General features: G+C 39.5%; 6 protein-coding genes across 10 annotated transcripts in view; 1 reads left to right on the top strand and 5 right to left on the bottom strand.

The window, feature by feature from the left end:
* pi4kaa (phosphatidylinositol 4-kinase, catalytic, alpha a) overlaps window positions 1–26,814 on the bottom strand; it is a 45,091-nt gene extending 18,277 nt beyond the window's left edge. The window contains exons 1-35 of one of the 2 annotated variants that reach the window (XM_084935962.1): window positions 26,415–26,814; window positions 23,021–23,137; window positions 22,825–22,918; window positions 22,650–22,738; window positions 22,303–22,375; window positions 21,927–22,189; window positions 21,762–21,828; window positions 21,483–21,631; window positions 21,341–21,406; window positions 21,157–21,253; window positions 14,424–14,615; window positions 14,235–14,335; window positions 13,640–13,769; window positions 13,425–13,554; window positions 12,760–12,855; window positions 12,504–12,687; window positions 11,862–11,962; window positions 11,338–11,506; window positions 10,737–10,787; window positions 10,522–10,630; window positions 7,514–7,650; window positions 7,292–7,425; window positions 7,063–7,145; window positions 6,900–6,970; window positions 5,584–5,708; window positions 5,396–5,477; window positions 5,235–5,318; window positions 4,928–5,017; window positions 4,709–4,828; window positions 2,994–3,086; window positions 2,176–2,332; window positions 1,913–2,040; window positions 1,664–1,822; window positions 1,413–1,564; window positions 1,213–1,320 (exon numbers count right to left, since the gene is read on the bottom strand). In XM_084935962.1, the coding sequence (XP_084792088.1) occupies window positions 1,213–1,320; window positions 1,413–1,564; window positions 1,664–1,822; window positions 1,913–2,040; window positions 2,176–2,332; window positions 2,994–3,086; window positions 4,709–4,828; window positions 4,928–5,017; window positions 5,235–5,318; window positions 5,396–5,477; window positions 5,584–5,708; window positions 6,900–6,970; window positions 7,063–7,145; window positions 7,292–7,425; window positions 7,514–7,650; window positions 10,522–10,630; window positions 10,737–10,787; window positions 11,338–11,506; window positions 11,862–11,962; window positions 12,504–12,687; window positions 12,760–12,855; window positions 13,425–13,554; window positions 13,640–13,769; window positions 14,235–14,335; window positions 14,424–14,615; window positions 21,157–21,253; window positions 21,341–21,406; window positions 21,483–21,631; window positions 21,762–21,828; window positions 21,927–22,189; window positions 22,303–22,375; window positions 22,650–22,738; window positions 22,825–22,918; window positions 23,021–23,137; window positions 26,415–26,513 (4,100 nt within the window). In that variant the 5' untranslated portion in view covers window positions 26,514–26,814. The remainder of the gene's footprint in view (window positions 1–1,212; window positions 1,321–1,412; window positions 1,565–1,663; window positions 1,823–1,912; window positions 2,041–2,175; window positions 2,333–2,993; window positions 3,087–4,708; window positions 4,829–4,927; window positions 5,018–5,234; window positions 5,319–5,395; window positions 5,478–5,583; window positions 5,709–6,899; window positions 6,971–7,062; window positions 7,146–7,291; window positions 7,426–7,513; window positions 7,651–10,521; window positions 10,631–10,736; window positions 10,788–11,337; window positions 11,507–11,861; window positions 11,963–12,503; window positions 12,688–12,759; window positions 12,856–13,424; window positions 13,555–13,639; window positions 13,770–14,234; window positions 14,336–14,423; window positions 14,616–21,156; window positions 21,254–21,340; window positions 21,407–21,482; window positions 21,632–21,761; window positions 21,829–21,926; window positions 22,190–22,302; window positions 22,376–22,649; window positions 22,739–22,824; window positions 22,919–23,020; window positions 23,138–26,414) is intronic. The other variant, XM_084935961.1, reaches the window with a different exon arrangement.
* A 1,048-nt stretch (window positions 26,815–27,862) lies between these two features.
* slc25a1b (slc25a1 solute carrier family 25 member 1b) lies at window positions 27,863–38,976 on the bottom strand. Its single transcript, XM_084935972.1, has 9 exons — window positions 38,571–38,976; window positions 35,184–35,291; window positions 32,602–32,701; window positions 31,860–31,998; window positions 30,646–30,730; window positions 30,355–30,459; window positions 30,132–30,247; window positions 29,974–30,047; window positions 27,863–28,500 (listed from the first exon to the last, which is right to left on the bottom strand). Exons 1-9 carry the CDS (start codon window positions 38,680–38,682, stop codon window positions 28,386–28,388), a joined length of 954 nt encoding a protein of 317 aa, XP_084792098.1. The 5' UTR covers window positions 38,683–38,976; the 3' UTR covers window positions 27,863–28,385.
* Window positions 38,977–42,753: 3,777 nt separating this feature from the next.
* LOC146384138 (non-selective voltage-gated ion channel VDAC2) lies at window positions 42,754–55,928 on the top strand. Its single transcript, XM_084935959.1, has 9 exons — window positions 42,754–42,878; window positions 45,572–45,642; window positions 46,347–46,396; window positions 50,954–51,106; window positions 51,192–51,244; window positions 52,086–52,307; window positions 52,783–52,933; window positions 53,035–53,092; window positions 54,675–55,928. The coding sequence occupies exons 2-9, from the start codon at window positions 45,576–45,578 to the stop codon at window positions 54,764–54,766; spliced, it is 846 nt and encodes a 281-aa protein (XP_084792085.1). The 5' UTR covers window positions 42,754–42,878; window positions 45,572–45,575; the 3' UTR covers window positions 54,767–55,928.
* A 1,858-nt stretch (window positions 55,929–57,786) lies between these two features.
* On the bottom strand, window positions 57,787–66,329 carry tor4aa (torsin family 4, member Aa). Of its 3 annotated transcripts, XM_084935957.1 has the most exons (4): window positions 65,959–66,328; window positions 65,811–65,831; window positions 60,543–61,010; window positions 57,787–58,907 (listed from the first exon to the last, which is right to left on the bottom strand). In XM_084935957.1, exons 3-4 carry the CDS (start codon window positions 61,008–61,010, stop codon window positions 58,050–58,052), a joined length of 1,326 nt encoding a protein of 441 aa, XP_084792083.1. In that variant the 5' UTR covers window positions 65,811–65,831; window positions 65,959–66,328; the 3' UTR covers window positions 57,787–58,049. The 3 variants fall into 3 exon arrangements, with proteins under 3 accessions (XP_084792083.1, XP_084792084.1, XP_084792082.1); XM_084935958.1 differs by lacking the exon at window positions 65,811–65,831 and having other exon boundaries at window positions 65,959–66,329; XM_084935956.1 differs by lacking the exon at window positions 65,959–66,328 and having other exon boundaries at window positions 65,811–65,940.
* An 855-nt stretch (window positions 66,330–67,184) lies between these two features.
* brap (BRCA1 associated protein) lies at window positions 67,185–84,620 on the bottom strand. 2 transcript variants are annotated; one of them, XM_084935955.1, is made up of 13 exons: window positions 84,230–84,620; window positions 83,892–84,053; window positions 81,930–82,134; window positions 81,482–81,671; window positions 80,897–81,010; window positions 79,335–79,483; window positions 78,895–78,970; window positions 78,640–78,778; window positions 77,818–77,927; window positions 77,653–77,742; window positions 76,895–76,998; window positions 74,525–74,664; window positions 67,185–69,333 (listed from the first exon to the last, which is right to left on the bottom strand). In XM_084935955.1, exons 1-13 carry the CDS (start codon window positions 84,306–84,308, stop codon window positions 69,107–69,109), a joined length of 1,785 nt encoding a protein of 594 aa, XP_084792081.1. In that variant the 5' UTR covers window positions 84,309–84,620; the 3' UTR covers window positions 67,185–69,106. The 2 variants fall into 2 exon arrangements, with proteins under 2 accessions (XP_084792081.1, XP_084792080.1); XM_084935954.1 differs by having other exon boundaries at window positions 67,185–69,336; window positions 84,230–84,619.
* Window positions 84,621–87,366: 2,746 nt separating this feature from the next.
* naa25 (N-alpha-acetyltransferase 25, NatB auxiliary subunit) lies at window positions 87,367–103,808 on the bottom strand. Its single transcript, XM_084935953.1, has 24 exons — window positions 103,706–103,808; window positions 102,141–102,226; window positions 97,772–97,910; window positions 97,574–97,692; window positions 97,377–97,451; window positions 97,183–97,290; window positions 96,756–96,834; window positions 96,371–96,482; window positions 96,141–96,230; window positions 94,805–94,977; window positions 94,599–94,711; window positions 94,298–94,505; window positions 92,911–93,000; window positions 92,648–92,828; window positions 90,904–91,003; window positions 90,642–90,793; window positions 90,433–90,558; window positions 90,096–90,339; window positions 89,173–89,296; window positions 89,012–89,077; window positions 88,830–88,927; window positions 88,622–88,732; window positions 88,357–88,497; window positions 87,367–87,878 (listed from the first exon to the last, which is right to left on the bottom strand). Exons 1-24 carry the CDS (start codon window positions 103,761–103,763, stop codon window positions 87,756–87,758), a joined length of 2,916 nt encoding a protein of 971 aa, XP_084792079.1. The 5' UTR covers window positions 103,764–103,808; the 3' UTR covers window positions 87,367–87,755.
* Between the last annotated feature and the right edge of the window lie 13,404 nt (window positions 103,809–117,212).

The raw sequence follows: 117,212 nt of genomic DNA, 5'->3' as shown, positions 1-117,212 counted from the left end.
TAACTTTGCTTCGTTAAGGAGATATGACGATTCGAATATGCCTCTCATTACAGAAATCAAGCGGTGATTTTGAACAAGCTCTCCATTGACTTTCTATGGAGAGTTTTGCGACTTTGTGTTGGTCTGAGGAGATTTGCCAAAATTCTATAAATCCCACAACAATGATAGTGACATTTTCGGAAAGCCAGCAAAAATACCTACGTTTTGATGTATAATTTGTGGAAGTTGAGTGAAAATTGAGCAAGTAGCAAGAAGTTGTTCGGACATGAAGAGAAGACTGCAAAACCTTCAGTGGCACACTGGAAGCCAAGTGCATAGCAACCATAACAACGCATGTATTTTGTGAAAAATCACAATTTTGCAACTGAAAACTTTAAGAGGCATAAAAGTGAAATTTTCCAGAAAATTTGGGGGCGCTACATCCAGTATATTGGGAATAAAGATCTATCTGGTTTACTGTGTGAGACAGGGACAGCCTAGCTATTCCCTGTACAGGACCACAACCATATGCTGCAATCTGAAAATTATTCTTTAAAATCTGTCAGAGGTCTCATGGACTCAAGTGCTTTCATTGAATGTACCTTGTGTTTCGTTTATCGTGTAAATTTGTTTGTGTATGTACTTTATGTATGTATATATGTAAAACTTTAATAAACATAATGTTGAAAAAAAAAAAAAAGAGGCATAAAAGTAAAACGGTAAAAGATTTGAAAAAGCTGATTTATACCTGAATAGCCCAATAATTTGAGAACATTTTAAAGTTTGAATGGTTGTTCTACGTGAAAATATGAGGAAGTAGTTAAGTTTCAAAAACAAGCAAATTTTAGCAGAATTGCAGAAGTTTCCCATTCATTTCAATGGGACAAATTAAGCTTAATATTTTAAAAAGTATAATAGTGAAAAATACCAAAAGACATAGCCATCATTAGCAGAAATAGCAGAATAGTTTAAAATTTGAACGGTGAAAATCGGCTGAAAATTGTGGAAGTAGTTAAGTGCCAAAAAGTGTACGGAAGTCCCAAGAGGAACTCAATAGTGTGAATAGTGTGGATGCTTAAAGCATCCACACAATAAACAAAATCTAGGAGGTTGGGTGAAAGATTAAAGACAGACATGCTGAAGTTAGCATGCTAATCAGCTAGCACTGAAAAATGTTAACTTGTTGTAAGCCTAGATTTGATTGAAGAAGAGCAAGCATCTGAGTCTGACTACCTGAAGTAATCAAAGGCAGTAGAGTAGATCTTCTCCCGGAGCACATTTCTTACAGTTGCATTGGTGACGACGTCAGAGTGGAGCAAAGCCAGACCAAGAGTGAGCAGCCTAGAGCACAGAGAAAGATGGTTTTCATAGCGCAAAGAGATTTTGTATAAGCACACCATAAATACTATGTAAACACTGTGACTGGTATATACCTGAAGCGAGGTCCAATGGCAGCTACATGGCGGTTGAGGCTACTCTTAGCCCCACCAACATCTAGAGACAGAGAGCGCTGCATCAAACTTCCAAAGATTTCCACTTGATCTGCACTGGAGTATTTTGCGATCTCAAATCTCTGGACCAGAAACTAGTTGAACAGGGAGACACAGAACAAGGCGAGAATTTAAAAAGAATTGACTAACAAGATAACACATAAACAACTCAAGCAGATTGGCAGTTATCCAACCTCTATCCAGACATGGTGAGGGGTGACATTTGGAGGGCAGGGGATGGGCTGGCTTTCCTCTGAGGCAGCGAGAGGATCAGCCTCCACCTGAGCATCCGAGAACAAGCCCATCTTCAGCTCCACAGTCATCTGCCATGCTCCTGCCATCTCTCGCATGAACTAAGCAGGCATACAGGATACTGACACTATGTATGCAATTCAAGTATACCGACAAGAGAGAGAGGTTTTTGTTTGTTTGAGTATATGTACCGGTACTTCCACTCCTATACGTGCCGCCAGCAGCCACTCCCAACAGGCAATTGCTGTTTCCATACCATGTTCTGTAAACATCTTGAGTGGAGACCAGCACAGGTGGTGCAGGAGCTGAGGATCACAATCTATAGGCAATTCAGGAGAGAAAATGCCGCCACCCCCCCCCCCCCCCCCCAAAAAAAAGAGAGAGACATGAATTTGATACCAACATCATCACTTATAATACCAAAATACCAAAGTAAATCATAAAGGAAAATAACCTTTGGTGCTAATGAGCAAGGCAGTCAGTTTGAACATGGCCTCAGTAAAAGCCTCAGGCTGTGCAGAGTCTAATGCTTCTCCCAACTGTTTAATCATCAGTCGGCCCAAATCAGACTGTCCCCGGACTGCCTGGGCAAAGTGGATCATGCCTGATACCTACAAATGAAAGAGAACATTTATGAGTATGAAAAATCTATCTAATAAACAGATGTTATGTTTCCAAAATCTGCCTGCATCGTATTCTGGTTTCACTCTGGCACCGTTATGAGCCCTTCAAGATTTCAGCATTCACCAAACAAAATTTCAGAAGGATCTGGGTTTCTATCACCACAGGTGGATGATGGACTCAATCTGGGTGACTATTGTCTTATGTAGTTTGGGACTTTGCTGATTGTTGGAGTAGGTATAGTTTTTCCTTTGCTGTGGAGTCAGGTGGGCCACCATGGGCTGCGTGGAGCTTGGTGGTGCTGCTGCCATGGACCCCAGTCTGATGGGCCTAAACCTCCCTGTCCTTGGTAGATTTCGGGGAACAGGGGTGCCTATGGGGGTTAGCGGTTGGTACCCCAAAGTACCTCCTCTCTGGCTTCAGGGAGGGAGTACTTTGGCCACCCCGATCCTTTCCTCCCCATCCCTAATGGCTTCTCTCCTCCCACTTCATCACACCAACACACATGCAGGGCCTTGGGGTGCATCACTGAGGTTCAGGTTTCTCTCCCTCTCCCTCTGTTAACTTTCTCCCAAACTTCTCTTTCTTTTTTTTTTCTCCATGCCCCAGTCTTTTAGTGAACATAGGTTGTAATATTTATTGTGACTTTACCTCTCCAGCGTATCTGTTCCTGAGATTGAGGGAGGCCATGAAGTTTGAGTAGTCCTTTTTCACACAGGCTGGCCTCTCAGTTAGTTGAGTGGACTAAAGGAGAAAGTGACAAAGAAGAGCCTAATAAACCACGCTGTTACTATAAGCATAAACTGTTACTAATAAAAAACAGTCATAACTCATTTGTGCTCAACGTGACATGACAGTTACCAGAACAAAAGTTTATCTGTCAAGTGTGAATAGAGTACTGAATAACTTGTTGCAGATTTGCTAACCCTATTGCGTAAACCAGAGCACTTTATATTTTAGGTCATATTTTATGCACTACTGACATTTTAATGTAATAAAACAGATTTAACGATTCACATGCATAGTTGTTCAGTTAAAGACAAACAAAAGCAACAGAGTTATTACACACAGCAATGTTACCTTTACAATGACAGAAGAAGGTTTATTTGATGAAGGTTTTTAAATCACATTTCTGCACTAAGATCAGTCCATAAAGAAAACTTAAATGGCAAAACTCTCCCAAAATCACTATTAATGTACTCTGATAATTAATATATTAAAATATCTGAGAAAACAAAGAAAAAATTCATGTGACTGACTGCACTGCCACTAATGCTAGGGCAACTTTGAGTGTAAACATCTGCACAGACAACATGCTATCACAAAGCTATCAAACAACCCAGGGTGATGTAAAACTCGAGTACATGCCAGCCAAAAAACCACAACCAGAACCTGGTTGTGTTATCTGCAACAGATAACAAAAGCTGATATAAGGAGTCAGGCTTGCAGTATTGCAGCCTTCATTTCTATCTGTACATGTTTCTGCAGAAAAATCATTGTAAATACATTTTAATATTAAAAGATAACCAGAATAAATAAAAAAATTGAGTTTTTAAATAATGACTTCATGACTTCATAAAAACTGTATTCTGTATTTCTGTCCAAAACTAAAATTTGTTTTATCTGAAACATGTTAGTATGAAAATGATGCACAAATAAAATCAGGCTGGGGGAAAATATTTTTTGGAGCACTGTATGTATGCCCTCCTTATGATAGGATTATGTACTGGTGTGTGGGACCGTTATCTCAGGTTTACATGGCTGACTGATAGTTATTTATTTCAGGTGATGTTATGGAGTAACTCAAAGGTAATGTAACAAGTAGTGTAGAGTAGTGTAGTAGTAGTGTTGTAAAGGCTCACCTTTCAGAACACTCACTTCACCAGATGCGCCTTGTTTCTTTTCCTCACCTTTGATTGGGTGTGGTGCTTTCCCTTAATTGCACTCACCTGTCACTCGTTATATAAGGACTGCACTCACCTACAGCTCACTCTTTCTTCATTCCCACATGGGGTGGCAGCTGAGGTGAGTTTCTGTTTGAGTCTCCTGAGTTTATGTATTATTTTGAGTTACTAAGTTACTTAAATCACACTTTATTTCCTTTCAGAGATAGCAGTCCGTGTGTCTTTCCTTCAATTCATTCAATAAAACGAGTCAGTGATTACTGACTGTTCATTCTCATTCTGACCGGATGAGCCCATGATGGTAACAATCTCCAACCTCCTCTGAACCTTCCTCCAAAACAAGTAGAGAAACTAAACTAGACTACTAAAATAACAAAACATGTAACTTTTTTTTTTTTTTTTTTTTTTTTTTGTAGCAACCCCAACACTTGAATTTGTAAAAATAATGAGTGTATGACCCACCCCAAGTGTGGTGCTCTGCCTGTTGTAACCAGCAAAGTGCAGGATGCTTTCTGTGGCCATGGCTAGGCCTGTGTGCTGGGAGAGGCCTGATACCCAGTTCTGATGTTTGTTTAGATACTCCTGAAAAGACCAGGTAAAGCACAGTGGTTTAAAGCATGTTTAAGGCAACATGTGGAGTTTTGCATGTTACAGACTAGAATGTTTCAAGATAAATGTTACCTGTAGGTGGGATTTGGTCACAGATGGAGCCCACTTCATAGCCTCTTTAAGAATTTCTCCACAGCGTGCTGCAAAATCCTTCACTATGCTCTAGAACCAAAGAGACAATAGGTCTTTTATATATGAGAAAAAAAAATCTACTACATAGACAATGCATTACAAAAATCTATTATCTAATAGTGCTTGCTCATAGGCCTTGAGGCGACTGTTGTTGTGATTTGGCGCTATATAAATAAAATTGAATTGAATTAATACATATATAGGGGAAAGAACTGAAAAACACAAATCCTAAGTAAAGCAACATTACCTCTCTGGCTTCATACGTGTCTGGGACAGTGATTCTGTATGGTGTATCTGGGATGTCATAATAAGGCTGGTCTTTATGAATGTCCTGCAATAGATCCAAATTATACAGCATAAGTCATGGTATACAAATGCAGTATAACAGTCTTGATGATCATCACATACTGCACTGAGTGAGAGGGAAAGAGTCTGCAGAATGTCCAACATAGTCTTCAGCACACGGCCACTCCACAACAAGTGGGGGAAACTGAGTAGAGAGAAATTACAGTCAATTAGGAACCTGCTTTTGTACAGTTAATGTGACTCTGGGTGATATTTTAAGTAAATTAACATGTGCATCAAGTCATGCTCACGTTTCAGCCAAGCCAGACAAGTATTTGTCAGCCACTCTACGGATCCTTTTGTGGATGTGGTTGAAGTTCACCAGGAGGAACTGAGCGTGGCGTTCAAGCTCCTCCTCATGGGCTTTGGTTTTTGGCTAAAAGTGTGACATTATGTAATTTTATTGTAGAATATTTTCAAGATTATGTCATTAAAATAGTTTACAGTGATATACATGACATGAAACTGAGAAAAGCAGTAAATCCTCACATTTGAGAGCTGGAAATTCACTTTCACCGAATTGCTTCTGTAAATCATGTAAAGCAACTCTATTGGAGTCCAAAAATAAAATCTAAAACTAAAATCAGTATATCAGGAGTCCTTTAAGACTACAATTGGGAACCTTTCTAAGTGTAGTTTATGTGTACAGTAGGTCATTTATTTTTGATTTGTTTCTCCCTGGAGAGCAAAGTCAGGAATATTGAAAAGAAAAACTGAATCAGTTTGACTGCAGTCTATACACAATCTGGTTGGGTGCTTGTCTATTAACTGCAGTGTTTTTCTATTAACTGTGTGTTCTATTTGAGATGAGTGACTAATATTGATTTAATTGGGTCCTGTCTACTTTTGTTCCACAACCAACATGTTTTTAAATGTTATATGATAATCTTCCAGTGCTCCTGCAGTAGTTTTTGGATCTGATGCTTATGACTTCAGCTTTGCTTAATGTTATCTAACTGTTACAAAACATTTGATTTACAACTGAGTCTCGAGATGGACCTTTAGTGTATGTATGGGGTTATGAATAGCACACCTAAAACACCCAAATTGTTAAATCTGTGCAGTTTATCTTCTGTTTTGGTTAAGGGTAAGAACCCTGTCTTATGGGGGAGAGTGTGACGGCTGCATGGCTGGTGTTGGTTTTCTGTCTATCTATTCCAGGTAATTGGTGGGTGGCGCTGACCCAGTTTAGGACGCAGCACACCTGAGCAGATGGTGCTGAGGAAAATCAGTCCTGTGGGCTGACTCTTCTCTACTCATATCCTATCCCCTTGTTTGCTGACTGGTAGAGCACTCTTTTGTTTTTGCATGCACAAACTCACTCATGCATTTTCCCTGCAATCAGACACTGCATATATACTGAAAACCAGTATTTGTTTGTTTTTTTTTTTATTTAAATAAATCATTTAACAGCAACCTAATGCTATGTATGATCGCCCTTTTTTGACACATTCTTTTGAGTCAGGTCATGACAAATAATACGTATTTAACCAAAGAACACATTGAATAATAAAGTAAAGCTATAAATACACTTAAGATATACTTTGACTTCTAACATCTTACTTACTTTTTCAGCCATCATTTGCAGGAAGACCTCAAAAACCTTGTCGCTAACAGCAATCACACACTGCATCATACCTGAAAACATTTGAATGTGCAGAATAAATGATTACCAGTAAATTGGTATTTTTCAATGTTTTTTTTTTGTTTTTTTTTTTTTTAGTTCTTACCAGATTTATCCTTCTGTATTGCTCTGTCCTCAAAGTATCGAAACATAACCTGAAAGCGGTCCAAGTCCAGAGAATGCAGCATCCTAACAGATGTGAGAAAAACAAACCAGAATAAAGGTTAGATATAGAGATAGATGTACACTAGTCAAGTCTTATTTGTCTATATCTGTATCTGTGTATCTGTGTATGTGTATCTGTGTATCTGTATCTATGTATCACGCTGGCTTACCTCATATACTCCAATCTGTAAACAGACAGCAAATATGTGGACATGGCAAAGTCCAGCTTGTTGATGAGAGCAGCCACCTCTGGAGGAGGATCCAGCAGGTTGATGATGGTACTGCGTAGATCATTCAGCTCTGCCTGGAATTCAACAATCAATCAAAAACTAGTGCCAGCAGGTAAACTACAAAATATCTGGGTGTTTGTCTGCATGTGGGCATTCTCATACCGGAGTGACAGTATCATTCTTCAGGGCAGAGTTGTACTGCAGCTCTGAGCGTAAAGGTTCTCCACTGGGAAACGTGAGCAATGGTGATTTGGTCGCTATCTCACAAACCCCTTCATACCACTCCTCTGGCCACAAACCTAAACATTTCAACAGCAGCAAATTTAGGATTTACATCTTTAAAATGAATGGTGTCATGTGAGTAAATGTCCAAATGGTTAATCTCATCCACATATTACTGTATTTTTCATAGCTTCCTTACTAACTCACAAATATATTACCCAATGTCTGTTAGAAAAAAAAAATTAGGAAAATAAAAACTTTGACTCCTTGGAAGCAAAATGTGGTTTGAATCATATCTAGCTAGCACGGTTAAATTTGTTCATGTAAATAGGGTGTCTTCTTCATTATGGAGTTCCCCAGGGTGCTATGCTGGGACCCGTTCTATATACGTTATATATTCTTCCCTAAAGCTGTATTTTTAGAAGGCATAGCATATATTTTCATTACTATGCAGATGAAACTCAGCTTTATCCATCCATCCATTTTCTTCCACTTATCCGGGGCTGGGTCACGGGGGCAGCAGCCCAAGCAGAGAAGCCCAGACCTCCCTCTCCCCAGCCACCTCCTCCAGCTTATCCGGGGGAACACCAAGGTGTTCCCAGGCCAGCCGAGAGATATAATCTCTCCAGTGTGTCCTGGGTTTGCCCCGGGGCCTCCTCCCGGTGGGACATGCCCGGAAAACCTCACCCAGGAGGCACCCAGAGGAAATCCTTGTCAAATGCCCGAACCACCTCAAATGGCTCCTTTCGATGTGGAGGAGCACCAGCTCTACTCTGAGCCCCTCCCGAATGGCCGAACGTCTCACCCCATCTCTAAGGGAGAGGCCAGCCACCCTTCGGAGGAAGCCCAATTCCACCGCTTGTATTCGCGATCTCGTTCTTTCGGTCACTACCCACAGCTCGTGACCATAGGTGAGGGTAGGGGCGTAGATCAACCAGTAAATTGAGAGCTTCGCTTTTACACTCAGCTCTCTCTTCACCACAGCAGACCGGTACAGCGTCCGCATCACTGTAGCCGCTGCACCAATCCGTCTGTCGATCTCCCGCTCCCTTCTCCCATCACTCGTGAACAAGACCCCGAGAGACTTAAACTCCTCCACTTGGGGCAGGGTCTTGTCCCTGACCCGGAGTGGGCACTCCACCCTTTTCTGGCTTTATCTATCTAATATATTCCATCTATCCAAAGCAAAAATGACACGCACACAAAATTAGTTTAACTGCAGAAATGTCTTAAAGACATAAACCTGAAATTCAGATGAAACAAAAAAGGTTGCTGTACTTGGCCCTAAAAACCTTTGAAAAATGGTGTCTCTCCAGATACTTACTTCGGATAATATTAACTTGGCCTCCAGTAACACTGTGAGGAATCTTCACGTAATTTTTGATTAGGATAATTCTTAATAAATAAATAATAAATATTTTGGACTGCTTCCTGGCATTTGCATTGTATCTCTAAAATTCAAAACATCCTGTCACAGAGTGATGGTGATTGACTAGTTTATGTATTTACTATTTCTAGGATGGACTATTGTAATTCATTATTATCAGTTTGTTTTAAAGGCTCCCTGAAAAGCCTTTAATGGATCCAGACTGCTGCAGCGAGAGTAGTGAAAGGGACAAGAAAGAGAGAGCCTATTTATCCCATTTGTTATCTTTGCTGGCTCCTTGTTAATCCAGAATCAAATTAAAAATCCTCCTCCTCATATACAGGCCTTGATATACTACCTTTTCACCGCAATAAAGCACTAGGGTATCCTAGGGTATTTAAAAGTAAAATAAGAGGCAGAGACCTCAGCTCTCTATGGAACCAGCTTACAGTTTAGATATAGCAGACAGAAATCTTCTCTAGTTTTAAGTACTGTATATGCTTTAAAAAAAAGGGAAAGTTTTAAGCTTATAATTAGGGCTGGATCAGGTGAGTCTGAACATTCCCTTAGTTATGCTACAAAATGCCTAGGCTACTAGCGGGTTCCCATTATGCACCAAGTGTTTCTTCTTCACTCACAGCTTTTCATTGTCTATGTGTATATAAACCACTTTGTGGAAGAGAGCCAGAGTTCAATAGTAACTAATGATTAAATCCAGTGTGTCCTTTGTCCTATTTCTTTCCCCTCATCCCCAACTGTTCACAGCAGATGGCTGCCAATCCCTGAGCCTGGTTCTGCTGGAGGTTTCTTCCTGTTAAAAGGGAGTTTTCCATCCCACTGTTACCAAGTGCTTGCTCATAGAGGGTTGTCCGATTGTTCTGGCTTTCTCTCCATTATTGCAGGCTCTTTCCTTTACAATATAAAGTGCCTTGAGATGGGACAATCACCGCACCACTAGCACTGTTGCTTCACAGCAAGAAGGTCCTGTTTGATTCCACCTATCCTGGCTGGGGCCTTTCTGTGTGGAGTGTGCATGTTCCCTGTGTGTGAGTTGTGTGAGTTCTCTCCGGGTACTTCTGCTTCCTCCCACAGTCCAAAGACATGCAGTAAGTGGGGTTAGGTTAATTGGTAATTCTAAATTTGCCATAGGTATGAATGTGAATGACCCTGACAAGGATAAACGGAAGAAAATGGATGAATGGATAAATAAAAATGAAATTAAATATATAAAGAATAAGGGGTGGATTAAGACTTTTGCACAGTACTACATTTAATCCTAAAAAGAAGCTACAGATATATGAATTCATTAAGGCTTTTATAATAAATTAAAGATAATGGTGATTCCAGGAATAAAAAAATGTTTGCTTGAAAACTTTCCCACAAATTCCCACTGCATTTCCTAATTTAAAACAGACTGATATGATGAGACTACTAAAATAAATGGGGGACAAAGGATGTAAAACAGAAATAGAGCTACAAAAATTTCAGTTTGCTTTACTGTGATAAAACAAACAAAATTTTGATATTTCTGATATTTTTGTACACAACACAACAGAAAACAGAAATAAACAACTCCTTCTACCTGAACCCTCCACAGCAAATCCCATGACTACGGAGTAGAGCCAGAAGTCTCTAAAGAGCTTCTGCAGGCGTGGCTTTGCCTCCTTGATTGGTGGTAGCCTCTTTGTCAGCTAAAAACAGAAGAAGAGGAGGGATAACAGACCTTTTAAAAGTGCTAGGTTTACACTAACTCTGAATTATCAAAGATTATATGATGAAAATACACAAATCACTTACCACTGCAATGACTGGAATAAGGACTCCAAGATTTCCGGCACTGCTTGATGCCTGAAGGTACAGAGCTGAATTAGCCACTTGAAAACAGACTACCACTTTATTTAATTAATAAGTTAACTACATTAAATATTTTCTACACAAGCAAAAGTTTCAGTGTTTAACAAATTTATTAAACACCCTAGCATAAAAACAAACAAGAAACCTGTAAATTCCCATGCTAATAAAAATATTAAAATTTGAAAAATGTAATTTATGGAGCACTGTAAAAACTATAAAGTCAGGGGGGTTGGGATCTGAAGGAAACTAAATACAGTGTGACTTAACAGCTACTATATGCATCACCTATGTTTCCTGGCTCTAGCTACAGGAAAACTGTAAAAATCGGAATCATTTCCCAATTATAGTATGCTGTTATCTTATGAAAGCAGATTGCCAAGAAAATGAAGCAAAGCCATTTAAGGTAAAAACTTCCTCTTGCATGTGTTGACTTCACTTGACTTGTTTGACCTTATACCTAACTACCCTATGTTGTTTTTAGTTCCACTTGTGTTGTTTTTCCTTCCCATTATACTGGAATGCGCATTGTGAGTGTGTGCCATACCTTCAGAGCTGGGCCCTTGTCTGAGGCCCTTTCACTGGCTCTCTTGCCTTCTAAGCCCAGCTGAACAAAGAGTTCTAGCAGGTTGACTAGCAGCTCGTCAACCATATGCTCAGCCTGAAGGTTTGCTGCTATGTTACCCAGTGCATTTATAACAGCCAAGGAACAGTGTCTGCAGAAAGAGGAAGGAACATTTATGTACGAGATAAGCAGTAGCACATGCGTTTCTGTAACAGCAGGGTATGGTTCACATTCAGGCTCCCATAAGAGAATTGATACAGTTTTTGCTTGCTGATGCTCAAGATGGAGAAAAAAACAAAAGAAAACTCAGCTGCATTGAAGCTTGAAATAAACATTTGAATGCTAACACAGGACTGTAGAGCAAGTGGCCAACACTTGCAGTGAAATGACAATAGTAAAGAAAAAAACATGACGCCAATGTGAACAAGCAAAACCATAACACCAGGGGGAAAAAAATGCTCTTTTAAGACTAAAATTCCTCATCTGCCCTATAAGGTGATTCTTACCTGTATCCGTGATCTTTGTAATCTTTGGTAGAGTAAACCATGGAGCTTGCCTTGACACTGATCTGCTGGAATAAATTCCAAACTTCCTGGTAGATGTATTGCTAAAGTGGAAGGAAAAAGAGAAAAACACAAAGTTCCCCTTCAAAAATAAAAATTACACTTTAAAAAGGTTAGATTTGGGTCTAATATCACTGCATATGTTGTCATATACTGTCCTTCCTCTGAAAAAGAAAGCATACCACAGAAGCTTGATTCCCTTGTATAACTCACAATTGTGCGTAAGTATTAAAAGGAACTGCACTGCAGTGGTTTAAATCATAGAGATTCCTATGATTCCAATTTCTTAATATAATTAGGAAGCCTTCTTCACATGCAAAAGTTAGTAATGGAGTTCCACAGGGTTCTGTGCTGGGAACCAAATCTGTTAACATCATACATGCTTCCCTTGGGCATTATTATTGTAAGACACTGCTATGCAGATGATACCCTAGTTTTGTTTAGCCATGTCTTACCCTACAATATAAAGTGCCTTGAAGCAACTGCTGTTATGAATTGGCACTCCATAAATAAAATTGCATTCAATTGAATTACTCTAGAAGCTTGAAGTTCTAAGACACATGAAGTTTGAATATAAACACTCACATTCCCTGTGATGACCATGCAGCCAAGTTGGTCTATGATGAGGACATCAAGCTGGGAGGGAGGCTGGCAGAACTTCTGCTGCAGAATCTGAAGGATGGGCTCCATTACTCGGGGGGTGTCCCGTAAGGCCACAGCAATGTGACCCAAAGCCCTGATTGTGTGGTCTGGAATCAAGTGAGCATCCCTGTGGGGCAATATCTTGGTTATTTTAACTTCACAAGTCAAGAGCAGAGTATAATTTCGGTGAGAGGCTTACTTGTCATTTTCCTGATAGATATAAAGACGATTAGACAGACTGGCGAGAAAAGCTTCAACAATGACATTATCCATAGTCAGGCCAGCTTTAAGGCACCTGAGAGCAGAAGGAAAGACTGGGAGTGAAGGCTTTGTTGACAATGACATGTACACGCAAATGGGATGGGTTTCGTTCAGCAATGCCTTATATTAAGGGGAAGCACGTTGTACCCTTGTGTGGATTCACAGTGGACATTTATCATTGTTTTTAAACACACTTTCATCTCTTTGTATGTTATAACTTCAGAGTTTTCCACAGCTTGCTGACAGACCAACAACAGCACAAATAAAAATAGCCCACATACTGGTCTTGATGCATGCTCAATCATCCAGAATCAACTTTTGGAGAGCACGCATACTGGTTATAACACATATTTTTAGCACTACCCACATTTAACAAAACAGATGCTCTCTGCAGATAGACAAGGAGTCTGCAGGTTCTGTGGTATGCCGATGCACTACAACTGCTGAACCATTATTTCTCCTTCATAAAAACTCTGTGGGAGTAAATTGGATCTTAAACGGTTCTATTTATGAAGACTTCTGTGAACCTGTTATTTATACTGTTTTCTTGCAAACTGGAAAATGGAAAGCTCCAGTGCCTAATGTACCTGTGGGGGAACTCACCTGCAGATGTTATCAATGGAGATGTCCCGAAGCTGCTCATACATGGAGGGCTGGCTCTTCTTGCTCGAATGGGTGCTGAGTGTTGACTGGGAATGTTCATTGGTCACATGAATCTTTATTTCACTACCACCTTAAACAAAATCATAATCTTGTAAGAACACATTAAACTGGAAGGAACACGGTTGGCTGGCTGGTAGTGGTGGAGCATGAGTTACCTGGGGTGTACTGGCTGTGATATTTGTACAACTTCACCAAAACAGGAGAGGGCACCACCAAGAAGTCTCTCAGGGATGTGGTAACAGAGTGGGCCACCACTGGAAAGCGTTCACACAGACGACCCAACCCCTGAACACAAAAAGTATTTCTAAATGTGCATTTGTAATAATAATATTTGCATTCCTCCCAGGTTTACAGCTATTTACTGTGAAGAAAGCAGGAGAAACATTCCAACAGGACAGCCACAATAGATGTTACTTTAAAGCTTTTAATTTCTGATTTGATACAGTCTGTGATTACCTAAAGCATCAGTGATAACCCAGAAAATCAAGTACCACTAGGTTTCAGAAATTTGTCATCAACACCAAACTACTGATCGTTATAGCTCTAATGTGAGCATCTTAGCCCGATTTCAGCATTGTCAAAATTCTCCTGCTATACCTCAGAAGTATAAACCATACTGATTGGCTTGAAAAAAAAGAAAAGAAAAGAAAGAAAGCACTAATCTGTCAAAGAGAAACAAAATCTTAACAGGACAACACTTTTCTACTCCTGCTCCCACATCATTTTCTTCCCTCTCTGGTAGTTCTTTACCTGTAAGCAGCAAATGAGGAGGGGCATGTGAGCAATGATGACTTTACTGGATGTCTTTGATTGCAGTTTCTCTGAGAGCTTGGTGCAAAGATTCTCAGCTCCTGGCAAACAAACAAAAAAAGGTTTGCAATCAAGATTACCAAGACTGATTACTCACTGTTGGACTAAGATACAGGAAGCAAGACTTACCCTGCTCCTCAGTAACAGCCCACACCATGAGGTCCACACAGGCGGCATTAGCCTGACAGCGCAGTTTGAGTGGGCTCAGTTCACTCTGGAGGTACTCAACATCATGAAGAATCCTTTGCAGCTCTGACTGGCTGCTGCTAAACTGCTCCAGTACAAAGTCATGAACCTCCTTCACATAGTCTGTCTGAAGTTCTGACAGAAAACAAATTATGTTTGTATTATTATTATTATTATTATTATTATTATTATAGAGATATTAGGGAAGGAGAAATTGTGATTTTGTTATTGAATAATATAAAAAGCACTTATTGTAAAATCCAGTGTTAAAAAAATACTTAATTTTAACAACTCCAAAATCAGCTAAAGCTATCAACAGAACATAAAGAAAAGTCTCCTATTTTCGAAAGCAGCAGTACTTTCATCTAACTCCATTTTGAACCATGTTATGGTCGCTGACCTCTAGTGGCTCTCCCTCTGTGAGAGAGGTTTTTTTCTCCTTTTCCTGTGTTACAGGTCTGCCAGTGAGCAAATCATCCAGGTTGTGCTGTGAGCTAGAGTGGTTTGGGCAGCAGGCTTTAGTGTGTGTGTGTGTGTGTGTGTGTGTGTGTGTGTGTGTGTGTGTGTGTGTGTGTGTGTGTGTGTGTGTGTGTGAGAGAGAGAGAGAGAGAGAGAGAGAGAGAGAGAGAGAGAGAGAGAGAGAGAACTTAAACTCTGTAACTTTGGCTTTCTTTCTTTTATTGTGAGCTAAGGTGTGCCTTTACTGTGTTAATTGGTTCATCATAGTGGAAGCAGGTAGGGGTTCTCTGCCATTTTTGTTTCGATCGTTTTCTCCTGTTTTTGGCTAGACAGGGAGCTCAGCCATTGTATTTTGTTTTTGGCTAGAGTTTTCTTGGTTTGATTTTTAGTTAAAGGGGGTGTTTTGTTTGTTGTTTTGGCCTTGGAGACCCTGAAGATAAGAGCTTCCCTGTGTTCATTTTTACTTCAGTAGTTTTCTGCAATAAATCATGTTTAATGACATCTATTTTCCAGTAGTTTGTTTTCTTTTTCACTTTGTGTTACCCCCCAACCCAGTTCGTTTTTAAGTGGGGCGTAACATAAGTGGGGGCTCGTCCGGGATTAATTTTAAATATGGCACAGTTTAGCCTGGGTGATTTTATAGCTGATTTCTTGGGTTCGCAAGGGAAAAAGGGATACTATTTGATAGGTGGTGTCAAGTTTCAGAGTTTAACGCACTGTGTGAACTGGTATTGTTGGAGGAATTCAAAAACTGTGTTCCTGAGCGTACAGTGCTGTACCTGAATGAACAAAAAGTTGCCACTTTGCAAGAGGCAGCTGTCCTGGCAGAAGAATTCGCTTTGACGCACAAAAGCGTGTTTGTGGGTAAATCTGAATCACCCTATCATGAACAAATGAAAAAGGATACAAAGCCACACCCTCAACAACCAAGGGTTCCTCGGGTTCCAAGTCTGATAGACAGTGTTTTTACTGTCACAAAGTGGGGCATATAGTTTCTGAGTGTCTGGCTCTTAAACGTAAACAGGTGCCCCAGCAATTAAAACAAGCTAAAGGGGTTGGCCTAGTCAAGTCGCTAAACTCCCTTTCTCATGTGACCACGAGTGAACCTGATAAGTGTTTTAAACCCTTCATTTTTGATGGTTTTGTCTCCTTAACAGGGTTTCCTGGAGATCAGAAGCCTGTGAGAATACTGAGGGACACGGGTGGCTCACAATCATTTCTGTTGGCCGATGACTCATCACTGACTGGTAAGTCAGTGATGAGTCATTCTGTAACGTAAGTAGAAAAGTGCAAGGTATTGGGATGGCCTACATACCAGCACTGTTACATTGTGTTCATGTGCAGTCAAAGTAAGCCTCTGGTTTCTTCAAGGTTGCGATGAGAAACTCATTTCCTATTCAGGGTGTTGAGTTTATAATGGGAAATTATATTGCTGGGGACATGGTACTCCCTGTTCCTGAAGTGGTGGATAAACCCAGCTGTATCCCAGAAGAGGATGAGCTGTTGAAATCCCACCCTGATGTGTTTTCTATCAGTGTTCTTACCAGGTCGCAAGCTGGTAAGCTGGAGGAAGTGAACTTAAGTGAGACTGTTCTTGGATCTGTTCTAACTGAGGACAGAGAGCCGGCTGCTAGCCCTTCTAAATCAGCACTCGATGAACAGGGTCTGACTACGCTGTCTGAGGTTCTTCCTTTGCTAGTCTCACGTGAGTGTTTGAGCCATGCTCAGGAAAAGGATGAGTCACTTGCTAAGTGTTTTAAAGAGGTAAGCGAGATAATAAACAATAAAAAGGCACACAGGTTTTATCTTGAGGATGGGTTACTGGTGAGGAAATGGGTCTCAAGACCTGCTTTACAGCAGGAAGGAGGTGATGAGGGTTGGGGGGTGGTACGCCAAATAGTCATTCCTAGGGGACACCGGGGCAGCATATTGCAGCTTGCGCATGAACACCCGCGGTCAGGTCATTTAGGAATCACTAAAACCTATGACCGCGTTCTTCAGCACTTTTTCTGGCCAGGTCTGAAGAAAGACGTTGCCAAGTTCTGCAAAACATGCAAGGTTTGCCAAATTGTGGGTAAACCTAATCAGACGGTGCCACCTGTTCCTCTTAAACCCATCCCGGTAGTTGGGGAGCCTTTTGAGCGTGTTTTAGTGGACTGTGTGGGTCCTCTACCCAGAACAAAAGCGGGTAATCAGTTCCTCTTGACAATCATGTGTGCCACAACCCGTTTTCCTGAAGCCATACCACTTCGAAAAATCACCGCTCCCACCGTAGTTAAGGCTCTACTTAAATTCTTTTCAACATTTGGTCTGCCCAGAGTTGTTCAAACCGACCAAGGTAGCAATTTTCAGTCAAAACTGTTCAAGCAGACTTTGCAATCACTTGGTATCAAACACATCCCTTCCAGCCCTTACCATCCCCAGTCACAAGGCGCACTAGAAAGATGGCACCAGACCATAAAGTTGATGATGCGAAAATATTGTCTGGAGACTGACAAGAACTGGGATGACGGACTGCCATTCCTACTGTTTGCAGCTCGTGAAGCAAAACAGGAGTCCCTTGGTTTCAGCCCTGCTGCAGTTTTTATCTGATGTGCAGCCGCAATCAAATGTGCTTGAGTTTGTCACGCAGTGTCGGGAATGTTTGTACCATGCTTGTGCAATAGCCAAGAAGTCTCTGTCAGCAGCCCAAGGGAAAATGAAGCAGCAGTATGACACAAAGGCAGTGCAGCGTTCTTTTAAACCTGGTGATCAGGTACTCATGTTGGTGCCCACCTCTGGTCCATCTCTGTCAGCCCAATTTGCAGGTCCATATGTGGTAGAGAGCAAAGTCAATGGCACAAACTACATTGTTCGCACTCCGGATAGAAGGCGCAAAACACGGCTCTGCCATATAAATATGCTGAAACTGTTTCACTCTAGGGAAGACGATAAAGAGGGCTCCATCTCACTCATTTCTGTGCCCATAAACCATGATGATGGTTTGGTAAAGGGCAGTGAAGGTCAGCAGAGTGGTAGGCTTGCAAACTCAGAGGTTCTTGATGCCTTAGACACGTACCTCTCCTATCTTCCCCATGACGAGAAAGATGACATGAAAAACCTGATCCAAGCGCACCCTAGTCTGTTTGGGGATGTACCATCTAGAACCCCAGTGTTAAAGCACAACATTGACGTGGGTGATGCGTGCCCTATTAAGCAACACACATACTCAAGAGGGAGTTAATGAAAAAAGAGGTACAGTACCTGCTTGAAAATGGTTTGGCGATACCTAGCCATAGCTCTTGGAGCTCTCCATGTCTGCTGACACAAAAAACGAGGAGGAAGGTTCTCCTCGTTTTTGTACTGATTTTAGGAGGGTAAATGCAGTCACAGTCCCTGACTCATACCCATTGCCTCGCATGGAAGACTGCATAGACAGCATTGGAGCCACCACCTACATAACAAAGCTAGATCTGTTAAAAGGGTACTGGCAGGTTCCTCTAACTAGCAGAGCCTCTGATATTTCAGCATTTGTTACTCCAGACCATTTCTTGCAGTACACAGTGATGGCGTTTGGCACGCAAAATGCACCAGCCACTTTCCAACAACTTATGAACTCTGTGTTAACGGACATTAACAATTGTAATGTGTATTTGGATGACATTGATATTCTTCTTGCTGGACTGATCATGTGAGTACTCTGAGGGATGTTTTTGCTCGTTTAACCCAGGCTTCCCTAACCCTGAACCTGGCAAAGTGTGAATTTGCCAAGGCGGTAGTGACATACCTCGGAAAACAAGTAGGACACGGCCAGGTGCGCCCTGTGAATGCAAAGGTGGAGGCCGTACTGAGCTACCCGGTGCTCACCACAAGACGGGAGCTCAGGCGCTTCTTGGGTCTAGTGGGCTACTACAGATGTTTCTGCCGGAATTTTTCGACAGTAGTGGCTCCTCTGAGTCATCTGTGCAGTCCAAAGGAACCCTTCGTATGGACTGCTGAGTGCCAACATGCATTTGACTGTGCCAAGTCTCTCCTTTGCAGTGCCCCTGTACTGGCTGCTCTGGACTTCAGCAAGGTCTTCAAGCTAGAAGTGGCGCTGGGGCAGTACTGCTACAGGATGGAGTTGATGACATCAGTCACCCGGTTTCCTACTTCTCAGCTAAGTTCAAGCCTCATCAACTCAACTATTCCACCATTGAGAAGGAAACCCTGGCCATGTTGCTTGCTTTGCAGCATTTCAACGTGTATGTGGGGTCAACCACCACTCCTGTTATGGTTTATACTGACCATAACCCTCTGGTATTCCTAAAACACATGTACAATCACAACCAAAGATTGATGAGATGGGCATTGCTTGCTCAGGAGTACAACATAAACATCCAACATCAGAGAGGTATGGACAATGTGGTGGCTGATGCACTGTCAACACTTCGTTTTTAAGTGGGGCGTAACAAACCACAAGATGATGTGGTGAGTCAATGCAACTTGCATCCACTTTTTCTTCAGCAAACATGGAAGGGAGACAAAATACAGATACTAATGTGAAAGAATCGATGGGCATTCTTGAGAGCTTTACAAGGAAGCTAATGTGTAAGTTGTAATAACTGCAGTTCCTCTAGGTGGCACTTAAGGCTGTAGTTTATGAGGCCCACATTGGCCCTATGTACTAAGAGTCTTAAACTGGACCTCTTCACTTTGTGTGTATGATTCAGGCAGCTTTTAGTGTATTTTAATCAAAAACTCCAAATTAGATTGGTAAGTTAGCTTTGTAATACAAATTTCAGAAAAACAAAATCTATATATGCAACTGACCTAATTTTAGCTCAATTAGCTGTTTATTACTCTGTTATCTGGGGGATCTCAGATCCATCTACTTTTCTGCACATTTTCTGCAATTAATAGGTAGGGTTTTCATGACACTAAAATTTCAAAGCACTCAAAACGTGCGGCTATCCTAAATGGGCGTTCTTAAAGTCAGCAAAGAGGCACAGAAAAGAAGACCAGACACCAGCGAGGGAGGATAAGAAGGACAGACGCAACAACATTGTCATCCCCTATGTAGCCGGTGTATCAGAAAAACTTAGGAGAGTTTTCTCCAAGCATGACATCCCGGTGCATTTCAGACCCAGCAACACGCTCAGACAAAAACTGGTTCACCCGAAAGACAAAACGCCAAAACACAGACTTAACAATGTGGTGTATGCTGTACAGTGCAGCGAGAAATGCCCAGACCTCTACATTGGAGAGACCAAACAGCCACTTCACAAGCGCATGGCACAACACAGAAGAGCCACCTCCACAGGACAAGACTCAGCAGTCCATCTGCATCTTAAGGATAAAGGACACTCTTTCGAGGATGCCAATGTTCACATTTTGGACAGAGAGGACAGATGGTTTGAAAGAGGAGTGAAAGAAGCCATCTATGTCCACTGTGAGCGACCATCTTTGAACAGAGGCGGGGGTTTACGACACCAACTCTCTGCCATCTATAATCCAGTTTTGAGATCCCTTCCCAGACGCCTTAACGCCCACTCACATCCTGGGCCATCTGACCTCAGGAATTCGCATGATAAGGTGGGGCCAGGTTTCACAATGAACACACCCGAAACTCTGGCTGATTGGGATCCACACCCAGTTTCACACCTTGGCTCAGGCGATTAGAGGATCATCAGGGGGTCCTTTTGTCCCTCTGTGGGGGGATACTCCCACTAGGTTTATATCTGGGACTCTCCACCATTTGACCTTAGAACTGAAGAAGCTTCTCGGATGAGAGGTGAAACGTCTTCAAGTAACTTAAAGAAGTCCAGACGCTTTTCTTTGCAAGCTCCTTTGACAACCAGTAATATACTCAATACCATTTTCAAGATCACAGTAGATTAAAAAATAAAATAAAATCACAAAATTAAAAGACAATTTTAAAAATAAAAGTTAGAATATTACTGGTTCTCATTTTTGCAATCAGTTACAGCCCTGTTTATCGCCTGTAATTCTGGCACCATATTTTTATTCCTGATCAAAGTGTGCAATTGAGAATGCAGACCACCACTGTTTCTGTAGTTTCTGGTTAACTTTTCTCTTCATCAAATAAGGACTTTACGAGAAACACAGCACTTTTTAGATACAAATAGCAGAATCACCTTGTTAATTTACCACTGCCTGAAGGTGTTGAACGTATTAGTTAGATTTTGTTAAGGGTAAAACTACCTTTAATGAAAGGATCTATTACAGATTTCCTTACCTTTCATATTATAAAGAGTGTCTCTCAGCATTTTAAATATGGCTACATAAAGAGGATCACTGAAGGTTTTGTAGTAGAGATGAAGACCAGGATTCACCTGCAAAGAAAGCAACAGAAATTTACAAATAAAGCGTAACATGAAAAGTAAAGTGAAGAGAAATCTGAGTGGACTTGAGAGGCATACCATTTGAAGTTCTGCCAAGGTGTCATCCAGTGATTTTAAAAATGACTCAGAGACAAACTGTTGAACCTGTTCAAAAGAAGTAATACAATGTTCACCTTGCATGCATGTACAAAACCAAACTCTGAGTGTGGTTACTGCTGACCATGTGAAGGAGTTGTCTGAGCATATCTAGAGGGACATGAAACTCTCCAGTGCTGCTTCCAGTGAAAAGAGGGGACACAGAGAAGCTGGAGCTTATGGTGGAGAAGTAGTAGTCAGGGTCCACTGCACTGCCATCGGGGAGGTAAGAACCTTAACATAGAGGGAAGAATAAATTATGTACCGTAAAAATGTCTATTCTGTTTGTGGTAAAAAACAAAACAACTTCTGAAAGCATGAAATACTGCACCCAAAATGAGGTGTCACCCTGATCTGAAATTACCTTCAAAGTACTGTGCAGAGGGATCTGCGGGCGAGTTGGGTGTCAGACCTGCTCTCTCTGGACTGGCCTGAAAACAAAATCAGGATTTCATTTTTTTTTATTTTTTTTTTTTAAAAATAAACACATGTTGTTAGTTTTGCCTTCTTGCCCGTTTCATTTTATTACCTGCTGTGACACACTGGACACAGAGGAGCCTTTGCGTTTCAGAGAGTCTCCCTGACAAACTGTGAGCAAGGAGCTTGGTAGGATTGAACGAAAGTCATTGAAGGACCGTCGCCGGACAGTATCGTTATCATCATTTGTGGACAGCAAGGGAGCAACTGGTCGAGGAAACAGCTTGGATAGTAACGGCTCGTCAGTGTTGCTGTATCGGCCAAATGCTCTTGCAACACCAAGCAAGGTGGGCACAGTGTACCTACATAGGTATTCTGTACAAGAAAAAGAATAATACAAGAATACGTACAAGAATATTGTGGATGTTATTTAGCACTGGAATGATCTATAGCAGCACTTAACGGAAGAACGAGGTCTCTGTTGGTACCTTTGTCATGAGCTTCTGGATTTTTGCAGATATCTTGCAGGACCTGCATGATGTCCATAACTGCTTCCAGGATCTGATAACATAATCATTTAAATAATATTTATTAATATTTAAACCATTTTGATTTTTACTCTTCTGAAGCAACAAATAACTTCCAGGAATTGCCAGCACACATGTTAACCAACTGGGGAATATTTGTTTTCTTCCCTAGCGACCGGTGGTTGTCAAATGGTTGCTGACCAGTCTCTAGGCCTGTGTGAATGAGAGCTTAATGTATTTAAAAATCTGAGTACACATGAGATAAACAGCATCTATACCCATGTATATATAGAGTCATTACCACACACCTGCCCTCGTAAGGTTTCATCACATTGGGCGACATCTGACAACAATGTCACAAGACAAAAGCTGAAGTTCTCTGCCACAGGAAGGGTATCTGCAACAAAAATAAAAAATGACTAAACAGCACCTATAAAATGAAAAGAAATGACAGGATAAAGTACATGTAAGACTGTTACCCACCCCTTCCTTTGCGTTCCGAGCTTTCTTCAATCCACTGAACTTTAGGGAGTCCTTTAAGCAGCCCAAGAAGGTAGGGAACAATAGCATCTTTGTGCTGAAATACATGTATTCCAGAGTATAAGAAAATTAACATCCTTAAATTAATACAAGCACAAAAGTACGACAATGAGGAGAGGAAACCAGGTACGATATTTACCTGCAGGTTTGACTCGACTAGAAAAATGCCAAGTGCAATCACAGCATCTCTCCTCCTTTCATCTAGCTGGAAGATTCCTCTGAAGTCCACTGGACACATGCATTGTAGCTTCTGAACCTGTGGGAGGACAATGTGGGTGGATGAAGAGGAGTTGTAAACATTTCTCAACTTTAGGAAGCTATTAAATATAACAATATTTTAAATATAGAGAAATTTCTTGCCTACCGGGTTTAAAACAGGCACTTTGTTGTCCCATTAATGTTAATGATTTTGACTATCTAAATGGGCCTCAGGATTTGAATCCAATTAAAAGTCCAGTTGAAAACCTGCCTGTGGCATTAATTAGCCCCATGATTGAGAGTTCAGTGAGGGATTAACCACCATTTAAACAGAGAGCAGGGCCACTACTTCCTGTTTGTTTTCCATGAGAGGAGAGAGAGGATATTTTAAATGATTAAAGCCCACAAAGGGGATGTTGTGGAGACTTCACATAAAACATTCCACTAAAAACTATTTGATTTCAAAGCCAAAGACCAAATCAATCATCCAGGTAAGATGATTGATTTGCTTATTAAGACTAAATAATATCTCAATAAGCTTGAGACAAAACACTAATAAATGAAAGAGAGGGAAATGAGTATTCAGCAGGTTATTACAAACTGCTGCTGTCTTTTTGGCTTAGACACCATTGAAATTTTTCATTAAATCAGACTTTTGAAAAATGTCAAAGAAAAGATAAGCACAAATTAGATTAATAGGACATTTCCATTTTACAAACTGATTCTGAAATTAAACAAAAAAACCACAGGCCATTCTAACATCCACTGAAAGTAACTCAGACAACAAGCAAGAAGTATAATAATAATTTATTATTCATTAATATTTTTAATCTTCAGAAAGAGTTAAAAAACCCCACTCAAAGATGGCTTTTAAGTAGAGTCCCTCCTCTACAGACACGGTCTCCAATACCAGATGTAGTTCTTGGCTAAAATTCAGAACAATGACTAATAAATAAATTTTGTTTATCAGACAACCCCTTAAACATCTCTAAAGATAATCAATACGATCACATACAGATTTATAGAGCAGGTTACTGCAGAAAGAAAAACAGCAAAATAAAGTCCACAAACTGACACACACTTCTTACACAATAACACAATGGGCTGACGGGTCATTATATTACTGCAGCCACGGCTCTTTATCAAGGAGTGTACTTCCTGTTTAGCGTTTCCCCCTTCTGATTCTCAGTAAATGTATTTTCTAATCAGTTCAACCTCTGCATTCTTGTAGAATTTTACAATACACTCAGCTGCTTAATCTCTGATCACAAATCCTAACGATTCAACTGAGTAACACTGGCTCATCCAGAAGAGAATTGGCTGTACAATTTAGGTTTCTCAACAACATTCAGTGTCACATTTTCAAGACTGATCCACTGTAATAAAACAATTTCAAATCAGTGTTTGTTAAAATCATGCCATTCAAACAAAACCACTTTTTGCTAGTTGGCATCTGCAGTAGGTTTTGGAACTAGATGGACTCGTGTGAAATTGACAACCTTAAGGTCATAATTTGTTCCCTCTTTGTTCCCTCTCTTGCCTTGTTCCTCTTAATTTGAGAGAACAGGGAAGTTGTCCCTCTTTCCTGTCATGAACAGATTAACCTGTTTGAGGACCTTGTTACCCATCAACTACACTAAAAATATCACCACAGATGACAGCTTTATCCTACTCCAAAAGGGGACTCAGAATCGAGCTAGTACTCCTATAGTGAAACTCCACCTTACCATATATTCTGCTACCTTCTGCCAGCAATATTAACGCTATATTTGTCAGCTAAAACTTCTGCATGTGACTATGGATTAAAATATTACTTCAGCCCTCATCACTGAAATGTTTGGGAACAGGATCAGAATTTATTGGTCTCACAGTTTCTTTCCCTGACATAAGACCTGGACACATTGAATACAAGCAGAAGTGAGAAAAACTGAATACACTTGTTGTGTGAGCCATGTTGGATTTGGTAACATTACACAATATTGGACAATGAACTTAAAGTATGCTGACACTGTATTAGAGCAACTGATATGCCCTAGGCATAGCCAAGTCAGAGTGTGTCTTGATTTTTTGTCAACCATTCATTATCACTGTAGTGTACAACAACAAGGAGGTAAATACTACATCATTCATCTAAATCATTCTGTCAAAGTCAAATGCTGGATACATATGCTTTTGTTAACTGACTGTAAGCAGTTAAAGAGTTTAATTGTTTTACACCCTCAGCCTCTGGACGACCACTTTGGGTGATAAGGTCATAATGGCATGATATAAAATACGCTATTGGAGCTTATTGGAAAGACTAAAGATGTCATTCTAGGTACAGATGCTGAAAATATGCAATAAAACTCTTCCTGAAAGTGCAATTGAAAAAATAACTCATGACACGTCAACAGTTTTAAGCAGATATGAATACAACTGTCACTATAAATTTTGGCTTTCACAAAACTTTGAAAACCACAAGGCTAAAGCTATGACTACCAATTATGAACTTATTAACCTTTCCCATTAAATACAAGAAAACAAAAAGCTGATAATGATTTGAGCTAAAGTACAATTTTGTCTTGGTCTTAGTTTACTTAATTATTTACAATATGCTTACTGTACTAAACACACACACACACACTATACAACAGCAAAAAAAGATGTTGCTGACCAACAGTGGCTAATATATAATTTATATCTTGATCTGTGTGTCTATTTTGACGGTAAAGAGTTTAAAAGCAGTCATTTTTACATAACTATCTTTGTGTTTTCCTGCCACAAATAACAATACACACTACACACTACTTAACATATTTTCATAACACTTGTATTCATCCCGCACCTCTCCTGACAACATTGACTACACATGTTGATCCATTCAAAGAATGTTCGGACCACAATGATTAAAGATCTGGTGCCACCATATTTGGTAATGACCCTCAAAATAAAAGTTTAGAATACTGTATAAATGTATAACTGTACATACAGCGGGTGTTCGACTGAATCAGGACACAAAAAGGGTTTGCTTTCCTCTGCCAACATGCACGGATGAAGAGTAAGGATCTAATTTTCACGAGGGGAAAAGTTGGGTTTTTTTAAAAGGAAAACTACAGGCTAAAAACAGCTACCGTTAGCCGACATTAGCAAGGTACCAGTGATGCTATGTGGCGCCCCTTAATCCTGAAATAACTCTATAATTTATATATTGACAAAACAGTCATGTTTAGAGTCTATTCTGATTCATAACACAGACCACACTGGTAGAAAAGCGGTCTGTGACGGGCCTTACTGTCAAAGACTATTTAGGCTATTAGCTGGTCACCGGTAGGTCGCTAGTCTAACTGAAGCGTTACCTTGTCTATCGGTGCCTGCCGGTGAGCTGCCAGCGACCTTGCCAAAGACAGGACGGTGTTGAAATAAAATCCTCTGCTTCCGCCTCCATTGAGAGACATGTTAACTACCCTTGGAAGAACTACAAACACACAAGCATCTTCTTTCAAGCGTCTCTCAACGAGTAGCTAGTGAATACCAATGACGGTCATTGGGCTGTACTGACAGCTACGGCAGGCGTAAGGTCCAAGAAGGACAAATCGACAATATGCCAACAAATAATCCATGCATGGGTTCCGTGGGATTTTGGAGCTTATCTCAGCAGTCACAGGGCAAGTGGCCATAATGTATATAACAGCATTTTATCACATTCTGTCAATGATAGCTAATGTCTGTTTGGTGACTGTTAGCAAAGAAGATAACATTTGTGCACAGAAAACCACAAATAACCACCAGTACTACACACAACAGTAAGTAATCACAAAAAAATAATATAGTACAACACAAATAGCACTATTATTATTAACCCTACACATTCAAAGAATACAATGCTTATTCTGACAAAAAGTTAGGAGAAATTTGGATGACGGATTGAAAGAAAAAAGACCATACCAACAGTCTGATCCATGTTTATTTCTGAGCATTGATATTAGAATTAAGAAGATCGAAGGCACAATACCAGCTTTTAACTCCTGGGTAATTCATATATATATATATATATATATATATATATATATATATATATATATATATATATATATATATATATTATTCACCTGTTAACAAGAAAACTCCAGAAATATTTAAAAATCTGTGACAAAGTGTGATGCTCCTGTAGGGTCTGGTTAAACGGGAGGCTGAAAAAGGCAACATGTGGTAAACATTGTGTCTCCTCCACAAAGAGATAAGATAAGCAAACTAATTTAAAGGCATTGCATGTAAACAACCAGACTCCATGTCTAGAACTCCAGTTAATAGCATGGCATTATATTTTCAAGCAGCAGTTGGCACATTGGGTCATCAGTTGATTAAAAAAAAGAAAAGGCAACTAATATTACACAGTTAAGAATAAAAAAAAAAAAACTGCAATTAAAAGTTAATGAGAAAGGAATGAGATGGAAGGCACTAATAACACCATTTCTCAATGAATGAAAAAGAAAAAAAAAAAAAACCTAACAGTTCGAAGGATAATAGAAGACATGAACCTATTAGACACTGACTGGAACAGAGTAGTATGTGTAAATTATTCTAGTCTTTAGTGACAACATTAAATAATCATTCTTATTCGCAAAACACCACAAAATTAATTATACAGCACGTAGGCACTTTTAGTGACATTAGTGAGTTAACTGATTTAAAACATCTCTGCAACTTAATAGTGAACCCTCTTTACCCACAAACACTTTCTTTATGGAAATGTGCATTTCTAAATAATGTGAACATGTGTATTATCATTTAAAGAAATGCTGCATCTTCCACAACTGGTTACTCTGTAATCTTGACTTCAGCCATGCAGTTCTTAATGTACCTGCAGCTTTTGGAGCATTTCACATCCTCAGAATGGTTTCTAACCTCTCTGACAACTTGCATATAAAAGGGGTTTAAATTTTTGATTCAATAAATTTGAGTCAACTCCCCATAATTTTTTAACCTATAGTTTATATATTACATTAGGTAAGTAACTGGTTTGTCTTTGATTCAGTACGTACAAACTTTAGTTCCTTGTTTGTGTTGAGAGTGCTTTCAGTTCTCTGATTGAGCAGGGTGAAATAATGTTCTGTGGAATTTTTAAAAAAGAGCATCTGTAAGCAGTGATTCTGCTAGATAATAGTTCCAACTACTGTTTGCTGGGCTATAAATAAATCAAGAACATACCAATCCCTTTCTTTCTTTCTTTCTGAAAAATCACTTGGAGGTAGATATTTGAACCTAGAAACAGGATTTAAGGAGATTGGCCTGTCATGACAGTCCTGCTTATTTAGCACAACTTGATTTCAGTCTGTCTTCCAAACCAAGTTCAGGAGCTTCACAACTTCCTCGTAGATAATGAAGACTATTGCGACATCCATACACACCCGACCCAGCCGAGGCACAGTACCTTTGTAGAACCTAATGAAGTAACAGACAGTGAATGTTACATTAGGCAACCATGATATCAGAGTTTCACAATACTACAGGGTCAATAAAAAATAATTTTAAAAAGTTAGTGGCAATAACTCTATAAGCCAAATTTAGTCATTTCTGACCAAAAATATCTATATGAAGCCGTAGATCATAGGTGACAGAGCCTATAAGTATAAATTCAGCTTAACTAAAGTTTTAAATATTTAAATGTATAATATGTTGCTACTCTGCAGTAAATTATTTTTATTTTTGTACTTTGTATATTCATTTATTCATTCCCTAGTTTTTGTTATATTTATGAAATTACAGAACTGTAATGAACTGTAATGAAGTAATGACAATGTAAGGCACTTGCAATTATACAGTGCTTTTCTAGTCCTACTAACCACTCAAAGCACGTCAGACTATAAGTCACATTTAACCATACAACAGTTTATTCAATATACTTTGCACACTTCATCTACCTCACACCCAATGTCCAGCCACAAGTTGACCTAACATGGGCGCTGTTAAACTGTGGGAGGAAGCCAGAGCTATATTTTTATTATTATTATTATAATTTTTTTTTTTTTTTTTTTTACACCTGATGATGTGACCCTAAATGAATTAGTCTCTCCTGGGGATCTTTTGCTTGTTAGACAAATGTGTAAACTGCTACATTATTGAGCCACTACGGGGAAGGCTGGAGTACAGAGGAGAAACCCCCGCAGGCACAACAGAGTGAACATGCAGACTTGACCCAGAAAGAGCCCAACCAGTGTTTGAACCGGTCCCGTGATGTTACAGTGCTAACAACTCCACTACTGTGCTGCTGACTACTTTTTTAAAGAACAGTTATGAAGTGGAGGATAAAATATCAATTAGCAGCTGTAGACCTAGTCTGAAACAGAGCACCTATGAAGCTATACAGACGAGCCATACAAAGTTTCCCTGTGAATCAAACTAAAGCAACTTTGACATTAACGATAACACAACACCTTGGAAAAAATGGTCAAAATGAAGATAAACAGATGAGTTTTCAGTTTGTGTTCCTCTGGTTATCCAAATGTTACATCATTCTGATTCTGAATTGTCTGCAGATGTGCTGTGAGCTTAAATACACCTTTGTTTTTATCATTCCTACAATGAACAGGCTTAATCTCAGTCTATAGTATAAAGTGGGTTAATGGATAGATGGATAAGTCACCACACACATAGGATTCCCTTCCTGAAACATCCTCCAAGGGATGTATGTGTCCTACCAGGCTTGAACCAGGTACGTTAGGCAGATGTGTAAACCACTACACTATGCAGTCACTAACTAAATGACATGATGTTCTCACCAATATAAATGTGGTAACTGACAGTTTAACAGTTCAAACAAGGCCAGATCCAACAGTGAGAATAAATAGATATATATTTAAAACCTTTAAATCATTTTTTCCCCAGAAACTATATCAACCAGGCACATGAACTTACGCCAGTGGTCCCTCATGCTTCAGGATCTTGACCGCACAGTCTACTGTGCTTTTGTACTTGTGCGCTTCAAGGCCCTGTTGGAAAATATGCATATATACATGTTAGTTGGAAAGCTAAGGGATAAACTAGGAAAACTGGAAATATGTTAAGGTACTAACCTGCATTCTGGTCTTAATGACATCCAGGGGAGTGTTTCCGAAGACACTGGCAGCCCCGGCAATAGCTCCAAACAGTCCAGTTATCAAAGGGTTAATGGCTTTGTTGGGGTCATCACCTAGGCGTCAGAAAAAAAAAAAAAAAAAGAAACAAAAACAGTTTGGTTTTTTTTTTTACTGCATTTTTATTTGCATCAAGTGGTTGCAAATGTACCGACTCCCTTACCTTTGTACCAGTTTCTTAGTGAAGTCATGACATAGAAGCGGATGGCCTGGTTTGAGCCTTGTTTTAGGACAGTGGCTGTTAACCCTTGATAAGTCCCCTTTAGTCCTAAAAGTGCAACAGTAAAATAATCACTTTTTCATGACAACCTTCATTACAGCTTTCATATTTATCACCTAAAATGAATTCATGAACTTCTCAGAAGTCATAAGGAGGATAATTATCTAAATAACACATGTGTATAAATGGTAGGAACAACAGGTGGCAGTATAATGCAACTGAAGCCCTTCTTACCTTGGGATCTAATAATCTCCCTCACCCCATGGAAAAATCCCCTGTACTTTGGATTTGCTGATGTCTGATCATGGATGAATTTGACCTGCAAGGACAAAGCTGAACTGTTAAGTGACTGCAGTATCCCATAACTTTAATTTTCCAATTGTGTTCGCACCAGGGATATTAGTTTTGTGTTTTTGTTGTGTTTATATTTTTTATTTTGATGCCTGAAGTTTTTAACCGTATAAAAGGTTTATGTTTGATTCCGTTTTAGTTTATTAGTTTCCATTTTAGTATATGAATTAGATGTTAGATTGACTAGAAGTGCTATAATACAACAATACATGCACATCTTACTTCACCCTGACTCATTCTTACTGTATTTCGTTGTGCTGTACTTCAGATCAATATAAATGAGAACCATGAAAAAAAAATGGTGTCATTCCAAAGATTTAACATATAACCTATAAAATCAAATTTATTGCATTTTATGTTTACTCTCTGGGGAGATGATTCAGTGTGAAAGCTTTCATTCTACCTGTTAATGCTTTCAGTGGAATCTTAACCAGAGGAAAATGATCCAATTTAGAGTTCAGCTATGGGTTCGACAGCCTGTTTACTGAAAATTTAATACATGTAGCAAGTTATGGTACGAAATGGAAAATGCACCTATAATTAACATTACCATTATGCACCACTGTCAGTTTTGTCGATGTTTTTTGTGAATGCATCACTCTGATCCCTTGGTCAAGTGTATTTATTGCTAATAGAACTAATTAAGGGAGCACTGAAGCACTTTTTCTCAGCATTTAGAGAAATCAGCTAGCCTTTCTTGTGGCTGCCACACAGGTATTTCTGGGTCATTTCACTTAGTTTGGAACCTGTCTAAAGAAACTTTATCAATGTTAGGCTGACAAATGTACATACCCTGGCAAAGGCTAAAACTAAGAACATTTCCTCTATATTGTTATTTTATGTTACTGTAATACCATGCCAAGATTCATATACCACACAAGTAAGTTTACTTACTCCACTAAAAGCTACATTTGGCTCCTTCCTTATTCACAAGGGACTGCACCAATGGGTTGTTCCATTTATTTTATTTGATTTGATAGAAACACCAGATATCCTTCCTGATGTAAGCCCAGAGAAATTTGTATCTCCACCACACATAACAAAAAATATTTGAATTGAAAGACACAACATGATGTGTTTAATTTATTTTTTTTTACCTTAATTGTTTCCATAGGACAGACTACAACCACAGCCTCTGCCACTCCAGCTCCAAGGCCACAGAAAAATCCTTGCTTGCTGTCTAGTTTGCCGCTCTCATCACGCATCTTATTACCGAGGAACTCAAACATCCCAAATCTGTAGAAGTGAGAGAATTTTTTTAAACAAACTCAGAGATACATTTCATCTCACTTAGAAGCCATTAATAGTAACAACTTTCGGGCTTTCCTATTGTGAATTGCACTAACTAATGAATTAACATTTGGCCTTTCTTACTACAACCATGGCCTGTACTAGGAAACTCCTGAAGAAGCTTCAGGAGAATATAGATTAGGTCTGGATGAGAAAAAATCCTGGCAAATCATCAATCATTATTCACAAGTGACAATCAAAACTAAGAACAAATAAAAAAATAAGCAATTACCTTTATTTACTCATATGGCTATAAATTTTAAATCAACTGATCAAATATTCAGTTAATCATAAAGCAAATACAAATCAATGACAAATCTTTTGATAATATCGTGTGATATCTACAGTTTGCTTCAAAATTAGAAACATTTTTATTTTGAGTTTTGATGGCATGATGTTATTCCTACACTGTAAAACAAAGTGAAAAACCCTGAAAAAAATCCTGAAGTTAAGTCGGAAAAAAGTTGCTGTAAAGTTAATAGATGACTGTGCACATTCCAAAACATGTTTAGTGTGCCCATTTGCTTTTTGTTTGTGGCGCTGCAGTACCTGACAGCTGCTTTAGGTATAGAGCCATAGACCAGCGAGCTTAGACCTCTGTAAAGACCCCTCACACCATGACCTTTCACTGTCTGCTTCACACAGTCAACTGCAGAGGGAAGGAAACAGGATAAATGACAAGAGAAAAAGCAAAAGGAAGCGGCTTTTAAAAAGAAATTTACTTTGATCCACTGGTATCAAAGATCAGTTGTGCATATGCACAGTTATAAAAAAAAAATAAAAAAAAAAACTAATAAACTGTCAACAGATAAGACTGAATTTGATGGAAACAACAAACAGTTCTTTGTACCGAGGTTTGTACTGTGTACTGAGTTTCAGTACGCAAGCACGATTTGTGCCAAAGTTCATGAGCAAAGATCAATTTACTACACAAACACCATTTGCTAATGTCTGCGCACTCACAATGCTTGTTATTCCAGGTGTGTAAGTCAGGAGAGCTGTGCAAACAGCCCAAAAGATTGCGACAACTTCAAATCAACATAAATGATTAAACAATTAATGATTAACACCCAGTACAGCTGATCCTTAACCGTTTCAAGTAGCCATTAAACAAATACGTTTTTACATCATTGGAAATTCTGCATTGAGCCGAGTCGCGGTATCTTCATGCAAACAACTTTAAATGTGTTTATTACAGTGTTGGTGTTATTTGCTTGTTCTGGTTTTTCATTTTCAAACGCATTTTCTGTATTGTCTACTGTATGTGTCGAGCAATAATTTAAAGATGATGTTTTGTTGTGTTTTTCTCACCCATCTGAGCCATTATAAGGCCCAGTCCAGAATGCCCATTATCATTGTTTTGTCAATGAGTTGAACTTTTATCTATTATTATGCCATGTTTAACATCCTTTTCAGCTATTTAGATCAGCATGTGCAGCTTTGATTCTCCCCCAGATCCAACAGGAGTCAACTGCCATAAGTACAAAGCCTGATTACTAGGGGGTCAACTGTCTTGTGAAACTGGCAGAGCAAAGTTCAAAGGACAGAAATGGTAACTTGGCCCACCTCCTCCACGTTGTCTGCTTGTAAGGGTCGCCCACAGTCATTCAGATCTAGATTAGCCACCTAACGTCAATACCTGCGCATACATAGCTCCTAACCTGACCTGAGAATTGCAATTTTGTATTTTAATAAGTAAAGAAATCCTGAAAGTATTATTCATTCAGATTTTTTCCTTCAACAGTATCTATCGTTTCTGTTTAAATAATTAATCTTTGAGAATAGATGGAGAGATTCAGAAAGATTTCTATGGTAGTTAGATAAGAAGACTGATACCAGTTTTATCTCTGTGAAGTTACAGATACTCTGCTAAACTGATATCCATATTACCGATGCTCTGAAGCCACTATAACAACACATAAGTTCTATTAAAAATGTTAACACTACATCAGCACTGTACTTTATGTAATATAAAGTACTGAAGCATCGTAAGTAGGGGTGCAACGATACTCGTATCGATATTGAACCGTTCGATACAGTGCTTTCGGTTCGGTACGCATATGTATTGAACAATACAAAATTTTTAATTTATTTTATCTACTTTCCTTCTGACGATGCTGTCTGTGTTGAGCGCTCAGTGGATCTGCGATCGACAGTGCAGCCTAGGCGGAGTAGTCGAACGCAGATTCACTGAGTGCAGGGCAAGCTAGCGAGACAGAAGTTAAGCTCTCCTTGCAACATGGCAAATTGAACCTCCCCCACCCTCATTCAGATGTGGCGTTTGGAACTATTTTGGTTTTCATGTGACGTATGACCCTGAAGGTAAGCGTGTCGTGGACTAAAGTAAAACAGTATGTTGGATGTGCCACGCAATGCTCAATTACATGGGTGGGAACTAGTGTGTTAGCGCAGTTAGCTCGTTAATGTGTTGGCCGTCCAGCCCCACGCACGGGGCGATCCGCGGTAGCTCGTTAACGGAGATTTGCCATGTTGTGGCGTTAACGTCATTTCAACGAGATTAATGCTGACAGCACTAGTGGGAACACAACGAATATGACTGCACATTTACTCCGACAGCATCCTAGTGCAAAGACAAGTGGAAGCAGACAAAAACAACAAGCACGCATGCTACAAACTTTACCCGAGTCATTTAGACAGCCGTTAGCACATGATTCTCCTTATGGGGACCTGATATGTTTAATATGCTGCTGAGAATATAGCCCAGAAGAAGCATATAGTATAGCTTTTATTTTGGAAAGAGCCATTTCTATGTAATAAACTCTCTTTTCCAAAGATGAGTGATTCCTCAATCAGATATATTTATTTTTTTATTACTTTGTTGTTTCAGCAACATTAAATTTAAAAATTGTACTTCTGAGTTAAAATTAATATTTATAATTTTAATAAATGACAAATTAAAAAGGCATGAACATTTGTTTTTGTATCGAAAAAATATTGAACTGTGACACCAAAGTATCAAACCGAACCGAACCGTGAATTTTGTGTATCGCTGCACCCCTAATCATAAGGTATGTTAAATTTTTTTTTTTTTTTTTTTTTTAAATTGTGATATCATCAAAAGTGCTAGAACTAAATAAAAAAGAAAAAGACAACATTAAACAAGAACTCACCAATGCCTTTGTATTTAGGAGGATTGGCCTTTTCATCTAGCTGCAGTTGTGTTTTAACATATTCTGTTGGGAAGGTGATGCAGATCTCTATGCCTCCTGCAATCCCACCTAAAGAACGGGCAAGGAGGAGGGGGGAAAAAAGAAAATGCTGGTTTCAAAAGAGTCAAAACGAGCTATTTAAAAGACTAAAAGATTTATTTTTGCAGCTCACACAAAATAAAATGCAATAAATTAAAAAAAAAAAAATCAAATAAATAAAATACACACAAGATGCAAGCCATGTGACCATTTAAAAGAAGCTCAAAGGAATACAGATAAAACCTTGGTGTGGTTAGGTGTGAAGGATATCTGATACGGTTTGTAGAATAAAAGCAAGTGTGAAAAGAAAAGTCGCTTTTCAAAAATGTTAGTGAGGTGCACATTAGCATTCACCACATCTACACTGCACTGTTTCACGGATGCCTGCTATACAGTTATTCATGTACAAGTGCAGACTAGCTCCACCTTAAAAGTCTGGTTGCTACAGATCTGCAGTTGAACAGCTAACAAGCATCCTGCAGCTGATTGGCTCAGCTGTTTTTTCAGTTGTTTTCTGACTACAGATACTCCCCTTGGCCCATCTCCAACTCAAGGGGGTGTGTACTCTCCATACACATTAATGTGCAGCAGGATGGATTCAGCAAGGTGACAGCGGCCCAGTTCCTCGACTACCCAGAAGGGACAAGTTTAAAGTTTAAACTGTCAAAGCATTAAGAACTGTAAAAAGTGGGGTAAAAAGGGGAAAAGCTAGACAAAATATAGGTTTTTTGGCCAGTGTGCTTCTGGGTTCAATGTGTTGAGAGTATCTGGCAATAATGGGGAAAACTAAGAACTCAGTGGATGAAAATAAAGGCTTTAATGTGCTTTTTCACTCATGTTTACTTTTGGATTCATTCACAATACAAAGTTCAGTTCTGTGTTGTTGTGTAACATGCATTCTTTCAAACAAATGTCATGCAGAAAAATCCAACACAGCAATGGTTCTAGCTCACACGCAAACAAGCAAGCGGGGCTGTTTGTGAAAAAAAAAAAAACAACCCCGTAATTACAGTCTGACTAACCACTGTCTTCACAACAACATCAAACATGGTAGCATTTTGGCTACCAGCCCATTACATAAACGGTGCCATTTATGACACACCCAGGCATAATTCTGTCTAAATAGAAAAAAACAAAACAAAAAAACAGTCCGCATCAAGACGCAGCTGAGTAGTACCTGCAGCTCGTTCCCCATATTGAAGCTGGAAAAAGATACAGAACTGGTTTATTAGGTCCAGCATGTACAGACATGCCGAGCAGGAATTCTGAAACTACTTTTTCCTTTTTAAAATTACTTGCAACAATAACAAAAATGATTTCTATAAAGAGAAGGCACGTGGTTCCTTAGGAAACATTAAAACAGCAATATTTAGTAGTATCTTTTGCAAATGTTACAGTAGGAAGGAATGTGAAACAGACCCAAGATATTACCGGTGTAAAAGGTTATGAGCGATGGAAACAACAAACAATGCCTTTTTTTTCTGTACTTTTTCAGAAAAAAAAAAACAAAAAACAAAAAAACAAAAAACATACATAAGTATTTAATTTACATTTACTTTTTTCTTTTTTTTTTACTTCATACTAGCAGGATAAGAGCGCATATTGTGCCAGTAAGCTTATGAGGTAATAGCAGCATATAGTAATTCTAATATCTTTGAACAAGCCAGGCTAATTGCTTCATCTTAATGCTGTGTTAACCAGTGAGTGACATAAAAGTGGCCATGTACATCTTTTACATAGTCTGTGACATCACATGGTGTGTGGATAATCTCCCATTCACACTTGCCAAACACTATCCAAGTGAATAAGAACTTCAACTTTCACATGAAAGCTATATGAAAGCTGTATGTTTGGAAAAATGCAGTGAGTCAAACTGTCAAACTACACCTTAAAAAAAAAGAAAAAAAAAAAAAAAAAAAAAAAAGTAGAAGATGGCATTTCAGTGCCAACAGAAAAATGGGATTTCTTGGCAAAAATGCCTCAACAATACGCTCCATCTATGTACATCACATATATACTGGGTTATTAATAGTGTGTTTTACAGTACTTTTGATACAGCCAGATTATTCCCATTATACACAAAGTTGGATATATAAAGTCCTCTTCTAGTGTGCTTCTAGTCAACAAGTGGTCATTTCTGCCAGGATTCAATGAGAGAGAGCAGGAGCAGGGGAACCATATTTGTGGCTGGCATGTTGGAGAATGCATGCAAAGGGTGAGAGAGCAATGTGCTTCTTCTTCTTCTTCTCCTACAGTTTAATGGCGGTTGGCAAACAACTTTTAGGTGCATTTGAGCAATGTGCTTTGTCACTGTGGCTCATTATAGGGAACATGGAGAGCTGGGCCTTTGAGGACACCATACACAGCCAGCACATCAGCAGAAAACACCCACTGAACTGCTGACTGTGACACAGAGAAAAATCACACGGACATGTGCGGCTTTATCTTTGAACTTTTATAACAAGTTTCACAAAAATGGATTAAAGCTGGACCTAAAAGCAAAGTTCAACAGAAAGCTCCACTTGACATTTATAATCTAGGACCAAGCTTAATTGATATCTAGCCCCAAGCTGAGGAGCAGGGTTTGTCACAGCAGGCTGCGGTGCTCTGTGCAGGCAGGTAAGTATTTTGTACCACAGCAGACTCACATGGACCTTCTGTTCATGTCTTAGAGGCCATAATTATTCCTCTGTTTAGAAATACTTTAAATTTTGTTCTTACCACATCAGAGTTTGCTTGCTGTAATTATTGCTCCTATTCAGACTGAATCCTGGTTTAATGTTGAACTCTGACATTATTTTTTAAGACACTTGAAAACTTCAGATATGTTTATCTACCCGCTATTTCCTGATTATGGTGTTCACAGATAAGCCTGCTGCAGTCGACTATAAAGGGTGGACTGCTAACTTCTCAAAATAACCATGCTGCACTTGTACAACAGTATAATACTTAGCAAAATAGTAAGACGTGTGCAAAACCCCCTTTCCTGGATCCTGGGTCATAAAGAGGCAGACTTATTTTAAGTTTATCATTTACCAAATTGCTAAATGTTTTGGCTGAACAGACCAAATCTACCAAATGTCAGGTTTTCTACAACAAAAAGAGAAACAAGCAAACACTTTAGCCTGAAAAGATAAAAAGAAGATAGTAATAGTGATAACACAGAGGCTGAGCAGCAGATGTTTGCCGGAGACACTAGGAAGTGATTACTGCCATGCTCTGATCCCACCTGCAATTAAAGGCTCACTGTTGAAACTTCGAAACAAGTTGCAGGGCGGCCTCTGCTCAGTCCCACATCAACTTTCTTACCTGCTAAAATGGCCTTGCCGGGATGGGTAAGTTTGGCTTTCCCCGCGGGAGCTGCAGCAGCCAAACACTGGGGTCTGTGAAACGGGCTGACAAATGTGTTTTGTCCAGACATGACTGCGGTACCCCGGCCTAACTTTCTTTTTGAAGTCAATCCGGACCTCCTCTATCGCCGCAAACCCAGCCAGCTGTGAGTCCTGGTGCAGTCTGGGTGTTCAGTGCAGCGGCGGCGGAAAAAATAAAAAGGCGAGCAGGCGGTGCTGAACATTGGACTTTTGATGCTGGCTAAGAGTGCATGTCTGTGTACTTTTGACAGGGAACTTCCCTCCGTGCCATACAGAGTTTGGCAGCGTCGACTCAGTATTTATTCAGGGCGGGGCAGGACGTGTCACTTTCCCCCCCAATACCGCAAAACGCCATGTTTGTCACAAACATTTAAGGAGGACCGGCCTCATTAAGCGACCTACTTGACACGCCTCTAGGAGGCGCCGTTTCTCTTCTTTTCATTCTTCTGTGCGGCGATTAACCTCGTATAATTGGACTTATTTCCGCCACCTGCTGGGCTGGAGTGAGTGTACGGTACAGGACTTTATTCTGCAATATTGCAAAAACAGAGTTTGTACAAGTTCTAATGAACTTTAAAGTCAATATTTCATATGACTACCTTTATTCTTAACACGGACTGAACTTTCTTATTCCTTGTTTCCCTTTGTCAAGACAGTCACCTTGCCACTGAGACCATTTCTGATGAGGAGTCAGTAACAGCATATGGATAAACTATAGGGTTAGATTCACCTCTTAGTTCCTGTGTCCTGTGCAAATCTTTTTCCTTTTTCAGATTACTTTGAAAATCTGCTGTTGATTTTTTTTTTTAATGGTTCCTAAGTGACTTAACAAACAAACAAACAAAACATGTGTCTGAAAACGGTAAGGTACAAGGACTTGACTGAAAATGACAAGCAGCCAGTGTCCAGTGAAACACTCTAAATGATGGAAAACTATTTCACAGGACCACTTTAAAAATTACAATAAGGTAACTTCTTGGAAGTAAAATATGATGAACTATGCAGTGGCTCGAGACCTCCGCACAGAGCTCTAGCTTAACCATTAATTTTCATATAGCTTATCTAACATCACATTAACTGAAGTTGGATGAAGTTAAACTTTGATTTGTATTAATGTTTAACCCTGTACCCATTTCTTCAAGAGGCTTTGCCTTTTCCCAGATGCCATTTGGGGACAGAGAGAGATTGAAGTCCTCCCAGCTTCTCATCACATCTGAGGGTAAAAGGTCTTTAACATCCAGCCTTTTATGTTAAAAGTGATGCAGAGTGCTGCAACAGACTTTTTTCTATATGTGCTTTTGAAAAATATAGTAAATCATCCTTATTCTTAATCAAAGATATAATAAAAGCATAAGTCTGATTAATGTGCTGAATGAGAAATGCCGTTTGAGTAATTAAAACTGTTCTAATGTCTGGATTATGTAGACATGATCCAGTTTGGACTTTGGAAAATAATGGTTCTAATGACAGGCCTCTGTCACACTGAGAGTCTGACTTTGGGGTGAGGGAGTGAGTGAGGGAGGGAGGGAGTGAGTGAGGGAGCAAAGCTGAAGAGCCACGGATCTAAAAGAATATCTGATTTTAACATGACTGATTTGATAAAAGAAATTGTACTGAGTATAGTGTGATCAATAAACACTGAGTTTGAAGTGAGAGAAAGTATTCCTTTGTATTTGAATTAAAAAGGAATTTACTAAAATGGATGTACATATGAGAATAAGCTAATTGAAATAAAATTGCATAAACTGAATGAAACATGAACTGAAGTGTATTTATATTTGATTGAATGTTCATATGTAATAGAATTTTCAACACAAAGAATAACACAGCAAAGAAGAAAATGTAATTAAGTGATTTTAAAGTTTAAACTTTGCTTTAAATCATGCATGTGGAAAAGTCAGAGAGAGGATGATAAGGTGTGACTGGACACCGGGTGATTAGTAGTCAACAACAGTCTATGGATGTCAGAGTGGGTGAGGCCAGATGTCATCTCAGAATGACAGAATGATGTCCAGAAAGAGAAGGGATGACCAGGTATAAAAATCTTGTGCAGATGAGATAAAGATTTCTGCCCTTTGTAAGATGTTCACGGCCGAAAAGTGCTGCAGAGACGCCAGAGGATTTAACAGCTGCCCAAACTATTAACCTGCAAATTGGTTTTGTATTTTTTGCCTTTTCCTCTGCTCATTTTTGCCGTGTTATATTATAGAATCAAGAGGACTTCACAGAGCACAGAGATAAGCACAACTTCAGATCCGGATGTGCCTGTTCTCTCCAACTTTTCTCCTCACAAAGATCAGACAAAAGTTAGCATTAGCTCAGAGTAGGTTCATTAGATAAGTATAATTCAGATGATTTGATTCCCCCTTTGCTTTGTTCCTGCTAAATTGTTCTAATAAAAAAAAATCTAAGGAGTGGACATTCCCTTTTTAACCCTTTGTGAAACAGTAAAGGTTAAAACCTGAGTATTAATCTGCATTAGTATAAATAACTCGTACAGGTTACTCCAGCCCTTTAAAAGTAACTGACCCTTGGGGCTTAGTTTTCCAACCTGTTATATTTAACACAGTTAGTTACCAAGTGCACTAATCTACAGGGCAGTTGTCGGAATTGGTGTGGCTGGTAAGATACTGACCGGGCATGTAAAACTACTCAGAGTCTGTTTTTTATCTGTGGAGGCAGGGTAGACACCTGGATGACTTTTGAGGCAATTAGAACTGGGCGAGTCCCCTCAACCATCTGCCCCATTTAAGCTCTGTATTGCCGACTGGGTAATACTCATAGGATCAGAGATTAGGATTAGTTAGAGAGCGGATCCAGACTTCCTGTATTGGAGTGCTGGTCCCAGAAATAGACAAATGTTCTTTTGAGTGTTTAAATAAAAGTTGCATTGACTCACTATACCAGTAGAATGGGTCATCTATCAAACTGAAGGTTGATGGATCAGTTCCCCGGCTACTCCAGTCTATATGTCGAAGTGTCCTTAAGGAAACCACTAAATCCCAAGTTGCCATCTATCGGAATGTGCATGAAGATTAGACAAAGTGCTTAGGTATAGAGAAAAATCCTTGAATGAATGTCTGATGTCTGCTTGGGTGACTGAGGCTTATAGGAAAATGTGCTTTGAGTGCTCAGTTTAAGCACAAGGGTTCTATAGAAATAGCATTTAAAATCCATTAAAAAGTGGTATTACATGAGTTCAATTTCAACTGGCATTTCTTCAACACCAAAACTCACAGTGGTTCTTTCCTCACAATCTCTTTACAAGCTGATATATCAGACTAATTCAGTTTTATTTCAGATAACAGCACATAAAAGTAAATGACCAGAATATATGTCCAAAAGCACAAAAACTGTATGACGACTGATGTTTCCACATCCATTGTCTTCCATACTTAACAACAGGATGTTGAAGATGGAGCTGCCAGTCAGGAAGAAATGATCAGTCATCCCTCCACTCTTATACCTCACCCTATGTTCCCTCCTATTTTTTAACTTTGTGTTCACCACAGCTATTTTCATCCTTTTTCCAAAATCCACTACCATCTGTCCTGCATTTCTCTCTTTAACACCACCCCTACCCAACCCATCCTCATCACATGTCTGCCGTTCACATACATTTCCATTCCATCCAAGTCTGTTCCAGTCACCAACCTATCTATCCTTGGGATACTCTCTACCATTTCGTCTAACTTACTAAATTCCTCTTTCTCTTCTTTCTCTTCCAACCTCTGGGATATATGGATTGACAACATTTTACATCACCCCTTTGATTTCCAGCTTCAAACTCATGCCTCATGCCTTCTCTTCCTTCAAAACTACCTCTGCTCCATTTCTCTTCCCAGGTGGAAGGGAAGGCCTTGCTTCCTTTCTGCCACGTCTCCTGGACACACAGTGTATCTATCTACAGTAAGATACAGTAAATGTGACTGACAGTCTGAAAGCTGCATTAATGTCCAAAGACTAAGCGTCCACGAATAAGGCACATTGTTGTCCGCCTCTGTGTTCTAATAAACGTTTATTGCCTCCCATTAACAGTGTCTCAGATATATCTCTTGCTCTTATAATACCTCTTTGTTCGCTTCTAGTCGATAGCGCGCATGCGCCATGATAAATCTCCTTCATTGTGCCCTGTCCCCGTTATAAGCATTTCCAAGCTAGGTTAGCTGTCAATTCACTCCACCGCATCACGCCAGGGACGCTCCGGGCTGTGCAGACTCCTTTTGCAAATACCTTTGCTGCATCGGTAACAGTGCTGATAAATGTTAAACACATCGCTGATCTTTATAACCCCTGCGTAGTTATTTATATGTGCTGTTGCTTCTTTGAGAATTGTGCGTTTATCTCCAAGGTTAGATGTCCAGCTAGCATGTTGTAACGGTATAGCTAACGGTATCTGTTATGTAATGATGTTTAGCTTTGCAGTGCACAGTTAAGTCCTTTGGTTCATTGGTTTCTAGAGCTCCATTGCAGCGACACAGAACGGTCAAGCTAGGCACGGATTTAGCAGCCGTACCAGTGGGGTTTCTGTTTAGCTGGATATAAAAGTGTGCGTGCGTGCGTGCGTTTGGGAAAGGAGTAGGGTGTCACTAATATGCTCGCAACTATCATATTTTTTGCTTGTTAGTGTGTCAGTGCAGCTTAGACAGCAACCAGCTAACTGACTGTCAAACCCCCTACACGCCTTCCTCCCGGCCATCTGCTATCCTTTGTCCCAACTAAGAGATGCAGCACTGAACGTTTGCGATGAGCAGAACGAGCTGTTGTTTAGCATTGGTCACTTGGGAACTTATCTATACCAGCTGCTTGTACACATAAAGTAATAGTCCGATTATAACGGCAGTATATTCAGTAGAGAAAGAAACACGGAGCCCCCGTTTTGTATGCTACCCCACATTGAGTTTTTTGTTCTTCATGCAGCAATCGTAGCCGGTTCATGAGTTAGCGCGCGTGTACAAATATATGGAAATGTGGCTTTATCTTATTTACCAAATTATTTTGCACATGTCTCGTTTAGAGCTCCGTGTGAGTCTATTTAGAGTTACATCAGTAATCAGTACAGTAGCGCTAGTTTCTCATTTCCTTGCTCTTACTGTGAGTGCATATCTCGTCTCACACACACACACACCCAAACGTGTGTGCAGTGGTTTCCTATAATATAATATAATATAATATAATATAATATAATATAATATAATATAATAACGACATAATAGGTAGGTAGGGTAGGTTACCATAAGTGCAGTAATAACAGCAGATGTTTCATCAAATATAATGAGATTAAGAGAGAGCCAGAGGAAGAACCTGATAATTACAGTACTGCTGTCAGAACTAAAGTCAACTCGCTTTACCACAGTATATGATTTAGTAGAAGACCATTACAAATACGCAAGAAAGAGCTCTTGGTGTACAGTAGCTAGAGGGAATTACCTACAAACTGCTGCCACTTTGCTGTTTGCACCCTGCATACTAATTATCAAAGGTTTACTCACTTTAACACCTTGTAAAAGTCATCATCATCAATGGCATGCATCTCACAACAACCAAAATGCAGCAGAACTTGATTCATGTTCACTGTGGCAACTGTTTAAATTCTTATGTTTCGTGGAAACTGGTTTGAATCCAAGTGGACATGTTAGTTGTGGTTTTAACATTGGCGTAGCTTCTATTAGGTTGACACTGTGTAAAACACAGCTTAGCTTTGTTATTTGGTCCTGTATTGCGCTGTAGATGTTCATGTACAGGTTATGGTTCATTCTTATATTGTCTGTCAAAGCTCTTGAGATCACGAGGAAAAAGAGATACAGAACAGAGCAGTTAACCCAGGTGTTAGTGCAGCTTGTGAATCCCATGTGAAACCACTGTAGCTCTCCAGGTCGTAACCGCTGACTGGTGGTGTAGTAAACACAGAACAGCATAGAGTTGAACCTAATGGATTGGGCATTGTAACAGTTTTCTGCTTGAGGTTTTTTGGACCTTCCTGACTCAGTGCATTGCTTGGTGGCTCTTCTTGCTTAACCAAAGTACACCAGTTTCTGCCTGAATACTGTTGTTTGCTTAAAAGGAGTCTATCAAAGAACAGCTTGTTCCCTTATGCTGGATGTCATTAGGTAACCCGACTGTTTAATCAGGTACAGGCAGTTATTGCATTCAGTAGGTACACGGGAGTCCATCCTAACAAAATGGGGACTGAGCAAAAAACCTGAAACGTCAGCAACTTTCAAAAAGGTTCTGGTGACTGTAGAGACAGTGAAGAATGAAGTACAATGAAAAGCATTATCATGTTCAAGAACCCAGTTTGAGAATGGCTTGTGATCTTGATGGAACCTGTTTCCAGTTCTTGGCTGACAGGTGGTCTTCTGCTGCTGCAACTCATGTGCTTCATGGTTCAACATGTTGTGAATTCACAGATGCTCTTCTGCATACCTTAGTTGTGATGAGTGGTTATTTGAGTTACTGTTGCATTCCTGTCAGCTTTAAGCAGTCGGACCATTGTGCTCTGACTTCTTGCATCAAGGCATTTTCATGGAGAACTGCTGCTCACTGGATAGTTTCTCTGTTTCGGACATGCTCTGCAAACATTCTCTGTTCTCAGTTTAAACTTTAGCAGGTCATGACCATATTTATACCCATGCCTTAATGCAGTGGCCTTGTTATTGGCTGATTAGATATTTTTGTTAAAAAGCAGCTGAATATGTATATCTAGTGAAGTAACCTGTGACTATATACAAAAACCACTGAGACTTTAACTTTTGTTAAGTGCTCATTCAGTATGAGCACTTAACTGAGCAGTATAACCAATTGATGAACAACATGGATGGTTATACCCTGTTTCTAAAGATGAGTTTTTACTGCTAAGCCTTTAAACACTTGTGTAGAATAAAGATATTCTGAAGTTTCAAATTTGACAAAAGAAACATCTGCCTTTATCTTCTCCAGCACAATGGCTGTCCCTCCAGCATACTCAGACCTGGGCAAGGCCGCCAAAGATATATTCAGCAAGGGATATGGTGAGCACTGTTTTAAGCTTAGGAGTAAATTATTAACTGTGGGGAATTCCTAAAGTACAACTTATTCTGTGTGCTTCTTATCCACACTACACATTTAATAAATACACTGATGTGAACAAAACTAAAAGTCTGGATATAATTTCAGACATTAGATACTCATTTTTTGAAAGCTGAAATTACAGTTTTGTACATATAAGGTACATATTTGTTTTTTGAAGGAGATACCAGTATGTACAAAAAAGATATAATTTATGTATGAATTCATGGAGTATATAAATTGTATAAATCTAACAGACAAGAGTCTCTAAAGAACTGTCAGAGCAGCACCTCGAATGTGGTGAAACACTTGAGAATGAGCAGATGTAACTGGTAAGCAGTGATTGAATTTTAAAAAAACAAAAGAAATCAACTTGTCTTTTAGTAAATAAATTGGGTGCCCGCCAGCATACCTGGGCAGCCTGTCCAAGTAAAGTCTGTGTAGGAAACCGCGAAGGAAGGTTTACAAGCTCGTCTGTTGCTTGTTTAACATTTTAAAATGATGTTACAGCTAGTCTGACCACAACGTGGCTTAGTCTTTACAATTAATAAACCACCTTTGTGGAGGAAATCTATCTAAAAATGTTAAATTATGCCTTTTTAAACCTTCCTGTCTCTGATTTGTCTTGCACATAATAACTATTAACTCATATTTTGTAATCAATCAGGCTTTGGTGTTGTGAAGCTGGACCTCAAGACCAAATCACAAAGCGGAGTGGTGAGAACACTTTTTTCTTTTCATGTTCTTTCTTTATTCTTCACCTTTCCTTTGCCTTTTCATGCCAATCTCTAACCTCCAAATCCTGCTGCACAGGTACCCTGTCATGCTCAATACCTTATTTAATTACAGTAACTGGACTCCTGCTGTGACTCGGAGCTGAAAGGGATTTAAAGCTGTTTTCACACATGAACTATACCTCTGAACTCTTTAGACATTACCCAGCAGAGCTGCCTGCACGAAGGCAGAAGTCCAGACAGACTGGACATTAAATCTCTGTGTGGCAATTTGATAGGTGGTTGTTTAGAGAATTTATAACAAGTGACTGAATGTCATATACTGTCTGTGCTGCTTCCTTCAGGTGACCCTCACCTTAACCAAACAGAGTTATTTCCATTAGTGAGAACACGTCTGTTGAGTTCATGTGTAAAAACATCTCAGGTGGACGAATGGCGCTGATGTCGACCTGCTTGGCTTAATGTGCTCTCTGTTCTTGAGAAACATGACAGGCCTGCAGGTGTGCATTTGTGGCTTGTCTGTCTCTCTGGTCACCTTTCCTAACCCCTGCTCTGTCTCCACGCTGCTGCCCTGGACTGCTCGCTCTCTAATGTAGATGGTAAGATCGGTGTCAGAGCTGACTGCTCTGTCTGTCTGTGTAACTCAGAACAAGTTTCCATGGATTTCTGTTCTGTTAACTTACCTAAACCTTTGTTCAATTACAAGTCATTTTTTCAGTTGTTATTGTGGTTAAATAGTTTTTTTGTCTTTATAATATTCATAAAGCATGAAAAAATGATTTTCTCTCTCTTCACACTCATTTATACTATTTCCATTTCTTTATGGAGATTGTCTTTACTTTGGGTTGTACTCCTTTACATTTTTTTTGCAATATTATACCTGACCAAACAGTATGTTGTATGGTTGATAAAATGCCAGAAAATGGAGAAGAATATTATTAAGCTATTATATTAATTTCAGGCTCAATATTTAAATTTTTTGTGCTACCTTTACTGCTCAAAATAGTCCTGTATTTATGTTTTACTTGGTCTTTATTTCACTGGTGGAAACGAGACATTTTAGCTTCTCTCCTTTTTTAGCCACTGATTGGTTACATTTTGAACAGAAAAGGTTTGAACAGTGGGTGGGTGGGGCTTCGGTGCTCATCACTAGTGCTGTGTGCCTGAGAATACCATGTGAGGGATATTTCCCTGCTGACATCATGCTTAGCCAAGAGTTAAAAAAAACTTCTGAAAACGAGTGTTTAGAGCAGTCAGGGTAGTTGTAAACAACCAGTCCTCATTATTTGAAACTTTGAACATGTTCAGTGGTAAATGTCTTTTTACTCAAGCGTCATTCACACAATCTCACACACACACACACTTTTTTCTGTATCCAAGCCCTTTGTCTAACATTTGCGCATACACTCCCACTTCAGTGGATGCATCAGAGGCAACTCAGTGTTAAGTATATTTCCCAAGGATACTTTGAGAATAAATTGGCGGGGAATCGAGGCACCGATCTTCCTTTACCTCCTGAGTCACAGCCACCCCAAACAGCCATCATTGTAATAAGATATGTATGAGAGAAAACATACAAGAAGAGACTTGGAGGAATTTAAAAACGGGAAGAAAGAAAAAAGATGCATTGGGTGGCAGGGCTGCACTACACTTTTATAGCTATTTAAAAAAAAAATCTGAATGGCATTGTTTCATTGTTCTGTCAACAGACCCCTTTACTCTAGAGCAAAATAGCTCAGTAACTTTGATTGTCGTGTTCTGTATTATAGGATGAATCGAATGATTTGACACTGATCAGTTTGCAGTTACCCAGGTTACCCAGGGAAATGACTAGGGCTGTTCCTGGTCAGTTAATAGGTAATTGATAAGGTCCTTAGTCACACAATCTTTCTTAAATGCCATAAAATGTCACCTGAGTGTGTTAAAGATGGAAGCAGCGTCTGTGTTTGTTTGGTAGCTTCAGTAATGGTGACTAAGCTTTTAGAACATTTTAACTTGGACATTAGGGCTGTTCGATATAACGATATATATCGGATGACGATATAAAAACGTCTATCGTTTCATTTTACGCTATCGTTTGTTTCGTGGTGTTGCAAAATAAACTGTTTACGGCAATATTTTTTCATCGTTTTGATGGTCACTGTAGTGGCTATATTAATTTCTTAAAGTTCTCTCTTTCTCTTATATTTTATATAACCACACTACGGACGGACAAGCGCCTGTTTTTATGCGTTGTGGTTAGCAACAATGACGGTAACAGCATCGGTAACAGAACCTTGTGAAAGGTTCCACATAAACCTTTCACAATAAAGCTCAAGATTCTGTTGAGACTTTTCAAAATAAACTGAATCACGTGAAAGAGCAGATTATTTACGGATGAGAAGTAAAAAAAAGACGCCAGGTGCTAAAAAATAAACCTTAGACTCAAACGTTAGAACAGGCTTTTCCCCGCAGCACGCCGTGTAATAAATACTCACAAAGAAAACGGCGGCCGTTACAACTTACGTCTAAAAATGTATTGTTTCATGCATCGGTTAAAACACTCGACTCCAGCTACATGACGCCCAGCTGAAAACACTTCCCGCAAGTCGAGCTGCCTGAGAGTCACAGAATTTACAGAAAATGTTACATTTTTGTGATTTATATCGTTATCGACGATAGAATTCTTATATCGGGATATGAGATTTTGGTCATATCGCACAGTCCTATTGGACATCATGTGCTATGAAGGCCTTTATGTCACAACATGATGCATGTATTAGTCAGTCTCTAATACAGCTGCATTGACTTTTCTTATATTTGTGTCTGAATTGAGATTTGCTAAAGGACCATCTCTTTGGACTCACAGAAGTACAATCACAGAAACTGTGCTGCCGTTGTCTCAGTTCGTTGACAGATTTTCACACGGAGATATGTTGTTGATTCATATACATATGTTGTTTTGCGGTGCATACATAGTGTGTGGTGATGGCTTATCTGATCATTACCTCAGGTTTTTTTTCTGCTTTGACATGTAAGATGAAATTAGTTATCGTTAGCACACACTGAAAGACTTGTCGATACAAAAATCATCAGCAGGGCACCACTTTAAATGTACTTTGTAATAAAGAATTTATCTAGAGAAAAGCCCTGATTGTAATTTAAATCAAATATAATTTGCTTTGAAAATAAAATTTGAAATAAAAAACAAAACAAAAACAATGCCACATGTTGCATTACTTTTTAACAGATTACAGATTTCTGTACAATGCTACCTTAAGTAATTTGGAACACTATCTAACTGGTATTACCTTTCAGATATTATTTTACTGGCAATGATGTTGGCAAGCTAGATACCGTTAGCTAGCTAGCTGTAATTTGGCTGTGCTGTATAAATCTGTGATTGTTAGCTCAGAGGGTTAACTTATAAAATACATTGAAAAGTGCCAGCTAAATTCAGGCTCAGGATATGGATTAATTAGCTGACCTTACCTACTGTTATAAAGTACTTTTTTTTATTGGTGGTTCAATCCCTGCCTTCTCCAGTCTGCCAAAGTATCATTGGGCAAAGTACTGAATCCCAAGTTGGTTTTTGACGCATCCATCACATGAAAGAATTGGATCAATGTTACACAGAAAGCACTTGGGTATAGAAAAAAGTGCCTGTATGAATATAGGTTAAAGAGGCATGTTGTATAAGAGCCAGTCCATTTAATATTGTTTACATTTGCTACAGCATTCATGTGTGGTAGCTGTATATATATCTCAATTCTATACACATCCGGTAACATTTAGAGGGATCTTAAATGGAATCTAAAATCATCTTGGCATCCGGTAAACATTTTTGACGATATTGTGATTTTAGTGACACAAGGCTAAAAGCCAATTCTGGGACATGTCTGAACCATGCTGTGTTGAATTTGGTGGAATCTTCATTGTTGACTTGAATGGGTGTGATCGGAACTAGAATACATTTCTGCCGGTAGGACTGATGTTGATATGCCAGTACAGAAAAATGTCTTATTAACATTGGGAGGTGGATTTGTGTTTTTCTAATGACTTGGTACTGTTCTTACTCATTTCACTATGCATAAAAGCAGTCTAATCTTATCTTAATAAATGCAAGTCAGGGCAACAGCCACTGTCTGAGAATTACATTGCATTCTTACATATATTTTTCAAGGTTCTCTTTTTTCCTTTGTTTTTAAGCATGCACTTTTGTTTAAAAAAAGTGTTCTAGTGCTTATTGTCAGTGGCAGTTTAGATAATCACTTTGTTGTAATCATCGTGTTTATCATTGTTTTTGTGTTCACTTTCTGTTTGTCTTCTGCCTCATTAGTGTCTTGCATGCATTCATCTGTGAGACTGTCTTATTATGTCAGTGTATCTGTATTGTTTAATATGTAGAGTACATGCTGATGATTATCCCTGTATTTTTGACATGACTAATTATATTTGGTCTCAGTTCCTTTTTCCATTTTGATATCCAACAATTCAACAATCTGCGCAACAATACTTTGCATTTCACACTCATGCTTTGTGCTGATTGGTCCTTCACCAGGAGTTCAACACATCTGGCTCCAGTAACACAGATACAGGGAAGGCCTCAGGGAGCCTGGAGACCAAGTACAAGATGAAGGAGCTAGGCCTGAGCATCAACCAAAAGTGGAACACAGATAACACCCTGGGTACTGAAGTCACTGTGGAGGACCAGGTGTGTGTTTGTGGTTAAGAAACTGATTTAATTGTTTAAATGTTCCTAAAAAAACTATTGACTCCAAGTTTTACTTTACCTATAGCTGGCTCAAGGACTGAAAGTTGGCTTGGATACATCTTTTGTACCAAACACAGGGTGAGACTCCATTTATTAGTTTGTGTAACTTTTACTGTGTTATGTAATCAGTATTAACTTTGGGTCAATCCTGGATAAACAGAGTGCTGACTCTTTTTTCCACTCTTGCCTTGTTAATAATTAGCTGCAGGCTTTAAACTTCTTTTAGCCTCAAATTCAGTCCTCCTTTTTAAACCTTTAACTACCAATATAGTAAAAGCTGTACACTTAGTTTACTAATATTTTCCAAATCTGATAGAACAATTGAACAACAGATAAGAGAAGTTTTCATCCAGCTGACCTCACTCACTCTTTACATGTTATTGTGTGCTGACAAAAGATGGACACACATAGAGGTTCCTATAATTATTAGTAACATCTAACAACTACACCTCGAATATATTCAAATTTGAAAGTTCTTCTGCGTACTTCAATGCCTCTAAAAATTAATGTTGTTATTCTTACTTATTGTATCCACGTTGATGTATAGTAATGTACCGCTACAGAGTCTCAAAGAATAAGCTGATTTCTCAGTGTCGTATATTTCCTTTAACTTATTGGCCACTCTGTTTCTCTTGGCATGTCCTTATCAAAGCATTCCCTCTCTACTAATATATTTTTGACTTTCCTACTCTGTCTGTGTCAGAATCTAATTAGAATTGTGTTTACAGTAATAACAGAACATGTCAGCTTATGCAAAAGTGTGGCTCATTCATGTGGTTTAAATAGTTTTTTAACAGCAGTGGAGCTGTGTGATCTGGGAATTCAATACATCATATTGTTTCCAGATAAGTTGGAATTTATTGTTGTCATTGGCTTTGGTATTTTAATGGCTCATCACTGTGATTAACCAACTTTTCAGCAAGAAGAGTGGCAAGCTCAAGACTGGCTACAAGCGTGACTATATGAATATTGGCTGTGATGTTGACTTTGAGGGTCCCATCATCCATGCTTCTGCTGTGTTGGGCTATGAAGGCTGGCTGGCAGGCTATCAGATGGCCTTTGATACGGCCAAATCCAAACTGGCTCAGAACAACTTTGCACTCGGATACAGGGCCGGGGACTTCCAGCTTCACACCAATGTGTGAGTGATTTTACATACGTACATAAACAGTTTGTAAAGATGCTTTGTTGCTTTTCAAATTATGGGCATCACATATCTAACTTCTGTTGCTGTAGACAAAGCTCTGCACAAAAACCTGCTGGGTGGAAGCATTTTTTTTAAAGGTTGTTCAAACCTACAGACAGAATATCCTCTTATTGGACTTGATTTGCTTCTACCCCTCTACCCTTCTACCCCAAGAGCAACTACCCCACAGGATTTGTGTCTCCTCCCATCTCGAACCAGACTTTTCTCATGGAAATGTTCACTTGGAACTGATTTGAATTTAGTGGCAAATTGTCCCAGTGACCTAAAACACATTTTTGGGCATCAGTAACTAATTTCATTATGGGTTGTCATAAGTTGAATACAAAGAGGGATGAATTTATAATTTGGAGACTGGTCTGCAGGATAGACTTCTGTTTGCTTAAGTAAATAAATGTCTGTTCTCTCTCAGTAATGACGGGACTGAGTTTGGCGGCTCCATCTACCAAAAGGTAAATGACGAGCTGGAGACAGCGGTTACTCTGGCCTGGACAGCTGGCAGCAACAACACTCGTTTCGGCATTGCTGCCAAATACAAGCTGGACAAAGATGCCTCTCTGTCTGTGAGGACTGACTCTTCACATTCACATGCACTGTTGCTGAAGCATATTCTCACAAACCGTTGTGCTGTTGTGTCTGATGCCCTGTCATGTTTCCCCTACAGGCCAAAGTGAACAATGCCAGTCTGATCGGAATAGGCTACACCCAGAGCCTTCGACCAGGTGGGTTACCTTCCTCAACTGTGCCATTGGCACCCAGCAAAATACTTTCCCAACCTACACAGGAAGATCTTGGTTGTTTAAAAATACAACCCCATTTCCAAAAAAATTGATATTTTTCAATTAAATTCAATTTTATTTATGTCGCACCATTTACAACAACAGTTGCCTCAAGGTGCTTTATATTGTAAGGCAGGGGTAGGCAACTCCAGGCCTCAAGTGCCGGTGTCCTGCAGGTTTTAGACATCACCCTGTGTCAACACACCTGAATCAAATCATTAGTTCATTCCCAGGCCTCTGGAGAACGTCAAGACATGTTGAGGAGGTAATTTAGCCATTTGAATCAGCTGTGTTGGATCAAGGACACATTTAAAACCTGCAGGACACCGGCACTCGAGGCCTGGAGTTGCCTAACCCTGTTGTAAGGTAAAGACCATACAATACAATGGTATATAATATGTAAATCCATGGCTTGCAAATCTCACAAACTGAATTTTTATTCAGAATAGAAAGTAAAAAAAAAAATCACTTGTTTAAACTAAGTTTAAATAAAAATTCTAAGAAAAAAAATAGGTCATAATGAATTTGATGGCAGTAACACAGTAGTGCGTTAATGTCTGGATAATGAGGAAACCAGCTGCTGGACATTTGCAAGGGGAATGTTTTCATATTCTTGTTGCATATATGATTCTAAGTAAACAACAGTTTGTGATGCACTAAATATTTTTAGTTGGTTTAAGGTCTAGACTGCAGACAGGCCAGTTAAGCAGCTGGAATCTTCGAATATGAAGCCATGCTCCTGTAACATATACAGTATGGAGTTTAGCACTGTCTCAACCATGAACACTCTTCCCTGTAAAAGATCTTGTCTGTTTACTAAAACCATATAACTTTCCCTATTAATGGTGCATTTTAGATCCTGAGATATTCAAAGTCTTCACAATATTACATCTTAACGTAAAATTAAAGTACATTATTCTAAAAATATTCTGGATATCAACTTTCCCCCCCCCCGCAGACTCAAATATCTCCCTATCTTTACTTCTTAGAAACTCTAGCTCTCTGAAATGCTCTCTTTATACCCATACCCCCATACTCATGTTATTGACCTGTTGCTCTTGTCCCATACATTTGAAATGTATGGCTGCCACCAAATTAAAAGCTAATAGTTTTCATGAAATAGTAAAATGTAAACATTTAAACATTTGAAATGTTGGTGTTTTTTTAATGTTCTAGTGTGAATAAAATATGAGTTTATGATGTTTGCAAGTCATTGCACTTTGTTTTATTTACATGTTACACAGCATAACAACTGTTTTGGTTATACAAAATGTTTTTATTTTAACCCGTTTCAGTCGATCGAAAATTTGAAGCTTGTGAGGGCAGCCTTGACTAAGAAATTCAGGAGTTAAGATCTTGATCAAGCAAGAAGGGGCAAACCATGTGCTTTCAAATTTACACCACACACTTATACAGGATAGTTAGGATAGGATAGACGCACTGATACTCATGCCCCCATGTCAACTTTTTTGAACAGGTCTAAAATTGAAAGTGTATCTACAACGTTATGACTGTGTCTGTGCAGGTGTTAAGGTCACCCTCTCAGCTCTCATTGATGGCAAGAACTTCAACGCCGGCGGACACAAAGTCGGCATGGGCTTCGAGGTTGAAGCGTAAACACGAAACCTACCAATAAAGAAGAAGAAGCCCACTTCAGCACTTAGTTTTCGGCACCCTCCTATCACGATAACTTGTCTCCTTCTCTTGTCTCTGGACTCTCCCTCACACACCCCTCCCTTGTTCATACTTCTGATGAGCATTTCTGACAGTAATAGTCAAGTCTTAGCATTATGCTTAAAAAGTTGTGAGGCTGATCCTGAAACTGGCGGTGCATAGTTGTGGAGAATTGTTTTTATGGCGTTTGAAATAACTATTTATTTCCCTGTAGGTCTTGAATGAAGTAGTTGTTGGTGTACATGTGTAGCTCATTTAAAGCTTCAGTACTGAGTTATTACTGCATTCCTAAAAGCATGTCAAATGAAGGGTTGGATGCAGAGCTTAAAGCTTATTTGCTTGGTTAAAAAAGGTGCAGAGTGTCAGTCGTCTCTTTATTTTTGTATCCATTTGAACGGTTTTGGCTTTTTTTGCTGCAATCCAAGGACTATTTAATCCATGTCATTGTTTTCATACAACACATATCATTATATATTGAAGTAGTGGTGGATGAAGTTAAAGACCAATTTCTGGAATGACGACATGAAAGATGTTAGATCTATTCTTGCACATGTCTCAAAATGCTCTTTTAGCCCTTTGTGACTTCTGTTTTTGGTAGGTGAAATCAACATAATGGAATCTTCTGGTAGCTCTTTGGGTTTGTTTGTTTTTTACATTTCTGCAGTGTTGTTTTCATCTATCTGTCTCAGCTCAGCGGTCACAATGAAAGTGAGGCTATTTTGCTTCTGTGTCTCAGAGGCAACAGGCATCTTAACTTGACTGCCAGCTGTTTCCTCATGTTGCTCGGGGACCTCACTCGTTGCTGTCAGTGATCGTGTCTTCAAAACTATCTCCACTCTTAAGCTCTGTATATTAAAGTACAGGTGCTTGTCCTCCAAGAAATTCCAGTTGAAACACTTGATAGGAGTGTTGTGTCCCCACATGTCTGTCCTGTTACTTTGGTTGGAAATCCTGCATCAGAATGTGTTTCTTTTTCATCTTATGTTGTCATTATTATTATTATTATTATGAGACTTTCTTTTTCTTTGTCACATAGACACAGTACCTCATTTTTTTCCAGTGTAAACTAAGAGAACTCTAATAATAAAAAAATGGGAAAACAGCACCTATTAATGAATTGAATTCTTTGTCTCAATTAATGCCTTCAGTATTTAGTATTATATTGCTCTTACAGTGCAGTGGTGCCCAGGCTTCTGTAGCTGTAGCTGAGCATGTTGACTTTTACTATCTTGGGATTCTAAAGATCTAAATAACAAGTGAAGATTGGATCTAACTGAAATGTAGGAGTCATTTTCTTTGCCATTACATACCCAAATAGAGAAGCTTGTAACAGTTGTCAGGCCAAAATACATGTACCCTTACTACCATTACCACACATGACATGAATGTTAATAACAAAATCTATTTTATGTAATAATAAGTGATAGCTTATTGTTCCTTATAATTTAAAACAATTATCTTTACATGGGGCTGTTAAGCTAGTTGTTAATCTGTAGCCACCTTATTGCTAAACTGAGCTAGCTAGTTTGTGGCACTAGCTTCATAACAAATGTTATGTGCTATCCTTCGTGCCATGTCTGTTGAGAAGAAAACAGATTTCTTAAAGTATAAAAATATTATTTTAAAGTTGCACTTGCATCAAGAAGAATAGTGTTGGTGTTTAAAGTGGTGAATTCTGCACACAAAGTTGATATCAATTGGACTGAAAGATACCTTAAACAATGGTCATTTCCACTCGGGTACTAGCAAGTTCTTGTACTTTAATAAAGTACCTTTACATGATTCACGGTTTACTTGTGCTGGGCCCCGCAATTCTTCCACTGTCTGGAACAAGAGGTTTTTAGCTCCTTCCCATTCAAAGTTGTCTTCCTTCCTTAAAAAGGAACCCATACCAATTCTAATTAACATCAGAAGCAAGAAGAGCAGGAAAAAAACAGAAAGAGCATTTAGAGCACTACATTGATGTCATTTTATGCAAATACATTTAGTATGATCATCCTCCAATGTAACTGTGGGTGTGTATTATATATATAGAATTTATATATAGTACAAATAAAATAAAAATAATGAAAATAAATAAAATATTAATATATAAAAGAAAATAAGGAAAACTATAATGGGTCCAATTTAACATATATGGTGATGCCCATCTGTGCTGTCTTTGTTTGGATGACCCTACCAGAGACCAGACTTCAAATATATTGATTGCCTTCAAAGACACTTTGCTACCATGTGCTCTTGCGCTGTCTTGCATTATCTGTCACACATCCTGTGAACATCCTGTAATAGGTATTAGTAACTTTTGCATTATGATCTTCCTCCTTCATAAATGAGTGAATATTAATTTTACACAGCTCCAGTGCATGTTATTATCCTTATCCAGGAGATTTCTCAATACCACAAAAGACCATTAGTAAGATGTATATCCTTCACTTGTTTTTCTTTATTAGCATTCATGACTAGATAGATAGAGCTGCTTTTATAATGCCCCACATTTAAAAATCAATTAAAAAAATTCACCATGAGTGTAACAGACACTGACTGATACTCAATCTGTAGGCAAGGGACAGCACCTAGAGCCTGATTTAAAGCACAGTCCAATAACTGGGGGTTTCGACCACAGCCCAGGCCTGATTTATGTATACAGAAGAACAGTCAGTGGGATTTATCCTCCCAGATTCTTTTTTGTCTGCTCCAAATGTCAAGGTGGTCAAACCAGAAACTCTTAGCAGTGTCTGAATGTCTGAACATGCCTTTGTGCCAGTTCATTAAGTGTTTGGATTGGTTTAATTAGACAGTTACATTTTACTTACTGGTAGTGCTAGGTGAACTGTCCCTGGAGTTACTGAAATATCCTTTGTGAACCAGCACTGTACTGATGTCTAGGTTTAAAAAAATCAGTTTAGGTGTTCTCCTTTTTCTATGCAGTTATTCAGAGGTATTTGGGAGATACAACAACAGGGAACTTAAATCATCTTTTATTAATGTACACTGGGTGAACCCACCCTTCAGGGACTGCCTGCCGCATTTTTAGTGTTCACCAAATTTATTCCTTGTTTCCCCCAACAAAGTTTAATATCCCCACCTTTTTGTGTGTGAATTTTTTTTATTACATTCTTACAAAACCACTCTTAAAAGCGTTGGCTTTGAATTGTGTCATTCAAGTTTCATAATTGTAAATTCACTCCCTTTTCTTCATGTTTAAAAGAATGCAAACAAGAGCATGTCACAGCAGGTTGACTTTAGCCACCACTTGCTTGCAGCCTGTCTGGGAATATTCGTGCCCCCCTACTGCAGGGTAGTATTCAATCTCCCCCGCAAGCCGCTCTATGTTAGCATGATCCGGGTAGAATCCCTCTCGAGTAATTTCGTCCAGGAAGCACTCCATTACGTGACCTTTCTCCAAAAGACTGAGAGGTAAGATATCAGCCTCTGTCCAAAGCGGGTGAAGCTCTTCCAGCATGCTACGTAAAATAGGAGTCAGCTCTTTTAACAGATTGCTATGACGACCTGATGCTGTCATCGCCATGGAAATACTCGAAGAGTTGTGCAACATATGTTTGGTGATGTGTGCATGACCTAGGTTGCTTAGAAACAGGTAAATAGCATTCAGGTATTCATTGGACTGGTTGGAGGACACGAGCTGCAACAGCGTGTCTAGGATCTCGTGGTGCATGTGCTCTGCCTCGTCGAAGATGAAGAGCGGAATTTTCTCCTCCTCCTCGGCTCGTTCCACCATCTCCGAGATCAGAGCTGAGAGGTCACTGGCACACTGCAGGGCGTTCGCCTCCTGGGGGCAGTGGTGGAGCACATAGTACTGCAGCACAAGCGTGTCACCCACCACGGAGCGGAAATGTCCGGCCAGTAGGCGTCCCAGGTGGCTCTTACCTACCCCGGTCGGGCCGTGCAGGGATACCACCAGAGGCTTGTTGTGGACGTAGGTAGACAGGTAGTCCTTCAGGTGGGACAGCAGGCTCTCCACAGCTCCCTGCTGCCCAAACACTTCCCTCCTCAGTGTCTTCTCTAATCCCTCCAGGTCATATCTAAGAACGTGGTCATCCAGGTTCTCTATGGCATTGTAGACCTGAAAGAAACAAACCACAGCTATTAAGAATATAGCCGAGTGCAGGGGAATTTCCAGGATTCATTAAAAAGGGATGCACTCCTTGGACCAAGAACACTGAAAACAAAGAGAATTATTTTAGACTCATCTGCAGTCCTTGAACCTTTATATAGACAGTATTACATATAAAGTGAAACTTCAGAAGGTTTTTAAAAGAAGAACAATTCTGTACTTAAATAAATGTAGAATATAATGCTAATAAACTTGTTGAATTTCAATCATTAAACTTCCAGATATGTCAGAATATAGAGTTAAAAAAAAAAAATCTTATTGAAAACAAAAGAAAACCCCCAATTTCCTGGTGTGTTACACAGTTTATTGTGCTAGATCAATTCATATATTAGCAATTCAAATTTTGCCAAAGATGGAACACATTCTCACTGCTTTGTTGGGGAAGAAATAACTGACACGTTTACAGACGCATGCGTTATGAAGTGTTATGAAGTGAAAGTAGGGGTGCCTGTTGCTCAGGAGGCAAAGCACATCATCTGCTTAACAGAAGACTATAGTTGTTCTAGATTGATTATCTTGCCCAAGGATACTGAATCCAAAGTTGTTCCTGATGTATTCATCAGTGTGAATCTTTAGATAGGAATGCATGTGTGAATGACAGTTGTTCTACTTTGAGTGTTCAAGCAGAAAAGTTCTGCGTAGGAGCCAGTCTACTGCTAACATCATAAATCCAATTTAATTAATAGTATACAGAATTATTTAATTTTGAAATTAAACTGTTAATAATAATATTTCTGCACTAAGTAAAGTATTAAATATGCAGGGTGATTAGATAGTGAGGTGTGTGGCTATGTCCTCGAAGCAGCATATAGTATACCTGGTACACAAGAAGGGACCATATTTCTTACAGTTTTTAAACCTCAATTTCACTCCACCAAATATGTGTTTTTTATAGAGTATCCAAATTTCAGCAAGCATACTACTGTATAAATACTACATTCACAGGACTATATGGCCTTCTGTGAAAATGTTCTTTTTGGCATGACTGTATATCTTTAGAAATTTATAAATATACTGATATACAGATTATCTCCTTGGAGTTATATGGCAAACAGCTGAGAGTGATTTCCGCCCAGCTTCTCACTTTGGCAGACTAGAACAGGAAATACACTTGGACCAGTTTTAAATATTTACATTTGAAATGGCAAAATAAACCATAAACAAAGCTGCAAGATACACGTGACAATAAAGCAGCTCGGTGACGGCTGGATTAACCAATCTCTGCTGAACAGTGCATCAAAGTTCCTCAAAGATGAACACACCTTAGACTGATTCATGGCATGTTGTATTTCTCGTCTGAATGAATTAGGACATGACTGAGCAAGTAGAAAGTCTATATTATTCATACACATGAGCTGAAGATAGCACAAATTTCCCGCCCTCCCTATTTATACTGTAGCTGGCGACAAAAGAAGCAGACTAGCAAGAGATGAGTCATAATAATGGAAGCTATTCATTCATTCGTTCAATGTTTTTGTAAATCAAATTCTTAATGGCGCCAGAAAAAGGTCAGAGGAGCACATTAGAGAAGCATTCCACCACTTGATAGCAGCTTAGTTGGAAAATGTGTTGTTATTTATTTACCTGGAGAAAGACGATGGCAAAGAGCAGATACAGGCAATATTTGGCTCGGCTGCGGTCCTGCTTTGGTGCAGCCCTTCGTCTCCCTCCTTCGGGAAACAACACCCGTTTCTTCTTTTTCCTCTTCTTCCTCTGTGAGATGCTGGATGATGGAGAGGAGAAGGCAGTAGGCGTGATTCCATCAAAGGTGAAGATTTTGGGGCTGGTTCGTCCTGGGGCGCCCGTGAGGGGACACTGGCCCCCCAGGGCCATCTCTTGACGCCGTTTCTTCATTGCTTGGTACTTCTGTTTGATGCGTATAACGGCGCGTAGAGTGGAGGAGATGTTGGAGAGACTGGGGGCTGGACTGCCTCTCCCATTCTCACTTTTCTCTTCTTCCATCTCCGTGTCTCCCTCAAGCTCTTCATCCATTTCTCCCTCGAATTCTCCCTCTGTTTGAGAGGCAGAGATGCTGCTGTCTCGGTCACTCATCTGCAGAGAGGAAATAAAGGACTTTGAAGAAACTACACCAGTGCATCTTAAAAAGTTCACACATAAATGAAACTATTTCGAACCTTGTTATCTTTAAATGTTCATGATCGTGGCTTAAAGCTCATAAAAATCTGAAACCCAGTATCTTGAAGTAGTTTAGTACTTTAGACTTTAGCCATTTGAATGTATTACTATTCAAATGGTCTAATTTAATACATACAACCACAGTTGGAGAAGTCCGCTGGGTTGAAAGTTGTCCAAATGGCAATCATGGACACCCTGCACAAGGAGGATAAGCCCCAGATTGTTATTGCTAAAAGATTGGGTGTTTGCACAGTGCTGTACTGAAGCATAATAATGGAAAGTCATCTGGAAGAGAAAGGTGTGGCAAATTTGCATAAGCAACAGGGATGACTGCAGTTTTGAGAAAAGTGTCAAGAAAACTTGATTCAAGAACTTGGGAGAAGTTCACATGCACTGAGACTTGTGTAAGCGCATCAAGAGACACTGCACACAGTCAGCTTCAGCAAAGATGCCGGAGTTGTTGCATTTCTCATAACAAGCACTTCTGAACCAAAGACTACATCAGAAGTCTTAGCTGAGCTGAGGAGAGAAAGAACTGGACTGTTGAGCAGTAGTCCAAAGTCTTCTACTTAGGTCAAAGTAAACTTTGCATTTTGGGATAACTTAGATTCTGGAGGAAGAGTGGAAAAGCACAGATTCAAGGTGTTTGAAGTTTAGTGTGAAGTTTCCACAGTCTGTGATAATCTGAGGAACCATCCATCTGCTGGTGTTGCTGATGATTGGTCCACTGTGTTTTACCAAGTCCAAATGTAATGCAGCCATCTACCAGAAGATTTGAGAGCACTTTGTGCTGCTGAAAAGCTGTATGGAGTAACCAGTTTTACTTTTCTAACAGGACTCAGCATGTGCCCACGGTACCAAAACTACTACTAATGGTTTGCTGACCATGACCAGTAAAAACTCTTCAGCAGAGGAGCCCACAACCAAGTGCTGAGTGTATAACTGAACATATTTTTCAGATATTCAACTTTGCCATGTTATAAATCTTTTCTTTGATTGCTTTTTGGCAATGTGTAACCTATGTTTAGGATATGTGAACGTTTCAGCTTATTTTCTGTGGTTTGAACAAAAAATAAAAACATGTTACATTTTTATGCGCCAGTGCAATATGATAGAATCAGCATTGAGAAATCCAGTTTTGGGGAAAACTCATTTTCCCTAATCTTAATTTTGATTCCAGTCCCTATGACGCAAAACATCAACTTCCTCCAAAGTTTCCTTTAATAGTGGTTTTGAAGGCTTTAGTCTTCTTATTTACCTGAAAAGGGGGTTTCTGTTTTCAGTGTTGCCTTTCTGCTTCCCCAGACTGGCCCAAGAATCAGGGTTAATAATATCTTACTCATCATGGTCACATAGGAACAGGAAACGAAACGGATGATGTAAAAAAAAAAAAAAATCTATTTTTTTTCACCAACAAGGTGATTTTTATCAGCCAAAAACTTATATCTGTCAGATATTCTCGCATACGTTAGCATGGTTTGCAGTGTGTCGTGAACAATTTGAGGAAACGGAACAAGCAGAGGACAAAAGAAGAAGTGGCAGGCCTTCAAAACTATCGATTGCAGATGAATGGTATCTGAAGGTCATGTCCTTACGAAATAGGAAAAACTCCAGCAAAGACCTGACACAAGACCTGAGAGATGCATCTGGCCTTTCAGTTGATCCATCTACTGTTCGCTGAAGCCTCATTAGAAATGCTCTCAGTGGAAGGGTGGCTGTCACTTAGAAACTGGAAAAACAGGCTGAGATATAATAAAATTACACAAGAACTGGAAACTGGAAATTAATGGCAACACTGACTCTGTAGATATCGTCGATATGCGTGGAGGTGGAAGAGTGAGTATCTACGGGCATCTATAAAACTTGGTGGTGGCTCTGACATATTTTGGGGCTACATTTCACCCAGTGTGTTGGGGATCTTGTCACAATTTATGAAATTGTAAATGCAGAAAAATACCATCAGATCTTGAACCACTATGCAATACTATCTTGGAAGCATCTGACTGGCAACAGTTTTGATTTTCAGCTGAATAATGATCTCAGACACACTGCTATTGCATTCAACGTATACCTTGATAGCTGGAATACCATTAGTATTAGTATTAGTCTTGGATTGGTCAAGAGCGCAGTCCTTAATATTATTAAAGCAGTGCAGGATAATCTTGACAGAAAATGGAACCAAAGCCAGCCAAAACCCAAAGAGCTTTGGAATGTCCTTCAAGAAGGCTGGAGAACCATTCCTAAAGACTACTTAACCTCCCTGGCATCCACATATGTGGACATCACATTTTGGGTTATTTAGACCAAAATACTTTTAAACGAATATCCTCATATGTGGCTCTTATTTTTCTTAAAAATAAAAATAAGGTAAAAAACAAACAAACTGGTAATTCTTTGTTTTTACATTCATCGGGCCCCAATATGCCCAAATATCAAAGAGAAATTAAAAATGCATGCTGTGGAAGAGTTCGGGTCGTAGGAGGTTAAAGTAATTACGAGAAGGCTTGCTTAAGAGAATTCAAGCTGTGTTGAAGCATAAAGGTGGTCAATTAAAATACTGACTTCGACTTTCAAGCTCAATAGAATTGTACAACTTTTTTTCTCCTTATATACTGCATTTCCATGGATGTTTGCAAGTTTCAGTTTGCTTCTATTTCTCATTTTCATAAAGAAATTAAGACTTTTGCATTTATTGGGGAAATATCTGTCTTTAAGCAGCCATGCTCTATTATGTTACCCTGTCAAATAAGAACTGTGTACTGAAAATTTATTGAACAGCAATGCTAAATGTGCACTGTATTAATGTCAGCTTATTTACTAGATGAAATACACATTATTTTCTTCTTTGCTAAGTTAGTGTATTCTAGCTTTATCGTCATTTTCTGTATCTCTATGGTTGTTTTGTATCCCTTGGTATAAGTTTTGCATGAGACATAGATGACAAAATTGATACCAGTATCATATGGGTTTGGAACTTTCCCCCCAAGAGCCAATTAGCATAAACTTAGCATGAAATGACTGGAAACAGGGGGAAGCTAGGCTGCTACATATACAGTACACTATTTTATCTCACCAGTAGAAGCAGTGGATTTTTAGACACAGCAAGATAATCTACTGGCACTCCTAATCTATTGTAACTTTTGGAAATAACACATAAGTGTTGAAATATTGCCATGTTTTAATTATATATATAGTATATCTTTATTTTTAGTGTTCATGAAAAAGAAAGGACTTTCTAAGCATCCAAATAAGAAGAGCTCAACATATACACCCAGTCCTCCTTTCTCTTAAAAAAAAATCTTTGCTCAATTTAAGTAAGATCCTCCCACGCTAACCCCACGCTGATATTAGATACTGAAGTGGTGGACGTCAGAAGACACTAACAATACAGCTGCTCCTATGTTTTGAAGCATACTGGAACTCACAGCTGCATGAAATTTGCACGTGAGGAAATGAATTCTGAGAACAGCAGGGTGGCAAAAATGGCAAGGAAGAGAGACCAAATGTGAGAAATAGCTGCAGATATAACAGTGAAGAAAAAAAAAGGATGACACATGCAGCTTCAGTGGCTGTTAAAAATGTTGCCAGCATTTCCGGTAGGGTTAGAAGATAAAGATCACTGTTCCTTTTGATGTTTAGTATGCTACATTTTTATTGAATTTAATTAATCTATTTAATATTTTAGGTTGATTTTTTTGTATTTTATTCATTTATTTATGGGTTTGTTTTGGTTTTTTTTTTTCACAGAGCTGTTTTGTTTTTCTTCAAAACCAATATTCAGATTCACTTTGGAAATGTTGTTCCACGAAGAGTGAAGTGAACCCTCTACTAGAACTTTCTATGGCAAACCAAAACGCAAACAAGTGAGTGCAACCTTCACAGGAATCTTAAACTTCATAAGTTCTGCAAACTCGTGCGCTTGAGGTTCTGAAGTAGGCTATGGTTACAAGCTTGCATTTGTAACCGCTTTTGGTCATCAAAGGCTGTCAGGTTGACCCTCTGATGGTGTACTTGATGTACTCCCTTGGGTATTCTGCACACACAGAAACTGTAGTGCAAAGTCTGTCTGCAGTATTATAGCGCACAGGTTATAGGAAAGGAGGAACTATAAGTGAGTTACAGAAGAGCTCAAAACAGCAGACAAGTGTCACATATAAATTAACACAATCATACTACAGGACAGAAAATAACTTCTGCTAAAAGTTTTTGGTGCCAGCATTAATGTCAATGAGAACTGAGCAGCGCACATGAACAATGATTGGAATCTGAGTTGGCTTGTTCATCTTGGCAAAGAGGCAGCGTCATTTCTGGAAAAGTTATAATACCCCTGTGTCCAAGCCTCTTTTACTTCAGCATAAAAGAATTCAGGACAGCATGTGACGGTAGAAAGACTGTATCTGTGCTCTTTGATATCTCTTTCTAGTCTTTTCCACATGCAGATACCTGAAAGATACGGCATACCAGAGATTTTATTGCTCATGAAGTTGACTGTACAAAAATATCTCTTTGTAGTGAGCAGTTCTTTCTTGTTTCGTGTGTGTTTTGGCCGTGGAAAGTTGAGCAAATATACACAAATGAGCCTCACGCAGAAAGTTAGTATCCTTCTAAAACCTTTTTCTTTGTCACCCATTTTACATACACAACAGTTGATTCACCAAGCTGCACACTCTGCTTGCAAAGCTGTTAGGCAAAACAAAAAAGTTTTTTTGTACTTACCTTTATACGTGTCTAAAGCATCTAAAAATAAAAAAAAGAATTTTAGTGCAAGACTACTCCATAGCTCAGCACAGCGGTGAGAGCAGAGAAAACGTCCATACAGTCAACAGCTCAACTCAGGAAGAGCCTTTCCCTCTGACTATCTTACCTCTAAATCCTGTTCTCGGCCATATGCTGGCTCCTCCTCTGGCTTCCTCTTTTATTCTCGCATTCTTCTGTCCAGCTGCAGCTCAGGCTTTTTCACAGTTAGCTATCAGCTTTCACACGTGGTTAGAAAACAGCTCAAATGTACCCCAAGTACTTTCATTCCCACGATTAAAATGATATCTTAGGTGACACACATATCTTTTTAACTGCTGGTAATCAAGTCAACAAACAATGCGTTCAGAATTTGTTGACGTGGTTTTGGTTTCTTCTTGGCTATGCCAGTAATGAGATACGGGAAATGTCAATCATCTCACGAGAACCCACAGACTTTGTTTCTCATTAGCATTTATCACGGTGGACTTATTTGTATATTCAGTGGTGCAAAAGATCTCATATACTTGATGTAAGGAAGATTTCAGGAGGCTTGTTTTCCTTAAATTTAGACCACACATTCAAGTCAATTCAATTTTATTTATATAGCGCCAAATCACAACAGCTGCCACAAGGTGTAAGGTAAAGACCCTATAATAACATAGAGAAAACCCCAATAATCGTTGCATTTATTTCCTCTCTATATGATTGTAAATGTTGTTTAGGGAAATATTTGGGGACATTTAGGGCTGCTGGAAACTGTAACGAGCTTGCTCCTGATTTGATGATTTTTCCTCAAGGATTAATCAATAACTTGAAATGTCTGACCCTTGTAGTTCCACTGGCTGATGAAACATTAGAGGCCATACTTGGGGATATAAATAGAAAAATAAAAGGTGTGGAAAATGTTTGCATGCAGTATCATTTGCCTGTGACTACAGTTGTTACTAAACACAGGCACAGGATTGAAATGTCATCAGGAGGGAGGTATAGAGTGTGACAAATGACATGTTCCTAAAACTTGTCTTGGAGTGTAGAGAGAAATGCATGCCAATTACCAGGTAGATGGTGTGTCTACGAAGACCAAGCTTTTTAATCTGTCAGTGTGTCGGTGTTTTCCAATTATGTACACAGTTTACTTTCAACAGGCTGCTGGTAATAAACTGTGAATGTAGTAGACTGCAGAAGGATTAGTTAGATATGACTGCATCTTCCTTGTGGTAGATCTGACAGTCTGCACTTTAACATCACAGCTGCGTAGTATGTCATTTCAACAAAGATCATTCGTCACTTGACGGCAACCTAGTATGCATCTGTTTCAGCTTAACACACTTTTTACCCCAGAACAAGAAAAACTTCAGAAAATGTTTTATTGAAAGTGGCAGCACAGTTTTAGTGTTAACAACAAAAAAACTGAACACTTTCATGGCAAGAAAACAAACAAACAACAAAACCCCAGCATGAACTGATGTTTTCAGGAGCATGACTTGCCGTATTTTGTTTTTAAATGAAAGCTTCTATGGCTGAAAAAAACAGCTCTTTATCTCCTCTCTCAAAGCAGTCGCTACAGGTACATTCCAGCTTTTCTCTTGATGATCACTGTGGAAAAACATTTTTTCATTTAACTTTCGAGAGCGATACTATACTCATGTCTACAAACAACAGTAACCAGCAAGCTTGGTTCCTGTTGGCCGTCACTGGCTATATGTGTGAAATATCTTGTCAGACAATGTCACAGTTAGCATCTCAAATAACTGACAGCAAATCTCATATTTCTGAAATTATTAAACTGTTCCTTTTAGAGGGCTGTAAAGAATCTTTTGCATAGAATGATCTTTTGAGTGGCTGTTTATAAAAAAAAAAATCAAAAAAAAAAAAATCAATGTGTGCTTTCTGCACCAGTTTTTAATTAAGGCCTTAGGGATTCATCTAAAACTTTATTGTGAACATTTTGCAAGGGAAAAAAATCTTAGTATTCAAGGAGAGAGCTGAGTCACTTATTTCATCATCTAGGTTATGACACCATGTTTAGGATTGTAACTGCAAAGGTCACAGTTGCTTCTGGCGTTTTTCTGGTATGGTATTGTATTTAACACATAACCAGGGTACAACTAATGTACCCTGGTTATTTTAATCATTTCTCGGAATATCTTAATGTTTATATGGCATAATAATACAGATGCTTATCATAATGTCTTAGAGCCAAAGGTCAATGTCATCAAATGGCACAATATTTGTAATTTAAAATCATCTTTAAATGGAGGAATAATAGAATAGCAGCCAGTAATATTAAGAGTTTTAAAGGGTAAATTAAAAAAATCATATTAGACTGTAGTTTTAGAGTCAATAACTACAGTCTTGGTAATATTATGGGAGAAATTCTGAGAAAGATTTCCAGGAAATTAGCTGGAAAATAAGGGATGCTGGGACAATACAGATTGATGGAAGGAGCAGTAAATCATGATCCACATAGTTTCAATAAATCATTAGCAAACATACACAATCCTTTGAACTACTTCCTGGTAATGCTGTAGAATCCTCTGAGGTACACAAGTTGTACTAGTGGTTGGGAATCACTAACCTAGATGGTGAAAACATGGCAAAACATGCTTCCTGCTCCTCATACAAAAATACTGTGCATTCTGTGAATACTGACTCCTGTCCCAATACAATGCACTGCTGAAAAAGGCATTTTCTCCTCCATGTTCTCTGACGAGTGTTTCTACTTAAAGTGGAGGAACAAAAAGAGAAACAAAAAAAACATTGGAACATAACAGATGAAACAGCCGAGTCCAAAGAAATGAAGGAAAAACTCAGAAAATGTGTACATAAATTTCCTTGATTCTACTCTCACTTGTAAAAGAACCATCTTTGCATTTTAAGATAAAAAAAGATCGCGCAGTGTTTGAAAAGAAGTACTATAATATGGTACTACCTGGGCACAGATGAAATATTTCTGATCAAATAAATATAAATTGTGATCAAAGTATATATACTCTTAAGTTTTGGAAAGAGAAGAGGACATTTAGATCACACTGATGTTTTGAGTGACTGAGCGATCCTCTCTTATGCTCTTCTTGCAGGAGCTAGGAGTTATGCTAGGAAAATGTGCAGGTAAATATTATCAACATTTACTCCTTCTTCCTGCCTTTACCCTATTGAGAATTACAATAATGCAGATACACATTGAATAAAGGGCTGGGCTCAGTCACAAACATGTCCACAGTGAGAAGCAGCAACACAGTTTCTAGCATGTTCCAGTTGAGTTTAGGCCATGCCTACTTCCTCTTCCTGCCTCGGCCTCTTCTGCCCCTGCCAGAGGAGGGGCCTGCTCCCGCCGAACCCAGAGCGCCGTCAGATGGGCTGGCTGGGATGTTGATCTGTCCCTCTTGAATTTCGCTGCGAGCCTCTGGTGGAAGATGTTCAATCTGCTGCTGGGTCTCCAGATAAAACATCACGTCTCTCAGCTGTTCCTGCAGTTCTGCTATTGTTCCATCTTTACGATCTTCTATAAAAGAAGCCAACGAGGAACAAACAGTGAACAGGTTAAAGTAGAGCTAAACGTGTTCATTCATTCACTCATATTTATCCAGACAGATAACAGTTTTAACTAACTAGCATTTATTGAGTAATGATATTATTTAAAGGCCCAAGCAGTGTCAGCTGCAGGAACCCTGTGTTTATACAGATTTGTTATTACTATTACTCCAACACTGTGCTCTTTACTTTTTTCCTGTTCAACAGTCAGTCTGCTTTACAGGTCTTAGATGTATTAAGTTGTGATCTTACACATCTAGTCATTTGCTAAATCCTCAAATGACACAGATAACCAAATGAGTTATGTGTCACTGTGGGACAGACAGCCATTTATACATATACAGTTTTCTGTGAAGCTCTATAAACTGAAACACTGTTGCAAAGTCAGCTGAAGTCCTCTCAAACACTGTTTGAAAATTTTCACCTGACAAACTTATCATTAAAAACATCAAAAGCTACTTTAAAGCATTGTGGGGGTGGAACTGCTGAGGCATTTACACGAGGCTGAACTCGTAAACACAATGTAAAAGAACAAATGCTTTGCTTGAAATGGACTTGAAACATGCTACTGATTACATGCAACCCCCATTGCTGACCTCGTTGCGAACTTCCACAAACATGTAGAATTGTAAGCATTAGAAAAGCTATACAAAAAGTATGGAAATCTACAGAGATTATAATCATAAGGTCTGAAGCTGACAATCTAAATAATTTCTTCCCTAAGAGCTGATGTGAAATACAATGTTCAGTGTTCTATTTCCTGTGCTGATCAGCAGTATACAACGAGGAAACAAGGGGCGTAAAGTCACAGATCTTGGAGGGAAATTCTCAGCCACACACAAAATAGAAGAAATAGGGGAGAAAAAAAAAGTGCAACCCTCTAACAACCACGTCACATTCCACACATCACTGGAGGTCTGCCTTTCAGCTGGTATTATTAGCAAACATTATCGCTGATGTATTAGTGTTGCCATATATGTCAGCTAATTAATCACAACAAATGAAAGCTGAGACTGGCAAAGGTGATTATCATTATATCATGCTGGCACTGTACCGCAGGCGTTCTGAAGACAGACAAGAAATTGTGACACTTGTGAAAGTGTGACTGGGAGAAAGGATACTCCTTCTTCTTAATACCCTGCTTAGCCGACTGCCACCCCAAAACGACTTCTGGTGTTTTCATATGAGACAAGCTGGTTGGTATATTATTGATCCCATTCAGCTGTCCTAAGTCAACTCCACAGTCTTGGATTTTACCAGTCTTGGACGTGATACTAATATTTGATTAGAATGCTGTCACACTTATGTCACTGTGAATTAAGTTTTTCTGTTCCTAACCCAGATTACTGATTTCTGCATATCCACCACCTGCATATCAGCTGCTAATAGATGAAGCTGCACCACAATTACTCTAAACAAAGAAAAGACTGCTATACCTCTGCCAAGAACAGATTGCTGTGTTAACATAATCAGTGGCTGCACTGTTTGCAAAAACCTGAAAGAGCAGTTCAGTTACTAAAGTTTACAGAACATAAGAAGTAGGGGTGCAACAATACTCGTATCGATATTGAACCGTTCGATACAGTGCTTTCGGTTCGGTACGCATATGTATCGAACAATACAAAATTTTTAATTTATTTTATCAACTTTCCTTCTGATGATGCTGTCTGTGTTGAGCGCTCAGTGGATCTGCGCTCGACAGTGCAGCCTAGGCGGAGTAGTCGAACGCAGATTCACTGAGCGCAGGGCAAGCTAGCGAGACAAAAGCTCTCCTTGCAACATGGCAAATTGAACCTCCCCCACCCTCATTCAGATCTGGCGTTTGGAACTATTTTGGTTTTCATGTGACATATGACCCTGAAGGTAAGCGTGTCGTGGACTAAAGTAAAACAGTATGTTGGATGTGCCACACAATGCTCAATTACATTGGTGGGAACTAGTGTGTTAACGCAGTTAGCTCGTTAACGTGTTGGCCGTCCAGCCCCATGCACGGGGCGATCCGTGGTAGCTCGTTAATGGAGATTTGCCGTGTTGTGGCGTTAACATCATTTCAACGAGATTAACGCTGACAGCACTAGTGGGAACACAACGAATATGACTGCACATTTACTCCGACATCATCCTAGTGCAAAGACAAGTGGAAACAGACAAAAACAACAAGCACGCATGCTACAAACTTTACCCGAGTTATTTAGACAGCCGTTAACACATGATTCTCCTTATGGGGACCTGATATGTTTAATATGCTGCTGAGAATATAGCCCAGAAGAAGCGTATAGTATAGCTTTTATTTTGGAAAGAGACATTTCTCTGTAATAAACTCTCTTTTCCAAAGATGAGTGATTTCTCTATCAGAGAGATTTATTTTTTTATTACTTTGTTGTTTCAGCAACATTAAATTTAAAAACTGTACTTTTGCGTTAAAATATATATTTATAATTTTAATAAATGACAAATTAAAAAGGCATGAACATTTTTTTTGTATCGAAAAAATATCGAACCGTGACACCAAAGTATTGAACCGAACCGAACCGTGAATTTTGTGTATCGTTGCACCCCTAATAAGAAGATGCCATTTCTGGGTCAGCTCTGAAGAAAAAGAAATCTCATTGAGCTTTCAAAATAATTTAAAACAAAGCAACAGAAACAGCTTGTCTATAAAATGCTGCTTTAGCTCGATTCATATAACACAAAGAGCTTGCAAAGTAAATTCAACATAACATGGTGAACTTGTATGATCAGATCATCATCTGTCAGTACATGTCAGTGAAATATGAGCAGGAGGTAGGGCTGTTCGATATAACGATATATATCAGATGACGATATAAAAACGTCTATCGTTTCATTTTCCGCTATCGTTTGTTTCGTGGTGTCGCAAAATAAACTGTTCATGGCAATATTTTTTCATCATTTTGATGGTCACTGTAGTGGCTATATTAATTTCTTAAAGTTCTCTCTTTCTCGTATATTTTATATAACCACACTACAGACGGACAAGCGCCTGTTTTTATGCGTTGTGGTTAGCAACAACGACGGTAACAGCATCGTGTGTCCACTTGTTTATGTTCCACATAAACCTTTCACAATAAAGCTCAAGATTCTGTTGAGACTTTTCAAAATAAACTGAATCACGTGAAAGAGCAGATAAATTTACGGATGAGAAGTAAAAAAGAGCCGCCAGGTGCTAAAAAATAAACCTTAGACTCAAATGTTAGAACAGGCTTTTCCCCGCAGCACCCTGTGTAATAAATACTCACAAAGAAAACTGCGGCCGTTACAACTTATGTCTAAAAATGTATAGTTTCATGCATCGGTTAAAACACTCGACTCCAGCTACATGACGCGCAGCTGGAAACACTTCCTGCAAGACGAGCTGCCCAAGATTCACAGAATTTACAGAAAATGTTACATTCTTATATCGGGATATCAGATTTTGGTCATATCGCACAGCCTTTGCAGGAGGACTATGATCATCTCAATTCGATCCCAGTCAGTTCTAACAGGAAAGAACATGTATGTCTGTGGTTCAGGAGGCAGAGCAGGTTATTAACTATAGCTTTGTGGTTCACCCCCCAGTCAGCATTCCAAAGTATTTCAAAGCATCCCCAGGCAAGAGGCTGAACCTTGAGCTTACCCCCAATACATCCTTTGGAGTCTGAGTGTCTATGAGTATGCTTACAACCAAACCCCCCCCACACAGGTGTGTGACATTGGGTAAATGAAGCTTGTAGTAAAAAGTGCCTGAAGTAGCAAACTGCTATGCAAGTCCAGTCCATTTTGAATATAACATTCTGTTAAAGAGTCAAAACTCTGACATTTTTACTATATATTTTTTTCTACATTAACACACAGCACATGCTCAGGAGGATATTTGTTTAAATAATCTTGATCCTCACAACTGTGTGTGCCAGGAAAAATACAGGTATGGTGAAACTGTAAACCTAAAATTTCCATTCAAACCTCTGACCTGATACTTAACTTGCCTCAGGCAAAGCAGTGATGAAAGCCGCCTTGTGTTGAGTCCAGAGCAAATGGTGCTCTGATAGTAATACACTACAAAGTAGGTATCAGTAAATGCCTTACACTGCAGATTTTAATCAGAAGTAAAGAAAATTTTAATAATCTGAAAATATAGACGGAAGCTGGTTTGAAAGCAGAGAGACTGCTTACAAAATTTATGAATCTCCTAAGTGTTTGACTCTGTCCATCTGCATTAAAAACCACTTCTTTGGTGTATGTGGTTCCTGTCTGCTTGCAGAATGACTGTACTCAGCCGCAGGCTAAGCAATTTGTTAATGATTTGCAAATATTCCTGTGCAAAGAGGAACTAGTTTCTCACTATAGCCTTGAAATAAAAATAACCCATGCTGTTTCATAGTCAAAGGTCCTTTTTTCATTTTGAGTATTTACATATTCTAAGCAACCAGCAGCCAATCATTGGGAACGGTCCTGTTACTCATTCTTCTCCACCAACCCGTTGCTCTAGATTCGCAACTACTTTCATCAGTTTCTGTTTAAAGCAATAGGTGATGCAATAGTGAACTAGCAGGCTTGAAGTTAAAATATCTAAAAGAATCCTTTCTGTACTCTGGCCACCAGTGTTGTACCAATTGCCTTTACCTCATGCATTTGGAGCATATACACACTAAAATTAAAAATATACAAATGAAAACTAACAAGAAGTGTAAAAGAATTCAGGTTCACATGTATTTGTAGCCGGTGCTATTTAATGCCAATTAAAGAAAACCTTGAAAAAGTCTAAATTAAATTGTGTGCACATGCTGTGCCAAATTGAACATGCTACACTTCCCTGTTGGTATATGTTACTCTGAACATAGGGTATCACAACGGTTTTAAAAACAAAAAATACAAATCACACATTAATCATGGAAATATTGCACTGTATTGTTCACTCTGAGGCTTCTTTCATTTGTGAATTTGGCAGGCTCGTCCAGCACTTGAAGCGTTTTTGTTTTTTCCTCTCAGTTGAAGCATCAACATCCTCAGAAGTTCCATTTTTTGCTGTGCTTCGACAACTTGATATCACCACTGTGATAAAACTGTTTATACCAGCATGCTACAGTTTTCAACCCACTGAGTTAATACAGAGCATCAATACTGAGTACTACTACATGACTTATTGGTCTCTCTTTACATACCGCTTTCTTTTGCTTTGCGTTCCTCCTCTGCCAGCTGTACCTGCAGCTGTGCCTGATTGGCTCTCAGACAGCGGTTCATCTCCTGCTCCTCCGTCAGCTCTTGGCTCAGCTTCACCACTCGACTGTTCAACTGAGTGCATCTGAAAGTACAAATGCAGCAGTGCTGCATGTTGTCAGGTTCCATACAAAAACAAGCCTTATAGATCATTTGGTCTAAAGTCTGGGTGTCTGATTGGGTTTAATTAAACTAAGAAGTTGTAATGTAAATAAAGCTTTTAACAGCAGAAACTTTGGCTTGTTATAGCAGGAAAAGCAATGTTACTATCAGTTTGAGCCTGCATCATACAGGGAGTGCAGAATTATTAGGCAAATGAGTATTTTGTCCACTTCATCCTCTTCGTGCATGTTGTCGTACTCCAAGCTGTATAGGCTCGAAAGCCTACTACCAATTAAGCATATTAGGTGATGTGCATCGCTGTAATGAGAAGGGGTGTGGTCTAATGACATCAACACCCTATATCAGGTGTGCATAATTATTAGGCAACGTCCTTTCCTTTGGCAAAATGGGTCAAAAGAAGGACTTGACGGGCTCAGAAAAGTCAAAAATAGTGAGATATCTTGCAGAGGGATGCAGCAGTCTCAAAATTGCAAAGCTTCTGAAGCGTGATCATCGAACAATCAAGCGTTTCATTCAACAGGGTCAACAGGGTCGCAAGAAGCGTGTGGAAAAACCAAGGCGCAAAATAACTGCCCATGAACTGAGAAAAGTCAAGCGTGCAGTTGCCAAGATGCCACTTGCCACCAGTTTGGCCATATTTCAGAGCTGCAACATCACTGGAGTGCCCAAAAACACAAGGTGTGCAATACTCAGAGACATGGCCAAGGTAAGAAAGGCTGAAAGACGACCACCACTGAACAAGACACACAAGCTGAAATGTCAAGACTGGGCCAAGAAATATCTCAAGACTGATTTTTCTAAGGTTTTATGGACTGATGAAATGAGAGTGAGTCTTGATGGGCCAGATGGATGGGCCCGTGGCTGGATTGGTAAAGGGCAGAGAGCTCCAGTCCGACTCAGACGCCAGCAAGGTGGAGGTGGAGTACTGGTTTGGGCTGGTATCATCAAAGATGAGCTTGTGGGGCCTTTTCGGGTTGAGGATGGAGTCAAGCTCAACTCCCAGTCCTACTGCCAGTTTCTGGAAGACACCTTCTTCAAGCAGTGGTACAGGAAGAAGTCTGCATCCTTCAAGAAAAACATGATTTTCATGCAGGACAATGCTCCATCACACGCGTCCAAGTACTCCACAGCGTGGCTGGCAAGAAAGGGTATAAAAGAAGAAAAACTAATGACATGGCCACCTTGTTCACCTGATCTGAACCCCATTGAGAACCTGTGGTCCATCATCAAATGTGAGATTTACAAGGAGGGAAAACAGTACACCTCTCTGAACAGTGTCTGGGAGGCTGTGGTTGCTGCTGCACGCAATGTTGATGGTGAACAGATCAAAACACTGACAGAATCCATGGATGGCAGGCTTTTGAGTGTCCTTGCAAAGAAAGGTGGCTATATTGGTCGCTGATTTGTTTTTGTTTTGTTTTTGAATGTCAGAAATGTATATTTGTGAATGTGGAGATGTTATATTGGTTTCACTGGTAAAAATAAATAATTGAAATGGGTATATATTTGTTTTTTGTTAAGTTGCCTAATAATTATGCACAGTAATAGTCACCTGCACACACAGATATCCCCCTAAAATAGCTAAAACTAAAAACAAACTACAAACTACTTCCAAAAACATTCAGCTTTGCTATTAATGAGTTTTTTGGGTTCATTGAGAACATGGTTGTTGTTCAATAATAAAATTATTCCTCAAAAATACAACTTGCCTAATAATTCTGCACTCCCTGTAGAAGTGACACACCCAATACCTGGTTGACCATGCAGCAACAAAGATTTACTGCTCCACTGCACATTTTGCAAGCCACAATGACAACTCTTCAAATAAGGCATTTAATCCTATTTCCTCTGTAGTTCCAGTTATTTAAAAAAAAAAAAAAAAAGCACAAAAATGGGATCTGAGTAAGTGCTTGTTAGGGCATTTTCAGCTGTCAAACAATCGTTTGCTAAGGAAATGAGGAATTTTCCCACCTCAAGACTACATATTGAGAGCCTTGGTTGAATTGTTTTATCTGCTGTGGGGATATAACTTTATCTCCTCCACTAAATAATTTTTAGAGTTTTAGTTTGCGTTATACACTCAAGTCTATAGTGCAACCACACTGTCCAATTGGTTCATAAAAAAGAGCACAGATACCAACAACTACTGGGACCACTGAACACACAATATAAAAAAGTAACCGAACACCTACTTTTTCTCTATGCTCTGTTTGTCTTTGGTCATTTCTCCTAACCGTCGCTCTAGGTTATCACAGCGCTCCAATGTCTCCTTAAATTTCGCTTTCATGTTGTTTATCTGAAATATGTACAAAAAGATAGAGGTTAGAAAAAGGCAGCTGGGACAAAGGACCTGTGTTTTGCATTTCCACAAGAGGGCAATAGATAAATCGAGATGGACAGGCACTAGTCAAGAGGACTAAGCTGGGACTGGGGTCCTATACTACTGCACATGTGCTGCTTAGCAAACCAATCCACTCTAAACTGCTAAGAAATGTACATTTTATAAGTGAATAAGTAGCTGTAAGTGATAAGTTATATTAGTGTCTGTGGCGATTGTTCATTGTATTTGGGGCAGCTAGTGAGTCCTTTGCTCTCAACAGTTCTCCCATGAGTAGATATAAGCCAATACTGTTCAAGATGTTGCCAGCAAGCTAACATGATGTAACACAGTCTAACTTACAAGTGTTTACCTTTGTGTTTGCTATGAATTGTTCATTTGTGATTATTAGTTCAGATGTTGTATAAAGCACTTTGAGTGCTCAAGGAGAGTAGAAAAGCGCTAAATAAGAATCAGTCCATTTACCATACCATCCATGTGTATCAGTAAATCGAGTGGAATCTAGAGCACGACTTCTATGCCTCAGTTTGGTTCTTCTAAACTTTACAGCCTGATATAAGTCAATATTCATTAAGGGATTGCAAAACTTGTGTTGCATTTGTCCATAAGTACCTCTTCAGCTGTCTCCTTCTCCAGATGAACAATCTTATTCTCCCAGTAAATCCTTTGAGACTCGAGCTGACTTGTCAGCAGGTATGAGTACTGCAGACAGAGAGAACTCATTTAGAACATTTTGATGTCGATTGCCGTTACAAAACAACAACAGCAGATGCTCACCTCTAGCTGGAGTGCATCAATTTTCTCTGCCTGGCAGGTGTCTCCCTCACACTCATACTGCACCATCTTCCCGTCAGTCTTACTGGCCACAAGCCGATGTACATAGTTATCTACAATACCAGCAATAGCCTTAGTCAGGTATTATACTTTCCAAAACACATTTCAAAAGACATCAAATAAAATCATTACAGACTATTCTGTCATTTTTACACTTTGCCTTCTTGTTTTTGGCTTCACTGTCTCTCTAGTTACTACAGGGCAGAACTGTTTGCTATCAGGACTTCATAAAAGCTGATAATGGGTCTGGCTCCGACTTATTTAGGTATTCTTCTGCCCCCTATGGGGAGAAAACTGATTATAGCAGCAAATTATTCTGGTAATTTACAGCCACCCTCCTTAAAGAGAAACTATTCTGCTCATTTTCAGCTTCATACTTTTTGTTTTTGGAGTCTACCAACAACTTTGCCTGGTTTGCGGTTCAAAATAATCTTTGTATAACTTTGTATAAGGTGTTTTATCTCTTCTCCCTTAAAACCAGCTTTCTGGTGATAGGTTTGCCCTTGTAAACAGAAGTTTTGAAGATATAGCACATGAGGTTAGGCTTCTGTGACCGAGATGGCCATATTAGAGCTATTCTTTCTCTATAACATAGAGAGAAAGAACATACATTTAGCAACTGAAAAGCAGTCTGAAGGCTGAGCCCAATATTGAACTCCAGTACAGTATATGAGCATCAACTGCTGTAACAGTATAAGTACAACAGAAAATAAGAAAAAGCAGAACATGCATCATTTTAACAGCAGCATGCACAAAATCCAGTACCTCCTGCGTAGTCCCAGACTCGGTGATTGGTGAGCTGCATAGCGTAGGTATGCTGTGTTTCTTCAAAGTGCTTGTAGGCATGGCGGCTAACGTAGCGACCACATCCAATATGACCGCAGATCAAGCATATCCACAGATTCTATGAAGAAAGATTCAATGAGGGACAAAAAAAAAAAAAGAAGGTTAAAAGCAAAAAGCAAGAAGATCAAGTGATTATCTTCTATTACACCACTGTGGGAGAGTGATACAGCTTACCTCCTGCACTCCACATTCAAAGCATTTGTTCTCTTCAACTGGTTCTGGTGTTTGACAGTACCTACATACAGGACACCTGAAAACAACACACATTCGGCTTTGTCACAAACATGCAGTTGTCTTTTGTAAATCAGGAGAATGCATGTAAAGAGCAGGACAAAAACAACACATGGCACAAAACGACAAAGCCTGGAGAAATATCCAGTGGAGTGAATATCAGGTGAATGCATTTAAACTACATCAGAGAAACTATCACACATGATTGACTTAAAGCTGGCAGATAAGAACAGATCTTTTCACATACTTTGTTAAAGTAGGTCAGAAATAGGTTTTATTGTCTAAAATCAAGTGTTTTAAATTGAGTAAGCAAAAATTAGCTAACTACCAAGTTGAAACTGATGTAGTAAATACAGGGGAACTTGTATGTGCATTCAACTCACGAGGCATCTTCCCAGCGCTGAAGACACTGGCTGTGAAAGCTGTGGTTGCACAGAGTGGTGAGGATGCCATTAACAGACTCGTCCATTCTCTCCAGACACACAGTGCACTTGGGCAACTCAGTCAGCTCCATCACTGGAAGACTGGCTCCCTGAGGAGAGGGAGCAGGAAGGAAGGAACGGAAGAAAGGAGGTTGATGATAAGAGACAAGAAATCACTTTAAAAAAATTCTGGGTTTTAATACTGAAACAACAGAGAAGGACTGATTTAAACGGACTTATATTCGTTCTGGCTGCACACAATGTAAAGGGTGTAAACAGCAAACACCAATAGGTGAGATGATATAATTTTATTTTTGTGCCTCTATTCTGAGTGCACGTATATTTGCTCTTGCTCAGATCTTTGCTCTGTGTGCTGACCGACATCTGTGGACCTGCTCTCAGTGTGTCGTTCCCGCTCTCAACATCCCTGCTTCCTGCACGCTCAATTCTTTCTGTAAGCCGTTACAAGTGTGCCACAAAACCAACCAATCACAGACTTGGATGCAAAAATTCTGATTGGAGACCAAAAGAGCCAATCAGCTCGCTAGCCACTGCATTCAGGACACACGGTCCAGAATGTAGCTAAATCCATTTTCGGTTAGTATGTTTAATTATTATATTTTAAAATATATCATTTTTATTTTTTTTTATTTTTATTTTTGCTGGTTTTAATCTAGTTTAAACTAAATCACTCCACTAGATTTAGCTACATTCTGGACCATGTTTCCGGAATGCAGTGGCTAGTGCACAGAGCAGATATGTTGAGAGGAAAAGCGACCCACTGAGAGCAGGTCCACAGATGTCTGTCAGCACACAAAGCAGAGACCTGAGCAAATCCAACAACTGAGCAAGAGGGACTGTTATTGTGTGCGTGTATATGGATAAGAGCAAACACTGAAATACTTTTCTTCACTCAAAATTATTTTCTCCTCAAAATGCAACATTTGCGCTTGCAATTTTTATTTTTATTTTTAACATGTGCTCAGAATAGAGGCACAAAAATAACACCATAAGATGACAAAAGCACCTTTATTAAAGCAGAATGAGTAATATAAAATGCCAAAAAGGGGTTATATTTAAATGCAGTTCTTAGAAACTGTTGCAGTTTAGAGGAAAATAAAAATATGTATAAGTTATGGTCAATGTTATATTAAAACATTTTTGGCACACTGCCTGCTGTACGCCAGCTGTTTCACTCCAGACACCACTGACAAAAAAAGTAAGTAATTGTAAAGCAATTCTATCTCCCAAAACACAGGATCTAATTAAAAAACACAAAACAAACCAAACCAAGTTTTTGTTAATGGACTCTGTTGACTATAAAAAAAAAGAAAAAAGAGTGACTTGTTTCCACAAATCACCAAACTTTTTTTTTTGTTTTTGTTCCCACCAATGCACTTGTAACATTAACTAACGTGTATCTCTAATGTTCTCAGATAAATATCCTCTAATAACTTCACAAACACCACCCACCTGCTGCAGACTGAATAATGTGTAAAAGCTAAAAACCAAAAATCACTCACTTCTTCAGACTTGATGACCTCTGCTCGCTCCACATAGACCAGCTGGCACACTGCTTCCTCTATAGAGTTGAACTGGCGGCCATTGCATGCTGTGTAAAAACTGTCGGCGTCTGCCTACAAATAAGAGAGCAGGAAACGTATTGTATTTGGAACAGTTATATACAGTTAATTGTATTAAAGCAGCAGTTAATACTCTGTCATCTCTAAGCATGAAGCTCTCAGATCAAAATCCCAAGGTCTATTGCCAAAAAACTGTGAGAATAAAATAAAACTGTAAAAATCAATATTACTATAGTTGAGAAACAAAACTAAAACATTTTGCAATATGGCAGCATTTGTTTATGTTACAGAGAGGCTGAAACCCTGAACTGCCTAAACCTCACATCAAGTACCAACAATTATCACTATTCATTGAATTTTTTGATGCAGGCTTACAAAAACATACACCAACATCCTTCTAAGCGCCTTGAGGCGACTTTTGTTGTGATTTGGCGCTATATAAATAAAATTGAATTGAATTGAATTGAATTGAATTGAATTGAATTGAAACTTCACTTGTGGAGGGAAAAGTGAAGGAGATGATACCTGTGTGCAGAATTTAATGAGAACCATGTATTGGTTAGGGGTAGAGTCCCGTATGATCTTCATGTGCTCCATGACATCATTAAAAGGAGCCATGAGCTTCATAAGGTCATGGCTGGTCATGGTCGCTGGGACGGTGATGATGCACACCATAGCGCTGCGCCTGACATCTTCAGTCAGTGATGTCATTTTGCTGCAATAAAGAGCAGGGAAAAACAAGAAAACAAGAATTGTGACTAAAACGTCAATGTTAGCTTGAAATGGTGGAAGTGAAATGGTGAAATTGTATCATTACATGCAGTTTGAGGTGGACTCTGGAGTTCGATAAAGAAAGCATCAGACTTTTATCAGCTGCAATTTAACCGACAATGATCTGGTAAAAAGTGCCCAAATACAGATCCCTATTGTTCACCTCATCACATCTGTCATAAACACACCAGATGAGACTCACTTGGTCTTGTACAGGTGCATGATACCGTGAATGATCTCCACTGACGGGTTCCCGCTGAAGAAAGAGATCTGGTCCGGGAGCTGCTTGGAGGGTGAGTCCGGAGCTGTGCCTGTCGTAAACCTCCTATCCTCTGCACCCTCCTGACTGTCTACACCAGTCTTTGCATCCTGAATTTCACTGTTCCGCTCCTCACGTCCACCTGTGTCTGGAGGAGAAATTCAGCAATTTAGATTATATATATTTTTAATGTGTATGAACAGACAAAACCAAACTTGAATTGGCTTACTTTCATTCCTGCTTACAAGAATTAAAAAACAGGTAGAATAGACATGCAGGCCTATTCTACGCCTAAATATGCCAAATGTTCTAATTATTTAAAATGGCTTTAAAATTCGTTGCTTCCTCAGCTCACATCTCTCGGAAGGAATGAAGTAAGATGTGAGTAGAGGCGAAAAGAGAAACTGAGGCTCTACAAACTAAGAAATGAGAGGACAAGAAAGAGGATGAATATGTATAAATGGCACATTTTATTTATGGAGGCCAAAGGTGACTTAAATTACTTTGAACATGTCATGGTTGTTGGTGCCAGAAGGACTGGTATGAGTATTTTAGAAACTGATAATCTACTGGGATTTTCCAGCACATCCATCTCCACAGGCTACAATTCAGACAGACTGACCAAAGCCAAACAGTTAGGTGGATGTGAAAAATGTTGTCTGCTCTGATGAGTCTAGTTTTCTTCTGCGAAATCTGGCTGGTAAGGTGAGAATTTCAAGCAAAAAACATGAAAGTATGGATCCTGGCTTGCATCAATGGTTCAGACTGGTGGCAGAATAATACTGTGGGGGACAGTTTCTTGGGACATTTAGAGTCAAGAGCCTCTTAGTATCAACTGATCATCGTTTTAACACCACAGCTGCTGATCTGAGTATTGCTGCTGACTATTTTCAATCCTCTGATGGCTGCTTCCAGCAGGGAGAATGACCTTCGCAGACACCACATCTCAATCTAATAAAACAGCGGTCCCCAACCCCGGGGCCACCAGTCCGTGAGTCATTTGGTACCGGGCCGCGAGAGTTGCGGCTCTGCTGTGAAATTTATGGTTTTCAGGGTTTTTATCGTTACCTTGGTTTCCCTGGGTCTTTTCCCGTGTTGTAGTTGTGTGTCTTATTTTGAAAGAAATATTTCTGCATTACCATAGTGACCAAAGAGCATTAAGGGGCAGAGAGGAGGATGTTACTCTCAATGTTGTTGGCGCATTTCAGGAGGACACTGCTAATAAAGTTACACAATTACACAGTGAATTTGCATTTATTATTATTATATTTATAAAATACCACAGTTTTTGTCTTGGTCGTATCATTTTATTTTGTTGTATTTATCCGCGACACCTTAAAGGCCGGTCCGTGAAAATATTTTCTGACATTAAACCGGTCCGTGGCGCAAAAAAGGATGGGGACCGCTGCAATACAATATATTTGGGATGTTGTGGAACGGGAGATATGTGTCACGAATGCGTAGCTAGCAAATCAATAGATTACAGACCAAAAACTGAGTAACATTTCCAGCACCTTGTTAGCCCTGTGCAATGAAGAATTAAGGCATGTCTGGATGCAAAAGGGGCCTGACATAGTAGGTGTAAACCTAACAAAATAGCCAGAAAGGATTGTGTGTTTTATACATGATACACAGTCACCTGATGACCACGTATGGAAAAGAGAGTGTATTTTACTGGTGTCAGTATTTTACACTTTCATTTTCTTCCCTGTTATTTCTTACCTGCCTGGCTTTTCAGAAATATTATTTACTAACCATACAAACGTTGACATTAATAGTTATTAAGATGCTGAATTAGGTTCAGTGTGGTAAAAACACTAAAGTCTTGCACTCAGAGCTGACCTTTTATGCTTTTCATATTTTACGTCATATATAGGTACACTTAAACATCAGGAAAATTCTTACTTGGGCTGGGCTCAAAGGTCTCTATCACCATGTCCCCCATGGCTCTGCTGCCGATGTGCTGGTGCAGCACAGCTGATCTTTCCAGGTCGGTTTTTCCACTCAGACTGTGTTTGGCTAAACCCAGAGCTTTCTCCTGCAGCTCCTCCTCTGACATGCCTTCAACTGCACACGAGAGGAACAGAGTCAGGCATTAGCTATAATGAAGCAATTCGTTAGTTTGAAATTACCTTGTGAAAACAGTAAAACGACTAACAGTGGACAAATGGGTCTTCACGCCTACTGTTGGTTAGCTGTTTAACTTTCAGCAGATATTTGAAAATTAAGAGAATAAAACTCACCAGCGCAGTACTGGAAACCTTGTGGAAAAGGTGACTGGTCGGCTAACTCCAGACGAATAACGACCAGCGACACACTCATGTGTTATAACTGGGGATGCCACTTAACACAGAACAAAACAAGCCGCTGACAGCTGAGCTAAAACAGCTAGCACGTAGAGCTAGCTGGATGACTGGCAAGATATTCAGTTCGTGTCTAATTACAGTAAGCAGACAAATACAGCAGAAGCAAAGAGCTTTCAGTTTAGCTTCAAAACTTTCATTTTATACACAGTTTTTTCTTTCTTTTCCGCGCAGAAAAACACAAATCAGATTTGTTTTGAATGCTAATACAAGCTAGCTGTGTCGAACCACTTCCCCTTCTTCAGCCTTTTCTTCTTTAATTTGAGTAAGGCAGAGTAGACGCTACAGCGGTGCATTACTGCCCTCTGCTGTTTGTTTGTTTGTTTGTTTTTTAATTCTTGTTCCTTTTTCCCTGTGGTGTGACAGAAAAAGATACTAAGAACAGATGGAGGCAGATTATTTTGCTGAGGCGACCCCTAAAGAGAGCAGCCAAAAGAAGAAAAAGATGATGATGACGACGACTTTAACAGGAAAAGGTGTTTTTCCTTGTATTGCAAGGCAAAATGTCCCACATTATTTCTCCCTTTGTCGTAGCACATTGACATTTTTATGACTGACTCACTCATGACTGAAGTGTATTCTCATTATAGAGCAGTCTCTTTCATTTCCTTACAAGAAACCTTTGACAAGTAAACACATATGCTGGTCTTCAGATAAAACCTGCCTCAGAACCTCCTTAGAGACTTCTGAATAATATATATGCCCGCCAAAATATGAATATTCAATTGTACCTTGAAATGTTCTTAATATCTTCCACCAACCAAAAGGCCCCCAAAATTTCCATCATCTTCATTTTAAATACTGATAGCTGACATGGAGTTCAAATGCCACGTTCTCTGTCTCCACACTCTCGGATGTTCATCATCATCTTATTTTGGCTGCTCCCTTTAAGGTGTCACCACAGTGGGTTTTCTAACTTCTCTCCAGTTTTGTTCATCATCTTGTGTCATACAAACTTTTCTATTACACTCTTCATCCTGGGTTTGAGGTCCTTTGTATGAGTGGTTCTTATAATTTGTTTAAAAATTCTTTTCTGTTCCCAGTGTTTCATCCAAGCTTACTGTTGCCTGTGTGTATAGGAGAACTTCATATTTGGGTTTAATCACCATGGACTGACTAACTAAATAACATCAATTTTCTGTACTTGTATTTTGAGCTTATTTCCAAAGTTTCAGTTCATTGTGTCTGAAACAAGCTGGTGTAGCTCCCCTCCTTTTAAAGCTAACTTCTTCTGGTTGGCTGGTCCTGTTAAACAGCATCTGTGGAAATATCTGTAGGACTACAATTTAGAAAAGTTGTCCAAATCTAAAGCAGACTTTTACTTTTCCTAGTGTTGATAATAACAAAAACATATAATACAGCAAAATCCTCACATTTACCTTGTTTTATTTAAAAAAAAGCTTTGACATTCCAGTGTTTCTGTTTTCCATTTTCTAACAAAAGAGGGTGGCAAGATGACACTCCAGATTGTCAACCATTATTCTCAACACATGTAATCAGATCACAGACACCTTCTGTCCAACCACTCAAACAGATGGGCTCGACTCTTTAAAGAAAAAAAAAAAGAAAAGAAAAAAAAGGCATTTATTAGCAGATGTGTATGCCACTGAATGCATATTCAGGACTAACAGGAAGGGGAAGAGTTTGTCATTTACTCACATATTCACATTGCTGTGCCAAATTCTTACAACAGTATAAATAAAACTGCACACAACCTGCAGTGCCATAAGTGCCCCTTGGTATTTGTAAACTATGCCTCCATTTGCTTCTTTCCTCCACCTCCTGTTTACTGATGACAGCACAAGATGCTAATTTTGCACAAATTGGGAAGATGCAGCAGCTGATGACACCATTTTGGTTCACGAGTCTTTTAGTAGGGGGAGGAAGGAAGGTGAGGGAATAAAGCGGGAATGACAAAACCATTAACACAGGACAAATCTCATAGCATCTACTGCACCTGCTTTTAAAAACACACTGAAGTCCTCACTCACACACAGTACTTCAAAAAAAGGCTGCCTCAGCTATTTACAATTAGGTCCAATGTCTGCCTGTGAAACACACCTGAGACAGAAGAGTTGTCCCAGGACAGTTACTATGAAGCTGCATATTGGCTGGACATATAATCTGGTCTAGTATGAACATGAGTGTCAGTATATCCAGTCTAGTCACAGCCTCCTTTGCATTTATCTTTATAACTGTCACTTTTTCTTTTTCCTTCAGCAACACAAATTCAAGCAGTTGCATATTCGCAGCCTCAACAGAAAGCATGTTTTTGGTGAACATTCATGTTATGATAGTCATAGATGGTCTCTTAAATAATTCTAATCATTTCTGTCTCCAAAAGTTCTGAAGCCTGATTTCTTCTTTGTGCTGGAACAACCTGATTCCACAAGACCGTGTTTACAAGCACCGCTTCCACTAATGGTGCCACTAGTATTAAAAAACAAACAAACAAACAAAAGAGCGGCAGACAATAACCTCCCCAAAAAAGAAAAAAACCCAACCCTGATTAAGTAACTCATTCCAACATTGCTCTTTGTAATACTGCAACTACAGAGGTGGTTCCACTTTTAGTGCTAAAGTCACATACACGCACACAGGGTACACGAAGCAAAGGAATTTTTTTTTTTTTTAAATGACGATGACAATAATTTGTGTATGGGGAAACATCAGTCTGAAGGCTTCCTGCAGGCGGTCAGGCGTCCAAAGAGTTACAAAGAGTTCATTGCAAAATTGTGCCCATTTGCTCTCCAATGTGCTGGAAAAGCAATCCTTCAACTGCGTTTTTCTTTTTTTGGAACTCACCAGAAAATAATAAAGTCAAAAATAATGAAAAAGGAAACATAACTGACCAACACACATAGTGGTTTATTGTGTCTTATATTCTCATTTAGTCACGGAGTTGTGGTTGTTGCTCTTTATTATGTACAATAATTTATTAGATTAGCTGTTCTAAAACTGCGTATTCACTAATGAGAGATATATATATATATATATATATATATATATATATATATATATATATATATATATAATTTTTTTTTTTTCTTTTATTTTTTTGCACCTGTTAAAGGAACATGTCTCTTTTCCTCATTTTTACTTAGAACTGTTGTATAAATTCATGAATTTAATTACAAGCTTATGTGCTATAAGAGTTGCAAATGTTCCAGAGGTGTGTGTTGAAAGAAAAAAAAAAAAGAAAAGAAAAAGACATCAAAAACTCACAAACGCCGAGTGAGAATTTCAAGGTCAGAAATGACTGAGAACATGGGAGGCCCAGGAACTTCCATCATCAGTGAAGAGGGAAGGATTTGTAGGATAGCTGGTGGGCTGACAGTAGATAGTGGTGTGGGGCATTTAGGGGTGATGGTCGAGGGCGAGTTATTCTGGACATGCGTGATGGCGTTCATATCTTGAGGTTCTTTATAGTTTCTGTTCTCTTCTTGAGCAGATCTCCCACCTCCTGTAGGGAGCGGAGGTAACTGCACTGCACCTTATCCGTAGCAGCTTTCGTAAACGACACTTCCTCCTGAAACACATGAAAGAGGAGGTGAAACCTCACAGCCGGGCGGGAGATACTACAGTTAAACTTTGGATTTGAGGCTTAAAAGATTTAAGAGCTGTAATATCCAAACCCTGTTATGTCTTTCTGCAAATTAAGGTATAAATTCAATCCTAATAGAAAATATCTAATGATTACTAGTTTCAGGCAAGAAGGTCCTGGGTTTGAATCCACCATATGGGCGGGGCCTTTCTGTGTCTGTGTCGTTTCTGTCCGGGTATTCCGGCTTCCACCCATGGTCTTCTAAATTGCCCATAGGTATGAATGTGAGTGAATGATTATCTGTGTTAGCCCTGTGACAAACTGACAAACTATCCAGGGAGTATCCTTCCTCTCGTCCTATGGCAGCTGGGACAGGCTGGAGATTTTGTCAGCTACCAAACCTGTGTTTGTTTCTATTTAAAGAACAAAAACAGAACAAAAACATATTTTTCTCTGCACTAACCTGTGTGTATCCTTCCAAGGTTAAAGTGGACAATTTAAGTGATGTCATGGCAGTCTCTTGGCCCTTTATATGCTCCATGGCCTGTGTCAGCAGGTCTTGCAAATTCCCTGTCAGCTCCTGGAAGCCACACATCACCACTGGCTGGAAAAGAAAAGACACAACAACAGTGTTCAGGGCAAGTAGGTGGACAGCACAGTATTGTTTATGAGTCCATATGCAGATACAGTACACCTAAAAATGGAAGGAGTGAAAGGGGCAACTGTACCAGAGCTGTGTTTGCATCCTTTTTCTTCTTTTTCTTTTTCTGTAAACTAGTCTTCAGTGGTCGAAGGATCTTGGCACAGTAACTAGCCATCCACAGGACTATGCACACGGTCTGAGCAAAATAAAGTGGTGCATATTATAGACAGCATGATGTTTATTTGGTAGAAAACAAGTTGTAAACTGTGTGTGTAGAAACTGAGATGTTTCACCTCAACAAAGAAGACTAGGTTTTCTAATAAGGACGGCTGGGTTTTTAATTTGCCTTCTTTCATTTCCAATAAATCTCCTTTGCATTTATTCAGGATTTCTGTGGACAGAGGAGGAAAACATGAAGCATCCCAGATGTGCAATAATGTTTATTTTTGATAAAGAAAACCATCTAGTGACTCACCTTGAAGCTGAACTACTATTGATTTGAAACCGTTACAGATCTGTGTCTGAAGCTCGGATGACCCATCTAGGAGGATAAATAAGGAGGAGTGGAGAGAAGAAAATCATCAGGCTAAATCCAATTAGTTTGTTAGTCTTCATGTTACCATTGTCTCTTCTTACCAAGTCCAGCCGTCTCGAGCTCATGTAGGTGGACAGACAACTGCAGGGCTGCAGCCTGACACTGACAGCTTCCACTGGACAAAGCTAGGACCAGACGGGTCGAGGGTGGTCCCAGGAATGGATACTGGAATAACAACATCACCATTACAGCAAAGCACTCCAGTCCGCGCAAATGTACAGCAAACGTCATGTGAAAATATGGATGATGTAGAGATTTGGTCGAAACGCTCATCTGACCACTTGGGGTTGGTGTAAATTAGGTTAATTCCAGTTACCCTGTGCAACATGGATCCAATACATTTGGGGAGGATGTTAAAATTGATACATGACAATAATTAAAAGATCATAAGGTGTATTCCTGATCAAAGAGTTTCCGTTTAAGATGAGCGATGAGCACACCATCACCACACACACACTAACCAGCTGGAGGAGATTTCTTGTTGAAATATTGTGCCTTTGTATTGTTTGATTCTTGAATCTAAAAATAAACTGTTAGTTGCCCAACAGTCACGATTTTAAAACTCAAATCGGACAACTCTAGACTAATGCACTGGCTCCTTCCTGGAGAACAGAATTCATTTTGTGCAATCAGTGATGCATTTTCTGGGCAAACGTGTGGACTAAGAAATAGACAGTTGAGATTCAGACTTTGTGTCTAAAAGAAAAATCCTTCAAATTCGTTAGAATGCATATGCCATCACCTTTCATGTTTAAAAACAATAAATAAATAAAATAATCACTCTTTGCCTTCTCTTTCATGTATTGCTGTGAAGTGAGCCTTTGTATATGGGACAAAGGAGTCAGTGAGGTTGACTTCAACTCAAATGTATTTGTGTAGTACAAAATAATACAGTCGCCTCAAGGCAATTTATACTAAACGGTAAAGACGCTACAATAACAGAGACTTGCTTGTTTGTGTGCACCTGTATGTGTTTTTCTGCCATCTGAGCTGCTGTCTGTAGAGCCTGGTTCAGCTGGGAGAGCAGGCTGCTGAGAATTGAGGTCTTGTCTCCCACTCCGTTCTCATTAGATATCTCAGAGTTTTGCTGTGAGGGCATATGTGCCAACGCAGCCAATGAGGCGAGGAGGCGAAGCGTTAGAGAACGTATTCTGAGCCACATGGACTCTTCCTCTAGAGACTGACGTCTGTGTTCATCTGTTAGCTGTCTGTAAACAAAAGAGTAGCACAGGGTTGGATTGGAGACTGTGAGTGAGTACCAGCGTCTCTGTAACCAAAACCCCCCCAAAAAAGGACTATACCTGTCTTTAGGATCCCAGCACGTAAAAACAGTTAGGTCTCTGTTGTCCCTCATACTATCCCAGGGGATGTCATCCTCTTCTGCAGACAAAGACATGGCCTTCACACTCTCTTCCAGACTCAAGACACTGTAAAACAGAAAAATACAACATCACAATCAACTATAGATAGAAATCCACAAGTTGATGTAAATTAGGGTGAATATTCTTACATATCAGCCTCAAGGAAGAGGTCGAGCAGCATCCTCTCAGTGCGGACCTGGGCAAAGTGCAGCGACTGGTTTAACCTGTTTCTGAGAGCAATGAACTCTGGGATTTTCTCAAACGCTCCATACTTATATGCCTGGATGATATACTCTGAGGTCTGGTGGAAAGAAGACAGAGGCAAAGGAGAGATAAATAAGGAAGGTAACGTAAGAGCAGGAGATCCAGTAAAAGTCTCTGCAGTTAAATCACAAAGAGGGATAGACTTACATCTTTCTGGTTCGAGTGGAAAAACCTGAGGGAGAAATTACAGGACTGGGAGGCTGCAGCAAACTGACCCAGTGACTCAGCAAAGCGCGTTAACAGAAAACTGCAAAAATTAAAAAGATGTTTTTAATTAAAGTATCTGAGTCAAAGCTCAGATAATTTCCTTGGGGATTAATAAGGTATTCTGATTCTGATGAGGGCAAGGACACATTCATCCGAAGTACAAAATTAGTCCGAACATTCTTTTACTCCAAATTAGGGCTGCCACAAACGATTATTTTGATAGTCGACTAGTCACCGATTATTTTTGCAATTAGTCGACTAATCAGATCATGCATCCATTGGATGTAAAACGTACAACATATTGCACCAGCATGCATCTGCTCTTATATAACCATCATTAGCTTACAGCTTTAAGTGTTTAAGGTATGTGCTAACTAAAAATAAAGACAAGATGATAGTTCATTAAATTTTAATGAAATTTGCAGATTGTTTCGGTGGAGTTTAATAAACTCAGCCGTCTGCTCCTTGCTATCTAAAATATAACAGGACACCGGAGTATATTCTCGAGCATCTCACACTTCTGATAATCAGTTGTCTGCTTGATGTTTATTCAGTGGTGTAAAAACAATAACTTTAATCTCAGCCAAACCAATTTACTCAGGAACAAATAAAATACTGAAAAAAGCCAAACAATAACATTTTAAAGTTATCTAAGTGACTTATATATCATGTTTAACCTGAGTAGCGAAAGACGGCGGTGGGTTTGAAAACGATTTGCCGGGAGTCCAGTGTTCTCACCGGCTCTAGTGAGCCTTGAACCCCGGCTAGCTATCGAGCTGGTGGGTAACAGACGTCTCCGAAAACGTCGGAGCGCTTTTGAAAATATGTGGTGTCTTGATAAACTGAACAGATATTTGAAGTTTACACAGCTAGATTCTCGCCTGAAAATATTTTAAACATTGATTTTGTGACCCAGAAAGAATAATAAGAGTAATATTAAAACTAACTAGATGCCACCATTGTTGGAAACTGAGCAGGAATTCTGGGATAGGTTGGGCCACGAAGTATACACCCGACCCATCCTTCAAATCTGGGGAAACGAAGGGTGCATTTGTCGGCCGCATTTGTCAGAGTCTTCGAATTTGGACAGTCTTCGTCGTGTCGCTGTAACGTAATCAGCCTACAAATGCGGGCATAGGTGGATACGGGTCCTGAATTTGGACACAGCTACGATACTGGACACAGCTTCTTCTTCTTTGGGGATTTAATGGAAGCTGGCATCCTTGTACATGCAGTGCTGCCATCTTCTGTTTCAGTCCGTTATTACACTCTTAAATCCTACTTATTCCTACGTCTTTTGGGATCTTACAAAGCTTCAAACGACGCGTCGACGATTTTGATAGTCAACGTAGTTGTGACTAGTCAACTAATCGTGGCAGCCCTACCTACTCCAACTTTTCATTTGATTCAATTTTATTTTATATAAAATTGAATTGAAGTCAGTTTCCTAACTTAAGGAATACTATAGATGTTATGTTGCAAACGATTGAAGCAACTACCAATTAAAGTGAAGTATGCTGTTGACCGACATATGACATGGTAGCAGACATGTTAGATAGATAGTTAACTAAGCAACCGGAGCCTAGAACGCCAAGGAGCGACCAACCATCGGCAACAAAGTGTTGTGTGACGAGAAATCCGCTTTCTTTCCATGTTTCACCACAGAAACATGTTCTGTACTGACCCTATGGTGTCATGCTGTACATGCTTGGCATCCAGGCTTGAGTAAAGGTCCACTACAGGCTCAAACGCTCCCAGTCGACAGTACAGGAGCAGTAACAGCAGCTTGAACTGGGCGTTGGAAGGACTGTGAGATAGTCCCTCCTGGAGGAGACCCAAACACTGCCACATCATGTCCTCATCTCCTACAGGCATACAGATACACACATTTAGACACATCACATTACTGAGAGACAGGAAGTTCTGCACTGAAAAAGAAAAACTCACCGGTCTCTGTCCATAAGTCAATGTATACATGAGCGGCCATGAGACAATACATATCAGAAAACTGCAGCTCCGTCTTTAGAGCGTTCTTTCCTGTTCAACAGAGAGACCAAGAAGTCAGAACAAACAAAAACATGCACAAGGAACACAAGAAAAATCTTTAAAAGTGTTCAGTTCTTGTACAGTAAAGTCACCCTACCCTACAATTCTGAGAATGTTGACTGCAAACGTCCAACAAAGTCACCTTTATATCTTAAAAACCATGCCAAATATGACCAAGAAAAGTATGCTTGTCTGTAAAAATGAAAATGAAAAAATGAAGCCAATACCCAAGTGCTACACGTTGTATATGAAAGACAGACAAAGCCACTGTGATGTCACCTACCGGTTAGTGAAGACCTACAATCTGAAACCTCAAGCTGAGCATTTTTACCTTCACCTTATTAGCTAACCGTAAACTGAGGGACACTATCTGCTCATTGGCTAACAGCTTATCAATCATAGCAAAGCATACCCTGTGTGTATCGTCCCTTTTTATTCAAATTGGGACCATAACTTACAAAATGGCCTTTAGTTTGTACTCAATATTGGTCACTGAGACCACAAAGTCATTAGGCAATTGTTGCATACGTGTCTATATATTTGGATGTCTTATTGCAAACATCACAGGAGCTCACATGTTTGCTTTGCTCTTCAGACCCAGAAGCTACATCCTTCTGCAGTCCATCTAATAGCCACTTTGGGTTGGCTTAAACCAAACCAAAACAAAAAAAACCCCAACATCTTAAAATGTCTCGTTTTAGTAAAGTAAGTAATACAGATAATTAGCAGATGCACCTGTGGTATCAATTTGAAACTCCTGAAGCTCGTTTCATTCTCAAGTTACTGCATTCATAAACTTAAATGTCCACATTGCCCGCCCACCTCAGCCTTTTACGGCTGTAGAGTAACAAAACATGACAGCAGCTTAAAAAAAACAAACAGACAAAAGAAAACAAACATCTGACACTTAAAAATTTTAAGTCCGTAAACCAATAGATGACATAACGTTACCAATGTCTTTCTATTTTACAGTCTATGGCATGCATAACTGCAGTTTTATAACTTTATTGAACACACAAAAATGTATGAAAGCACTTTTTTATTCCTGGGATTTCTGAGAAAGAAGCCCTATTAGTAATCAACTATCGGCATGTTCAACTGGACGCTGCTGTTATCAGAAGAAATGTGCCAGCAAACAAGGAAGGCATTCACACTTTGCTGTTGACAACATCACATATCTGTCTGGCTCCACGACAAGATTTCACACCTCTTGGCTGTGGAAAATCTGATGATCCTGAATGAATGTCAATCTTATGGGTCTAAGAGTGAATAAAAATGTTGCTCTCACCAAACTTAAGCCCATGATGATAGTGAGCCTTAAGCTCTGTGATAAGATGAAGTTTGCCATCCACGTCGAGGGAATGATGTAGCCCTAGTGCGCGGCTCAGCTGACACACACACAAATGCCTCTGCAGCGCCTTGGTGTCCTCTGGAAAAGCAAATCCTTCCTCTTCCTGGTTGCCCAGTGGAACTGCCTCACTAAGATGATTAATGAACTAAAAAGAATTCAAAGACAGAAATGTGTTTCACGACCACGCTTTTCATTCTGCAAGAGGCAGTTCCACAGTTCTGCTTTAACTTTCTCTCACCTGAACGTGCTGCTCAGGAGACAGCAGGTGTAGGTATATTTTTAGGTCAGTGATGCAGCAGGGCTTGTCTCCAAACTTGTTGAAGAATTGCACCATTAACTCTAAAGGCTCACCTATTTATGGCCAACCAACAGACTGTCAGACTGAGGCAACAGGACATACATAAATACATGCTTATTCAGTATATGTGTGTGTATGTGTTTTACCTAGCAGGCTTTCCTCAGGACAGCCTCTTTCTCTCAGTCTGTGCATTAATTCCAGACGAGCCAAGTAAGGCCCTCTGAGTGAGCGGGACTCTTTGCTGTCCTCCCCCTTAATCCTCTCCTCCACAAACCTCACCACCTCAACCACAGTGTGATGTACTGAACCCTCTGAACAGCTACAGGACGGACAGAAAAAAAACAAACTTCAGAGTGGACAAGATATAATATTATGAGAAATAAGAGATAAATTGGACATATATAATATTATATAATGTCTAATTTGGAAAAAAATATCCTCTATAAAGTTTGGAGAACAGCACATCAGACGGTCATAGACACAAGGTGTTCCACATCTTGTTTGTCTTGCTGAAGGATGTGTGTATTTTTTAAATTAATAATTCATTTAATAATTAACACATGGCTTTCAGCAACTAGTAGGGATTTTTAAGGTTAAATAGGAGGAATACCTTAGTGAAGGGACTTTTAACCACAAGGTTGGGCGATTGGACGAATATATCGACGATAGGCTCAGCTTTCCGTTGATCGTTTTTACAAGAGTGATTTATTTATTTATTTATTTGCACATGGGTAAGTTTGCTGATAATGTTGGTTGAAGCTAAGAGAAGCAGCTGCGAACAGATGCACCCTCCTCAGAGTGCGCTCAAATGCAGCGATTCATTTACTCCAACTCACAACAGAAAGAAAGAAAGGCAGTAGCCTATGTTCAGAAAAACACAAAAATATTTTATCTAAATAAAAAAACCACAATGGTGGGGAGGGAAACAAAGAGAAACTGGCTTCTTTTTTCCACGATAACAGTGTTTACAGGCTGTTTATCTGTCTTACACACTCAATCAAACAACAAAAATTAAAAAGTTAAAAATCAAAATGTCTCTTTCATAACATAAAAAACCCCAAAAAACAACTTCCAACGTAATGTTAAGTCTTTTGTGCGATTTGGCGCATCTCAAATATATAAATGAACAATCCAAAAAGTAGCTATATTAATACTGAAACAAACAAGAAAAGAAAGTCAATTATTAAATAATTATTAAATATTAAATTAAATATTCCTTCCAAACCAGACTTACAAATTCTAAACACGCAAATCAGTCCGTGCATGATTATACTGCTCCTCCCATCAAAAAGTCATCGCATGCGCAAATATATTCCGTCCAATAATCGTTGGTTATTGGACTGACAATTTTTGGTTGGAAAACCGAATTGCCCAACCTTATTTAACCATCATGTGTGGGTTTTGTTAAAGTAAGGGAACAGATGCAGAGTTCACACAGATGGAAATCTTTATGAATTCAAACTCAAACACCTGTGTACTCACTGTTCGCCTTCTTCTGGCGGGCTCCACGACTGATCCACCAAATGAAAGAGGGAGTCAAAGTAAGCCGGGTAGAACTGCCAATCATCAGGACTGCAAAGAAACACATTTTTTTGGTTGTTGTTGGCTGATATCTGTACTCCATCAGAAGTGATGTGCATCGACTGATGCCATGTTCTGATCAGTTATTGGTCTTGGACAGCTTGTGCACTGTTAAGATAAAGCTCACTCACTTTTTAAGTAGCAGTTTGTGGGCCAAAGCGTTGCACTCTGGCCAGCGTTGCAGTCGCTTGTACAGCATCATACATTTGTTTTCTCTGCTCTGCAGCTCACTGGTCAGCTTCTCTGTGCAAAAATACAAGTATTAGCTGAAGAGGAATTTCAGAATGCACAGCATCAGATTTATAAGCCATGCGTGCCACATTACTTCAAACTATCCCTGTTATTTTATTGAGAATGCTGTTTAACACTTTATGTTCTCACTACAGCTTACTTTAAATATAAATAACTTTTTCTTCTTCCTGCCAAACATGACTGATACTATTTCAAAGTGTTAATGTCACATGGTCAATTTAAGAAAGTGTGTGTGTTTGTGAGTGTGTGTGGGGATCTACCTACCCCCAAGTGGGCCCCGGATCACTTCAAGGGCCTCTACACATTTCCCCAAGCGCTCTAAGATCATAAAATACAGTTGCACCTACAGAACACAAAAGTTAAAGTGAAAAAGTAAGGACTGTACAATATTCTAACATTTGTATTTTCATCTTAAACATGTATGCAGTTAACACTAAAGTGCAGAATTCAGGGTTTTTTTCTGGCAATTAATATGCCATGGGTTTCATTCACTAAAAGTTTTTTTAATGCCAACATGACTACTGTAACTTAAAATATAAGACTCTCTCAGCTGTTAATGAAAATCCAAAGGAAATTCTGAATTTTAAAAAAAAAAAAAAGTTGAGTAACTGGGATTTTGCCAGAATCCTGCTGTCCATTTAAGTTGGTTTCCATTGTCATAACACTGAAGTCATAAAGCCAACATACTCACCTCTGCTTCTGCTTCAATCTTTTCCTCCTTGACCATTTTTTCCACCATGCGTTCAGCCAGAGGCAGGAACATGGTCTGAGCCAACTTTTCATCTTGGGCTGAGATTGCCTTAGAAACAAGCACACAGTACTTTTACTGTCTGTTACCAATCATTCTAATATTTCAGCATTCATGTTATAAAAGCTTTCCTGTACCTGCATCACAAGACTCATGACCGACCAAAAGTAATAGGGATTCTTCGGGACAATTTTATACAAGGCCATTCCTGCCTGTAAATAGGAGGATGTAGCCATTAATACATTAATTCTGCTTCTAAATCAACGGAATTCATTTTCAGGGGAGCCCATAAACCTGCTTGTTGCTCATGTGTGCTCTTTTTGAGCTGTCTCACCTGCTGCATCTTTTTGTATTCTCCCACACGAGCGTACGCCATGAAGAGGTGAGAGTGATACTCTTCGCTTAGAGGAACCTTCTTCACTGCAGCCTCATACAGCTTGGTGACCAACTCAGCTGTGGACAACACACACATATTCAATATTCAGTCATCCAATGTTAATACCAGCTTTCATGTGTGCGCATATATACTCACGACGATGCATCTCTCTGTACAGTATAGTCAGAGCCTGAAGCGAGTTGTCATCAGTGGGCTCGAGAGTGGCCACTTCCTGGGCTAAAGTGAAAGCTTCATCCTGCTTTCCAGTCCTCTGAAGGCCAATCGCCTTCAGGACCTGGAGGAAGCAGAAAAGACTGAGTTATAAAACTGAATGAGAAGGAAAAGGCAAAAAAAGAGAAAAAGATAAACATTACAGATTTCATTGGCACGAATAAAATGGCAAGCCATTGCAGAGGTTTTCAGTTAGAGCTAGAAGCACAATGGCAACCCAAACAAAGGTTTTCAACAAGACAGTTCCAAAGACAAGGATGCACTAAGAACCTAAAAACCTTCTGATGTCAAAAACAGTTTAATAAACAAATTAAATTTCTGCTGTCTTGATCATTTTAGAGCTCCACCTCTAACACTGCAGCAGTGGCCCACCTGTAGTTCAGTGTACAGTGTGCCTTAAGCATGAATTTACAGTACTGCAATGATACTCTGCCACTTTGGCTGATGATTGGCTGATTGCTTGCAGTCTGGGAATGGCCCATCTGACTGCAGAGAGCTCTTTCATTGATGGAGGCAGTGTACAAAGTATGTAATATAAGTGATGGTGATACAGCTTCAACTCCAGGATGAAACCTGGAAATTTTCCCAGCTTCTGGCTTCACTTGGGAATTGGATCAACCCAGAATCAGACTCTTCCTTTTCTTTTTTTAAGAAACATCAGGACCTTCTCATGATTGCCTGATGCTGACTTCATTTTTTTTTTTTTCACGGTGAGTTTTCAACTAAAAAGCAAAGCGTTTAGTGTTTATATATGTTACGCAACAAGTTCATATTTGAATTTCCTGTTGCTTTTTTGCAGCGGTGTGAAATGGCCTTAACTGTTACTTTGCTACAGGCTGCAAAAAAACATAGCGAATGCCAACATCTTTATGCTTTTGTTGTTTTAGAAAATAATTTTGAGATGAGACTGTGATTATGACTGGATACCATTGTCACACCTTGGACATACAGAAGTCGTTTGATCATATAAAACTGGGGTATGCAGGCATGGTCCAAAAAATTGTGTGGTATTTAGCAGAGCAGGGCGATATGACCAAATATATTTATCACGATATACATTTAAAAATTTGCGATAACGATATAACTGACGATATAATTGACAATATAATTGACACTAGACAAAATACTTTACAACTCCACAACTTTATTAGTGCAAAAAACCCCATCAATGTATTTTCACTTAAACAAGCAGCTGTTTTTTATGTGCATTAAAGTTATATAAAAATGTAACAGTGCAAATTCCTTGCTGACAGTTTAACCAAAAGGCATTTCCAGTGGAAATTGGCCGACATATCCTCAGCATAACCATGTATAATATCCACAAAACTTAAAAAGAGGTTATACACACACAATACGGTAATATTATGTTGAAGCACAGTACGTATCACTCCGCGAGGCTCCTGCCTACAATGCCGTAATGCTCCAACAATCCATTAAGCGGTGCGGCTTCGTAGCTTAGCAAAGTTGTACTAAAACATTTGACAGATTTTCGAGCGCCGTGTACCACATAAAATTGTTTCGAGGTCAGTAAACACAACCAGAATTCATACATAAGGCACACGGGATTGATTTTAAGTGTGCCGTATTTTCCAAACAACACGGTAATAACGACGGCCCGCTAGCATGCTCTACCAAAAATAGTGCTTTGTTGTGTATCTGACGGACGAAAGCTAAACCAGTTCCACACCACTGAAGTTGCAGCATTTTTACAAACCAATTCTGGTTCATCCGTTTCATTCAACGATCCGCTTTCGCTCTTCTCATTCTGCGTCACCGCCATGTGCGTATGTAAACATAGGCACTGCGCATGCGCGTTTTACCCATATTCTATCGCGATATTTCATTTTCCTATCGTTGCCCAAAATTACACCGGTATTACCGTGAACGGTATGATATAGCCCAGCCCTAGTATTTAGTGCTGAAACTTGTAATATACATTCTGAGAACAGGGAATAACACATGTCCCGAAGTCTTAAGATATGGGACCTTAACTTTAAAAACAAGATGGGAGAAAAAGTCACTCTAATGAGTCTGACCTACTCAGTCGTCATTTATCAGTTTTAAAACTTTCTTACCAAGATCAGGAATAATACCAATTTTTACATGTTATATTAAAAAGTAATTATTTTGTTATAACTTGGTAGCAATACAGTGAAAGTAGCTGAAAATAAACATGGATCTAAGGGTGGGTGGTATAAACGGTATACGGTAGAAACAATATAAATTTGGCCAACGGTAGAGATTTTGACTATACCACTCTATCGCGATAACGCATGTTGATGTCGTCATCAAGCTGCGCCTGTTTTGGTTGAAAGCATTGCAGCAGCTGCAAACAACATCATCTGCAAATTATGCTGGGAGACAGTAATAGCAAAGAGTCGAAGCACTTTTGGAATATGGGGAAAGCCAAAAACTGCGCTTCCTCCACTTCCGTACCATTGATTCATTAATGCTGAATTCTCTCGCAGCTGCTCTATTCCCATGTTGTTGCAGTATATTAATGACTAACCTCGTATTGTGGATGGATTATCTCAGTTGTTCTCCTAACTGAAGTTTGGTCCGTTTATAGCATCCTACCATGCAATTGCATTTGTCCCTAACCACCAGAAACCCTCACGTTAACTTTTATCGAGTAGAAAAAAAGTATGCGTTCATCCTTCAGCTTCACTGTGCTAATGTTATGCTAACGTAGCTGTTTTGCTAGCGATCAAGTAGCACATCATTATATACGAGCTAGTCCCTAGTAACCCTACAAATGTCACTGCTGTTTAGTTTTCTGTCTTCATTTATGTTGGAAGTGACAGCAGAGCTGTACGTTTTAAGTTTTTCAGAAATCTCTCAGTCAGAACATGCTATATCATGTTTAGGTGGAAACTAGCGAGCTAACTTCCTGCTAACTTCTAACTCCGTTGAATTTCATAAATTCTGTTTTCATGGATGTCTGGATGTTAAACTTAATTGTTACACCTGGTAAAGCAGCAACACTGATCATTTTATTAAAGATGAAAAAATTTAGACTGTTGTTAACTCTCAGTGATGCCGCAGTGTTCGTTTGACTTTGGGACCTGAAGCTGACAGAGTTTTGGACCCAGATTACTCCGCAAGGCCCTCGACTACGGCAGCCGTAATGCTCCGACAATCCATCAAGCGGTGCGCCTTCATAGCTTACTAAAGTCGTACTAAAGACAGATTTCTGCGCACACTGTCGATTTTTGAGAAAATTAAAGGATTTTAAGTGTGCCTTATAGTGTGTAAAATACGTTCTACAGAAGAAAAGAAATATATCGCGATATATATATCGTTGCCGCACATGCTTCAAATTATACCGTGATATGGATAGTAGGCCATATCGCCCAGCCCTAGATCAAACCAGTAAAACAGTTTATCTTGGTGATCTGCAGCGGAGATGAAAGTCAACTTCAAATTTTCAAACTGTTGGACATCTAAAGTGTTACCAGAGTGAGAGTTAGCCGAGTTAACTGAGAGAGTTAGCTATCATTGTGGGACTGAAAATCCAGAGTGTCTATAATCCCAAGATTAGTAAACTCAGTTTTTACTAACACCGGGATTATACTTTCTACATCCTTGAATTTCATTAGACGGCAAGTGTGAGTGTCCACATCAATGTTTTTTGTGACTGTGCAGACTGCTCCGAGAATTTACATTACAAATATACATTCACTCTAGACCGGGGGCTTCAAAAAAGCACAACAAGTATGACTACTCAGCTATCAGGTTTCCAGCAGGCTTTGTCTGCAAATAAGTATAATGGAGGCCCAAATCTGCCTTTTGGACCATGCCCACTTTATTAAGAAGAGAAAAAAAGGGGACAAACTGAACAGCGGTCTGGGAAAATGGCACAGCCCTACTCCTGAGACATGCTGAACTGACAAGTGTACCTCTGACCTGTTGTCCAGACGTTATTTTAATTCTGTGACTTTAAGACAGCTGTCCAGTCCTGCTGCAAATCTCTAATAGTGTGCATGAATATTCCGCTTTACAGGTGCTAGATGTGCATGAATCCACTGGATTATTGCAACACCTGTAACTAGCACTGAAATTCAAGCCTGAGCAAAACCTTGATGGGTCCCTCTTCATATTTTGGGACTTCAAATAATGTGATTATTAGAGCAGATGAGCACTGACACTAAAATTTTATAAAATATACTGTTTTTAATACATAAGCTCCACTGACCTACAGACCTGTACAGGTTCCTTGCAACAGTGGAGGAACCCTCACAGAACACCAACAGAGCTCAACACTTTCAGCATGAACAGTCATTTAGTCACCCACCTTGGCACAGTGCAGGTCCTTATGTTTCTTCAGCAGTTTATCTGCCTGCTGTATCGCCATTTTGTTATTGCCATTGTCAAGGTAATCTGGGAAGCACAAGAACAACATCGCTTTTATTTAATATTTATTTGGGGGATTGACAAAGTAATTCAGAAACTATTTTGGTTTTGGATTCATTTTTTTCCTGTTTTCTAAGCAAAAACATCAGAGTGGGCCCAGCTTATCAGGGTTCGTGTTGCAGAGCAGGATAGTATTTTCAAGGGTTTGGAACGCTGTTTAAACAAAATTTGAAATTTTACCATATTAATCTGGGCTGATAATGAAAATAACTGCCAGTAAATCTTTCACTATAATTAAATACAGCTTATCTTAGTGAATGGTTAAAGTATGCGGCTTCAGACATAGACAAGAGATACCTCAGTACAGCTGAGTGCCAAAATTAACCGTTCCAGACAGCAGTGTGATTATGTCATGTCTATTCTCTCGGTTTAAACTGTCACCACAGGAGGGAAAAGTTGCCAAATCCTACAGAAACCAGGGGAACCCTGAGGTGTACTTAAGACCCGGTATTGATCAAGTTTCAGCTCTAAGTTGCAGTGAAACTGCAATAACTGCATTACAGTTTAAGCTTCACTCCCAAAGTAACACACGGGGGGCGCGCAAAAATCCCCCGCGCGCACACGCACACAGATATGTATACACACATAAAACAATGCGTATTTTCGGTTTGTAGACTTGAAATACTATTTATTTTCCATCAGTGCAAAACTAGCAGTAAAAGAAATTAAAACAGCTTCAACTGGTGTGAACTGTTTTAATTTCCCCTCACGGAACAACACCAAATAGTCCATTATTTACGTTATTCATCAGCACTGTTACTGAAAGGTCCGCGAGCTGACAGCTAGCTAGCAAGCAAGCATTACATCTCAACCGCTAGAGTTAGCTTGAAGCATTGTCCTTAAACTACTATGAACCTAAATTTAGCTGGGAGTTAACAGTGGAACCTTCAGTCTGCTACAAAACAACTAAAGCGTCACAGTGGCGTTAATCGCAAAGGAAATATATGTCAGACAGAGGAAGCCAACTTGCATCAACGAACAACTTTTCTTTTTCTCAACCTGCAGCATGTGCAGGAGCTTACTGATTGACTGCAGCTTAGCTGACACACTAGCAAGCTAAGCTACGCTGTTAAATAGCGCCCATTAGCTAGAGGAGAAAGCACTTCGACTTTGAGAACGAGTCAAGCCGAACGACAAATAATGTCCACACGTTTCATTGCAACAACACCACCGAGAATCTCTATAGATTTAAAAGGGACAGGCTGTTTCATTCAGAGACCCGACACTGGAGATGTGTTCTACCCCGGCTTGGTTGAAAACCGGGTAAGGTGCACTGTCATTGGGCGCTGCGGGCAGCAGAGTCCGTGGCTGCAGCTGGAGGGGCCGCATCGCTGCCCCACGACTCCAGCAGCCTCTAGTTTAAACATATTCCCCAGGACAGGGCACAGCTGTGTTTACCGAACCTCCACACACAAAGAAATGTGTAACTTTCCATTGAAAACTTACCGTATATAGGTCTGAGCCTCCTGTCGTTTGGATCTTGCACATGGCCTCTCGCCGCCATGGTGTAGTTTACCTGCTGAGTAGATGTTCACGCATGCGTATTCGAAGCGACCTCAGGAAAGACTAAAGGATTTTATTTCTCGCTGAAAACGCAAAAGTATTGTACATTATTGTCAGGATGAAACCTGTCTCAAGTTTTGACTTTAAACCTATAATAATACAATATGAAAAACAGACAGCTTGCTAACGATTAAAAATTTATTTCATAGCCAAGGAAAGTAGTTTTAGAATAGTTCGTGTGTTTGTGGCAGATTAAATGTTTCGCTATCCAGATAGATAAAAAAGAATTGTAAATATTTTTTAGCTGTGTTTATCACCTAATAAGTTAAAAAAAAACAAAACAGTTAGGCTGTGACTCAAAACAAAGCTAATTCGGGGCCACAAATTGTAGTAAGACTGGCTATTTTACTAATAATTCAGATTTAGTCAAAGCCCGGCTTTTAAGATTTTAGATCATAATGTAATTATGATATGTAGTTAAAAACTGAAACGTATTCAATCAAAACTCAAAGTTAACAGATACAAAGCACAAAAGCAAAGCCAGCATTTTTTACTATAGTTTTTGTAAGATTACAGGATGACCCTTGTCATTTTATATATTTTAAATGATTTAAAATATATTAAATATAAGCTGAATACTCAAGAACAGAGTAAAATAAAACCATATTCTTATTTCAGCCGCTAGGGGTCGCCCCAATAGATCATCTGTCTCTTTTTTTTTCTTTTTTTTTTTTTATTGAAAGAAATTTTCATATACAAAACAAGTCAAGGAAACAGACCAGAATTGTAACAATTTACATTATAAAGATGGTGAAGCAAGTCATAACTTTACAGGGAGAAAATAAAAGTTTCTAGGGTAAAGTAATAAGGAACATAGACCTTTTGACACAGGCAGGAAAATTAGAATAGCAAGTATTTTGTGATTTTACAGTATAGTACAGCAGTTTTTTTATTCATATTTGAAATAAGCTTAAGTGACTTAAAATATTGACAAAAGCAATTCAAGAAGACGGTAAACATAGGAGAGGCATTCTTCCACTTACATAAATGAATGAAAAAGTTACATAGCACTATTACAAAATTGACAACATCTGAGATTTCAGAATCCAGATTGTCCATAAAGTAAAGAACATCCTTAGATGTGAAGGAAGGTATATTGGAAATTCTGAGTGAAACCCAACAGTGTATTTCAAACCAAAAAGCATTAACATACTGACAAGTGAAAAATAGATGCTCTAGTGTTTCTGGATCGGAAGAACAGAAAGCACAAGAGTCGGCCTCAAAATTAAACCTTTTATACAGGAGTTCTCCAACTGGATAAATGCCGGATATAATTCTGAAGTGTGTTTCTTTCATTTTAGGCGCAAGTGGGTATTTTAGGTAAAAAGAAAATGACTTTTCTTTCAACATGCTATCAAGATCATGTCTGACATTGACATTGTAGTTGTAGAATACTATTTGCTTAAAGGTATTAGAGATTCATTTATTATTAAATTGTTTGTCCTTTATTGAGGTATTACCTATCATCAGTGAAGGTAAGCACGTTCTTATTAGTGAATACTTTAAAGTATTTACGATAAGATTTAACAACGGTGTGGGTAGTGCTTTACAAACCTTATTATAATTATTAAATGAAATGTCTATTTTATACTTATCAATAAATTCTTCATAAGATAGCAAGTTTCCGTTTTTATCAAGCAGATCAACAACAAAACATACACCGCTATCATACCAGTCTGATTTAAATAAGGACTTCTTATTGATGACTATAACCCTATTATTCCACAACACAGAATTGTGAGGTGAAAAATTGTGGGTGAAAATTAGTTTCCCAAAATTCAAAGCTTACTTATAGAAACTAGACAACTTAAGAGGAATCTTAGATATTTCATAATCACATCTGAGCAGAAAATCTAACCCCCCGACCTTATTAAAGAGTTTGTTTGGAATATGGTACCACATAGATTGAGGATAGGAAATGATCATCTGTCTCTCTACTACCCTTTCATCACCTTCTGTCATACCAAACTTCCGCATTTCCTCCTTCACTACATCATCTATGAATCTTCTCTGTTGTCTTCCTCTTTCCCTCCTGCTTGGCAGCTTCATATTTTTTGTTTGTATATTTAGTTTGTTCTTGTTTTTCCACCAAGCAGTCACATACTGTAACATTCGGGCATCAATTTAACACAATAACATAAACTCATCCCGAAAGGTTGATTCTGATCATCCGGACGTAGCGTTTTCAGTGGGAGAAACGTTTCGTCACTCATCCTACTGACTTCTTCAGTCTCCGCTGACTGCAGTTTTCCCCAACCTTATAAACAGTACATTTGCACAATAACTGAACCTAGCCGCATGAAAGAACAACAGACTGTCAGGTCAGTTCCTTGATCATTAATATGCAAATTGTCATGACCATTGATCAACAACCACTGATCAATGGCCATGAGTACCATTCACAGAGAGTTGGGGAATGGCTGCACTCATATCACTGTAAGATGGTGAAAGATGTACCCTTAGTCCCCTACTCGATTTGGAGATGGTCTTTCCCTTTTCACGTAAATGGCCTCCCTGAATCCCTGCTCAAACCAGCGTTCCTCCCTGTCCAGGATGTGTACATCCTCATCATTGAAAGTGTCCACTGGCCTGTAGGTCTAAATAGACTGCAGAGTCCTGGCCTGGCAAGTTAGCTCTTCTGTGTTGTGCCATCCGCTTTGCTAGAGGTTGTTTGGTTTGGTATGAATTATGGCAATCCTCCTGGCACTTAAGAGCGTACACTACATTACTATGTTTATGTCGGAGGACCCAATCCTTAGGGTGGACCAATTTTTGGCGCATCGTGTTTTGGGGTTTAAAAGCCAAGGAGATGTGGTGTTTAGAAAAAATGTGTCTCAACTATTCCAATACTCCTGCCACATACAGGATCACTAAGGGTTTTCACTTAGGCAGCAGCTGTCATTCTCTCCTGGATAAGCTGGAGCTAGGTGTCTTCCTAGCTTTGACAAATGTCCATTTGGGATAACCACATTTACTCAGGGCCTTCTTGACGTGATGTTCTTCTGCTTCCCTGGCTGCAGTGTCTGTGGGGATGGTTTTCGCTGTATGTTATAGCATCATAGCATCCTGATGATACCCAGCTTTGTGTTCCAGTGGATGGATGAGAGTCAAACCTTAAATACTGATCCATATGCGTAGGTTTACGGTACACATCAGCTTTTAAATGTCCCCCATTACTGATGGAAATCTCACAGTCTAAGACAGGGGTGTCGAACTCCAGGCCTCGAGGGCCGGTGTCCTGCAGGTTTTAGATATCACCCTGTTTCAACACACCTGAATCAAATGATTAGTTCATTACAGGGCTTCTGGAGAACTTCAAGACATGTTGAGGGGATAATTTAACCATTTAAATCAGCTGTGCTGGAACACGGACACATCTAAAACATGCAGGACACCGGCCCTCGAGGCCTGGAGTTCGACACCTGTGGTCTAAGACGACTAACCTGCCACTTTTCATATCCTCCCTGGTGAATCTGATGTGTTGGTCCACTGAGTTAACCCTTTAGCGTTCCAGTCAACCATTTGGTAGAGCACATTTTCAGGCCCTATATATAACTGAGGCTTTCACTGAAATTGACCTACCTTGTTGAGTCTTTTCTACCAATTGGTTTACATCTGTAATGCCAAAAAAATCCACCAGAAGGCACTGTGAATGGACACTGTTGCCTCTTCTTATACCTCTCCCAACCAGGAAGTCAGAAACAAAAAAACCATCCAACATATTTTGAGTGTTTTTGATTAAACTAAGGTAGGAAGATATAATTTTTTGATATATGATAGTGTTAGAGGACTTACTAAACAGATGTATGTCACTTGACTTGGTCAACCAAACGGCTGATTTGTCCCTTTATGGTGCTAATGCTAACATAACCCAAATGTTATTAAAATTGATTATTTGCCACAAAATCAGACCACTAGACCCATTTTGTTTGTCCATTGCTATTGATAAATCACATTAAGTGTTAGCACAGCAAGAATATCCTGAAATAATTTCCTCAGTAAGTCATTTTTGTAACTTTCTGAGTTAATATTAGTAAATATTGTAAAAATCAAGAATAACACGTGGAAATCACAAATATCACAACTGATCACATTTTAACCAAATTATAGTAGCTGGTAAATTAATATTACTAAGCATATTGAACAAGTACTATATGGACGCTAAACAATTATATGGTTAAAAATCACATGGTCCTGTGGCATGATACTCATGATACCATCCACCTTCAACCACAGTGTGTTTGAGGTCATGGTTTCATATGAAGCCACAAGGGCTGGCACTCTCCACCAATATATTGCCAACAAACCAGATGAGTGGGGCTTTAAATTGTTCTGCCAAGCAAGTTCATCTGGCATCATCCATGACTTGCTGCTGTATCAAGGGGGATCTACATTCTTCAATGCTCCCCTGAGTGAAAAGGAACAGAAGCTACCTCTAAGGGGCCAAAGTTGTAAAAAACACTATGCAAACCCATAAAAGAACCTCAGCTCTTCACAAGTTTCTGCTTGGTCCAGAACTTGCACACCTCCTTGGGTGTCAGATGCATTGGTACTGTATGACCAAACTGCACCGGTGGAGCTCCCCTGATGGCAGACAAAGACCTGATGAAGGAGGGCCATGGAGCCTGTTATTACAGGTCTGATGAAGGTCTGAGTGCAATGAAATGGTTTGACAAGAAATGTGTCAACCTACTAAACAATGCCTGTGGGTTCATGCTTCTTTCATCGGTCAAACGGTGGAGCAAAGAGTCCAATGCAAAGATCACCATTCCATACCCATCACTCATCCCTGTATATAATTAGCATATGGGAGGAATTAAACTTTCTGATATGCTATTACACCTGTATAAGACAAGTTATAAGTTACAAGTTAAGGAGATGGCATATTCCACTTTTCGGGTACATCTTTGACTTGAATACCTGGTCTACAAGAGGGACTGTGCCCTACTGTACCAGAAACCGATGGCTCTCAAAAGGTTTCCACCTGGCTGTGTCTGAACCAAGTTAACAAGCCAGCATCTAGAGTTGGACAACCATGATCCAGCTCTCCAAGACCACAGAATAAATGCTACACCCTAAGACCCCAATGACCAAAACCACAAGCAGATGTGCTAGATTTGCACTTTTTTTATTTTATTTTTTTAAAAACAAAACTGATTTTGCACAGTAGCATTCAATCAGAAGTGGCCTGTATGGCCAGTATTTTGTGCTGCAGCACATTTTTCACATTTGCAGATGAAAAAACTATGTATTTTGTTGTTTGATATATTACTTTGCTGTTTTCATTCCATCAACGGAATGTTCACTGGCATGCTACTATAAATAAACTGTACCCAATGCCCTGGATAGTTTTTGTTATTAATTTAATTATAATTTGGCCCTTTATTTGATTTTTTTCAACTGTATTATCTAATGTACTTGTATTTGCATGACATTTCATACTTTTACCATAAATGGACATCTCAACCGTTTGGTAGAGATCAATATTTTAAAAACTACAGGGTCTATTGAAAAAAAAATCATTGATTGTGGTTATTACTCACCCAAATCAATAACACATGCAAAAAGATTTTTTTTCCATTGCTTTTTTCTTGGTGAGGACATCAAAGGGTTAATGTGAATTGTGGTATGTCCTGAGATTTGATTTTCACCCAGGTGTCATCCACATACCTGAACCAATGACTTAGTGGTGTTCCAGGGTAGGATAACAAAACCCTCTTTTCCATTTCTTCCATGTACAAGTTGGCCACAATGGGTGAAACTGGGGAACCCATGGTACACTCATGTTTCTGTCTGTAGTTATCAAGTCAAGTGGCTTTATTGTCATTCCAACCATGTGCAGTGGTGTAGTACACAGTGAAACGAGACAACGTTCCTCTAAGACCATGGTGCTACATATGACATATAACACACAATCAACATAGGACTACATAAAGTGAAATGTGCAAAGCTTGCAAAAATTGCAGACAAAACAAGACAGTGCTACACCAGTGAGAACTACCTCCAACGCTTCAGTGACTGGAACACAAGTGAAGAGAGATGTAACATCATATGAGACTATTGTTCACCTGTCTCCACTTGACATCTCTAACCTTCTCAACAAAATCCAAGGTGTTCTGGATATGGTGTTCAAAGTTGCCTACCAATGGGTTGAGGATCGGAGCCAGAAACTTTGAGATGTTAGAGGTGACGGAGTCGATCATACAGACAATTGGTCTTAAAGGTACACCCTGTTTATGTATCTTTGGTTAACCATACAGACCATAGATTCCCCTGGGTATAGCCTGTAGTATTACGTCCAGTCAGTAGCATTGTCTTCTTCTATCTGCTTCAGACAGTCTATCACCTTCTTCCTGTAACCAATTCCTGGGTCTCATTTCAGGGGCCCATAAGTATTTTTGACATGACAGTAAGCATTTTTTAAAAATGATAAAACAGTTGACAGATTTGTACTTTTTTTTTTTTTTTTTTGCCTGTCCCGTTTGGATCTTTAGCCATCAGAATTGTTGTCTGAAGGCCAAGAAAGATGCTAAGTGGATTTACTTTATCAAGTGGATCATCATGGCCTTGCCATATTGGTCCATTTGATTGACCTTTATTATAATTATGTATTTATTTGATTTGATTTTCGGTTGTTACAGACGGGACAGACATAACTGGGGGATAGGACAGGGAGAAAGAATGAAAGAAAGAGAGGGAGAGAAAGAAAAATAGAGGGGAGAAGAGATGGTGAGGGGGGGGGGGGGGGGGGGGGAGAAAAAAAAAGAAAAACAAACAAAACACCTGGATCACCTGTATGGAGATAAATAAAAAAAAAACAGAAGAGAAAACAAACAAAAAAGAGCAACATAATAAATACAACACCATCACAATAGACAAGCTAACAGTAGATACTAAATATTAAATATTATTGTGCAGCAATAACAGCGCACAATGTGCTTTGAGGTAGCAGCCAAGTAAGGTGTAGTTTGTGTCTGTGAACACCCGTGTGTACACCTGTGTGCACACCTGTGTGGATCAGCACGATTATATTCAAAAGGTTTCTCCATGTAACGATCTGCTAGGGAGTGTGGGGAGCCATAGTCCCGTCCCCCAGAGCATGAAGCAGGACGAGATCCAGGCCCCAGACATCCAGAGGCCCCAGAGTACGAGGACCCAAGGAGGACCACCAAAGGGGCAACTGTGCCACCCTCCTGGGAAGAGAGGGCCAGAGGGGGTTGCAGTGACGTGCCCGCGGGCTCTGCCGGCAGCCAGCTGTGCCAGAGATTACCGAGCCTCAGACCCAGAGGCAAGAGGCCTGAGGGCACCCCACTCCCCGGAAGGGGCCCAGACTCGAGCCACCAGGAGTGAGTTGGTACATACATGAGTGCCCCAGACACCAAGAACCACCAACACACCAACGTTTGAGGGCATCAGCCACCGGCAGGGAGTGTGGTGAGATAGGCCTCCATACCTCGGAGAGCCTGAGATGTTCCCAGAGAGGTGGAGTCTAAGACCCAACCTGACACAGATGAACAGGCGCACGCAGACACAAACATGTAGACACAAACGTGCCTTCCCACCCCCATATACACAAACAAATACTCGGCACTCACCCGACGAGGAGACAGACACAAATAGACACTGTACACTGTACACACATTCACACTCCCCAAACATACTCTATATCCCAGGTCCAGGTACCCCTGCCCCCAGAGGGGTAAACCGTACTTAGACCCAGGAGATGTAACCCTTCTCTCTGGGGTGGAGGCAAGCAGACTGCCATCTTATCTGCAGTAGCAGGGAGGCCCCACATCCCAGACCCCAATCTGACGGCCAGCACCTCCTCCCAGCCACCAGCCCCGACGGTTAACAGAACGGGGGTGAGTGAAGACCCCAAACCTCCCTCCGCCCGCTCATATGTTGCTGCGTGCTGTTCTAAAGTGCATTTAAAACACAGGAGGGCATGGTGCTTCCTGCCAGAGAGCAGCACGTCTCCTCCCGAAAACCCTCAGTGTCTGTATGCATTTAAAATTGAGGGTAGGGCACAAGCGCCAGAGGTGGGTTTGAATACACAGAGCATCCTCTGGACGCTGTATAACGTGCCCACCCCCAAGGCCCTGTATGTATGTGTTATGAGAGTATGAGTAATGTGGATGTCTAGGTTGCGGAATAAAATTGAGGCACAGGTGGCCAGAAGGGGGCAGAAGGGGAGTGCTTCCCATGCACCCTGGTGACACACCTGCACCCCAAGCCCTGCGTGTGTGGGTGGGTGTGGTGGAGCAGGAAGAGGGAGGCAGCTGAGGATGGGGAAGGAAGAAAGGGAGGGGCAAGCGGCCCTCCCTGGGGCCAGCTCCCCTGCTGACCCCAGTAGGCACCCCCACATTCTGGAACCCACCAGGATAAGGGGGCCCAGGCCCATCCGGACCGGGGCCCACAGCAGCAGCACCGCCCAGCCCCACAGAGTCCGGGACAGCCCACCCGACCCATCATCCAATCATTTCCCAGACTACACAAGACAATAGACACCCAAGTTGAGTTCATTCTCCACCTCTCCCCCACCTGCAGAGTGAGCTCCTGTAGAGAGGAGACCCAGTGCGGGGGACCTCTGGGTCGATGCACCAGAGGTCCCCCGCACTGGGGCTGAGCCCCCATGCACCCACCCGCCCACAACCCCGGCGACACAACAACCAGGACCCAAGCCCCCAAGGCCCAGCCAGAGCCCCAGCCCGGGGGTGGAGCACCCCCAGACCCCCAAGCCCTCACGCCCATCCCGCACCCACCCAGGGGCAGCCAGGCTCCCAGGCCAGTAACCAACGTCTGCCAGCACAGACCCTCCCCCATCTCCGCTGTACGCAGCCACAAGGAAAACACCATCTAAGAGCCACCAGAGCCCCTAACTACGTCATGGCCACAACCCCTGGCTTAGGCCCTCCAGGGAAAACGTCCCTAGGGAATCCCCAGACGCCCTAAGGCCGTCCCTACCCCGATATCAACCACAATAGCGGAGGCAGGAACAAACCATGACCCCCCACCCCCACTAGGTGATGAAGCTGATCAAAGGAGCCCAGAGGGATTGATCAAATGTGATGGCAGAGGCTGTATCAAGACTAATGTGATCTATTAGATGGTTTTTATATTGGTTAGAATTAAGATTATTTTTATTTTTCCAGTTAATGAGGACCGTTTTCTTGGCAATGCATAGGGCCGTAAAAACAATGTGGGCTGTGTTTATTTCTGTAGTGACCTCATCCAAGTTGCCCAGCAAGCACACTAAAGGGGAGGCTGGAATATTACATTTCAGACACTTTGATAAGTCTTCACATATCTCGCGCCAAAACGTCTGAACTGGTGGACAGAACCAAAGAGCGTGGATATAATTTTCCAGTGTATTTGCTTGACAGTGTGAGCAGTTGTTGGAAGACGTATAGCCCATCTTGAACATCCTATGACCAGTATAGTGCACTATATGTAATATTTTGTATTGTATTAATTGCACACTGGGATTTCTGATCCACTGAAAGGTTTTTAAGCATATCTGAGACCAATTAGATTAAAAAATTGTACCACTTAATTCAGCTTCACTGGAATTAAATTTCTTTTTTACTATGGATTTCATTTGTTGATATTCCAAAAATCTTTTCTTGTCGATCCCATATTGTATAACTAGTCTGTCAAATGAAATAAAGTCTGTTCCTTCCAATATATGTTCCAAGTATTTAATTCCTTTATAACTCCAATATGGCAAGTTGATCATATTATTGTTTTGTAATATGTCCGGATTGTTCCAGATAGGTGTACGTTTGCATGGGATTAATGAAGACTCTGTTATTTTTAGAAACTCCCACCATGCTGTCAGAGAAGAGCTGATGTTGATGCTTTTAAAGTATTCATGTCATTTGATGTGTGAGCTGATAAATGGTAGGTCTGAAATTTCTAGATTACATAGTGCCTGTTCTACAGCTATCCAGGGTTCATCTAAGAAGGTGTGTTTTAACCATCTAGAGATGAACTGAATCCTGTTGGCTAAAAAGTAGTGATTAAAGTTAGGCAGATCTAGTCCTCCTTTATCCTTGGTCCTTTGTAATGTTTTTAAGTTGATACGTGGGGTTTATCTTTCCAAAGGAATTTAGAAATATACGAGTCTAGAGATCTGAACCAATCTTGTGATGGCTTACTTGGGATCATTGAAAATAAATAGTTTATTTTTGGCAAGACCATCATTTTTATAGCGGCGACCCTTCCCATGAGAGATATGGGTAAAGATTTCCATCTAGCCAGATCGCCTTCTACTGTCTTTAAAAGTGGGATGTGGTTTAATTTAGTTAATTCTGCAAGCTTAGGAGAGACATTGATACCTCCAGATATTTCCAGATTGCAGTCGGGTAGATGAAGAATTATGGAAGGAACAATTAATTGGAAGAACTGTAGATTTTGACCAGTTAATTGAATAATCTGAGACTCTTGAGAAAGAGTTTATCAATGCAATTACCCCAGAGAGATTGGTTTGTGAGTTTTGGAGAAAAATTAACACAGCATCCGGATAAATGCTGATTTTATGTTCTACATTCTTACATTTTATTCCCTTAATTGTTGTAGCCTGTCTAATTGCTGCTGCTAGTGGCTCAATAAAAATTGCAAACAGTGAAGGGGAAAGTGGGCATCCCTGCCTGGTGCCCCTTAGGAGACAGAAGCTGGAGGATGTTTGGTCATTTGTTTTGACAAAAGCTGTTGGGGAGTTATATAATATTTTTAACCAGCTTACGAAAGAGTTTCCAAAACCAAATTTGTGTAAAGTTGCAAATAGAAATTTCCAGTTAACTCTGTCAAACGCCTTTTCTGCATCAAGAGACAATATTATGGTTTCAATATTTTTACTGCATGAGTAGTCTATTAAATTAAGGAATCTACGTGTATTTGTTGATGAGTGCCTACCTTTTATGAAACCAGTTTGGTCAGGATGAATTAAAAGGGGGGTTATTTTCTCTAATCTCTTTGAGAGAGCTTTGCAGATTATTTTAAGGTCTACATTAATAAGGGATATTGGACGATAGCTTGCAGGAAATACAGGGTCTTTGCCTGGTTTTAGTAAGAGACTAATATTTGCAGAATTTATATTTGGTGGTAGTCTGCCATTTTCTTTGATTTCCTGCAACATTCTGTGAAAACTGGTGCCAGAATCGTCCAGAATTCTTTGTAAAATTCTGCTGGAAAGCCGTCTGGACCTGGAGCCTTATTATTGGGCATACTTATCAGGGCTTCCTGGAGTTCACCTGGCATCAGTGGTGAATCCAGTGCCATTGCTTGGGTGTCTAATAATTTTGGAAGAGTTACGTTGTCGAGAATTTGATCAATTTCGTTTTTAGATGAGTTTATTTGTGGTGTATATAAAATTTCATAGAAATCCCTAAAAATTTTGTTTATTTTTTTAGGATCATATATTGTATTCCCAGATAAACCTTTAACAGCACATATGGTTGTTTTTTCTTTAGTGATTTTTAACTGGTTAGCTAGAAATTGTCCGGATTTGTTACCCTGTTCAGAATTTTGCAGGAAGTCTTTGTACTAAGAATTTAGTCTTTTTTATTAATAATTTCATTTAATTCTAGTTTTGTTTTGTGTATTTTGTTCAATATTTCTTGATCTTGGTGTGACACATAGGCTTTTTCTAAGGATTTGATGTTTTTTTCTAGTTCCTGAACATTTTTGTTTTCTTCTTTCTTCTTATGTGATGAGAAAGAAATTATTTTACCTCTCATCACAGCTTTCCCTGCTTCCCAGAGAACAGATGCTGATGTTCCAGGAATGTCATTATAGCCTAAATATAGAGTCCATTCTTTTTAAAAGTATATGATAAACTCTTCATCTTTGAGTAGTGATGTATTAAATCTCCAGTTTTTGCTTGACGTAGTACTCTTCTTGTGTATTAGTGTTAAAGATACAGGAGCATGATCGCTGAGAGCTATAGGGTGAATCTCAGTGTCTGAGATGTCACTCAGCAGTGAGCTGCTGACTAGGAGATAATCCAGACGGGAGTAAGAGTGATCAACCTGCGAGAAAAAAAGTATATTCCTTACTGTTGGGGTGAAGGGAGCGCCAAGCATCGCAAAGACCAAAGTCGCTCATATACTGTTTGATTATATTTGTGGACTGCCAATTGTGCTGAGTTCCTGCTGTATTGAGCCTATCCATTTCTTCATTTAGCCCCAGGTTGAGGTCGCCCCCAAGAACAATTGTGCAATCTAAGTGTTCGGAAAGTGTACTAAAAAATCCGTGGAAGAATGAGGGGTCATCAACATTTGGACCATATATACTTGCAATACATAGCTTTTGGTTAAGTATAGCTAGTTTAACGATTATGAATCTGCCCTCTGGATCTATAACTATGTCGAATATTGTGAAATTAATATTTTTATGTATTAAAATTGCTACTCCTCTTTGTCTAGAATTATAACAGGCTGAAAACACATTAGGAAACTCAGGTGTTTTAAGTTCATTCAAACCTGTCACAGGCCTGTGAGTCTCTTGTAATAACAGATTTGTGACAGATTTGTACTTAACGCAATAGAAACTCTAGGCTCCTCACCACATGTGCTAAATAAAGAGGGAATTTTAAAGCAAGGCTTTGAATGGCTACTTGCAGCAAATAAAAGGAGACTTCAATTAAATAATAATAATTAAAAAAAAAGCTTTTAACATAAGGTTGGTCATCTGTGCATTTACATTAAACATCTATGAGATGATACAGACAGAATGCTGAGGTTGTCGTCTCAGAAATCAGAAATAGTGGCTATGACACTCACTGGTCCTTGGCCTCCTTCCTTCCGCTTAGCCTAGTCTTAGGGTGCTGGATTTGGGGTGAAACCCTCCATGCACGAATTGCACGAATCACTAGTGACTACTAGTAAATGGCAGTTATGTCAGGAACTCCCATTTACTATCCATTATCTATATTTACAATCTACATTTTGTGTTATAACTCTGCCAAATGATACATGCATGAAGCATATATATATTAACGACAAAGTTTATGTTGGCTTTTGGCCCACAGCAGAAAACACTAACTATTATTTAAGACTATGATCATGTTTAATATAAGCATTCATCATTGAATGGAGAAAGGTTTCAGACGCCTTTTTCATTTTGTACAATTCTAAATTGGTGAACTTGCCAGTTTAGTCTAACAAAATGAAAAAAAAAAAACAACCCTGAATTATTTGCAATACATCTTATTTAACCATTTATAAGATGTCTTGATCATACACCATAGCAACTGTGACATCACCTTATTGTTAATGCCTGTTTTCCAAACTTCAATGCTAATCATCTTTTTTTAACCTGACTTGATGAGAGAGGTGGATTCCATATGGTAGAAACTTGTAAATGACAAGTTAGCCCTGCCCTAAACCTT

The sequence above is a fragment of the Perissodus microlepis genome, chromosome 7 (genome assembly GCF_051167445.1).
Source record: "Perissodus microlepis isolate ML-2025 ecotype Zambia chromosome 7, ASM5116744v1, whole genome shotgun sequence".
Classification (NCBI taxonomy): Eukaryota; Metazoa; Chordata; class Actinopteri; order Cichliformes; family Cichlidae; genus Perissodus; species Perissodus microlepis.
This window is presented reverse-complemented; position numbering and strand designations above follow the sequence as displayed.

Bases quoted from the DNA above. Each gene is read 5' to 3' on its own strand.
- slc25a1b (XM_084935972.1), bottom strand. From the start codon at position 38,682: ATGTCTGGACAAAACACATTTGTCAGCCCGTTTCACAGACCCCAGTGT. The intron at 32,702-35,183 runs GTGAGTTCTTGT...TTCCCTCTGCAG, and splicing joins TCCTAAATACAAAGGCATTG to TTGACTGTGTGAAGCAGACA. The intron at 30,460-30,645 runs GTAAGAAGGGCT...TTGCACTTTTAG, and splicing joins GGAGATTATTAGATCCCAAG to GACTAAAGGGGACTTATCAA.
- LOC146384138 (XM_084935959.1), top strand. From the start codon at position 45,576: ATGGCTGTCCCTCCAGCATACTCAGACCTGGGCAAGGCCGCCAAAGAT. The intron at 45,643-46,346 runs GTGAGCACTGTT...GTAATCAATCAG, and splicing joins TATATTCAGCAAGGGATATG to GCTTTGGTGTTGTGAAGCTG. The intron at 52,934-53,034 runs GTGAGGACTGAC...TTTCCCCTACAG, and splicing joins ACAAAGATGCCTCTCTGTCT to GCCAAAGTGAACAATGCCAG.
- tor4aa (XM_084935958.1), bottom strand. From the start codon at position 61,010: ATGAGTGACCGAGACAGCAGCATCTCTGCCTCTCAAACAGAGGGAGAA. The intron at 58,908-60,542 runs GTAAATAAATAA...TGTTTCTTTCAG, and splicing joins TTGCCATCGTCTTTCTCCAG to GTCTACAATGCCATAGAGAA.
- brap (XM_084935954.1), bottom strand. From the start codon at position 84,308: ATGAGTGTGTCGCTGGTCGTTATTCGTCTGGAGTTAGCCGACCAGTCA. The intron at 79,484-80,896 runs GTGAGTGATTTT...CCCTCTCCTCAG, and splicing joins AGGTCATCAAGTCTGAAGAA to GGAGCCAGTCTTCCAGTGAT. The intron at 77,928-78,639 runs GTACTGGATTTT...CTGGTATTGTAG, and splicing joins AGTCTGGGACTACGCAGGAG to ATAACTATGTACATCGGCTT.
- naa25 (XM_084935953.1), bottom strand. From the start codon at position 103,763: ATGGCGGCGAGAGGCCATGTGCAAGATCCAAACGACAGGAGGCTCAGA. The intron at 96,835-97,182 runs GTGAGTATGTTG...TGTGTTCTGTAG, and splicing joins AGATTGAAGCAGAAGCAGAG to GTGCAACTGTATTTTATGAT. The intron at 94,978-96,140 runs GTGAGTACACAG...TCCGTCCTGTAG, and splicing joins CCGCCAGAAGAAGGCGAACA to CTGTTCAGAGGGTTCAGTAC.